We start from the raw sequence: 129313 nt of genomic DNA, 5'->3' as shown, positions 1-129313 counted from the left end.
CAAGATGGCACTCACAATATTGACGTTGACAAAGGAATAGTAATTAAAAGAAACTACTTGTTAACCATTTGTCATGAATTCTTTGCAGATCATCACCATTCTCTGATAGTTTTAAGATGGCTGTGAACATTTCAATTGCTAGGGGAGAGTCCCTTGGGAAGGCCTGTAGGCTGTAATTAATCATTAAATCATGTTCAAACTAAGTGCTGGTAACCTAACATTAATATATAAAAGTGAAATTATAAATTTTTGGGTGGAGCAGGTCTACTGATTGTTGTAGTGTGTGGGACTAAAATGTGTCACACGATCATATGGGATGTGTCACCTCCAAGGAATACCCCTGATTGACTTGACTGTGGTCCATGTTGAAACTTATTAAATTGAAACACTTCTAATTTATTATTATTAGATCGGATAATTAATGGAGTTTTTTTTTGTTGAAAATAATTAATGGAGTTAATTGTCATACACTTCTAATTTATTATATATGACAAAAGAAGGGGATCTTTCAAGAATTAAAATGTTTTTTTACCCTAAAATTAACCATTTATCATTTTATATTTTTTTTACTACCTTATATGGTAATAAGGTATGAAGGATATAATTTTAGTGTATATATTAAAAAAAAACTTATATGCTCTGATCCTATCATGTGTTACAAGATAAGTAACTTGAGTGTGTAGAGAAATATTCATTATGACAAAAATACTCATGTTAAGATGTTAATAGTTTAGGGTGAGTTTCTATTTTTAGTTTTAAAATTTTTAAAACTCAAAATTATTAATTTTGAGTTTATAATTTTAATTTAATTTAATTTTTTAAAAGAATTGATACAAATTAAAGATAGATAAAATTAGTCAATCATTTTATCTTTCTTGACTATAAAATAATGGTAATGACAACAATGACATGAAGATAGTGATATTGGAGTGACCATAATGCAATGGTGATAACAATGACATCGATGATAGAGTAGGGATGTGTGATAATGGTGGTGGTGAAATGGTATAATAGTAGTTGTGGTAATGACGATAGTGACAACTATTGTGATGGTGGTAAGTGATGGTGAGAGTGTATGTTTTAAAATTAAACTAAATGGATAAAAAAAATCTTGATTTTAAAAATAAATGTAAACTATTTTAAAATTGACTTAAAAATTATTTAAACTCATTTTTTTCAAACATATTTTATTTTAAAAATTACATTTTAAAACAAAAAAAAAAGCTTAATCAGCCGACCTTAACGTGGCCTAAGATTTTCAAACAACACACATTTGTCAAGAGTTGATAGAATTATACCTCAAGGGCATAAAATAGGCTCTGGCTTAAGTAAAAATGTGTTATAAAGTAGGATTATTTATGAAATTTCATATAATAGCTTAAACTTTCAAGATGATAGATTATCTATACCGTTTTGAAATTGAGTACGCATTCTTTCTTATAGTAAAGCAACAAAAAACCACAAGGCACTAGCTAAGTAAAAGTTTCAAATTTCAACCACCTACTATGAGCAAAAAACAGGCTTGAAAAGCTAAATCTGCATAGAGAAATAATTCAGATGTTAAAAACTGTTGAACTTGGTATTCTGTCTCCTAATAAAACAATCAAAGATGTTGTTTTGGGGCTTAATTACCATATAATATAATGGTTACACACTGCCTTCTTGCTGGGCCTTTAAAGTTATCATTTGAGCGACCTTCTAAAATCCACACAACAGCTCCATCAACTAAGAAAAAACATAGGAGTGAATTGCCTCAGGAAAACCCAAGCACTGAATTCCATCTTCCTTAATTATAGGTGCCCCAATATATGGCTGTGTAAAATCCACCATCTTTGTTCGGTTTGTGACAATGGTAATGTCCCCCACAACACCATCGAACTCCTACAAGTATATTACAAGAAATTTTAATCCAGCAAGTTAGAACAAATGCACTCTATGAAAATTTATACTCACCCCAGCTGTGATCATGTTGAGAAGTTCTGTGTTTAGTGGATTAATTGGTTTTACCATCCCCAAATGGAACAAACATGTCGTCAACAATTTCAACATGAAGCAATCGTGCTTCAAAAGATTGTTCTACTTTTTTAGTTTTTTTTTTTAAAAAAAAATTGTGGGAACTGCAGTGAAGTCAGTGTAGGATCTGTTGCTGCAAATGAAAGTAGAGGCACTTGCATTTTATTTGCTATGTGTGAAATCACATGGGCTGTGACTGAGTATTGGGGACCAATTATGGCCAGTGTCATTCTCCATTGTTAGCAACAGCAATCACAATTTTAAAAGGATCATAGTAAACATGTACACACGAACACACAATTTAATGAGGTTGAACATGTGTTCCTGCGTCATCGCGTGATCGGGAGCGAAACAGAACAATTGTTTTTATCATTCATTTGACAAATAGGATTATTATTCAGGTCATAATTTCATTGTCATTATGTCAGACACTTGTGCAAAATGTTAGAACCGATTGAAGGAGATGAATAATAGCAATTTGTATTTTTGAAAAAAAAAAATGAAAGAGATGTTGTTCTTGGAGAGAAAGAGGAACCCATAAGAGTGTAGTGTATATTAAAATTTTTCTCATCCTCAAGTATTACAACGCAATTCCTTTTACACAAGGTTAAAACATATATGGTGGTTAGGTATAACTACCACTCTCAACACTTCATATTATCTGTTATAACAAATTTTTAACTGCTTAACAACTAAGATCTATCAAATAATATAAAACTGTTTAATTGAATTTTATCATATTTCAACATGCTCTCATTTAGATTATCTAAAATTAATTGGGCTTAGATTATCCGTACGTTAGATAATAGTATTCAATAGTACGTAGTGCTTCAAGCACTATAAGATAGTAGGCATTTATTCATTTAGCAAGGCACGTTGCCAGAGCACTACGATAATTATTCCATGCCATTTGAGAATTCACAAACATTTTTGCATCCAATTAAAAGGCACTCCTGATTGCAAGTTACAACTCATGATGATGTACTATAATTTGATCTACCAGTAAAATTAGAAAGTATTCCTGATTGGAAATAATAGATCAAGTTACTGGAGGCTTAATGAATTTTGTTTTGAAAAGATGGTATCATTAACGGGAAGAAAATATTAGTCAATAGTCACTTACCTCCATTTTTATATTTTACTAGTTGCATTTCACCAAATAAATTAAAAGTAGCCACCAAATTAAGCATCATTGTTGATTAATTAGATTTCATGAATTGCTTTCTTCGTCTTTGGCTGCTGAGTGCTGACAAGTGAAAGTCGTGAATTTTTCATACCTGTAGTAGTCCTCCCACTAAACCAATTAATAGAAGACATCTTCGAATTGTATTAATTTATTTTATCTTTGTAATTCTTTCTTCAATATTTTTTTATCAATTTTCATCATATCACTTATATTATCTCACATTTTCCTCTATTTTCCTCTTATTACTTTCTTACGTGTAAAAACTGTTATGCAAAATTTGAGTACAAATACAATTATTAATACTTTTTGCCAATTTAATACTATGCTATTGGATTGAAATGGAATTGCGAAAACACGAGTGGTTCACCAAATTTCAAAAGGGCAGCGCGGCCATAGAAATTAAATAAAGGTATGCTACATACAAATTAATCTTAAAAGCGGGAACATCCACCACTACATTGTGGAGTTAGCTCCTTCTACAATGATTCTGTCACACTCAAAAGTTGATCTTATTTTAGTTAAAAAAAGATTATTGAGTGTTATGTGTGAATATAGAAATGCAGTTGAGTAGAAACAAACAGGCTTTTTTTTGTGAATTATAGAAATAAACCGGTTGAATAACATATAAGAAAAAAAACTCATTTACTGTCTTTTTAGGGTTTAAGTAAATATAATGTCTAATATCCTCGCTAGTCCCTAAGTCCATCTCCATATCCCACCAATTCACTTTTTTCAATTTTTAAGATTTTAGATGGGTTCATGAACCATTACACATTACTCCTATTTAATTTTTATAATGTATAAGCAATTCACTTTTTTAATCCTACAAACTCTAAAAACTTTATTTAATGAGCCATCAAATTATAATCCAACATCCTTATATTTTATCGACACTTATTATATAAAAACATTATTTTATCATTAAATCCATTTAATGAGTCGACTATAATGTTAAGCACCGGTGCTTAATTAACAAGCTGCCCCCTCCAGTAATTGTCAGAGAATAAGTACCGTTCTTATTAAAGATATGAACCTGTGTAAGGAAACCAAGGGAGATGACCTAACAGGTGGTACCAAGTTAATTTTATTGGTGCAACATTTAACATATATCAAGATCGATCTATCCTTTTCTTTTTTTCTTTTTTAATAGGATAACAGATCAAGATCCTTGTACCATGTATATATCCTAACATTTTTTTTTTATTATCTAACCTTCTATGAATGACAAAACATGTAGCACTAAGAATTTCAAAATGTTTTCTTTTGTCCAGTACTTTTTGGTGGACTATGTTAATTGACGTCTTTACATCAAGTCAATGGTCGTTGCCAGAAACGAGACAGTTTGACAAAAACATAAAAAAAAGTTTAATTATCTATTTAGTCTCTATAATTTCTAAACTTATCAAATCTAGTTTCTAATAAATAGTTTTTTTTTAATCCTATAGTTTACCTTTTAATTCCCAATAGATTTCTACCATTAAAATTGTTTAACATCGTTAACTTTGTATACATGAGTTTTTAATTGAGAGGGAACTCAATAGTTTTAAGCGTGCAAAGGAAGGAAGTCCACTCAGAACTCTCACTTGCATGTAGAATGCTCAGGTGTGTTTTCACACCGCACCACACCTGCCTTCATCCTCTGTTAAATAAGAACACGTCTAATTTTTAGTTGGTTGCAACAATGGACAACATGGATCAACGCTTGGTGGCAGCAAATCGCAATGAGTTTTAATTCCCAACAATGAACGACAGTGGCCGAGAGGGAGATAAATTGAAAATGCAGAGGGAGTTTTGCCAAGGTCCGTTAACGGTGTTAAACAATTTTAACGATATAGACCTATTGGGAATTAAAAGATAAACTACAGGAACTAAAAAAACCACTTATTAACTATAGGGACTAAATTGGATAAGTTTGGAAACTATAGAGACTAACTGTGTAATTAAACCTAAAAAAAATCTAAGAACTATAATAAGAGTAAATAATACTTATTGTACCGTATGGCCCGTGTAACTCGGCATGTACTCGAGTCATGGAGCCCCATGTGCTCAGCTCATGGTGATCCCCAACTGCCACCCATGAATTAGGCCACGAGGCATAGAGGACAAACGTGGTTCTAAACATCGCGCAACTCCCTTAACACCAACATCTATATAAAGACCCAGAAGGGAGATCCTTAGGAACGTTTGACTCATCTCAGTGCTAGACACACAAACACCTCTAAGTACCATTGACTTGCTCTTCGGAGTTCCTTTTGCAGGTACCTCTCCCTACTTCAACATCAAAGATCACAGAATCCAGTAAGAAGAAGAGGACCAACAACACGGTTGGACCTTATCAGAACTCAACAAGAACATTTGGCATCCACGTGGGGTTGAGGAAAATTTTCCTACGACCGCAAAATGGTAGCAACAAGGAAAGGCGATCATAGTTCATCTGCGCGCTCCACACGAGCCGAGATGTCAGCCATACGGGAAATTCAAGAGTAGATGGAACAATTATGGAAGAAAATGAAGGCCAGTTTGGAGGCCTCGAGGCAACAACATGAGGTGGATATGTGATGATTAAGGGAGAAAAACACGAACCTCAAAACTTGACTTACAACCCAACATCCACCACCTTTGCCACCTCCACCATCCCCACCTTGCTTTCTGTCCCCACCAACCACCTATGCCGAGACACATACCCAGGAAAGCCACACTCAACTCTCCTTCTACAATCACCATAAGCAACCTCTAATCCACTCCCGACTAAGATCACTCAACTCCAACCATGATGTCATTCACTGGCACCCTTTCGTAGTTGGCATCATGGATCCCCCTTACCCATAACCTAGAAACCCTTGAACATTGAAAGGTATGATGGTACCTCAAATCCCGACAAAAACTTAGATGCATTCACCACACAAGTCATTTTGTACTCCATTAATGACGCCATGATGTGCAAGGTCTTTCCCACCTCCCTCAAAGGGTCGGCATTGACATGGTACAAGCCTACCCCCACGGTCCATTGACTCTTTCTTCACCTTAGCCCAATGCTTTGGAGCGTAATATGCAACGAGCCGCCCTTACCACACCATATCCATTGCTCTGGTCAACCTCCGCCAAGCTAAGGACAAGTCATTGCGGTATTTCATGGAGAGGTATGTCGCCATCTCCGTTAGAATTAGAGACTTCAACCCTGGTGTCATGCTACATTCTATGATCACAATGCTTAAGACAAGACCATTTGCCGACAACCTTTATCGAAAGCAACCAAAAGATTTGGACGAGCTTCGAGCTCGAGCAGCAAGATACATCCAAATGGAGGAGCCATCCGCCTTCCGCAACCAAGTATGTTCAGAGGAGCATAAAAAAGACAATCATAACAAGGACAAGACGAAACCCGTCCAAGACAAATCCTTCAAAAAGTCAAGCCAACAGTCTAAGTACTAACACTACATGTCGTTAAACGTTATCCGAGTGCATTTACTCGAGGAAGCATTCAATGCGAAAATCCTATCCTTACTAGCTCTAACAAGGTTAGTCAACTCAGCCGACAGAAAGAAAACGTGTTGATATCATTAAAACTTCAATCATACTATAAAGGAATGTGTTGCCCTGAGGGACAAGATAGAGGAGTTAATACAGGAGGGTGCCCTTGCCAACTACATCTACACCCCTAACAACAACACAGACAGTTACCGAGGTCATGGTCGGGGCCATGGAAGTCATCATGGAGGCCAAAGACAACAATCCCACGGCGACAAATGATAATTATTGTGCATAGGTATATTTTGTGATCAAGTCAATAAAAATTGTTGGATTTTCCCACTTTTATTGCTTCTTTTTATGTGAATAATTAGAATTCTAACATCATTCAAATTTTTGTCCAGTAGGTGTTTTGGTGTTATATTGGCTGCAAAAACATAGAGTAAAGCTTGAAAGAGAAGTTGAAGATCTAAAGACTCTCACTCAACACGCCATGCACGCTTAGCGCGACACAGTCACTCAGCGGGCAGCACTCACTTAGTGCAAAGAAGTCACATAGAGAAGCCTAATACGTGACCACCAACTCACTCGCTCAGCGCAACGGTCGTGCTTAGTGAGAAGTCACATAAAATTTAAGTAGAATATGCCTTTAAAAAGAGGAAAAAGGAAGAAAAAAAGGACACACGGAATACCCACGAAATCAGAGCTTCCCATAGAGTCCAAAGGCTAGGATTCATGCAAGAACAAGGGAAACCACATTAGGAGTCATTCCTTCCTTCCATCTTCATTATTCTTCTCACCCCATCAACCCCTTGCAATTGTAAAATCTCTCATGACAATGAGAGGCTAAATCCCTCCATTGTTGGGAGCCTAGCAACCAAATGCTCGTGATGTAATTATTCTTACTATCTATTTAATATTATTTCTATTTCATTATCTCTTTTCTATGCTTAATTTCATTGATTGTTGTTTGATCTCCCATATTCATGATATGTTTTAGGGTTTAGGCATTATGAAATGATTATCTCTTAAAAATTGGAAAAGGAAATCAAAATGATTCATATCTAGGGATAGAATGACATTGTTTAGCCTATTTTATGCATTTTTGTTTATAATGAAATTTAACTAGTTTATTCTCTTAAGGGATTATGAGAGAAATTAGGTAAATTAGGCTCTTTCATATGAGGGATCATGGTTAAAGTATATGAGTGGATGTAGGTGATAACTGGAATAATCTTAAATAGAGAAAAATTATTAACATTACATCAAGAGTAGGTTTGGAAGGTTAGGCCCCAACATATTTGCATTCTGAATCAACCGTTGCTTCATCACCCTAAGTGTTTGTTTTTCTTCCCTTGCATGTTTTAGATAATTAGTTTAATTTTATGTCAATTTATTTTATTGTCCTTTTCACAATTATTTAAATTAATTCATTAATTGCCTGAGAATTGGATATACATCAATCTAAGTACAAACAAAGTTCATGTGGATTCAACACTCAGACTTTCGTGTTACTTTACTACTTAGGACAATTTGGTGCACTTGCCAATGAGTTAACAAGTTTTTGGCACCGTTGCCAGGGACTTTGTCCTTTGTACTTAATTGTTTTCATATTCTAATTTCAAAGCAATCATTCTTTATTCTTTAATTCTTTATTTTAATATTTTTTTTATAATTAAATCTTTAACCTTAATAATATGTGTTGTAGTTTGCTTTCTTTCTTGTATGTGAGGTATAACTACAGGGGAAGACCTTGTTCCATTGAATCTAGAGATTGAAGCAACTTGTAGAAGAAACAACGCTGCAAGAAGAATAAGAGAGCAACAAGTGGTGCAGGCTCATCTAGGAGAGAGAAGACCCTCATCCTCTAAATCTTCCTCGTTCTTTCTTGTGATCAACTCACAACCCAATTTTGAAACCATTATGGTAGAAGACTGACTATAGAGGGTGACTTTAGAGGACTACTCTAGTTCCTCTACACCTCAATATTTTACCAGCATAGCCCGACCAGAAGTTCAAGCAGCCAACATTACATATCCACATTCCCTCATCCTGTTGATTCAAGGCAATCTCTTTCATGGCCTACCAAATAAAGACCCATATGCTCACCTTGCCACATACATAGAGATCTGCAACAGGTGAAGATAGTAGAAGTTCCAGAAGATGCCATCCGCCTCAACCTATTTCCTTTCTCCTTGGTCGGTGAAGTAAAAAAGTGGCTTCACTCGTTCAAGGGGAATAACTTACAGACATAGGAAGAGGTGGTGGAGAAGTTCCTGAAGATGTATTTTCCAGAGTCCAAGACTGTTGAGGGAAAAATGGAGATCTCTTCATTCCACCAATTCCATGATGAATCATTGAGTAAAGCTCTTGATCACTTCCATGGTTTACTCCAGAAGACTCCTACCTATGGGTTCAGTGAGCCGGTTCAACTAAATATATTTATTGATGACTTGCAACCCTATTCCAAGCAGCTTCTTGATGCATCCACTGGTGGAAAAATTAAATCGATGACCCCTAATGAAGCTATGGAGTTTATTGAAAATATGACAGTCAATGATCATCCCATCCTCTGTGATCGAGCTTATACAACCACAAAGAAGAGTCTTCTTGAGCTTACCTTTTAAGATGCGTTGCTAGCTCAAAACAAGCTCCTAGCCAAGCAAATATAGACCCTCACAGAGACTTTGAATAAGCTTTCCTAACAGTTGCATGTTGTGCAACTTGCTCCATCTTCAGTCATGGAAATTGGGGGATGTAACATTTGTGGTGGAGCCCATGAGTCAGGCATGTGCATAACTTAAGATGATGCTTCTAAAGAGATCAGAACAAACTAACGCCAAGCCAGATCAAGTCGACGCCTTGGTAGCTGGCGAAGGGGGAGATGCAGAGTCATCTACACCATTGTAGGCGGCTTCGTTGCGGAGGTAGCTCCAAGTCGGCCCGAAAGAGGCACTTACGTGCAATCAAAAGCGTGAACCACATAACGTTCATTGAATTGATCCCGAGTAAGATGACCCAATGGTGATTACGGTTAGCATCGCCAATTAGGACATCAGGAAAGTCCTGATAGACAGAGGAAGCTCGGTCGACATACTTTTTTGGTCCACTTTTCAAAAGTTAGACGTCTCGCATAAGTTCATAAAACCTCATCTTGAACCCTTGATCGGTTTTGCAGGGGGGCAAGTTCACACCCATGATGCAGTAAAGTTGGCAACCACCTTTGAAAGAGGAGAGTTGTCGAGAACATTACTTGTCCTATACATCCTCAACGACTCCAACACCTACTACAATGTTTTGATTGGCAGAACAACATTGAACGCCCTAAGTGTGATTGTGACAAGCCCGACATAGACCCTAATTTCATATACCACAAACTCTTTATTTTTCCTAAAGCCAAACCCGTGGCACAATGGCAACAGAAGCTCAGAAAAGAGCGCCAACAAGTTGTAAAGGAAGAAACTGAGAAGTTTATCAATGTCAGTTTCATCAAAGAAGTCATGTACTTAACATGGTTTTCCAACGTCATGATGGTCAAGAAGTCCAACAGGAAAAGGAGGATGTGTGTTAACTAGACCGACCTTAACAAGGCTTGTCCGAAGGACACGTACCTGCTTCCTTGCATCGATCAACTTGCTGATGACACTTATGGATACCCAATTCTGAGTTTCCTTAACGCATACTCAGGCTAAAATCAGATCAAGATGTACCCACCAAACAAAAGTAAGATGACATTCATCACTGAAGATGCAAACTTATGCTACAAAGTCATGTGTTTCAGTCTAAAGAATGTCAGTGCCACATACCAAATACTAATGGACAAAGTTTTCAAAGACCTACTCGAAAAAAACATCAAAGTCTACGTTGAAAATATGGTTATAAATTCATTTGACCCTAACGATCATCTGAAAGACTCAGCAGAAATATTCACTGAACTCTGTTAGCACAATATGCAGCTAAACCCAGAGAAATGCATCTTTGGGGTTGGAAGGGGTAAGTTCCTTGGTTTTATGATCACCTGTAGGGGAGTCGAGGCCAACCCAAACAAGTGTGAAGCAGTCATTGCCATGCGCAGCCAGCAAATCCTAAAGGAAGTGAAGAAGTTGATCGGTAGAATGACGACTCTATCTCGATTTCTACTGAAAATGGTTGAGAATGTGAAACCATTTTTTCAATTGTTAAAAATAGCCAATCGACTTCCATTGGGACCATCAGTGAAAAGAAATGTTTTCCAAGTTCAAAAGTTTTCTCGCCATTCCACCAATCCTTACTTGGTCCACATCGGGAGTCGAGTTGTTGCTATATCTATCTATTTTAGACTCCGCAATAAGCTCAATTCTCCTAGAGGAAGAATGCAAAAAGCACATGTTGATTTACTACACTAACCGAGTACTCCAAGGAGCGGAAAAACACTACCAAACAATCAAAAAGCTCTCCTTGACACTAATTCATTATGCTAGACGATTACAGTAATATTTCCAGAGTCACCAAGTTGTGATGAAAATCGACCATCATCTCAAGCATGTGCTCAGAAAGCCATACCTCGTTGGATTAATGGTAGCATGATCGATCGAGCTTTTTGAGTTTGGCTTACTATTCAAAACTCGAGGCCTCATCAAAGGGTAGTGTTTGGCTGATTTCCTAGTCAAACTCCCCCTTACCGAGGACAACAGTGAAGACTGGTGGATGTTGTATATGGACAAAGCCCCTAATAGCAAGGGCAGCAGCACAAGCATAACCTTTGAAGGACCAGATTACGTCTCCATCGAGTAGTAAGTAAAGTTTGACAGGAAGGCTTCAAAAAACCAAGCCGAGTATTAAGCTCTCATTGCCAGACTAAAGCTAGCAATCAAGGTCGGCGTACAGAAGTTTAGGTGCAGGAACAACTCTAAGCTCATCACGGAGCAGGTTAACAAGGTCTTCTAAGCCAAAGAGACACAAATACAGAAGTACTACCACTTTGTCAAACAACTCTTGGAACATTTCGAGTAGAAAGAATTGGTCCGTGTCAACAGGGAATAGAACGATTGAGTTGATGCTTTAGCCCGCCTGGCGAGCACTAAGAGACCAGGTTAGCATTGGACGTTTATCCAAAAGACACTCGCCTCCCCCACCACCGACATTACCGAGGTATGCTTAAGTCTGATTGCTCCCAGTGGATGGATGTCTCCCATTTGGACCTACCTGGTCACCGACGCCTTACCCCAAGAGGCGGTAAAAGTCGAAAAGGTAAGACACCAAGCTTCGCACTATGTTATCATTAACAATGAAATGTTCAAGAGAGCCATTATTGAAGTGCGTTGACGAAGATCACACGGATTACATCCTAGATGAGGTACACTGAGGAATTTGTGGAATGCACACTAGAAGTCAGAGCACGGTAGCTAGAGTCATTCATGTTAATTACTATTGGCCGACCTTGAGGACGGACGCCAAATATGTCAAAACTTGCAAGGAATGCCAAGAATTCATCAATGTCCTCCACGCACCACTAGAAGCACTCCATAGCATCACGTCTCCTTGGCCTTTTGCCATGTGTGGAATGGACATCCTTGAACCATTTCCCATGGCCAAAGGATAGGTCAAATTCCTCCTCATCACGGTGGAATACTTCACTAAGTGGATTAAAGCAGAACCCCTCGCAAGGATCATAGCTCAGAAGGTCTAGAACTTCACATGGAAGAACATTATCTACAGGTACGACTTACCTCAAGCCATCGTGACGGACAACGGAAGACAATTCATCGAAAAGGACTACGAAGAGTTCCTCAAGTAGCTTAGTGTTAAGCATTTCACATCCTCAATCAAGCATCCCTAGATTAGTGGGCAAGCAAAAGCCACAAACAAGATCATCATTTCCAAGTTATGCAAAAGACTGTCCAAAGTCCCCAAGGGACTATGGGTGAACGAGCTCCCAAGCGTGCTTTGGGGTACCACTGTACTCCCAATCTACCATGCAAGACACTTTATTCAAGTTAACCTACGACATCGACACTATGATACCTGTGGAGATCGGCGAACCTTCACTCTGCATAAGCATGTTCAATGCGGCCAACAACTCAGAATCCTTGGCAGTAGAGTTGGATTTGGTCGAGGAACTCAAAAGCAAAGCATGAGTTCAAGAAGAAGCATGCAAATAAAGAATAACTCAAAAATACAACTTGAAGCTCAAGAAACGTAGCTTCAAGCCCAACAAATTGGTTTGGAGGCTCCGAGGAAATGCCAGGAAAGATAACTCAAAAGAAAAGCTCACGCCAAATTGGGAAGGCCCATTCCACATCACCGAATCATTGCAAAACAACGCCTATAAGCTTTAAGATATGGCAGGAAAGATCGTCCCTAGGACCTGGAATACAACGCACTTAAGGCCCTACTACAATTAGAACTGGGTAGTGTACTCTTTTTCTTACTTCGATATTTTTTCCCATTTGTAAAAAATTAAGGGTTTTTGCTTAAGAAGTTTTAAGGAGGCACACCTGAGTACCTTTGTAAAAGGAAGATCCCTATTAAAGTTAAATCACCAATGAAATCCTTTTACCCCACACAATTTACATACCTTCTTGCCATCTTACATTGCACTATGGAAACAAAAGGTCGAATACGAACCTCAACTTTTCAAAATAAAAGGTCAAATCTGAACCTCGAATTTTTCAAGCCAGCGAAAGGTTGAATCTAAACCTTGGCTTCTTCAACCCAACAATAGGTCAAGTTTGAACTTTATCTTTTTCAAGCAAACATGAGGCTGAATTCGAACCTCAGCTATTTCACGCCAACTAGAGGTCGAATTCAAACCTCGACTTCTTCAAGCAAACAACAGGTCGAGTCCGAACCTTAGCTTTTTCAAGCTAACATGAGGTTGAATTCAAACCTTGGCTTTTTCAAGTTAGCGAGAGGTCGAATTTGAACCTCAGTGTTTTTTGGAAAATAACAATTAATCCACAAAAAACTTGTCTTTTTCATTAGCATTTAATTTAAACATTTCTGTTGATAAAAGACTCTTATGCAACTCAACAACCTTGCATAAAACATTATCATTCATTTTGAACTTGATTCTTACAAACAAAAAGCCTTTTACATCACTCTAAACATAAAAAAAAACTAAGATCACTTCAACTATACTTCTTTCTCCTATTCTCCCTCAGACTTGGAGCAGAGTTGCCACCCACGAACTCGATTCATAGAGGACCAACGTGGCTTCGAACATGGCATAACTCTCTCAACACCGGACATGTATATATAGACCCAGAGGAGAGATCCCCAGGTACGTTTGACTCATCCCAGTGTTAGACAATCAAACACCTCTGAGCATCATTGACTTGCTTGTCGGAATCCTTTTTGCAAGTACCCCCTGACTTCAACATCGAAGATCAGAGAATCCACTAAGAAGAAAAGGATCAGACAACTCAGTTAGACCTCATCGGAATCAGCAGGAACACTTACATACACTAATAGTATAAGTAGATTTCACCCACTAAACCAATTAAAAATTGACATACATGACAATTGTATTTAATTTTACGATAATTATCTTAAAAGTTATAATATTTAAGTTATCTCTACCAATTTTTTATTTATTAACCGTGTAATTAAAAACTATGTAAGTTTTATACTTTTATTGTGTGTTTGCATTTTTTTGTCAATGTAAACCATCATTACGAGTACCACTAGCTAGCTCTTTGGGTGTGACACACAGTTCCCACTTCCCACCAATGAAGTGCGAAAAATATTTCATTTCTTTGTTCAGACTTCAGATGATCGATGGAGATTGCAACTCACCCGTGTCCATACGATATTGAATCTTTAAAATCACTTTCTGAACTTGATTTCAGTTATAGGTATACACTTAAAATCTACCGTTTCTTAACAATGAGAGCTAGTTCTATTGTCTCAGGGAAGATATTTTCTACAAATAAAACATTAACAATCCTTGTCGACCTTTATTATTCTAGCACTTTTTGAACGGAAGTTCTGTATAGTCAAGGAAGATATTTTCTACAAAAAAAAAACAGGGGTCCTCATTGGCACATATCGTCATTACTAAGAAATAGCATCAGTCTATTATTTTCCATCTATTATCATTTTGCACTTTTTCAAAAGAACAGCACTATGTTTATAAAAAATCATACAACAATAAATTCATGCAGCAATAGAAAAAGTACCGTGCTGTGTTTTATATTCAATACCTTCATCCATATATTCAATTGTTCGGTATTCTTATTTTCCCTAAACATACTTAATAATGACGAAAACTAAAATTATGAAAATTGAATACTACTCTTTCAAAAGGACAGAGCACATCATGCATGAGCCACTTGCTATAAAAGGATTCACGCCATGCCTCACTTTAGCACATGATCTCCAACATTACAAGGCATGTCACAAATAAACTACAACTTGCTAGCTGTTTCAGTGAAAGTGTAATAAGGAGACACATTTGTGTTCCTTAATTTCGCTCGAACCTTTAGCTTCCTCCATTTTCATGAAAAGTACGCTACCACAGTCCAAATATTGTTTACATATCTCAGTAAGAATATTTCATATAATTTTTTATTTTCTTTTTCTTTAACGATGCGAATATTTTTCTGTTTTCATCTCATATATAGTATATCGTTTATAACTTTAAGATGTTATTGTACCATATTAACATGTTATTAGGATCCTTTTTGTTTTCTTTTGCCTTGTTATTATATTTGCAGTAAAATACAACATGAGCAAAGTTTGGCTTCTTGTCCTTGTCATCCTCTACAGTGGTTTTCCCTCAATAGGAACCACCACTACCGATTCTACATCACCAAGTGCCGTTAACATAGGGGCAATTTTATCCTTCAACTCAACAATTGGCAAAGTGGCTAAAGTTGCTATACATGCAGCAGTGGATGACATAAATTCCAATGCAACAATTCTCAATGGAACTAAGCTTAATATAACATTGCTAGACACCAAACTATCCACTGGATTCCTAGGAATCATTGATTGTATGTCCTTTTCAAACACATCACCCTTTTCCCACTTCATTCTTTTGCCCGTTTTTCCCCACAAAAACATTATATATCCCAGTCACTGTTTTGTTGGTTTTTTTTTATTACAGCATTTTTGTTGATGGAGAAAGACACTGTGGCCATAATTGGTCCACAGTACTCAGTCATGGCACATGTGATTTCACACATAGCAAATGAGATGCAAGTGCCTCTACTTTCATTTGCAGCAACGGATCCTACACTGACTTCACTGCAGTTCCCATATTTTGTTAGGACAACACAGAGTGATCTGTATCAGATGGCTGCTGTGGCAGAAATTGTTGATCACTTTCAATGGAGAGATGTCATAGCCATTTTCGTCGACGACGATCATGGAAGAAATGGGATAGCTGCCTTGGGGGACAAGCTAGCAGAGAAACGTTGTAAAATATCATATAAAGTACCATTTAAACCAGATAACATAAGCCACGAAGAAATAAACAGCGCATTAGTTAAGGTAGCTTTAATGGAATCAAGGGTAATAGTCCTTCACATATACCCTTCTTCAGGACTAGAAGTGCTCCATCATGCAGCTCAGTCACTTGGCATGATGGGAAGTGGTTATGTGTGGATAGCCACAGATTGGCTTTCCACAGTACTAGATTCAGAACCATCCTTGTTCTCATCTTCAGCCATGAATGACATCCAAGGAGTTATCACCTTGCGCATGCATGCACCAGATTCAGACATGAAAAAACAATTTGTTTCTAGGTGGAAAAAACTGAGCCAAAAAGAAGATTCTAATCAGGACCCTTTTGGGGTAAATATCTTTGGTCTTTACGCCTATGACACTGTGTGGTTGCTTGCTTCAGCACTCGATTCGTTTTTTAAGAGTGGTGGAACTTTGTCATTTTCAAATGATTCAAGCCTAAACATGTTAAGAGGGGACAGCCTTAACCTTGATACTATAGGGGTCTTTGTTAATGGTAGCATGTTGCTTCAAAAGATTTTAGAAGTGAACAGAACTGGTTTAACAGGCCAAATGATGTTTAGTCCTGATGGAAACTTGGTGCATCCATCATATGAAATCATTAATGTGATAGGCACTGGAATTAGGAGGATTGGTTATTGGTCTGAAACCTCGGGTCTTCACACTGGGGAAGGTCCTAATCACTCCAATTTCAGTGAGGGACTATTTGGTGTCATCTGGCCTGGCCAAACAACTCAAACCCCGCGTGGTTGGGTTTTCGCCAGCAATGGAAGACACTTGAGAATTGGGGTGCCACTCAGAATTAGTTACCGCGAGTTTGTGTCAAAAATCGAGGGAACTGAGATGTTTGGTGGTTATTGCATAGATGTGTTTACTGCTGCACTGAACTTGTTGCCTTATCCGGTACCATTCAAGTTTATTCCATTTGGTGATGGTAAAACCAACCCGTTAAATTTAGACCTTCTTCACATGATCACAACTGGTGTGAGTATAAAAGCTTTCGTATATACTCTGTCATCATTTTGCGAATCATGCTGCTTTGATTTGTTTTAATTTCTTACATTGAAATTGCTTATTTTATTATGTGCAGGCCTTTGATGCTGTGGTGGGGGACATTACCATTACTACAAACCGAACTAAGATAGCGGATTTTACACAGCCATATATTGAGTCTGGTCTAGTTGTTGTGGCTCCTATCAAGAAGCTGAAATCAAGTGCTTGGGCTTTCCTCACACCATTCACTCCAATGATGTGGTTTGTGACAGGAATGTTTTTCTTGGTGGTTGGAGCTGTTGTGTGGATTTTAGAGCGTCGCATAAATGATGACTTTAGAGGCCCTCCTAGAAGACAATTTGTCACCATTGTCTGGTAATCAAGTGGCAAAACAATTTTGAAATATGGCCTTAACTTTTTTTATTGGTTCATATGATCACTAGCATGATTTATCTATTGCTGACATCTTTATCATTTATTTCTGCAGGTTTAGCTTTTCAACCCTATTTTTTGCACATAGTAAGTTGTTGGAACTTTTTTTTAATGTAGTTATCCTTGATGCTTTCCTCGTGTACAGAACAGAAACTCAATTTTTACCAGACTGTAAAGATCAATCAACCAAAAAGGTTTATGCTATTAACATCCAACACGTTTTCTAACAAAATTTTCATTTCCATCTTTAGAAACAAAAACTCATGTTACCTTGTAAAAAATGATGGTGTACATTTAAAGTCTTACATCTCAGAAAAACACCTTCTATGCAGGAGAGAAAACTGTGAGCACCCTTGGTCGATTAGTGCTAATAATATGGCTTTTTGTGGTTTTGATACTCAACTCAAGCTACATTGCTAGCCTCACCTCCATCCTAACCGTGGAACAACTCTCTTCCCCGGTTAAAGGAATTGAAAGCCTAGTAATAAGCAGCGACCGCATCGGTTTCCTGAGGGGTTCATTTGCTGAGAATTATCTGACAGAGGAGCTCAACATACACAGGTCCAGGCTTGTTCCTCTCAACTCGCCATCAGAATATGAAAAAGCCTTGAAGGATGGTCCTGCTAATGGCGGTGTTGCTGCAATAATAGATGAACGTGCGTATATGGAGCTCTTCCTAGCGACCAGATGTGAATTTGGTATCGTTGGTCAAGAGTTCACCAAGATGGGATGGGGTTTTGTAAGTATATAAATCCATTTTCTCTTATGTTAAACTCAACATCAAATATACCAAATTCATCATTCAAAGTATTAAGATAGGTGATAGGTGGTTGAAAAATTCTAAAAATATTCTTCTCTAAAATTGAAAAGTATTGTATACAAAGGATGTGCATATTCCATCATGTGTACTTCATTTTTCTTTTTTCTAATAGCTCACTCTCTCTCGAAGTCTTCAAAACAAAGTTTGGCATATAGGCACAGAAGATACATTTCACTAGTGGAAATGAAGGTGGATTTTGCACTGATGTCAAAATATTAGAAAATCTATTTTATAATCTTAAAAGGGCATCAACCTCTTCCTTGGAAGACTTTCACAAAAAAAAAATTAAAAAAATCCTAATATTAATCCAAATAGTCTAATCCACTACGCAACACAGTCAAGTCAACCAGGGAGCTACTTTCCTAGTGGAAAACCCACACAGCATATCCATAAGACCAATGTAAATACTTATAGCACACAGTGCTATAAAGTGCTGATTGTTTATCTCTATCTACCTACTAGACAGCTTCATCATAAAAGTAAGAAATTCATAGTGTTATATATGGTCATCACATTGTTGACAGCAACATGGCTTGAACATGTTTTAAATGTGTAACATGCAGGGCTTCCCAAGGGAATCTCCCTTAGCAATTGATATGTCAACTGCCATCCTAAAACTATCAGAAAATGGTGATCTGCAAAGAATTCATGACAAATGGCTAACAAGAAGTGCATGCAGCTCAGAGGGTGCAAAACAAGGCATAGACAGACTTGAGCTAAAAAGCTTTTGGGGTCTGTTCCTACTGAGTGGCATAGCATGCTTCATTGCTCTCCTTTGCTATGTTATTAGAATGGCCTACCGTTTTAGCAGGGATTCCAATAGTAATAACATTGAATGCTCATCACTCTCTGCTCGTCTTCGATCGTTCCTTTCCTTTGTCAATGAAAGAGAAGGGGAAGACAAATGCTGGCCAAAGACAAGGAGAAAGGAGAAGTGCTCTTGTAGAAAGGTAGTGCATGAAGATGGATCTTTGGATGACTCAACTGTTCGTGTCCACATTGAAAATAATGTCACTGCCCAAGATTAACTATTATAACCTATGCTAAATCTAGGAGCACTTGTAATTTAAATGGACAATATTTATTTAATAATAGCAAATATGTTCATAGTGAGCACAAAAGGTTGGGTTTGACTCATTCTTGATTTAATCGTTAAGTATGTTTTTTCTATTATTGTGTGAAATATGTGTGTGTGGCACATACTAAAAATAAGAGAGATATGTTCTTCTTACACCAATGACACCTAATGTCTCTATGGGATAATTAACTAGGTTAGGCATGACCTTAAGAGTGTGATTACCCCTCAAAATTTTGATGGTTTTGTCTACCTATTTGGAAAAGGTTCATGGAGCTTTACATGATTTTACTAAATTGTTGTGAATAAGAAATTTCCAAAATAATGAAAGATTGTATCTTTTTATAAAACTAAAATATGTGCCGCTTTAAAAGGTTTTTTTATTTTCTCACCAAAAGATTTGAATTGATCTACAAAATGATCGAAATTGCATATATATATATATATATTGTGAAGATAACAATTGTGTAAATAAGTTTGTCTCTCATAGTCCTAGCATACAAGGTTTCTTTTGGTGGTATTTAATACCTACTTTCATTAGGGAGGATTTTTCCATAATAGATATGATCTTTCATCATTTAAGTTCAAATGATTGTACATGGGTTTGGTTCATGTCCTCCCATGCTTTTGTTTTCTTTATTCTATTAATAATATTTGGGTTTGATGCAAATGATATATAGTGTTTGGAGTGTTAACCTAATTATTTGTGGTTAATTAATGTTGTGAGAAGGAGGAGAAGGAGAAGGAAAAAAGAAGACAAAGTTATTAAGTGAAATTTAGTGATAAATAACATTTATAATTAAAGAATTAGTCTTTATAATTAACCTGAAAAACAAGTGATTCATGTCATACAGTAAAATATGACTTTTGTTACTATTGTATTTGTAGTATTTATTTCATCAATCACACTAAAATATGCAATGACATCTTTTTTGGCACATTCATTATTCATGGTAGTTTCCTGGGTATATAGCAAGTTGCTGGATTAGACGGCAACGTGAGCACAAAAGAAGGTCGCCCAAAAATGGGCATCGTGCTGCAACAATTATCTAAAGAAAGGGGTGATTTTCAAACTATGAGATAATTTAAGATTGTTCAAAAAAATATTTGAAGTTACTTGTAACCATTTTTTTTTTCTTTCTTGGTTGCAAGATATCCTTATAACTTACTAGACTAATCTTTTTGAGTCATAAAAATTATCTAAGTAGGTTTTGCTTTTTTTAAATAAAGTGGGTTTAATTTCAAATTGATTCTGAATCTAAAATTGATTTTAAATATACTTTTATATGTTTGATTTTACATTAGAGAAAAATTCATAATTGATTTTGAGTTTATAATTAATTATGATTTGAAACAGTTTTTAGCTGCTTGTATTAGATTCAAATTTTAATATTAAATTTTACTTTTAACTTGATTTTATAATAAAAATTAAAAACATTTAAACATTAATCAAATAACTTCAAAATTAATTTTAACTAAAATAAATTTCATTCAAAGTCATTTTTCAATGATTATACAAGAACATGCAAAATCTTTTTCCTGAGCATGAGCAAATATAATAATAACTTTTTAACTTATTTTAATAAATTATATAAAAAATTACTATGATAATTTTTTATTTATTTTTCTCTCAATAAATTTTGTAGCCAAATTTATCAAGAGGTTTATATTTAATAAGTAGTTATTAGGAAATAAAATACATAACTAAATTATTTACATAAACATACCCATAATTTTTTTGTCTTAAATGTCACGGATGTCTTCTATTTTATTAGGTGAAAGACTAATTTCATTTAAAATATTTAACTAATATTAATCCAAAATTTATTTGCACACAATAAAAATAAAAAATATTCTCCCATCAAATAAATAAGTATCACTCGTATAAATATAATAAAATCTAACAGAGGATCAATCCTTTAATTACATACTCATAATCTAATTTGTGTTATCACATTAAATAAATAATTCTCAAAGAATACAATAAGATTTAACCCCCAATCCTTTGGTTAAATACCCATAATCTAATCTGTGTTGTCATTGGAGTTTGTTTCCATCCAGCTTTGGTAAGTAGTGACACTCTGTTCTGTTGTTGCACCCATTAGAGGGGGGGCCCATTAGTCATTTTGCCATTAATTTATGTGGGAAAGTGTTGTCACTTACCGTCGCATTCACCAATCACGTGTTTTCGTTTCATTTTCACGCTTCCCATGTCACAACATTCCCTCGGAATGATTGTTTGAGAAATTCATTTATTTTTTATTTATAAATAGCATTAAAATTCATAACAATTAATTAGAGAAGCTAATCGTTTTAACTAAACATGATTTCTATCGAATGAGTCTAAATTAATTAAACATAATATATGTTTTTTATATCTATCTCTGATTTCTAAGCTTAAAAGAAAAAGCTAATCTTGGTCTCTATCTTTGCTGCACGATATATTGATACGTGTGTTTTTCATTCAGCTCCTTTTCGTCGGTTTCTCTCGATGGGTGATGTACTTTCATTGTCTTTCCGACCTGGATACTAGTAGTGGTTTTTTTGTGGTGTAAAAGATATTCTATATTGTTATTTTATTCACAAACTTCATATATATATATATATATATAAATTTTACAAAGTACATACATAAAAATATTATAGTGAGAATTTAATATTAACTAACGACATCATGTGAAAAATACTCGTGTTCGTGTATATTCTTTTTAATGGGAGGAACTGAATTAAAATATTAAAAAATTTATAATAATTTACATATATTATAACTAAGTTAATTAGAATATTTTAATAACACGCGTATATATAAATATAAATATGAAATATGAGATAAGATTTTAGGTTTTTACAATAAATTTATCAATAATTAAATGAAAAATTTTGTTCTAATTGTTTACGAGTGTTTGAAAGCATTTATACAGAATTTATTTAAAATTATAAAAATGACCTATAATCTTCTGTATATTCTTTTCTTATTTTGATATTTTTTTATTATCAAACTTGTAATAAGTACTCTTATGTAAGTATGCTTATAATGTGTAGTACATAGATACCACCTGGAATCAATTTTGATAATCTAAAATCATAGTAAAAATTAAAATAATTATTTATTACTTTTTCACTTGACTTAACTTTAAAATTAATTTTGATAGAATTGAAACTTAATCTAAACGTCATAATTTGTATATAGGTAAATATCTATATTTTGGTTTTTGAATGTATAAAATAATAATTAATTAATCTTTAAAAGATCAAAAATTTAAATTTAATATTTGAATGTATAAAAATATATGATATATTGATCTTGTAAAAAAATTTAATGATAAATTAATTTTTAGACTTTATAACTTAATCTCAAAATTGGTTCTAAAAATATAAATATTGTCAAATTTATCTTCAAATATTATAATTTACTAATAAAATAAAATAATTTTATAAATTTAATAGCAACATTAATTTATCAATTTTTTATACATTCAAAAATTAAATTAAATTTTTTTATTTTTCAATCATAATTAGTCACGGACTTACACAACTAAAATGGTATTTATCCTTTTTATTTTCCAACGAAAACATTTTATCCACTTAGTTACAGTAATTGACACCAAGTCACCAACCCAGTCAAAACAATTCTCTCTCTCTCACTAATGTACAGTGAACAGTGGTATTGAAAATGGAATTAAGAGTTTGTCCTTCAAGAACTTTCGCCACCACAAAGATATTATTATATTGATGCCACAAGTGTCGTTTTTGGCTTTATACTAGAAAAGCAAAATAAAAAAGAAAGAAAAAGCAATTCCATTACCAATTGCATCCCCTGGTGAATAGCCTCCATTTTTATGAACTTTATTCTCACTCTCATCTACACCATCAATAAAAATTTCCTTTTAAGATCCGCCCTTTTCCCCTTCTTCACAGTTTTTATCTGATTCTCCAAAATCTACAATGGTCTTACACTACTCCTGATTAAAGTTGATTTTTTTTTCTATCTGGGTACATGTAAAGTTGATGTTTTTATTCTCAAATTGAACCAAACATCAGGTTTTCTGGACCACTTTGCTGCTGAATATAGATGTCAGCTACTATACTTTGAATTAAACTTCAGGTGCATTCATCTCTTTGATTAAAGTTCTATATTATTCACATGCTGTTATTTCCCCTTGCAATCTGCTACTTTTTTTGCTTTGATGGGAGGAACATTAATGCTTTATTCTTTCCTATCATGGTTGTGTTTGAGATGCGCTTTACAACTTTGTGTCTTATGTTTTTGTTTTGGGTTACTTGGCCTGGAATTAGCTTAACATGCCAAATAAGGTCTTGATTGTGAAGTGCAGTTTATGCTTAATGTTTTGAAAGTCACAGTTTTGTGGATGAGTGTTTAACTTTTTACTTTCTTAATATCCCTCCTCTTTTTTAATTCTCTTAGGATGTTGCTTTACTTGTTTGTTGAGCAGTGTGATTGATAATGGCTTTCCAAAGGGCATCTGCAACCATGATTGGAGTTTGGATTGTTGTGTTGATGGTTCTCTCCAAAGGATTATCTTCAAGTGGGGTAGTATCAGATAATTCCACAATACCTGCTTTTGTAAATATTGGGGTTCTCTATTCTTTCAATACCAGTGTTGGTAGAATGGTGAAAACTGCTGTACAAGCTGCGGTTGACGATGTAAATTTTGATCAATCTATTCTTGCTAACACTAAGTTGAAGGCCTCACTGCAAGAAGATACCAAATACAGAGGTTTTCTGAGCATTGCCGAGGGTACGTCCTTCACAATATTCCCATCTTTTTTATGTGTTAAAACTTTAAAAGCATCTTTTCTATTAGACAAGTTACTTCAAAGTTTGGCAGATTATTACTCTTGGTTTACATAAATTGTGTGTAATAGCCTTGCAGCTCATGGCAACACAAACTGTGGCTATAATCGGTCCCCAGACGTCTACAACAGCTCATGTCATATCTCATATAGCGAACGAGCTCCAAGTTCCTCTACTATCATTTACAGCCACTGACCCTACTCTTTCTTCACTTCAATTCCCATTCTTTATTAGAACTGCTTTTAGTGACATTTATGAAATGACTGCAATAGCAGACTTTGTTAACTACTTTGGCTGGAGAGAGGTTATTGCTGTTTATGGTGATGATGACCATGGGAGGAATGGAATAGGTGCATTAGGGGATAAGCTTGCCGAGAGACGTTGCAAGATCTCATTTAAAGCACCTATGACTCCTGAGACAACCAGGGAGGAGATTACTGATGTGCTTGTTCAGGTGGCCTTGGCAGAATCCCGGGTTATAGTTCTTCACACAAGTACTGCTTGGGGCCCAAAAGTGTTAAGTGTGGCAAAGTCTCTGGGAATGATGGAAAACGGGTATGTCTGGATAACAACTACTTTTCTGTCTACTTGGCTGGATATAGGTAGTCCCCTATCTTCGGATGCAACAGATGACATGCAAGGAGTCATTACACTACGTATGTATATACCAGATTCAGAGCGCAAAAGATGGTTTTTTTCAAGGTGGAAAAACTTGACTACGGGAAAGACTGCTAATGGTTCCCAGGGTTTGAGTACTTATGGTATCTTTGCATATGATACTGTTTACGCTCTTGCTCATGCACTTGATGCATTTTTCAAACAAGGGAACCAAATTACATTTTCACGTGATCCAAAGTTATCTCAACTACGTGGAGACAACATGCATCTTGATGCTGTGAAAATATTCAATGAAGGAAAGCTGTTGCGTAAATATATTTATGAGGTTAACATGACTGGTGTATCAGGTCTATTCAAGTATACATCTGATGGAAACCTTGTTAATCCTGCTTATGAAATCATCAATGTTATTGGAACAGGGACTCGGAGGGTTGGTTATTGGTCTAATTACACTGGATTATCAATTGTTCCTCCTGAAGCACTTTATTCAAAACCACCTAATCGATCCAGTGCAAGCCAAAAGCTACTCCCTGTGCTTTGGCCAGGAGAAACAACCCATAGGCCCCGTGGTTGGGTTTTTCCAAACAATGGAAGGATGTTAAAAATTGGAGTGCCAAAAAGGGTTAGTTATCGAGAATTTGTCTCTCAAGTACAAGGCACTGACATGTTCAAGGGATTTTGCATTGATGTATTTCTTTCTGCTGTGAACTTGTTGCCCTATGCTGTCCCTTATAAATTTGTTTCATATGGGGATGGTGACAGCAATCCTAGTAACACTGAGCTTGTCCGTCTTATCACAGCTGGTGTGAGTATCATTCCAATTGCTTTTGTGGTGCTTGGATGTTTTATAGTACTTTCCGAGACCAGTTTTTTTTTTCTTTCCATACAGGTCTTCGATGCTGCAGTAGGTGACATTACAATTACTACAGAAAGAACAAAGATGGTGGATTTTACTCAGCCATATATCGAGTCTGGTTTAGTGGTAGTTGCATCAGTTAAGAAGACAGATTCCAATGCTTGGGCTTTTTTGACGCCATTTACACCAATGATGTGGACTGTCACAGCTGTCTTTTTTCTACTAGTGGGAGCTGTTGTTTGGATTTTAGAGCATAGGCTGAATGATGATTTTAGGGGACCTCCCAAACAACAAATGGTCACCATTTTGTGGTAAGGAAATCTGGTCTTTCTCTCCCTCCTCCCTTTCTCAGGCTCTCTATATTGAGCCTACCCATGTTGATGATACATACAGTAATCATATCAACCAACAGTAGGGTTTTCATTTTTGATTCGTTTAGCTCTGGATATGGTTGTAACTTCTATTTGTTTTTTATTTGACAGGTTTAGTTTTTCAACCATGTTCTTTGCTCACAGTAAGTACCAGTTCTTTGTCTTCTGTGACATGTATGGTCCATGTATAAGTGGTGGCTACTTTGAGTTTATCAACTTGCTCTTTTCTGTACTATGTAGGGGAAAACACAGTGAGCACTCTCGGTCGCTTTGTGCTGCTTATATGGTTATTTGTAGTTCTAATAATTAACTCAAGTTACACAGCAAGCTTGACATCAATCCTCACAGTGCAACAACTTTCTTCACCTGTTAAAGGCATTGAAAGTTTAATAAGTAGCAAAGAGCCTATTGGCTACTTGCAGGGTTCATTTACGCGAACTTATTTAATTGACGAAATTGGTATTGATGAATCCAGACTAGTTCCTCTGAAAACACCAGAAGAAACTACAGAAGCACTTAAGAAAGGTCCCCAGAAGGGTGGTGTTGCTGCATATGTTGATGAGCGTGCTTACATAGAGCTCTTCCTTTCAAGCCGGTGTGATTATAGCATTGTAGGTCAAGAGTTTACCAGAAATGGTTGGGGATTTGTAAGTATCTCCTTACCAATGGTCCTAATATTCTTTAGTTTTTTTGTCTTTTAAATGTAATTTGGAACCTAGCATACTTTTCTCCTTCTTTTCTATTCCTTTTTTCCTAAAGAAAGTGTAGATGCATTTTCTCTTGACTATTCTAATTGAAACTTCAATCTGCATGACTGCATGTTACATTGTCCACTCCAGTAATATTCAGTCAAGCATAAAGCACTGGGGAGAGGGAATTGACCGATTTATCTATACTAAATCCAGAGAAAACTTTACTGTCAAATCATAACGTACAAGTTTTATCCTAACTCTATTAAATAGACTCCATTTTTGTGGTCTAACTGAAATGTTTCACAGCCACAAAATAACACTTGCATATATTAGTTTAGTTATACCATCATAGATGTAGCAAATTTTCAATGTTTTCTCCAGATTCTTTCTTCCATGTTTGTTCTTACTCAGCAACTTTCCTAAATCAACTCAAGAATTTACCTGAAAATGTTTTGGCCTGTGTATAGTTCTTTGAAGCCTATAAAACCATGCAACAATAAAGGGTAAGCATTAGGGGGCAAATAATGGAGCTTTTACTTATTTTTTGCTAGAGCATGCTCTTTTGCCTATCGACCACCGAGCTAAACCTGTTACCTTCCCTGCTTTTTTAAGTTTGTTAGCACTTTAATCTAGTTAATATACCATGCTTAATCTGAGTTATCAAATTCCAGTTGTTGACACTTCAAGTTGTAGCTAATCGGCTAATCAAGATAAGTGAAAATGAAGTTGTTAATGAAGCTGTGGGCATTGGAAATCAATTGATAGTAGTATTTCACCATTTCTCGTCCTTTATTTTTCTTCAGGCCTTTCCTCGAGACTCACCGTTAGCGGTTGACCTTTCAACTGCAATATTAGAGTTGGCAGAGAATGGAGACTTGCAAAGGATCCATGACAAATGGCTTTTGAGCAGTGCTTGCCTATCACAAGGTGCAAAGCTTGAAGTGGACAGACTCAACCTGAGAAGCTTTTGGGGCCTCTATCTGGTGTGTGGGTTGGCATGTGTGCTTGCTCTCCTAATATATTTTATTCAGACCATGAGGCAGTACTCCAAGCATGGCCCAGAGGAGCTCGAATCTTCTGGCCATGGCTCAGGATCTTCGCGTTTGCGCACATTCCTTACATTCGTAGATGAAAAGGAAGAGATAGTTAAGAGCCGCTCCAAGAGAAAAAAAATGGAGGGGATATCTTACAGAAGCACAAGTGAGGTTGGATCATCCATCACCTTCAACAAAGCATATTCTCAGGCATCATTAAACAGAATTGATTCAGTTAATGAAATCTAACTGTTGCATATTTATTTGCTCATAATTTTGTAGCCTCTTGTACTAACTACTTGTGCATCACACTTCATTCTTCATTCCCTATTGTAACTGCTGGCTTTCTACTACATTCCCTATTTGTAAGATATATCAACTTGTGTTGGATTGTGGTGTAAGTCTGGGGACAAGGTTGCTTTGCAATTTTTGTCGTTACTTATGGTTTGTGTAGGATACATAATATTGAATGAAATAATCTTTGTAATTTCTGAAGTCCTGGATAAGCAAATTTAATGCATTTTAGTTCCTCTTGATAGCTGCCTTTTAATTTCGTTAACTTGGACTATTGTAACACATACAATTTTTTTTTCCTAGTGAATCAAGGTTTGAATCCCTACTGGGATAGTTATCTACATATAATTTCCGACTGTGTTTTGTACATATTGCCTTTGACGGATACATGTGGCAATTGCAAAAATAATTCAAACAATTTTCTACAGAAATATTTTCTAGCAGTATTACAGTAACCGTTAATAATGACCAAAACGCACTAAACTTTCTCATCTAGAAATTAAAATTTACAAATTTTCGCGTAAAAGATTAAAACAATCAAGTATAGATAAATATAGAGTCCAAATTAGTAATTAAATCATTACAATTTCACATTTCAGGGCCTTTTTATTATTATTTGTTTTATTATATCCAAGTTATAAGAGTATATAATCAAATCAAAAGGATCTTTAACATATTATTGCAGAATAAATTTTTTTGTCGAAATGTTGAATCCTTAGTATGCTAGTGATTACATTTGATGAACAGTTAATGATAGCATAATCCTGTATCAGACGACGTATGTATATAACTATATATGTGCACACACTGACACATGTAACTTTAGGTTGGATTAATATACATATACATTATTACACTCATAAAATATCAACATAATCTGCTTCATGCTGCAATCAGTCTTTGCCTTTATATTCTCAGGCCATCCAAACGATGCCAAGGCACTAATCAACATTTTTAAAATATCTTTGGAAACATTCTTCCTCCTTGCAGTATTGGAGTATAACTTTATACACTTCAATCAAGAGTCTTGGGTATCGACTTGCAAAGTAGTTGAAGAATCCTTCAGGAACAGGTCCTACAAGTTCCTGAAAAGCCAGTGCGAAATTAGAAACCGTATATACATGGATGGATGGAGAAAGCTATCATATCGTTATGATTAAAGATTTTCTTCAAACTACAGCATAAATCTGAATTCTACAAATCAAGAAAATCTTTGTTGGGATGGGGAAAAGCCTCACTCAAGTACCCAAAAAATAAGAAATCTAATTATCCCTCAGAATTCAAATATTTCAGGCATGAACTCCCTATTTTGTTCTGCCAATGCTTACAATGGGCAGAATGCTGCCTTGAACATTTTGGTAACAAACCACCTATGTTATAGGGAATTTGATTGTACCACACTACCATGCAAACAGGTTTAGATATTAGAGACTTAATTTTGTAAAAATTGATTGCAATTTGCAAAAATAAATAAATAAAAGAGTAGTTTTCTTGGTATTGTAATGCAAAATCACTTTGAAAACAACAATTTACTAAAAACATATCATGATATATTGAGGAACCAACTCAGTATAATTGACATAAAGGAAATCTTGGAAAATAATCAAACTTGCTATATTTTTTCACTTCTGCTCAACATACACAAGGCAACTTGAAAATGATGTAAATCAATATTGGCGAGAATGCATTTTACATTTTACTAAGATGATATATGGGTTGCTAAGTTCTAAACATGGTTCTGATAATGAACATCTAAACCAATCAGGTACAAAAGTTCCAACTTTTACAGTAGATCTTCAGAGCCACTTGTACCCACCCCAAAGGTTCCAAACCTGGTCTCCGTTGGGTTTGGAGCAGTTTGGGGTTATACTCTTGCAAAAACATGGGATGTGAGTTTAGGGCCAATCTACCTCACACCCCATGAATAAAAAACTTATTAAATTTGATAATTGGTTACTAATGTTCTTTTGAAGTGTCTTTATATTTGGTTAACTTCATATTTTCAAACATGAGATGGTGGTCTGCATTATGACTGATTAATTTTTGCAATTGCTATAAATTTGTTTGAAATTTTCCTGGGAATGAGGTTAAGCAAGACAAGTAGGGTGCCAATTTGTTATTCTTTTATACAGGTGGGCATGAGATTTCGTTCCCAAGACATGTTGAGTAGATAGGAGTCGAGCATTAATTTCAGGCCAAAGGATGCGGTATGGGGTCAGTTAGCAAAATCCCACCCCAACACATCATGTTGCAAAGCCTATCCAACTAAAATAAAAATGAAAGAACAAATTTATCTAATAAATGTTAACCAAGAAAGAACCTGGATTTCTCGAGGCAATTCTCTATAATGATTTAGTTTGTTTCTCATAACTCGCAACAAGTCTCGAACACTGTTAAAATTGTACCGCCGGTAATGACCGATGTTAGCAATGAAAGTTGGTTCCATCCTTTCATCCCATTTTCCACCCAAGGCCACTGTAGCAACGCTTTCTAATGTCACCAAAAGATCAGAATTTGTCTCTCTATTCTCCAGTTCCACCCTGTCACTGGTGTCACGTAAAAAGGAAAGTCTCATCTCGGAACTCCAGAAAAAAGGATGGTACAATACTTCAGTCGCCTTTGGCCTGGAAATAAATGAAATATTAAATGAAATAGCTAGCCTGTAACCAGAGAATTACAGATAAATGCTAGAGATATAACAACATCGATGGACCTCTATCTAAAAGCTAAAGCTTTTAAGATAGTTGATATTTGGCAACACATATACTTCCAATCCCTCATATTATAGGAGCTACCAAATAATCCCCCTAATTTTAATTTATTCAATTGAATGTTTCATATTTGTCAAGTTTTGTCAATCATGTGCAAATGATAGCCTGCCCTTGTGACTCCTTAACAAATAGGGGAAATGGCACTAGTAATTAAAGTGGCTAGTAATTAATACCATTTCTTCATTATTATTGCCTGATGATAAAAAATTCTTTTGCACTGACTGCACCTTCACATGCATGTGCATCCAAGGCAAAGCACCTCCAGCTCCATTTTTTTTCTCATATTTGTAAATTGAGGACTTTTGGAAAAGAATAAGCCAACTGTGCCTCATTCACTAGGCCACAGCTGTATGCATTGCTTTTAATAATAAATAAAATAAAAAAGAAACGTGTAATTTAATTAGAGAAGAGAGTGAAGGGGCACAAAGTAAGTTGTGGAAATGACCCCCTGAATACTGATAGCAGCAGACCTTGAAAAACACAAATTACTCCAATAGATTTGATCATTAGATATTACCAAAATAGGGTACACTCTTACATCTTATCTTATTATGCATAATTTGGACTTTGAGACTTCACCATTTTATACCACATACCAATTAAGCAAGTCATCACAAGATGAAAAGTTATGAAGGTATATGAAAAAAGATATTTCCATTCTCCAGAAAATGCATTGAATGAGAATGATTTACCTTAGATCAGGGTTAGGGTTTAATAAACAACTAATAAGATCTTTGGCTTCAGGAATGAACTCCAATAAGAAAAGATCCATTTGATTTTTCAAAATATTGATATCCCGTTCAATACGTTCTCCAAATGGATGTCTTCCTCCAGTAATGCAGAAAAAAAGGACACAACCTAAACTAAATATATCTACTGCCCGGGTTTGACGTCCTCGAACAAGTTGTTCTGGTGCCTGCCAACCTGAACTGCCACCACCTGCAATTAAGCCAGTAAACCTTAGCACGAGAATAATAAACTAATTATAAAGTATTGCAGATTAAAATGTAGGATTCAACAAAACCAAGCTGCTCAAGCTGATATGAAAAAGGAACAAAAAAAGGAAAAAGTGAATAGACGTACTTTACATATCAGTGTTAAAGTTGAGTCTGAAATCTGAATAATATTGGATTGATATGGAAACAAATTGGGAAAGAAAACAAAATTAGGAAGCAACTCCTAAAATTACTTCCTAAATTAGATCAATTGATCCCACAATAAATTATAATGATTTTAGGAGATATATTGAAGACATGCCAAGACATTCTAAAATACTTTGGAGATGTTTTGAGAATATATTCTAACCCTTCCCTGGAGTTAAAAGTTAAAATAATAAGCTTTCAGCTTGTTAAAAATAAAATAATTTTAAAAATAATGTTGGCCCCATAAGCCATAGCTGAAATGACAATTTGAGGATGTGGAGATGTTGGACAAGCATCTGCAACACAAGTACCATAGAAAATAACTCAGCAAAGATGATTGGAATGACATAGAAGGTCAGGTTTGGGAGGCAATGACAGGGTTAGTAAAGGAGCTGGGTCCCAAGGTGAGTCTGCAGTGACTTCAGTAGCATCCAGAGGAGGTAGGGGCTCTGAAGGAGGCTGTTGTCCTCATGATAGTTGTAGAAGGGGCAAGAAATAGTGTAAGGTTCCTTGATAAGAGAGGCTGTGGTGTAGCCACCTCAACTAGCCCAGGAAGAGGAGGAATAGGCTAAGTAGAAGACATAAAGAAGAGAATAATATCAAAGGAAATACTGGCTGAGATGAGGTGTTGAGTAGGAAAAACAACAACATAAACCTTTAGGGACAGTGAAACACATTTAAGGTATACCCCCATGGGGCAAATTTTGTCAAAACCTGACCAGGAGTGAGATTAATGAATATGGACAGAACAAGCTGACTCAAGGACACAACAGGGAAGAGAATACAAGCGTTGAAGAGGAAAAACAGAGTGAAGAACCTAGTATCAATTATCAAACACAAAAGGGGGCATTCAGTTAATCAAGTATTGAGCAGTAAGGACAGAGACACCAAAATGTGAATTACTGAGAGAAACCAAAAGCAAAAAGGAGGGAGAAACCAAGAAGTGAATTACAGGGACGACAATAAATATAAATACATAATCAACTAATAGAGAAAAGAAGGATGGGAAGTGTCAATCCCTTGAGATTGAGTTTGGGAATCATGGCTAAAGTGACAGTAGGTAAAAAATCGGAAAGATAAAGTTTGAAGAAAAGGTCTTTGTTGCCAGATGAACAAAAATCATAGACTCAAGTAACAAATGAGATCAAGTGAGATAGATTGGCAAAAAAATTTTACAATATTCGCAAAAGAGGCTGCAGAACTGCAGGACTCCCATAACACAAAGCACCTTAAAATATCCACATAGGCTACTGGAGATGTAGGTGAATAGGAAGGCTTGAATGTGACTGGTGGAGTAATCTGGGCAACACTGGCAGGACATAGAGGGCAGCTGTGTAAATTCCAACAATTGTCAATTATGTAAGCATAGGACCATCAAACTTTCGAGAGACAATGACGCTAGTAAAATCATGACAAGCCCCATAAAGATGTTGATTGCCATAAGTTTACCAAATTTTGGTTTGTTTCCAAGCAGACTCATAGGTAGGTAACAGAATGGTATCACTCAAACCACATCATCATCAACAACAACAACAAGATTATTTCCTCACTCATACAATAAGACTACTAACCATAATGACATAAGGAATCAAATTAGGAAACAACTCATAAGATTGTTTTCTCAGTTAGATCACAAATTCACTCCAGTAAATTATAATGATCTTTTAAGATATGTCGAGGATAAGCTAAGACATTCTAAAATACTGCGAAGATATTAAGAGATGTCATAACCACAATAATCTATAGATATCCATCTCATGCCAGACTTAATTGGCTACTCACATGGCAAATGCTAGGAACACAAATAAATTCGTTATTCTTTTAGGGAGTACTTACCAGTAGCATTATTACCCAAAGAAGACATATTTTCAAGAAGACATTTGCTAATCCCCATATCAGAAAGCTTTGCACACAAAGATCTTTCCTTGATTATAAGAACATTTTGTGGTTTCAAATCCCGATGTATCATTCCCAATTCATGCAAATGAACAACCCCAGAAACAATGTCCCTGTGTTGCAATACAAAAAAAGACAGTTAATTTAATAAAAAAGGTATTATATAAACTTAGAAACGGTGCAGTGTTATCAACAGAGGATGGCGGAACATGGCAGCAGACAGAAATTCCGCCATATAAACATGCCATTGCGCCTTATGACGCTGCCATGGTGGGCCACCCTTCACAAATTGGCTATGGCAGTTGCCAAAAAATCCACCATGGTGGAGCCATGGCTGCTATTTAATAACACTGTAAGAGTGTTATCAGAACCAGACCGGTCATTGACTCGGTTAGGCTATTAGATCATTGGGTCATTGGTCGAACCAATGGGTTACTAATTAAACCACATGATTCAGTTTTATTATGTGTGTTAAACTTTATATCAATGATTTAATATAACTTAAATTTTGCAGATGTTAGAACAAGTCTGATGCTGGTTTAGTGGTTATGACAGTTTTAGCATACCAAAGGACCAGAGTTCAAATCCTTGGTAGGCCAAATTTCAAGTTTCCTTCTGCCAAATTTCAAAATTTCATTTCAAAGCCAATTCCTGCGGGCGTGCAGGTGCAGCTACCTAGGGACATGTCAGAGCATCATAGTGACCATAGTGCAGCTGCACGTTTCAGACCGGTCCGTTCCAAGTTTAATCACAATGCTTAGAAAGTCAACTTCCAGGCATGAGCTTTCATAAAAAGATTTATCTCAACATTAGTCCTCGAATGATTTGGATCAACTACGTGAATCAAAATTGTAACTGAATATGTTTATTCTTGGGCATTCTTTATTATTCACTACTATGTTTTCCTCCAACCTTTTACTATCATAACTTCTTACCTTCATTTTATGATTTCCTGTCACCCTCAATACCCATTTCATCCCCTTGGTTTCTCCTATATCATTGAAATGCTAAATTTATTCTAGTCAATTCTATCTGACCTTCTACTCACTGAATCTACCTAGACTTTATGTGTTAAATCTAGCATCCCATTTATCACCCATCCTTTTCTTTTATAGTTTTCTTTCCTTAGTTGCAAAAAAAGGTCATACACATCTATAGCAACAAGGTACATTTTCTTGGCCTAAAACCAAACTACCCTGATGAGATTTCACATCAACTGAAGACTTGGGCAATCCTCACTTTATGAGTCATGAGTTAGTTTTTAGGATTGAGTTAGGCTCAACACAATTTCAAAATTGTATCAAAGAATATGATAGCTCTAATCTAGAGTCACCCTCAACTATCCAAAAATTTACCTGACCTAGCAGTTTTCCTAGTGCAATAAAAAATTCAGTTCTCCAATCTCCACATTCCATATGTCCAATCTAGGAGTGAGGGGATGTGTAGAGATTATACATCAACTATAGATATGGCCAAACTAGAGCGCTAATAAAGGCTTGGGCCAAAGTAGATTGAGTTAGGCCTAGCCCAAATTCAAGATAACTTTTAGGATTGAAATAACTTCTAGGATTGAGTTAGGCCTAGCCCAAATTCAAGATGGTATCAAAGCCAATCATAGATCTAATATCATAAAAAAATTGATAGTATATGTCTATTAATAAATTGTCAAAAAAAACTTCGTACCCCATTGCCCAGAGGCTCTTCGCTATGCGAAGGTATGGGGGAGGGAATAAATTGTCAAATCAAGAAGAAATAATACCAACCTCATTAGTTTTAGTAACCAAGGAAACACAAACTCATCTGTATTTTTTGGACATTTTCTGAACACAACACTTGGCAGACACCCCTCAACCGTGTTAAAAAAATATTTTTTTTACTAAGACACCTTTTTGACACAGCTTGGACACCTCTCCAACACAGTTTGAGCATAAGTCAAGAGACTGAGCCAACACTTATTCTTGGCTAAAGACTTCCCAAACAATCCCATCACAAAAAAAAACAAATTATATTATAAATATTGCAAGGCTCGTAGCATTTTTTTAACTATTAAGAAATGTTTATTAGTATTCTATCCATCAGGGTCATTATTATATAAAAATTGTTAGGCTTAACAACTTTGTTTCTAGAATGTGAATTTATATATATATTGGACATTAGCGGTGTCGTGTCCGGTGTTTGTGTCAGAACTGACCTAGCAGTTCTCCTAGTGCAATAAAAAAATTCAGTTCTCCAATCTCCACATTCCATTTGTCCAATCTAGGAGTGAGGGGATGCGTTGAGATTCCACAACAACTATAGATATGGCCATAGCAGAGCTTATAAAAGCTTGGGCAACGTTGACCTCATGAGATAACTTTCAGGATTGAGTTAGGCCTAGCCCAAATTCAAGATGGTATCAAAGCTAATCATAGATCTAATATCATAAAAAAATGATAGTATATGTCTATTAATAAATAGTCAATTCAAGAAGACATAACACCAACCTCATTAGTTTTAGTAATAGAGGAGATGGATAGCCGTTTTCCTTCCAAAGACATTGTGTATTATACTTCTCCATCTCCATTTGGGACTTTATCAAACATCTGAAACCTTGGTCCTTCCTAAACGCAAAGTTTTCTGACATATCTGAATAAATTTGAATCAAGTCATCTAAATTGCATGTACAACGTTCCAAAGCAAGGTAAACAAAATCACTATCATACTCTACTCCATGCCATCGAACAATATTTGGATGATGATCAGACACAATCAGATTTTGGATTTCTTTATAAGCTACATCATGATGAGACTTGACAAGACGTTTAACAGCAACTACCCGGCATTCATATATTCCCTCAAGGACAATGGTACCGTTGCTTCCCTTAGCAATCTCTTTATTTGAAACAAATAATTTACCAATTCTTCGTCCATCAACACTTTCATCACCTTGATTGAAATGCTTCCATACTTCTCTCTCATTATCCTTTTGTGTCAGAACATCCTCATTCTCTGGAGACAGGTGTTTTTCCCTTGTATCGATAGTGCCATTTTTCTTCCCTGATTTCCGTGTTTTCTTTTTCTTAGCAGGTGAACCTTTTAATTCAGACTCACTGTCTTGGTCCTTGAGTATATCTTGGTTCTCAATCACTAGAGGATAGATGAGTGAAAAGGCCAGAAGAAAGACCGTAAACAATATAAGAGGTAATGGAGTTGGCCATTCACTTGTCCTGTTCAGATAAACTTCCCCTGGTGTTGTAATCTCCACAGGAGGTTGAGGGAGCATCATATTATCATCATGACCATTGAATAATCTATCAATATTTGGCTGTGAAGGAAGCATTAGCTTTGAGTTAGGCATCGAGAGCATATCATTTTCATGATAATCCACAAGTAGTCTTTCAGTTAGTGAAGGTTCAAACCGGAAATTCTTTTTCAGGCGAAAGACTTGGTTTATCTCTTGACATGGGTATGGCATCCTAAAATTGAGGCTACTGTCAGAAGCATACTCATCCTCTAGATCAAAAGATGTATGTTGGCATAATAATACAGCCTCAAATTCAGCTACTGCCATAGTCCACAAAACCATTCCTGAGCTAGGACCAACAGATTTAAGAGAATAATCTGTCCTAAAAATCTTAAGCAGCGGCTGAGGTGAATTCAGCTTCATGGGATCAGCAAGGTCCTTATTCTTTACATTGAGGATATTTGTGACACCCTGCTTTCCATCACTACAAGGTGCAGAAGCATTATCAAAATCAGACATCGCATGGATTTTAATGATTGATCCACTTTTAGCATCAACTTCAAACAAAGTGCTTCTTTTGGATCCAAGTGTTACTGCTCCATCATCTGAAAATGTAGGTGTACGAGCTACATATTCTGCAATAGATTCTGATATTCTCTGCAGATATGACAAACCAATCAACAGAAAATCAAGTTCAGTATTCATAAAAAAAATAACAGCACTTAGATAAACATAACTTTGAAAACACCATAGGTCATATTAAATATACTTTTTTAATTAAAAAGAAACAAGGAACAACCTACATTGTTGATCAACATAAGAAATTTTAGCATAAGTAATTGTAGATTATAAACCACGGCAGAAAAATATTTAAATAATGCAGGATACCAATAAAATCATCTCTCAATTTGTTTTTTGTAGTTATAGGTAAGAGACTGCGATAAAGAAAGAACAAAACATTTAGCTACATATAGAGTTGGAACAACCACAACATGTCTCAAAACCAACATGCCACAAGAACAACCTGAGATCTATCTTAGTCTCCCTCAAAACCATTTTTGGAAATTGATCTATTGGGAATAGATCAATTTCAAGTTTAAGTTCATGAATTTTTTAGATCCATGCATGGGGTCTTTTCCCATGTACTTAGAAGGTATCTCTTGCATTTATGCTTCTTGAAAACCACATATGTAATTAATTCAGAATTGTATATATATATATATATATGCAACCAGCTGATTGCTTCTACACTCGAGCATTTCACAAATTTCAGTCTCAATATTCAACTACCATAAAAGAAATTATCTCACATACAATTAGCAGTATTTCTGTCAAAAAGCAAGTATTGATTTGCTTCTTGAATTCAGTAATTGGTAAGTTACAAAGCAATCTCTATTTATTTATTTATTTTGGGGAGGGGATGAAATATAAAGCATCACAAATATAATATATTTTGGTGATTTTAAGCACTTAGTCAGTCATAGAATGTCCAGAACCTTTCACTCAAACCAAACACTTATACATCATGCAAATGACTTGCAAAGTGCATATATTCATTTATGCTATTCTTCAAATAAGTTATCATTCTACCTTATTCCCATAAAATGTCAATGCATATTTGCAAAATTTTCAACCACGTCCAATAAAGAATAAGGGTAACTTCCAAGCAAGAGTTAAATTCAAGAAATTTGTCTTAAACCACCCATCAAAGTTCCTTCACTTAAGCATCAACAACGCAACAATCACAATGCTCAGATATATCTCAAGACAAATACCATTTTACCAAAGTGCTTGTCGTGCATATACAATGACCAGTCATTCCCTTCCCCGCATTCCATGAACCCACTCATCAGTGCTGCAGATGCATTTTCTTTACCATTATCCTTTTTAGTTGGTGCTTGATATGATTGGTAGATTGGCAATCCTGTCGAGAACGACCATATGACTCTCGTGGAACCACTCTCCAATTGATCCACCAAGTACATAGTCCCATCTAGGGTCACAATCAGTGCTGTGGTTGCAGCCTTACTGTCAATGAAAATATTTTATCAAGTAGAATGACACAGTTAGAATGCCACTGGCCAATAAAAATCATCAACACAATTACAAAACCATGAGTATGCAAGGACAGATAATCTTTAAAATTATAGAACACAACCTGATTACAATTCAAGTTATACCACATATGAAATTATTACAAAATTAGCACAACAAAAGTTTTGTCTCAAAAGAGGAATCAATGTTTCAAAAGCTAGCATAAGTCATCACACATGTAATAATATACTACTCCCTCTAACCCAAACGATTGACGAAGGGGTGTAAGACCCGATGCGTTCACATGAATAGGAACTATTTGGCGGAAGAACTCGTGTTCGATTTCGATTCCCACCGTGTGCAACATTTCCTTGGGTCAATGTCAGTCATGCACAGTAAGCGGCTCTAATCCCAGTGGGTTGGGGGACAATTGTGGTATATGACCCAAGACCCAAAAAAAAATATATTACTCCCTCTGGTCCTTAATATAAGGCCAACTAATTTACCGATTATTATTGGCATCTGTAATTCTGTTACAAGTGCCTTATTTTTTATAAGGACCAGAGGAGTATAATTTATCTTATTTTGATGCTATTCCCATCTATATCAGATAAAAACAACGATTTAAATTGCAGTCACTGTGTGGTTTCATTGCGATCCTTGATATTGGAGGAAATTGCAGACAAATGCGACCACAATTGCAGTCACGAAATTCCCAAAAACCTTGATAAAAGTTTAAAAACCAATAGCATTCTAGCAAAAACTAACAACTAACTTTGGCTGATAAAAAAAAATGCAGTTAAGAATATTTGAGGTGTCCGAGAATTGTTCCACATAAATACATACTATATGACACTACAATTCCTCGAAGAAGAAGAAAAACACCGTTCCGTTCAAACAACCTCAAAACTAAGACTTGTAAAGCTTATTTTTCTTAACAAAAAATACGCACATGAACGTGCTCGTCGTGAACTAAAAACACGAGGCTTAAAGTGGCATGGGTGATGGGTAAATAAATTGAATGGCGAAAAAGAAAAGGAAATGAAAGAGAGAGAGACAGTTAGGGGAAGGAACTGACGGTGGAAGAGAGAGAAGGGATCGGGAAGCGGGTCGATGATGAAGTGCACTGTGGATGTTGAGGCGTTCTTCATTGGGATGCGGCGTTCCGGAGGTTGCGATTAGGGAGGCAAAAAGGAAGGAAATGAGAAAAGGAAGAAACTTCATTGAGACAAGGGGGATTGAAGACAGTGTTTGGGTTGCGAGAAAGATATAATGAGGAAAAGGAGATGGAGTTTTTTTTATTGGGAGGGAAGGGAAGGGAAGGGTAAGGGAGAACAGCTACAGGCAGCATGGAAGATTCCACGCTTCTTCTCCAACCGTCAAACATCTCCCGTGTTGGACTTCTGTTTTCTGTGTTTGGATTTCCAAGAAAGCTAATATTTTATTATTAAGGTGTAATTTGGTTTCTCAGTGTGATTTAAAATGAAACAATTATATTATTTATGTCAAATCGGTTAATTATTTGATGCAAATCAATATTCTTTGCAATGGTTATCAACATAGATTATGTAAAATATTGTATTTTTTAAATGTAATAAGACATCATCAATCTTCTCAAACTTTACCCCAATTTATATTGGTTGTTAAACAACTGATTTAAAAAATAACGTTTTATCATTTTTGCGTTAACAATCAATACAAAAATACTAATTTCCATCAAACAATTAACATATATGATGAAAAGCGTATAATTATTTTATTTTAAATAATTAAGGAATCAAATTAAATTTTTTAATAATTGAGAGATAAAATTAAATTTTAAAATATAATTAAGAAATTAACCGTATAATTAAGTCATTTTTTATCATTAACAAAGGGGTCAGGCTATGGTGAAGTAGTAAAACAGTGATGCACTCGTGAACAAGCAAGTTTAACATATTGTGGGATGGTTGTTACCTGCAGTAACAAGTAATGAAAGTTTAATAAATTTTGTTTTGTAATTCTTAAAAAAAGAAAAGGCATGTGCTCTTTCCTCCCTCAAATTAATGAAAAATTAATTTATAAATTTTTAATTTAATATTAAATTAATGAGCCAAAAATATAATTTATTATCACATTAATCTAATATTACAAAATGACTCACAAATTTAATATCAAGATTAATTTGTTGTACTTTTTCATATTCAAAGATTAAATTTGTATTTTTATCTTTAAAGACTAATTTATTATCACATCACACTTTTTATGAATGAATTTTGTTATTTATTCATTTTTATTTAAATTAAGATATATTTTTAAAAAAAATATTAATAAAACAAAAAAGATTGACACAATCATATGAAGTCTGACTGATATTTCTAACCAAACTTCCGATCTTAATTTTTATTATATGCACGTGATAATTGTTTTAAGAATATTATTTTAATGGCCATTTTATATTATATGCAATTATGTTAATATTTCACGTAGCCAGAAATGGGTTTTGTTGTTTCGAGACTTAGAAATCATCAAAAATGGGTTTTGTTCTTCCAACAAATTCTTCATCATTCACGAAGCCAGAAATCAAACCTTCTGATACCATGTATAAGAAATTTAGCCATATATTACATGTACGGGCCGGGACCTTGTTTGTAAGAAGTATTTATCTTTGATCACAGATCATGCATAGGAGACAGTATCTTAAATTGTTAAATTTAATAAACGCGTATCTCATAACTTTTACAACAGATACTATTAGATAGTACAAAGAAATAGACATGTGTTTTTGAGGAGAAAGAAAAACATGAAAACTAGAAACAAAATGAATGGCCTCAACCACGGTACCCTTTCCACACACACATCTTTAGCAGAGCCATGAACCGCAATCCGGTTTTTTTTTTACCCAGCCTCCTAACTTAGTTGTCATATTGTGTGGTCTAGTTGATTCTAGAGCACATCATGCAAAAAATTTACCAAGAATTCTCAAACATACCATCTTTCATATCCAGCTGTATAGAGAATACGATCTCCTTCATGCTGTTTGTTTGGATAATTTACTGATGGCTGTGGTGATAAAAAAATTATCTTAATTAAGAAAATATCCATATGAGGAACGTTGACCAAAGAGTGAGGGCTATAGTTGAAGCTCCATATGTCCACAAGAGAATAACTGAAAACTCTTCAGTGCCTACATCAAATAGCTGAGCCATGGTACCTGCACAATGTCATAACAAGTCGTTGAAGTATAACATCAATATGAGGTAAAATAAATCAAACTTTTTGTACAAGTTAAAATTAATTTGTGCACTCCGACTATTCAAAAGTCTACACATCTAAACTTCTCCATAAATACTTATCGACTTAATGGAGTTTGACAATTTTGCCATAGAGAAAATTTAACAGTAAAGTTTTTACAATTGAGAAGCTCCCATGAGCTACAAGTATGGAATAACTTACTGATATTCATTGCAGGTGGCATGGCATACTGCATCACTAGCACATACTGAAACAAAGGGTCCAATGGGAGGAAACCAAAATTTGCAGCCGCTTTAACAACAAAAAATCCAATGGCAGGTAGTAAGAAAAGTCGAGCTATGATGATGCAAATGAGGATCAATGGTTGGATACTTGATGATCGCATGCCTATAATTTCGAGACAAAAAAACTAATTTCAGTTCTCAGATTGTCTAAAATATGTTGAATAGTGAGAGTATATCTATGGAAGTTAATTTTCTATACCTTGTGTAAGGTTGCCACCAAGCAAAACCGTGATACAAGGAATTGTACCATCCCTATAAAGAATGAATTCAGTCTCAGTAACTGTGAAGCAGAGGCCAACAAAAAGCCTTGTGCCACTAAGTAAGATTGGCTACATGGATAGCATGATGCTATTGAACTCGTCTAAAGTCCTAATCCTAGGGGTAAGAGAATGAAATATGATTCACCATATTGGTCTCTCTAACTCTTTTTCTTATAAGACTAAAAAGTGGTGCTTTTAATGACCACCTTTGCAAATGTCGAAATCACATTAACTGTTTTTTTTATTTTTTTTATCTCTTTTCCTTAATTATTTTCACATCAATATTTTTTCCTATACAATTATTCTGAATCCTGTCCTTCGGTGTGTAGCTACACAACCATCTTAATATTTTCATTTATGCTACTTTTTTTCATCTGGTTGTCCCTTTAGCCAAACATTAACATAAAAAAAAAACAAACACGGTAGAATATTGAGCTATTGGCTTTATGTGAAAAAGGCACATACCCTAACAATTGAATTGAGTCTTGGATCACTTTCAGTGGAGCATCGTGCCCTATTATTAGGTTTCTTAGCCATTTAACTCCACCAAAGAGGAAACCTAAAAACTGATCATGGAAGCAGGTAAAATTTCTCTGGATCATTGAAGTTACAGTGACACAAATCAAACAAAAGTAGAGAGAGAACTAAAGACAAATGAACAAATTTGAAAGAAAATAAGGAAAGAAAGGAACTCACTGTAGCAATTGTTGGGGGTGACATTAGTTCTGCCAGGATTTGGACAAGAGTTTCCATCATTCTGTGACAAAAGCATTTTTCCATATTCTTCGTTGCAATAGAAGGACCTTGGTCTACAAGCTGGAGATTCGGATTCATTTTATAAATCAGCAGATCTTTTAGGATGTCTGATATATACTATACTTATTTGAGTTTGAGAAAAAGAAGAAAGCACAATATAACGGCTGGAGTAAAATACAAAAAAAATGAATAGAAAGATTTCCAACTTTCGATGTTCACTCATTGTTATTTGACCAAGACTATAAAACCACTTTCACTTTCAACACTATATTCTTTGTTTTAATAAGATGTTTCATGCCAATATTTTCATTTTCTGCCCACAAATCAATAATATATTATTACTACTGCATGGAGTCTTACAATCTGATTTTCAGTGTCTACGGCGTAACCATCATTTTGCTTGAGAAGGCGAGCTTCTGCATTAGCATCAATGTCTTTGCTGGGAATCTTTAAGATCTCAGCAGCCTCAAATGCCTTGTATCTCAAGGATGTGTTTTGCATTAGTTGGTAAGTATAAGTCCAGATGAAGACACCACCAAGCTACAATTAATAAAAGATGATAATATCAAATACATGTTGAGATGGTGAAAGCTAATCAAGTGTAAAAAAATTCTTGAGCCAACGACAACCATATACTACTAGCGAGATTAGTCTCTAATCCAGTGGTTGGGATACACCCGTGATCTCTAACCCAGGATAAAAAAAACAAGTGAAAAAAATGAATGCATTACCGCCAAAGAGCAAAAGGAATAAGAGAGAGCCCTATTGCGGCAATCATCAGGTGCACCAAATGGACCTCCTTTCTGATCACAGATTGCTGGGATAATTACAACAGGAAGATTACCCATGTTTCCTGATCAAAGAAGCACCCTTGAAATGAGAGGATTTTTTATGTTACATTTATAAATAAATGAGAGTTTTTTAGATAAAGAGTTTGTGAGACAATTAAGAGTGTTTGGTAGGAGTGAAAAAATGGAAGGATTGGATGAGAACAGCAATAAAAATTTACTGATGTAACAAAGAATAAATCCATGTCTAAGTACATTGTCAATTTTCACACCTTCTCCCTCTCCATTCCTTCCAAATTTTACTCTTGCCAACCGTACCAAAATTTTGATGCTATGGTACCTGTTGAACATGAAGCAATAATAAGCCCTTGCACTTTCAAGTTTGGTTTTAGTACTTTTACAAGTATCCATCCGAGAATCCCTCCAATTAAGAAGGTACATCCAATGTTAACGGGCATAAACCACCTGCATTAATGAGTAAACAAGACATGTGAAACGCACGGTTTCGTTTTTTTTTAAAAAAAAAAAAAAAAAAATATATATATATATATATATATATATATATATATATATATAAATAATAATAACCACCCCCTTACTTTTATAACCATCCGAAATCCCCCATTAGTTTTATAACCAACCCAATCCCCTCTATTTCCAGCTTTCCTCTTCTTTCTCAATAACACACCCCATCTCTCAAATCCTATCTCTTCTTTCCAAATTTTCATCTCTCAACCTTTCAATCATCTTCTTCTATTATTTCAAAATTTATCAAATTTATTGTGTCATTGTGTCATTCTCTAGCACAAGAATGTGATTGGAGAAAAAGGGAACACCACTCATTTTCTTAAATTTTTTATTTGATCTTTTTAAGGTAAAAATGTATAATTCATTGTGTTAGATGAGTATTGTATAGCATTGTTTAGTTATGGTTTGTGTGGAGAGGGTTAGAAAACTAAGTACTAGAAATATTTGTAGTTTCCTCAAAACCCTAGGTATGCTAAATTTGAGAATTTTATCAAATCTCTTGTTCTCTTATTTTGAATGCTTAGATCCTGTGGAAAATAAGGTGGTTGATCTCCCAACAGCATTGAAGGCGTTGATTGCGTTCTTTTGAGTGAGTAGCTAATCTATTTAACTACATTTTTTTAAAGTTCTTTTAGGAGAAGCAAGTAAACTTCAATATATATATATATATATATATATATATATATATATATATATATTCTTTTGTGATCTTTGAAATTTTAGGAATACTTGAGAATAAATGAAAAATATTTATTTTCGCTTGATTGAAATTTATTTTGAGATTTTGATAAGATATATAAGAATGATTGTTGGATTATTAGTTTATTTTATTTATTATAAGCCGACCCCACCTAGTGGGATAAGGCGTTGTTGTTGTTGTTGTATGAGTTCATGATTGATTGTCGTTCTCTACAACAAAGAGATAATATAGTCTATGAATCAATTTTTCATAGTATATTTATATTTGTCGTTTGCTACAACGATGAGATAATGTAGCCTACGAGTTAAATGTCGTAGTTTTATAATTACTGTTTACCACAACGAAGAGATAATATGGTCTATGTACACGAATGCAAGTTTGATTATAAAGATATTATTCTTGAATACAAGTTTATATGAAATTCTAAAATTTTTCAAGGGAGTTCACAATAGTTTCTAAAAACAAGTTGCATTTATTTTTCTTTATTTAATGTTATTTAAATTCCTTTGAATGGTAAGACTCGTGCGATGTTGTACTCTCCTTCCTGTCTGCTTTGTATTTTATGCTCTCACTAAATCTTTGTGACTTATCCCTTTATTTTATTTTATTTTCTCAGATACACAAATAGTGGAGTGACTGACTTTTTAGAATTTGCTGACTTATCCAGGAATTTGATTATCTTTTGATAGGTCTGCATTGCGTCTGATGGATAATTTTTTTGTCTGTGACTCAGTATAATGTAGCTATAGGAATAAGGATAGTAATAGATTTAGAAAGAATTCCTTTATTTTGAAATTTAAATGATCCTCTCTTACATATACATTGATGATGTACTTATGATGTTTTGAAACACTTTGGTGATTAGTATTTATAACTAACATTGCTATTAGTTGATATTTTGGATAATATATCAAAGGTTTGTGTTGAAACCTGAGGCTTTGGATATCTAATTGTTAGATTGGAATATATATATATATATATATATATATATATAGTTTTGTCTAGATATATTATATGTTTTTTATAGGTTATTTAATATAGAATAGGTTAGTCAGATTAAAGAAATTATACTCTATGCACCAGTTATGATTCAAGAGTGGGTTGTGACAACATGGTTAACATAAAGCATAAACAAACATAAAAGAATCATACCTGTCAGAAAAACACAACATAAAGGTATTGGGTGGAAAAATAGAGAAATGCTGTAGAAAAGAACCAGCAAATTTAAACGTAAGAAGAAGAGAGGAGCAAATCTGGTCTGATCTATTTCAGATTTTGCAGACATCTAAACTGTTACAGTAAATTATGACTAAGCTAAAAGTAGACATCTAATCTTACACTTACAACTAGCTTTTTTTGACACACAAGCAAACTTCAGCCAAACTTACAAGCAAATCAGAAAACTGCAGAGACATTAAATATTTTAATATGACAGCCAAAAAATCTCAATTGCCAACACAAATGGATACCCTTTCTCTCTTGTGCTTTTCAAATATACATAAATGGTCTCATTGCAATTATCAGTGACAAAGGTAACAAAATCAAAAGTCAGCGCTATACTGCTATATAACTTATGGCTTTGTAGTGCCAATGGGAGAAGACCCTGTTACTAATTTTAATAGGATTTAACCGAAACTCTGGCTGAGGACTATCTTTCTCCTAACAAGCTATGTTTTAGACAATGCATCTCGGTTTAATGATTAATCAAGCTACAGTAGCCTTAGGCTCAAACTGCCTTGGTTAGATGGAATTTTAGTAGAAATCAATTACTCTTGGATTTAGACAAAGCATTCCAAGTAATATCACCAAATGTAAAGCTCTTAAGAAAGTTCATTCCTAATTCTGTCTCAACAAAGATATGCTGTTGTATGATATATACCTTTATCCTGTTCTGGTAAAGCATTCCTGTTTTGCCTGAGAGTTTCAACTACGCATGGCTTATTCCTTAATACCAAAATAGATATACAGTTATTTCTCCTTTAATTTTTATTATTTATTTTCTTCTTTTCCCTCCCGAGAGAGTGGCACATATCAGTTGATCAAATCATATACATAATGTAACACTGAGGTAATAAATCAATATATCTATTAATACTACCTCTTCAAAATCATTCTATTAAAATATAAACAGAACCAAAATATTCTTAAGGAGATTGAAAAATTAATCAATGTGTACCATGATATCATATCTTCAAGAGAAACATTCTTGGAAAAACTCGCAAATATAAGCGAAGGAGTGAACGCGAAGAAGACAATCTGCACATGGGGACACAAAATCAAAGAAGAAAAAAAAAATGTGTGGATAAGAATAAAGAATAGTTTGTCCAAAATTTGTCCTCTAAGGAAATTCATTACATTTTTTAATTCAAACTCCAATGGTATTTCATTCAGCTACTCTCATACCTTGTTCAAGGATTTTCTAAACTCTGCCGAAAGAAGATTATCACAATAATCAGTTGCCATAAAAGCTCCCACTGCACTGATAAGTAGGACTTGAATAACTGGAGCAGACGCCACCTCCAATAGTTGCAAAAACCCCATCTTTTCTTCTGTTGTGTACTTGTGTTGATCTCCTTCTCTTGTTGCTCAATATTACTGTTCTGTTCTCTAGGGTGAATAGAAGATAAATCTTAGAAAACAGAACAAATAGTCACTAATTACTAAACCAGTGACAATCAATGCCATACTGTTACATCATAAGCCATGAGGAAGTTCAAGTTAAGCAAGAAACAGTGGAAGAAAATAATAAAGACACAAAACGAGTAGGCTAAGTTCACATGACCAAAGTTCTGCAAGGAACAACCATGAAGGTAACACCAATTGTCAGCAAGTGGGGAAAGCACTATGGAATTAATGACATTTAGCAACTTTGGTACCTTAGGAATGTAGCATAGACCTTATTGGCATACATAATTTGTCCTTTTTCAGGAATGATACGACTAAGACATATTTTAACTCATGAAAGTGGTGTTTCAACAAAATTTCATTCCCAAGATGGCAAGATCGTAGACCTCTTGATGATATATAGAATGCACACTGATTGAACTAAAGGAAAATGAATTCTTATAAATAATAAATAATTTAGATGAAAGAACTTCCAAAAATAAAGATTGAGGTGAAAAGGTTAATTTTAATTTTTGAGAAAATTATAATTCATTTTTTATTTTTATTTTCGTTGCTGCTTATTGAAAAAGTATCAAAATTGACTTTTTTTTTAGTGAATATTAAAAATAGTAAAAAAGGAAAAAGAAAGAAGTAGCATTTTCTAACAAAGCAAATTGCACTAACTCTCTCTCTAAGTTTTTTTGAGATTACACATGACCCCTTACTTTTCTAGATTTCTTGAGATAGCACATGACCAGCTACTTTTTTAAACTTTACATGCAGCTCTCTTTATATTTTTCAAATACTAATTAAGAGAGGTTAGTTTAATGTATGCAGTTTAATGCACAGGTAGTGTCAATTTAATATTTTTCAAATAATTAAGAGGGATTAGTATAAAGATAAAAAAGAAAGGGGAGAACATCACGAAGAATTTGACGAAACTTTAGAAGAGATTAGTTTAATTTGTTCTTTTTTAAAAGAAAAATATGTCACATTTTGGTTACAACTTCCCGTCATGCACAGGTTTTGAAGAGAGTGTATGCATCTGTCTTCGATTCCCAAGATAAAAAAAAAGTGTATAAATAATCCACCAAAAGGAAATACTGACCATGGAAAAATCAAATGAATGTCTTTCAAGCAAGTGTTCATCTCTATTACTGAATACTGAAGAAGCCAATCGGTTGGCAAGCAGCAATGTGTAACATATTTTTCAAACCTGCTCATAACATTTTTTTTAATCCAATGAGAATTTGAGATATTTACAAAACTCTCATATGATATATATATATATATATATATATATATATATATATATAATCCATTGTGAAAGGGAGGGGGGGACTGAAGAAGATAAAAACTGAGAGCTAGGATGCAATGCATGCATGTCAAAGGAATTAAGAAGAGAGATTGTATTAAACCTGGGAATGAAATAGAGAGACTAAGAACTTGTGTGAAGATAAGTAGCTAGTAAGAGCCAATAAGTTTGAGAAGAGAGACAGAGAGAGGATTGGATGAGCAATTTGTGCTGAGTTGTTAGAATGAGTTGTGTAGTTAGATGTATCGTTATTTGCGCGTTACCTCAAGGATGTTGTGTCTAAACATAGTTACGTTATATGAGTAGCATAGTTACATGTATGATGTATCTCTCTCTAGTTTTTTTTTTTTTTTTTTTGAATTGTCTTTCTTACTATTTTGACCAAAACCAACCATACAAGTAGGTTAGTTTTATTTTGCATATACTTCCTTGGTTTTTATTTATAAGATAAGTTTAAAATAATGTTTGTTTATTATATAAGATTTAATTTATAATATTTCTTGTATTAATTATTTTTAGATTTGAAATACTATTAATTTTAAAATATATATATATATATATATATATATATATATATATATATATATCAACAAACAATTAAAATAAAAAGAAATATTAATGATAAATTTTAGAAAAAGTTATATTAAAAGGAGAGCAAAAATTTTAATGTAAAAAATTGATTACTGTGAGTAACAATTTTTTTTAATCTCTTGTAGTTTAAACCATTCTGTTATGATCCTATAGTTGTCATTTTTATTCTTTTTTTAATTCAAACTCCATTGGTATTTCATTCAGCTACTCTCATACCTTGTTCAAGGATTTTCTAATAAATAAACTCTAGGGAAAGCTATTCCAGATGCATCAGCTACAAGCATAAATAGAAGCATTGTTATGCGGTGGGACATCCAAAACCTAATGAACTCGTCCAGAAGATTAATTTAGATCTAATTTGACCAATTCAGCACATTTGTTATCTTCTCGAAGGGTGTGGCAAGTATGAAAAACTCGATCACATCTGGTGATATAAAGTCTGGCTGAGCTTTTCAAAATAATAGTCTTTTCAATTTATATCAATTAAATATTTTTTAACCGGTGTATCATATCCTTAAAAGACTATTAGTATTATTTTGGAATGCAAGAAATATTTAATATACTTAAGTGATCGACGTCTATAAATTAGTCTTTACCAATTAAGAGTAGACTTCTATAAAATGATTTTTTTTAAATTACAAAAAAAATATAGTCATCCTTAATATGAAAGTAAGTTAAATTTACAAAATAAAATTAATGTTATAGTAAATACATGCTTAATTTTTATTCAGAAAAAAATCCTTAATTTCTCATTTAACTTACATTCAGTTATTGGTATGAATCAAAGTATCTAAAAATTTACAATAAATAATTGACGAATATTATTCAACCATTAGAATAAGAGTAAAAGATAAATTAAAATATTTGAAAAATATTTTGCTCCTATTTATCATGTAAAAGGAGACAACTAAATAAAAATATAAATCAAGGATAAAATCATGATTGATTCTAAATTTAATTACAATATCAAACAAACGAAGTGACAATCAATCTTAATATGCGAGCGCTCATGGAAAACATCATTGTGGACAATTTAGATGACACTTTGGTTATCACAATAAATATCAGTGGAGGAAGATTGAACTACTTCTAAATCAGCAAGAAACCAACCAAGCCATAATATTTTAGAAGTAGTATCAGCAAGTACAAGATATTCAGCTTCAGTGCTAGAACCAGCTGTGAAAGTTTGTTTCTTGCTTCTCCAAGAAATAAGAGAATCTCCGAGAAAAATCCACAAACTAGTGGTGGAGCGACGATTAATAGGATCACCAGTCCAATCAACACTAGAGTAAGCTTGAAGAGTCAAAGGGGATGCAACAGAGTAATAAAGACTATAAAATAAAGTACCCTTGACATAACGAATAATGCGAAGGACAACAACATAATGCGTGGTACACAGGACCTTCATGAACTGACTAACCAAATGAACAACAGAAGAGATATCTAGTAGCAAAGTACCATCTTGAGGAGTAAATCGAACATTTGGTTCAAGAGGAGTGCGTTCAATTTTACTACCAGTAAGACCTGTGAGAGATATATGCCATCACTAGAAGATATAACATAGAGGTCCAAGATCCTTTATCTCAAAATGTTGACTCGAGAATTGCTTGAGTTCAACAATGCCAACAGTAATAATCATATCGTCAACATAAAGAAGTAAGACAACAATACCTCTTTTTCTTTTACGAGTAAAATGAGCAGAGTCATGACCATTGGAAGAGAAACCCAACTTACTGACAATATTGTGAAATTTAGCAAACCATGCATTGGGGTGCTTGTTTAAGGCCATTAAGAGCCTTATGAAGACAACAAAACCCTGTTGGTCAAATAAGTGTGTATCCTAGAGGAGGACACATATAGACCTCTTCGTTGAGCTCACCATTAAGGAAAACATTTTTGACATCCAGTTGAGTCAGGGCCATTGGCTAGCAGCTGCAATGGCAAGAAGAGTTCAAACTAACGTGATGCCAACAATAGGGACAAAGGTTTCCATATAATTATTGAAAAATATCCAAGTTTCATATCGACTGTTTCACTCTTTGGAGTGCAGTTTATATATTTATTAGATAACTTTATTTAATATCAATTGATTTTAAGATGAAATTTATCAATAAACAATGTCATACTCTTAAAGTTGACTTTTTATTAACCAATTAAGTTAAATTTTCTTAATGTTTTTACTTTCATGCAAATATATAAAATAATATGCATAAATGACGGTTAATGCAACACAAGAGAAAAAAAAACAAAAAAAAAATTGATAAAAAAGAAAAAATAGTAGATAGTGATAGTTTATTATACATAAATTAATAGTTAACATGTATATGGTTTTAATTTGTAATTTATGTTTAAAATGCACTTATTTTTGTTAAATATTTTCACTCATTTCGACTACAAATTTGAATATTTATAATAGAGCGTGCTTGTAATAGTATTTTTTTTTATTTATAAAAAAAGCTTCATATTTGGTTGGGTAGTTACTTAATAAATATAAAGTCCAAAACCCAAATAGGTAGGGTAGTTGAATTAGCTGTAAACAAGATTGTAGTAGTAGTATTAAAAATTATTAAAAAAAAATACAAATCCAATCGCGCCTTTTTGTGAAAAACAATTATTACTAAAATATTTTACAATCGATTTTAAGATAAATAATTTCATTAAATTGTTATGAGAAAAAATATTTGTTTGGGTTATGGTAGACAAATTTTTGGAGTTTGGTTGATGGTGAATTGTTAAATATTTATTTTATTAATATTATTAAATTTGTTCAACGATTATCAAATATAAATACATAATAAATATTTAAAAACATTTAAAATATTAATAATCTTGAAATATATATATATATATATATATATTAAAAATATTTATATTTTAGTACATATCAATAAGGTTTTTTTATATATAGTATCTATAAGTGTTCTACAATTGTTAATGATTTTATTAAGTTATTGCAAGATTGTAAGATTTTAATTTATAGATTATTAGTTATTAAAAGAATAATACGTCATTTATATTTATAACTGACATAAAAGAGTATTTTATTTATAAAATACATGTAAAAATTATTTTTCTATATCAATTATAAAGAAATCAATGTAAACAAATATTTTTTTTACACTGGTCACTAAAACATCATTGCACCAAACAAACAAGATAATATCTGTTACATCCTATAAGGGTGAAAAAACTTATTTTAATAAATAATTTATTTAACCATCCATTTTTGATATTTTATTTAAAGAATCCAAAATGATAAAAAGTCAACTTTCTCTCTTACCTACTTAAAAAAAAAAACATACCACTAAGGACCAACATAGGTCAGTCGTCCCTGCGTGTTCTTAATGGTGATAAAATAATGCTCACTTTTTAATGCAAAGGAGAAAATAATGTTCACTTGGTTGAACCTTGCTGAGTGTCATGACTCTAGCTTGGTAGCAATCAAAGGCAGGTGGAGTTGCTCAAATTGAATTCAAAGGCAAGGTAACCGGAAATCAAGGTTAACTTAAATAAATGGTCAATCATTACAGAGATTAATGCAAGTCTAGATATGGTTTCCTTTTTCTTTTCTTGTTGTAATATAAGATGTTTCCTTTACGCACAGAATAAAGACAAAATTTCTAAAGTGATATAACAAAGCTATATACTTTGTGTTTCTGATACACGGAATCAGACATTAGAATCAAACATTTGAGAAAGCAAGCAAGGAACGCGGATTAGACAACCTACTTCACAAACAAGAACAATCATGGATTTTTTTATCTTAATTAAATATGTTAGATGTTCATTGTTCACCGAACCACCGAAAAAATTATTAGTTAAAAATTATTGTAGAAACGTATTTTATTTATTTATTTTGAACCAATTATTTTCATGCGTATTTATCAAGTGGTCATATGCAACGAGATTATAAATAAATGCAATAGGTTGGTGCAATACGATAAGATTATGTCGAATTTATATAAATAAAAATAATTTATTTATTAAAAAAAATTTAAGTTTAATTCTTACTGTATATAAAAAAAATTCTGTGGATCAATGATAATTACATATTTAAAATAAAATTATTTTTTAATTCAATAGATTAGAGATTCTGGTTTGGACAAAAAAAAATACCCAACAAAATTATACTTTTATCTTACTTATTCATGTTAAAAAATCTTGAGCACAACCCTTAAAAAAAACAAAACTTCTTTAAGCACTGAGCTTTTCGGTGCTGTCTTAAACTTCTATTTCGGTGCTGAAACAGAAGATTTCACTCGGTGAGAGTGAAACCGTATTGTGGGGGTAGTTAACGTAATCAATGAAATTTCTTTTCACAAATTAATTCTAAATATAAAATTGAGTTTAGAAGGCTCGAAATTATCAGTATAACTCAATCAATCGGATTTTTTTATGATTAAAATAATTATTATAAAAATTAATAAATTTGTTAAAATAATTATAATGGTAAAGACAAATTCTTTATATTATTATAAATTAATATTAATATCGTCGTTGCAAACACGATTTTAACTTATTAACATAAAAAAATAAAATACTGAAATCGTCATTTAAAAGACAACTTCATTTTTTTTCAAAACAAAAAATATAAAAAGAAAAACACGATTTCATATGAAAGTACGTTTCCAAATTCCAAACACAGAGTTATCTATTCTCATATTTTTTTTTCAAAATCTATCTATTTCGATAATTAATTAAAAAAATTGCACAAATTTAGTAAAATTAAAAAATCTCTCGCTGTCTAAAATAATGATGCTCTTTATTTTGGGATTTTTTTTTTAACTTTTTTTTACTATGTGAAACTTATCTAATTGGGTATATAAAAATTATATAAATCAATTAATTTTTTAACCAAAAAGAGTCATAACACATGATAAAAAATCAAATGAAAAGTCAACCTAAAGAGTAATAAAAAATGTGAAAATATTTAACATTAAATTTTTTCTTAATTGCTAGTGACATGTGAGCTTCATTTTTTTTATATAATTCTCACCATTATTTTTTATTCGAACATCATTTCTATTTCACAATTTTTTATAAGTTATTTAATGAAACAAGTTTCATATTTTGAATAAATAAATAAAAAATTTAAAATTATGTCCCAAAATGAAGAATGATCATTGATGTGTTAGGATCATTTTGACTTACTTGAGTCTAGTATTCAATTTATTTAAACTTTCAATCAACAACAAAAAAGTTGTATAATTTAATCTAGGAGATATTTATTTCATGGATAATTTTTTTAGCACTGGAAATATCATTTTTAACAATAAAACATGAGAATATTATTCTTGGATATAAAATAAAAAATATTTTGATTAATTATTAAAAATGATTGAAAATATTTCTATATGCCCATAAATAATTAAAACACGGGTTTTTTTTAACATTTTTTCCCTAGAAATATATATAATAATTACTGAAATATCCTTATCAATAAAGTTTATTTTATATATATATATATATATATATATATATATATATATATATATATATATATATATATGTCCAAAATAAGTTCAAATGTAATAATCCACAAGAAAGTTCAAAAATAAAAAAAAAAACTGCCATAAAAATACCACTATCACGGTCCCATAATTATTTTACCCATAAAACGTATATGAAGGGAACATTAAGATGATAGTGGAATAATGAATAGCAAAGAAAGTGTATTTTTATTTTTACTCAGAGAGTGGATGATGTGTCTCATGGGAATATTTTTATCCCCCTGTCGTAAATAATTAAGTATTGTTTGAAGGTGAGATTATATTTCATCCAAGAATAAAATATGTCTAAAATTAATTTTTTATTATTTTGTAATTAAAAAAATTATACTATATTTTTTGTACTAAATTTTTTATCTTTGAAACAAACTCGTTTTTAAGTGTTTGGTATTTTTTATTTAGAAAAATAGAATGTCACTTTTATAATTCACACAAATAAATATTTTCATTATAAATAAATAATTTCACTTTCATTACTGTTTTTATTTCTATACCAAGACAGACTCAAAATTTACTTCAATTATATTCGCCACAAATCAAGTTGGCAAATAACAAAAGGAACGTTATAAACGAAAAAGAAAAAATACATGCCTGCTACTCCTGCAGCACCACCAGAAGCCACAACTTTTTTTTTTCTCTCACTTCTAAGAAGAGTTCTTCTTCAATAAATGCACCCCCTTTGAGGACTTCTTCTTTTTCAATACCAACCCAGATAAGAAAAAGTTATAAAGTTATTATCTTTGTCTGTTTCAGAACAACCCAGTTAATAATATAAATAATCCTTGTTTTTGCAATATTTTTCTGAGAACCCATTTTTCATTTTCTCTCTCATCTTGTAGTGCTAGTTGTTCTTTTGAGAATAGTGGGTGTTTTTGTGCTTAAAACTATAATGTCTGTCTTAAAGTACAGAAATCTTTTTCTTTGTCTGGTTTCATGGTTGTGCTGTTGTTGTGTGGCTGTGGCTTCGAGTGAGAGTAGTATTGGTTCCAAAGACCTTGATCAGACACCAACATGGGCTGTGGCTGGTGTCTGCACTGTTTTCATCTTGATATCCATAACTCTGGAGAAAAGCCTTCACAAAGTGGGAACGGTGTGTGACCATTTTTAAACGTTTCTTTTTCTTTTTCTTTTTTTCTGATTTGTATTTGCAATTATTAGCACTGTTTCCCTGCTTATGCTTTTCACAATGAAGTTACCTGTCTCTTCTATCCTCTTGTTTGGTAAAATTTACCTTAATTTGGTCTCAATGCAATTGTTTATTTTCTTTATTTTTGTCCCTTTTGCTTCTTCTTCTCTTTTTTTTTTGTCTCTATTACTGAGGCTTTGTTCTTTGAATTTGATCCCTGAATCTTGCAGGGTTCTTGATTTTGTTTTGATTGATGTGCATTGTCTGTTCTGCCTTTGCAGTTTCAGTTTTTTTTTTTTTTTGGCTTCTGTGGAAACTCTTGTTTTTGTTGAGATTGTGTCATAATTTGATTAATTTCTGAATTTTTTTAAGTTAAGGGGTTGTTTTGATTGCGTGATCGTTGCTTGTTGTGATTTTCTTGTTTGCTAATCTCATGACTTTTTTCTCAGTGGCTAAGGGAAAAACACAAGAAAGCTTTGCTTGAGGCTTTGGAAAAGGTCAAAGCTGGTAGGAATTTTTCATTAAAGCGATTAGTTAGTTGTTATGAACTCATTCTTATCTGGTGGAGCCAAAGCAGTTTGACTCTTCATCTTGACTAAATTTTCTTTTATTGTAATTTATGTCAATAATAATAAATAAATATTAATTATAACAATTATTTCTTGAACATTTTATGTTGTTGATTTTGTCTTTGGCAGAGTTGATGGTTCTTGGTTTCCTTTCACTGCTTCTGACTTTCGGGCAGAGTTACATTGTTAGAATATGCATTCCTATGGATGTGGCAGACAAATTGTTGCCATGTCCTTATGTTGGTAACGACAAGGGATCAAGTAGTGAAGAGGAACACCGTAGGAAACTTCTTTCTTATGAACGCAGATATTTGTCAGATGATGCTACCCCTTACCAATGTAAGGAGGTAATTATGTTTCCACGCTAAGCTATTTTTAATTAAATGAAAACCTTACTCTATGCTCTTTAGTCAAAAGGGGCTTGGAGATTTTCTCTTGGTTAAACTTCCGAGTATTTCAATATCATAATTTATGTATCACTTTGCTGGTTTATGTTTACAAAAATAAACAATATTTTTTTAGTCATATTTATGTTTATCAAGAAGGATCTCGAACTTAATGATTTAGATAGAAGTATGGTACTTGATAGAACATTATGGCGGAAGTTGATCCATGTAGCCGATCCCACCTAGTGGGATAAGGCATTGTTGTTGTTGTTGTTGTTGTTATGTTGTGTAACTTCTGTTATATTGTTTGATGTACATTTGTCTCATTCAAAATGCCATTAAATGTATGCTTGCTTTAGGAAAATAATACTATATTTTATGTTGATTATAGATGTTACACTCCCGTTTTCAATTAGTTAAACTTCCAAGTATTTCAACATGATAGTTTATGTAACACTTTGCAGGTGTATGTTTACAAAAATAAACAATATTTTTGTAGTCATGTTATGTTATTTCATATTGTTTGATGCACATTTGTCTCATTCAAAATGCCATCTCAGGAGTGGATTGGCTAATTGAAAACAAATGATTGGCTAATTCAAAATGCCATTAAATGTATGCTTGCTTCAGGAAAATAATATATTTTATGTTGATTTTTTAAGTGTTACATTCCCATTTTTTGTTGGGTTTCAAAGCAGAACCCTCTACAATTTCCACTTATTCTCTTCTGTCAACAGTCAGCATAATATCAAAAATTGCTTTTGCTCAATACTGCCCAACTTTATTAGCATTTTTTTTTCTCATATCAGTAGTTTCCTGTGTAATTGTTGTTGTTTACAGAGACATCAGCCACTTATATCTGGCAATGGATTGCACCAGTTACACATCCTCGTATTTTTCTTAGCAGTCCTACATGTGTTTTACAGTGCCATTACAATGCTTCTTGGGAGATTAAAGGTCTGCATGGCTCTTTCTTAATTCTTTTTTCTTTTTACAACTTCATTGCTTGAGTACTTCAGTTATTTTTCCATATCTATGCATTTTAAGGATATCTAGTTGGTAGGTGGTAACTAATCTTATGACTTCCTCTTTGCTTTGGAAAATTGGAAGCATAATGTCTGGAAGATTTAATAGTTGAAATTCCTTCAATTTACTGCTTTATAATTTTATTATTTTCTTCTAAGAGAAAAGGAAACACAATGAGTAAATTTAGTTTAAATTTAAGATATAATGGCTCAAATTATTTCCTTATCACATTTTTCTATCTCAGTTATTATTGGGTTTATTAGAGGGAGTTGAAACATAGTGGATGCAATTGTAGGTAGGTTGAAAATTGTGCTAGAGAATATAATAACAACCATATTTAAGCCAAGACCCAATTAAGGTACATCAACTTCAACATAGATAAGTCTTGAGATTGGTCACTTGCTATGTGTTAGGGATTTTTCGTATGGACAAGTGAAACCTCAAGCTTCGAAATAGTAATAGGACTTTCATCCAAGTCTCCTCTTGTACTTCCCAAATCCGGAGCTAGCACACATCAGGGTGGATGTGGCCGAAGTGGGTTCTTGGACTTTGCACGCCGACTTTGAGAGGTGCCTTTGTCAAGAGGATAAGAGGGAGAACCTGCGAAACAAAAGATTCTGACGTTCAAGTAAGTATACGAGTTAGGAGATAAAGCAAATATATGCTTAAGTATAACCTCGAGTGAGCAAAAGAGAGAAAGAGCCACAGGCTTGTTGCTCGTGTGCTGAAATGTGTATAAGCTCGAGATGTGAGCGAATGTGTTGAGGGTTTGATGGAACTTGATATTTATAGGAGTGGAGCATAGTTGCGGGTCCTTGTTTGTAGGGGTTGTTATAACCTTTGCAGATAATTCTCGGGAGCTTGTAGATAATGTTAGAGATAAATTGTATCTTATAGATAAAAACTATAAGATAATTGTACCTTATAGATAATGTGTGATTTTGTAGATAATTAATTACCTGCCAATAGATAAAGATATTTAAATATCAATAAGTTAGAGATAACCTGTTTGTTAGGGAGCTTGACTGTTAAAGGTCGAGTGTTTATGCTCCTGTTGTAGGGTCGAATGTTGTCTGACGTCAGGTGTGGTAACCTCGAGAAGTGTGAAAGAATTGCAAGTCGATGTGGCTTGTCAAGCCCCCGAGCCTGAACAAGTGTTGTCCGGGTTGCTTTTGTGAAGTTGTTTGGAATGGACATGTCTTTCGCATGTCAAGTGTGGGAGGTCTACAGATTTGATAACTCTGTCCTTTTCTGACCGTTGGAAGGTGCATTGAAGACAAATGTTACGTTCTGTTTGTTGCTGCAGACGCGCAGTACTCTTGCATACGTGTCACTTGCAAAGTGGGCATGCATTGGAGTCGGGGTGTGTGCCTAAGTGGGGGTGCGTCGTGGTGTGAAATTTTAGGGCACCACTTCAGCTTCCGCCAGTTACTGAAGAGTTTGCCTCCTTTTAAATGGAGTGACATTTGATTTCAGGTCACTGTTTTTTCTCAAAATTTCCTTGCTTCCTTGCTTTCTTGCTTATGGTTTCCCTTTTCTTCTTCGTTTGTCTCTTCAGTCTTCAAGGTATTCATTTTCTCTTATCATGTCTTCCTTCTTGTATGATTTACCATCGGCATAGGTGACAGTGATTCTAGGGGTTCAATTGAGCAACCCATTATGGACTTAGATGTCATTTCTATTAGCGGTTCCTCGTCAGAGGATACTCGTCGTGGTGCCTCCAACAGCGAGTCTTCCTTTTCGAAGAGGGTGAAGGCCTTGTGTCGGACTGGAGGGGGAACTTCTGTCCCTCGCGGGAGGACGCGGTCTTCCGCTGTTGCCTGGGAGCCTATCCCGGTTATTATGATTCTTCTCCTTTCTGCTTCTGGGGGTGTGACGAGAGGTGGTGGGGGAGATGTCAGGGCGTCTCCCCGTGTGGGACGTAACCATAGCGCTGGTCGTCATCGTCTGCCCCTGCCATCGTTGGCTATAATTGGGTGAGGGATAACGTTCTGAAATACAAGTTCTCTCTCACCTTGGCAGCGAGTGTTATTGCTCTTCAACGCTAGGTGAAATTGGCGAGACCTAAGAACTTCTGCAAGTTATCCATTCAGGCTTGTGGAAGTGATGACTTCTCGTTCTTGAGAGTGGCGTCGGGCAGTTCACCCTTCTATTTTATCTATAGGTGTTTGTTTGAGGTCTTAGGTCTCATTCTCCCCTTGACTGTTTTCTAGTGTGCTCTGCTTGAGCACTTGAATATAGTTCCTTCCTAGCTCCACCCAAACAGTTGGACAATGGTGAGAGTTTTTGAAATCTTGTATTTTTTCTTCAACATTCGGCCCAATGTGTCAGTATTCTTGTTTTTCTTCCAGATGAAATTAACTAGTAAGATTGGTTGGGTTTCCTTGAACAGTGTTTTCAAGAAGTTGTTTGAGTTTGACTCAAACATCTTTCGCCGTACCATTTCTTTAAGGTCCTAGCTATTGGTGTCATGACTAATGGCTTGTCATAGGGACGGGAAGTCCTGCTTCTCATTCTACTGGCAGTTTGACCCTACCAGGTTCAAGTCGTATGACAAGGATCTGTTGACCCTTGTGGAGAGAGTCCACAAGGCTATTTTGGAGCAACTGCTGGCCTCGCTAGATGCATGAGTCATTCTGTCTCTTCCTTCGGTGAGCAATCTCCTCACCGCCTTGGATGGTAAAATGCCTAACCTTGTCTTTTGTGTCTGAGGTCGGTGTCAGCCAAAATTAACACTTGGTTGTGCTATTGTTGCTTATTTTGCAAGTATTATTGGTGACTTCGCCTGGGGGTCACTCGTGAAGCAGGTCAAACTTGCAAGTGAGATTGTGTCACCGTCTGCCACTATTGGAAAAGGGGGTCAACTTGCTGGTGAGGTCTACCCTAGTGCTATTGTTGCTAAGGTCACTCCCAGCACTCCTTCCTTTGTTTTGGCAAAGAGGAAGCGAGATGATGGTGTTGGGCTGTTCGACCGTAAGAAATCCAAGGCCCCTATGAGCCTTCGTGCCCTGAGGCAGGTTGCAGGGTTGACGTCTAGTGCGAGTTGCCCTTCTACCGGGCGTTGAGGCTCCTTCTACTGTTTCTCCTGCTCCTTCATCTCCTGTTGTTATTGTTGTTCAGGAGCGCACTTTTGTTGCTGTTGAAGTTAGTGAGTCAGCTACTTTGGCTGGTTTTGTTGTGGCGCCATCGTCCACCGCTACGGCACCTTTGTTGAGTGTCGGTGTGGTAGCCACTAGTGCTCTTACGGTGCTGCCTCTTTCCTCTTTGGCTCCAATGGTGTTTTGTTGTGGCGTCGTCGTCCATCGTCATCTTGACCTGTGAAGCTTCTCCTCTGATGGTTATGAGGAACACGTATAACTTTCACTTGATTGAAAGTCTTGCCAAATAGTATGGTGTTAGTTCGTTTTGTTGAACTTGGACCTTTGGTGGTGGTCGTCGTAATTTTTGCAAGTGAGCAGCTCAAAGGGGGGGTACCTTGGGTTTTGTAGAAATGTGTACCAAGGGAAAATCTTGTGTTTTGCCAAAGTTCATACCAAAGGCAGACCTTTGATTTTTGGAGGAGTGCGTACCAAGGGTGGACCTTGGGTTTTGGAGAAGTACCAAGGGCGGACCTTATGTTTTTTATAGGCTTGTATTCTTGCATAGATAAAGGTTAGGAATAGAAAAGATTGGTAAGGACAAATGTCACTCACCGTGTGTGGCATGTACTGGAGATGTAGTAATGTGCTCGTGTGCACATGTCACTTGCCGTAGGGGATATGTATTGGAGACGTAGTGATGTGCTTGTGTGCACATGTCACTCGTTGTGGGTGACATGTACTGGAGTCATGGTAGTGTGCTCTTGTGTATATATCACTCGTCGCGGGTGGTATATACTGGAGTCATGGTAGTATACTCGTGTGTACATGTCAATTATGAAGTGACACGTACTGGAGGCATAATATTGTGCTCGTGCGTACATGTCACTCGTCGTGGGTGGCATGTACTAGAGACTTAGTGACGTGCTCTTGCATACATGTCACTCGTTGTGGGTGACATGTACTGGAGACTTAGTGACCTACTCTTACATACATGTTACTTGTTGTGGGTGACACATACTAGAGACTTAGTGCTAGAAGGAGGACTTGCCAAGGGTGGTCCTTGGGTTTTAAGAACCTTCGAGTTATGACTATGGATGTTGTTGTGTTGATAAGAAAATTATGAAAACAGCACAGGATTCTACCCTCATATTTTTTTTTCATTTTGTTGTTGCTGGAACAATAGTCTCCTTGTCGATAGTTTCCTGACTTCAACAGGGATCATGTGTCATATGTGAGTCAGTAAAGAGTTTCGTTGGTTGTTATTTTGGGTGAACAATGGTACGCCCAGAGTATACTGAAGAACTTATCTTTCTATAGACACTTAGACTTGTTGAGTGTAGTACGTAGGAACCTGAGGATGACTCTGTTAGCTTCCCTTGTCTGACCGTTGGTCTGAGTATGTTCGAAAGAGATGACTTGGTGCTTGATGCGTAGTCTTGTCAGGAATTCTTTGTAAGTCTGAGCTTTGAATTGAGTGTTGTTGTCCATGACAATGGCGCATGGGAGGTCATACCTACAAATGAGATGTTTCCAGGTGAATTTCTCCACCTCATTGGCCCTAATTTCCCGTAGTGGTCTTGTTTCAATCCACTTGATGAAGTAGTTGATAACAACTAGTAAGTATTTTACTGCTCCTAGGGCCTTTAACAGTGATCCCAAAATGTCTATTTTCCTTATGGCAAAGGATGAAGAGAAGCTTAGACTGTGAAAATCTTGAGGCCGAAGAACTTGCCTTCCATTACCTTGAAAGTACAATTTTCAGGATTGAGGCGCATGTCATATTTGGGGAGTTTCCCGAACACTTCTTCCAGGATCGTCACATGCTAGGCTATACTTTGAGACTTGACGACCATGTCGTTTACATATACCTTGATGTTTCGTCCGATCTACTGTTTGAAGACTCAGTCCATAAGTAATAAATGTCATTTTCTTCTCGTCTGGAGGATGCATCCTAATCTGGTTGTATCCGGAGTAAGCATCTAGGAAGCTTAACACTTAGAACCCGGATGCTCCATCAACTAATCTATTGATTCCAGCAGAGGGTATGTATCTTTGGGGCACACCCTGTAGATTAGTGTAGTCGGTGCATATTCGCTTTTTGTCGTTGGACTTTTTGACCATGACGATGTTGGAACCTTTACGTTGTGATGTTGCACTCCCTGTTCAGAGCCAGGTAGAATACCTGACTTTTCTAATTAAGTTTGCATTGAGGAGTTTGTTGACTTCTTTGACGGTTTTACGTTGTTTTTCTCACATCTTTCTTTTCTTCTGTGATATCGGTTTGGCTTAGGGACACAGAGTAAGTTTGTGGAAAATTATGCTGTGATGAATTCTCGGCACGTTAGACGGCTACCAAGCAAACAAATCCACATGTCTGTATAGCACGTCGATGATGCGCCAGTGTTCATGGGTAGTGAGGTCCCTACTGATTTGCGTGCACTACCTAGGTTTGCACACACTGTCCACGAACTTGTTGGGGCATAGGGCGAGGAGCATGGAATGCAACGCTACCTCAGGGTTAAGATTTTGGATTTGGCGGTTGTGTCGCCAAATTTGTCCATGAATTTTTTTAGAGGACTTGTCGTCTGCTTGTTGCAGACTGACCAAGGCGGCCGAGGTCATACGGTGAGACTTGTTATTTGTGTACTGTGCGCAGAAGTGTTCGATAAGGGTGTCGAAGCTGTGTATAGACCTAGGTGGGTGGTCACCGTACCAGGTCAATGTTGTCCCCTTGAGTTGGGAAGACACGACATAAAATCGCGTTGTCATTAGTATAAAGGTTCGCCTAAGTTAGGAAGACATCCAGGTGCTTATCTGGATTTGTGGTCCCATCATACCACTCGAGGTTGAGTGGTTTTTACCCCATGGGTATGTCAGCCTCCATAATGTGGTCAACGAAAGGATGCTGAGGAGTAGTCCGCCTTACTGGACATCACGTTTGGGAGAGACTTAAGTCATCTAGAGTGTTGACTATGCGTTAGGGGTGTGATTCCCCTTGGAGGCGCTCATGCAATGCATGAGCAGAGTGCTCATCGCCCTGGGGACGTTTGACATGAGCCTCCAGCTGATCATGGTCAACCTTTAGCTTTGTAAAACTCCTCCTCATGGTGTCGCTCCATCTCTGCGATGTAATTTTGGAGTTGCTATAGGAGGAGGATGAAAGTCTTCAAGAGGGGTCTCGTATCTAAGGCCAAACCGAGTGCTAACCATGGATGAACAAGAGATAGTTGACGACAGACCACGGGATATGTTTTATCGCATCCCCACGATGGATGCCAAATGTACTTACCAAAATCCAGAGGTAGCACACGTCGGGGTGGACGTGGCCGAAGTGGACTTTTGGACTTCGCACATCGGCTTTAGAAGTGCCTTGTCAAGAGGACAGGAGGGGGAAGTACAAAACTGTTAGAGCAAGGAAGAGAGAAAGGTGAAGAGAGAAAGGGAGAAAGAAGTTGTACACAGGTGCATGAGAGAACAAAAGAATAATAGAGCCTTTTTCTTTAATGGAAAATTAATTCTCTCTGTTTATTCAACCACACACTCTATTTTTACAATAGAAGAGTAATTATTTATATGTACTCAACAATCCACAATTTCATTAACCCCTAATTACATTTCTGAATTATTCCTAACACCCCCCATGATTCAAAATGTAATACTCCAACAACAGACAATAACAAAGCTGGAATTACTTAATCAATCCTAAAGCTCTAGAATATTCATCATCATTCTCAGCTCCTTGAATCTGTCTATCTTCAAGGCTTTTGTGAAGATATCTGCCAACTGAATTTTTGTCTTGCAGTGAACTAACTTGATTTTTCCTTTAGTTACCTGATCTCTTAGGAAATGAAACTTAGTTTCAATGTGCTTAGAGCGACCATGAGAGACTGAATTTTTAGCAAGGTCAATTGTTGACTTGCTGTCAACCAGTAACTTTACAGCATCAGTAGTAACTACTCCCAATTCTTCTAGTAATGAGGACAGCCAACAAGCTTGACATGCTGCTGAACAAGCAGCTATATACTCTGCTTCACAAATAGAGAGTGCAACAACATCTTGTTTCTTAGAGCACCAGGAGATGGGAGCACCTCCAAACAAGAAAAGATGCCCCACTGTGTTTTTTCTGTCAAGAACATCTCCACCCCAGTTTGAGTCTGAATAAGCCACAAGCTATGGCTCAACCTTTTCTTTCTGATGTGGAAATAGAACACCAAAGTCTAGTGTGCCTCTCAAGTATCTCAGTATCCTTTTAGCTGCCATCATATGTGAATGTCTTGGATCACTCATAAATCTACTGATAACTCCCACACTGAAAGTGATTCCTGGTCTGGAATGACAAATGAATCTGAGACTCCAAACAATTTGCCTATACAAGGTACAATCCACTGCAGGTTCAGTTTCACATTTACCCAATTTGCAACTCATTTCAGCTGGTGTTTTAGAGGGGTTACAATCTAGCATCTTGAATTTCTTTAGTACTTCCAACAAGTACTTACTTTGATGCATAAACAGACCACAATCATGCTTCTGAAATTCTAAGCCTAGGAAATATGACAAGACACCAAGGTCAGTCATCTCAAACTCTCCCTTAAGGCTTTCCTTCAATGCTTCAATTTCTGATGCACTACTCCCTGTGATGAGTAGGTCATCAACATATAGACAAATGTAGAGATTCCCAGCTTTCTGACTCAATTGCTTTACATACATACCATGCTCAACACTGCATTTATGAAATCCTGTCTTGGCCAAGAAGGAATCAATCCTCCTATTCCAAGCCCTAGGAGCCTGTTTTAGGCCATACAAGGCTTTCTTCAATCTCAGTACCTTATCCTCACTCCCTTTATTTATGAAACTAGGGGGTTGTGTAACAAAAACTTCTTCTTCTAAGGGGCCATTAAGGAATGCTGATTTTACATCAAGTTGCCACAATATCCATCGTTTCCAACTTGCTAGGGCAACTAGTAATCTTATTGTTTCAAGTCTAGCCACTGGGGCAAAGACCTCTGAGTAATCCAGTCATTCCTTCTGCATGAAGTCCTTAGCAACAAGTGCTTACCTATAGTACCATCAGGCTTCAATTTTATTTTGAAAATCCATTTGACAGCTATTGGAGTTTTCTCTGTTGGGAGTGACACCAACTCCCAGGTATTATTTTTTTCTATTGACTTGATTTCTTCTAATATAGCATCCCTCCAAACACTGCTTGTGATAGCTTCTTCAAAGCTCACTGGTTCTGTATCAGCCAGTAATGCCATGTGTTGAACCAAATCTCCATCCTTTGAGATTGCATTATCTGGATATACTTCAAAATCTCTGAGTCTAGCTGGTAGATTCCTTTGTCTTTGAGGTCTGGCTTCATCAATCTGGAATTCCTCAGTACCATTGATTATATCCCAAACATTCTCAGTTGTGTTTTCATCTTCCCATTCAAACTGTAAACTACTGACAAAGGTGAGCCTTTCTTGAGATTTTTCCCAGTTCCATGCTTGTGTCTCATCAAAGTGAACATCTCTGCTGAACACTACTTCATTCTTCTTAGGATTATATAATTTGTAGGATCCAGTAGAATTATACCCTACAAATATCATAGCTTCACTTTTGTCATCCAGTTTCTTTCTCTTCTGATCTGGTATGTGCCTATAACACAAGGATCCAAAGATCCTAAAGTGCCTCACAGAGGGTTTTACTCCAGACCATGCTTCCTCAGGTACCTTGCCATCAAGCTTTTTTGTAGGACACCTATTTAAAACATATACTGTAGTTGTGGCTGCTTCAGCCCAGAAACTGTGTGGTAACTTCTTACTTCTGAGCATGCTTCTTATCATGTTTAAAATGGTTTTGTTCCTTCTTTCTGCAATTCCATTGTGTTGTGGTGTGTATAGGGCTGTGACCTCATGCACAATGCCCTGGTCCTTGCAAAAATCCTCAATCTCTTTTGAGGTAAATTCTCCACCCCATCAGTTCTGAATATCTTGATGCATTTACCAGACTGTTTTTCTACCAGTGCTTTGAAGTTTTTGAACACTGAAAATACCTCACTTTTGGGTTGTATTGGATAGATCCATATCTTTCTAGTTAGATCATCAATGAATGTCACAAAGTATTTGCTCCCTCCCAGTGATGGGGCATCAAAGGGGCCACATACATCAGAGTATACAATGTGGAGTAAGTCATTGGCTCTAGATGGTGTGAAATTACTGAAAGAGTTTCTAGGTTGCTTACTGATTAAGCAACTATCACAGACTTTACTAGGAATCTGGATTGCAGGTAACCCTAGAACCATCTCCTTATTTCTAAGCATGCTCAAATCCCTGAAATTTAAATGCCCTAGCCTCAAATGCCTTAGCCAAGTATCTTCAGCTAGGATTTCTGCAGTCATACACTGAGATTCTAGATTTCTAAGACTTACCTGGAATGTTCTGTTAGATGCCATTTTTGTTCTTATCACCATTTTCTCAGTTACTGGCTCAAAAATTGCAAGGTATCCATTGTGTATGTCAATGTGGAATTTCTTTTCCACCAGTTGACCTAAGCTGATGAGGTTGCTCTTCATGTTGGGCACATAGAGACATTCTGATAGTATAGCACTACTCCCATCATCTCTTTTAATCAGAACTTCACCAATTCCCTCTGCTTGGATTACCCTGTTGTCAGCAAACCTCACAGTGCTCTTCTTGGTTTCATCAAGATTCACAAACCAATTATTGTGTCCTGTTATGTGACTCGAGCTTCCTGAGTCAATGTACCATCTTTCATCATCTTTGGGATTATGGTTTGTGACCATCATGAGCATAAGAGGTTTTTCCTCTAAATTTGTCTCAGTACTTCCTTAGCTAAGTGTGTTTCCTCATGATGCTTCCCATGATTTTCATTCTGAGCTGGGGGTGTTGTGCATTCAGCGGAGAAATGTCCAATCTTGTTACAATTGAAACATTTGAGATTCTTTCTATCAACCATTTTCCTTCCTCCACGCCATTTTTTGGAAGTTCCCCTTTTATTTGAGCTTTCTGGTCAATCTTGATCACTTCTTTCTTGGTCTTGAGAGAAATTCTGGGAATTTTTGAAGCCACCACCTCTCTGGTCTCTTCCCCTACCTCGATTCCTGAAACTGGATCTTCCTCCATAACCACCTTTCTTGGAGACCGTAGCTTGTAGAACCTGGTCACCAGACCTTGCCATTGATCTCTCCATGAGTCTTTGCTCATGAGCCTCGAGTGAGCCTTGCAACTTTTCAACCTTCAAGATTTCTACCTTCTTGGACTCTTCGATTGCCACGACAATGTGGTCGAAATTTGGGGTTAGGATTCTCAAGATTTTCTCTACAATTGATTGATCAGTGATCGTTTATCCACAAACCTTCATCGCATTTGTGTGACTTATGATCCTATTGAGGTAGACAGCAATTCTCTCGTTTTCCTCCATCTGCATCAACTCATATTGACGACGAAGGGTTTGTAATTTCACCTTTTCAGCTGTTCCGCTCCTATGTTACACCTTTCAAGAATCTTCCACGCCTCTCGCGAATTGCTAGCCGTTGAGATTTTCTGTAAGTGTGCTTCATCGACGCACTGGTGGAACAACACCATCGACTTGCAATCTTTCATCTTGTTTTTCTTGTGCGCCACCTTCTGCTCCTCCGTAGCTCCATCGGGAAGCGCCGACAACCCTTGTTCAACGATATCACTTACATCTTGACTCCCCAAGATCGCCTTCATCTGAATTTGCCAACAATCCCAATTCTTTCCGTCCAGGATTGGTAGGTTTCCGGGGAAGGTCGTCATCGATTGCTTCATGCTTCCAATGATTGTTGCAGCGGAGTTGAACCAGTGGCTCTGGATACCACTATGTTGGAGCAAGGAAGAGAGAAAGGTGAAGAGAGAAAGGGAGAAAGTTGTTGCACTAAGTTGTACACAGGTGCATGAGAGAACAAAAGAATAATAGAACCTTTTTCTTTAATGGAAAATTAATTCTCTCTGTTTATTCAACCACACACTCTACTTTTACAATATAAGAGTACTTATTTATATGTACTCAACAATCCACAATTTCATTAACCCCTAATTACATTTCTGAATTATTCCTAACAAAAACAAAGGACTTTGACGCTCAAATAAGTATATGAGTTAGGAGATAAACCAAGTATATGCTTAAATATAAACTCGAGTGAGCAAAAGAGAGAGAGGCATAGGCTTATTGCTCGTGTGTCGAAGTGTGTGTAAGCTCGAGATGTGAGCGAATGTGTTGAGGGTTTGATGGAATTTGATATTTATAGGAGTGGAGTGTAACTGCGGGTCTTTGTTTTTAGGGACTGTTATAACTTTTGCAGATAATTCCTGGCCTATAAATAATAGTCGAGAGCTTGTAGATAATGTTACAGATAAATTGTAGCTTATAGATAAAAACTAGAAAATAATTGTACATTGTAGTTAATGTGTGGCTTTGTAGATAATTAACTATCTACCAATAGATAAAGATATTCAAATATCAATAGATTAAAGATAATCTGTCGGTTAGGGAGCCCGACTGTTAAGGATCAAGTGTCTGCGCTCTTATTGTAGGATTGACGTGGAGGGTTAATACGTGTCCTAGAGCGTCATGTAGGATATATATATATATATAGTTTTGCTGATAAAAAAAATGTAGGATGTCACATGTATTTTGTGGGTCTTGAACAGTACACCTCCCAAAGGACTAATGTTTATCCTGACAATTCTAATTAAAGGGCTAAGGTTTTGTTAAAAGTATTTTCTCAAAGGTTTGTTGTGAACAATTTAGAGAACAATGAACAATGAAACATAATTAAAGAACTAATATGAGAATAAAAGTAATGTAAATAGAGGGGCAAGAGAATGATCGCAGTATTGTTGTGAGAATCAAGAGGTTTGAACAACCATGGTTGGACTTGGTTGCCCCTTCTGTCAATATAATAAACACAATTAATCTGATTATTTATGTTATTTATCCCCAATTCACAAATATATTCTTTGAATATAATAATTAATGAGTCCAATTGGTATTGACCTATGTCTAGCAATAATCCCAATTAGGTACTCTTCTCAGTTTCAAGAACCAAAAGAGTGTCTTTCAACTAAGCTAACGGTTCCTATGATCAAGTAAAACAAGCATTAAGAATAGACGAAGAATAATAAAAGCATAAACAATTATATTAAATAGAGAATTACATGAAATTAGGTTAAGCCGTTTCCAACCCGATAGATGAGGAGATTAGCTGCTCGTAATGTGAGTACAATGACTAATAGAAATCATACAATGAATTCAAACTAAAAGCCTAGGATTGATACTCTCTATCTCATAGAACAAAATTGCTTCAATTCGTGCCAAGAGCACTTTTCATTTGTGCACCAGGTTTTTATAAACTGCTATGGGCATGGGCCTGACACGACTCTCTCGCTTAAGCGTGGGTATAGCCTCACTTTAGCGAGACTCTTTGATTCAAAGTGATCTAGCTACTGTCTACTGGCGCTTAAGTGCACACAATGTAGCATTTAAGCGAGGCCTTTGTGAATTCCCTAGCTTTGGTTTCCCTCACTTAAGCGCCCCGGGTAGGCTTAAGCGAGGACCTTCAGTGGTTTCAAGTGTGCTTTCTGGTTGAAATCTCTTAAGCGCATAACATATCATGCTTAAGCTAGCCCGGCTTCATCGATCAGCTTCTAAATCCTCTCGCTCAAGCGCCCAAAGAGGCTCGCATGAGCGAGGCTTGTCGGTGGTTCCTCAAAATCCATTTGTCTTGACTCGCTAAAGCGCACAACAAGCCGCGCTTAAGTGAGCAAATCTCCACTTACGATTTCTGACTCAATTCCTGCAAAACTCCATAAAAACATCAAGAAATCCTAACAATTTAACAACCTAACCTAAGGTATCTACGTGTAATTCCTTATTTTATGCTAACTTTGAGTCAAAACAAGACTCAAGGTATAAAAAATGCTATATAATTGCTTCAAATCATGTGTAGAATTAAGGCGTATTTGGCGATTATCACTATGAGATGGTCAAAGATAGAAAATGTTTTTGCTCCCAAACTTTTACTGTGATTAGATTTTTGAGTCTTTGACTATATATTGGTCTGTTAATATAATTCTGGAGCTGTGTCATGTCCTTTTTGTGTTCATAGATAGTGAAGACTGAAGAGTTGGTACCTTACTATGGTGACTGCATATTTTTTTTTTTGTGCAGATTCGTGGATGGAAGGCATGGGAGGCGGAGACTTCATCTCATGGGTACGAGTTCGCCAATGGTATGATGTCCAATGATGTATTTAACTGTTTTTCTTCTTTGGGAGTAAAAATAACTAGTTCCTTAATGTTACTAATAAGTATACCAATTTAATTTACTTTGAAATGCTGCTACATACAATCTCATGCCAATATTGGGAATTTACTATGCCTGCAGATCCTTCAAGATTCCGGTTGACACATGAAACATCATTTGTGAAAGCTCACGCTTCTTTTTGGACAAGATATTCAATCTTCTTCTATATAGTAAGACTCGTTTTACTAATCTGCTATGTTTTCATTTTATATTTGGCTGAGGTTGAGGACTTGATTTAATCAACAAGTTATAGGTGCAAGATCCCATGCCTTTTGTTGGAACCGTCATAGACATGTAAATTTGTTAAAGAAAAAGAACAATGGTACTTTAGTGGTATTGTTTGAGGTATATAGCTCAGAAAATTTGGATAGTGAAGTAGAACAACTAATGGATTCACTACTGCATTTTTTTTTATATCATTAGTAATAAAATGCCTTTTATTTACTACTTGAATTAAGTTTATCATGCTCTTTTTAAATTAACCTCTTGTACCATGTCTTCAATGTTGCCAATTTCAGGGATGCTTCTTTAGACAATTTTATAGGTCTGTAGGCAAGGCTGACTACTTGGCTTTGCGCAATGGATTTATCACGGTGAGTCCTACTCCACAAGACATGTTCTTTAACACTGAATTTGCTTCCCTCTTTTGACAGTGCATTATGTGTAGGTTCACCTGGCTCCTGGAAGTAAATTTAACTTCCAAAAGTATATCAAAAGATCCTTGGAGGATGACTTCAAGGTAGTTGTTGGAGTCAGGTAACACTCTTCTACACATGCATCTGTAGCATCTTATCATCTATGATTTTTCCAATGGTATCTTGTTTGACATATATTCTCACTATTTTGTTGACAGTCCTGTCCTCTGGGCATCGTTTGTTGTTTTTCTGCTCCTAAATGTTAACGGTGAGCAACTATTTTCGTAGTGAAGTCCTATGGAATTCACAATTCTTCAGTTGAATATTCAGTTAAAGAATAACAGTTGGTTAATCCTGAATAAATTTCCAGGATGGCATGCTATGTTTTGGGCATCCTTAATTCCTGTTGTGGTAAGTATTCTGTTCCCTATATATAGTATGTAGAGTGTTTAGGACCTACAATTATAAACCGTTTAATTGATTGCAGATAATTTTGGCTGTTGGAACAAAACTTCAAGCTGCACTGGCAAACATGGCTATTGAAATTACAGAAAGACATGCTGTTGTCCAAGGGATTCCTCTTGTTCAAGGCTCAGACAGATATTTTTGGTTTGGTCGGCCTCAATTAGTTCTTCATCTTATCCATTTTGCTTTGTTCCAGGTATTCAATTTGTTTCCTTTAAGCCGAATCATTAACAAATGTTTAGCAGATGGAACAGACAACACATGTATATACAGTTCTGGTTTAGAATTGAAAATGCAACTTTACCAGAAAGCAAATGAACATAGCTAATGATATAAACATATGTTTACCTTGAAAACTCTTCTGCATGATCAGGAAAATTTGCCAGTTTCAAATAGCGCTTTAAAGTAAATAATTTTTATATTCTGACTTTAATTAAAAAAAAATAGTTCATTTACATTATTTAAGATATGTTGACGGATTTGCTATTAAATAAATAGTATAATATTTCCTAGCTGACTTTAATTAAAAAATAGTTCATTTAGTGAGAAAAACTTTGCTGTAGTTTTGAATTTTAAGTTTTTAATGTTTGTTCCTAACTGATTTGTTTTTTCTTGCAGAATGCGTTCCAAATAACATATTTCTTGTGGATATGGGTACTGACCGCTATTTGCACCTTGATCTTAAATAATGTCTTTTTCTGGCCTATATAGATCTTGGTAAATGGCTAATAAATGAATGGTTTCTTGATTTCCAGTATTCTTTTGGGCTGAGAAATTGTTTCCATGCTGACTACAAGCTTGCAGTAGTGAAAGTAGCTTTAGGGTAAGTGTTGGATTTAAAATTCTCTTTTGCGATAAAATGGCATGCCTAAAGTATTCATTTCATACTTCAATTTAGCTGGTATTTTTATACGAGCACGCAATTGGTTGAGGCTATAACTGCTAAACAATAGAAAAGGGGACTCCTCCAGCATTAATGTGATTGAAGCATTTGACATTGCCATAAACTAATCTGATGAATTCTCATGTCGTTTGAAGGCTTGGGGTGCTATGTCTCTGCAGCTACATCACCCTTCCATTATATGCTCTTGTTACTCAGGTAGCACATACTTTTTTTTTCCTTCTGATTTTGTTCTATTTGATCAGAGCCATTCTAATGCTTTGATTGATGTTTTTTCAGTGAGCATGAACTAAACAGCGATCAGTATTAATACAAATGTTTTGCTTTGTGAGATGAATGACTAAATTCCAATAATTAATTTCTATAAGAAAACCGAGGACAGATGCAAGTAATTCCAGGTTGATGAGGGCCAAAGCTCATTAAGCTCAAAGAATAGCAAAGGACTTCCATGAAAATAACCCATTTTATTAATATGATGAAAGATACAATTATAGTGTGTGAATTCTCTATTTATAGAGCTTATTAGAGACTAATAACAACCTAACTAACAAATCTTAATAATTCCTGATTCCCCTGAAACATTTAGGATAAATCCTCCTTATTCATAGAGCTTATTAGAGCCTAGCCATTCAGATGGTATTTTACAAAATTTGATTTTCATGATGCAATCGTCATTTCCCTTTATACTTACAAGTTACTAAGATTTCTAGGTGAATTAATTGACTATGATCATGGTAAACACCTGCAGATGGGCTCAAGAATGAAAAAATCAATATTTGACGAACAAACATCGAAGGCGTTGAAGAAATGGCACATGGCTGTGAAAAAGAAGCAAGGAGTGAAACTTGGAAATTCCAAGGTGCGAGCCATGGATGGAAGCAGCACTGATTCAACAATACACTCTTCTGGCCCCACACTACACCGTTACAAAACTACCGGTCACTCAACTCACTTCGTATCAAACTACGATGACCAAGATGATTACCATTCTGATACCGAGTTGTCTTCCATTTCACCAACACCAAACTTGATAGTAAGAGTGGACCATGATGAGGAAGAAGCAAAAGAAAATGAACACCACCCAACAGCCAACAATCAAGAGGCCCCTTTACATTTGTCAAGCCTGGAAAGAAGCATGAAATAGCATCAGAAGTTACTCCATTCAACCATTCTTTGTTCTTTTACAGCTTTCTAGATATTGTTATACTTGATCATGATATAGTCAGTTTTGTACATTCTTGTTCTTAAAAACACTTGCCGGGCATTGGAAACTTTTAAGCTTGCTCAAAATCATGCTTATAGCCTTATTATATTGCTTTGATTCGTGTGCTTGAGCAAAAGGATCGTTAGGAACAATTAGAGGACAGAATTGTTAGGTATATTATGTGTTATATGTTGAAGGGTATATGTAAATCCCAATTATAATATAAGCTTTTTGGCCAAGTAGAGCATATAGAAGAATATACATTCAGTTACACCGGCTCTGTAGGTTCTGCAATATTCTTACATTGTATGATTCCCGGTTCTTGAATTTGTTGATTAAACCTGGGATGAGAAGGTTGAGGTAAGAGCTGCAGTTTATTTTTATTTTTTGTGTTATACGAGTTGGTCAACTGATCGAGAATCTATTATCTATTACTGTACGTATCTAATAAAATCTAACTCTTATCTATGTTTTGTTACTAAAATAGAACATAAAAATCATTTCAAACTTAAGGTTATGTTTCGTAAAATTATTTAAAAAGTTAATTGAAAGTTGGAAAATTAATTGGTAGTTAAAATGTTAGTTTATTAAATTATAAATGTTTGATGACAGAAAAAAAAAGTATATTATTTATTTAAAAATGATAACTAAGAAATTTAATAAATATATGAAGAATAAAAATGAAAAAAAATATTAAAAATTAATATTTTAAAAATAATAATTTAAATAACGTTTAAAAATGTTAAAAATTATTAAAAATAACTTGTTTATTAAGTTGTCAAATAAATTTTTTAATTAATAAAAAAATTTAAAAATTAACTATGACTTAAAAAATATCACAACATGTCACATTTAAAGTCAAACTAGAAAATATATTTTAGAAACAAACATAATAAATCATATTTCATAAAAAAAAATCATTTTATTAAATATAACATAATATAAAATAACGCAAGCAAGTCAAAGTTTTAAAAAATAAAATAAAATGGACAATGAGGGAGGGGAAGATTAGACAACTCTTGAGGGACCAGAGCAGAGCTTATGGTTTAGAAAGGGTGACGGGATTTGGCGGTGGTGAGTGCGGTTCGTATGGTTCGTGCGTGGTGCGGTGATAGCTTGTGATGATGCAGTGATTTGTATGAAGACCAAATGGACGATATTTTTTGCAGAAATAAAATTCAAACTTTGTTAACTTTTAGGAGAAGGAAAAATAAATTTTAATCTTTATAGGTTTCATGCATGGTCTAAATTTCCTTGTTTCGTTTGTTCATTTACTTTTGGTTTGATTTCTTACCATTTTTACTTCCTTCACCAGTATTATTATATAATTATAATAACACAAGAAACGAGGTGCTCGTTAGCGTGTCGTGGAGCAAAAATATGATATGTGCGCACTATGAAGAAACTACGTCACGTACCAATTGTATGCATCGATGTTAATTTGTTGCTCCTCTTTGGCCGTTTATTCTTTTTCAGAAATTTCGATCTCCTTTCTCCTAATGCTTCCTTTGTGTTGAAAACACTCGCAAAAAGAATAACCTTAGATCCCTCTCACGATATTTTCCAACTCCAAATCATTATTTCCCTGTTCTATTTATAGGCACGATATATAAATCGCAATGATATATATACTACGTACCTAAATGGTGAAATTCAAAAATTGAACTTGAGTCATGATATAGTTGTCATGAGTGGAAGATCAACCAAAGTCAGCCATCCTCTGTTAATTTTCAATCTGTAACGCTTAAACAAGAACTTATTGGTCCAAGAATAATATAGGTTTTTATTTAAAATAATTGAACAATAAGTCGTTGTCATGTGAAAGGAATAAAAAAAAGGAAATGATCCAAACTGTGTAGGTTGCGTTAGTTTCTCTTTAAAGAACTCCAAATTTAACTTGTGGCACTATAGGTAATAGTGACACAAATAGTCAAATAGATTGACTCTGATAGTCGATCTATTAGCATTCCCTTTCATTTTTTTTATTAAGTTAATAGTGATATACTCTTTCAACCACCCTTAAAGAACATGCATGCATCGCCCTTATATATAGGAGATTTTCATCATGAAAAAGAGAGAGAGAGAGAGAGAGAGAGAAGAGAATTTATAAGAACACCCATCATCTTTGCTTGGGACTGGACCCCGATTGTTTCTGGTTGTCACCTTGTTACTTGTTAGTGTGGCCACCTTAATATTGGACAATCCATCCTAACCCTATTGGTTTCCCTTATCTCTCTTTCTTTTCAAAAATAAAAATGTTAAAAATATTATTGTTGAACAAGAAAAAGCCTTTTCTCAAGATAAGTTGTAAAGTGCAGATAATTAAAAGAGTTTACATTCTAAAATTAAATTAAAGTATCCACTAAACGTAACCTGCTTTAATTACTAAAAATAAATACACACACTTGTGCAGACACAAACATAATTTATTACTTTAAAAGAGCCTTATGTTCTGAAATAAATGAGCAAAACTTGGTTTCTTTCTCACACTTGGGAAGCTAGCCATTGATCTTTTCTCACGTATCACTTTCCCAAATCTACATAGAGAAAAAGAAAGAAGGGTCAGGATTGGCTTTTACCTCTCTGAATGGTTTGGAGATTGGAATATATTACCATTGTTGATAACTGAAAAGGATTATGAACCCTACTGTACCAGACAACAGCACATGTTGAATGAGGTTTATTGGCTCCCACATCAAAGTGGGAAAAGCGTATATAAAGCTTTCAAGCATGTTGAGGTAGATCAGTGGTCCACCCATCAAAGTGGGAAAAGCCTATAGCTTTCACAAGAGGCACTGTATAATAACCTAAGGTTTTCACTACTGTATTTAATGAGTAACTTTAATTTTAATTTTGTCTCCTTTAGAACGAGATAAGCATAAAAAAAGTGTAATGATGCGTCTTTTCTGAATTTAGATTAAAATATTTGGTAAATTTAATTTACTTTAAATTAAGGTGGATATATTTTTACTTTTAATTAATTTCTCACTTGAGAAAACTTAAATCCATTTCTTTTATATAAATATACAGAATCCTTTGTGTTCCATTTTTATTGGTTAGTTTTCATGAGCAATTAAATTCAAAGTGTATTAGAAAGTAGAAAGGGATATAAGAAAACTTATAATCTTTATTAGTTTAAGAGCTTTTTAGAAATTGAATGAAAAATGAGGTTTAAATATTACAAAACAAAGTTGACAAAGAGATATAAATAAAATATATTCTTTAATGAATTAAGGAGATTATTTCAAAACTGAATGAAAAATAATGGTCTAAATATTACTGGTCGTTGGATTGTACTGCAACAGATGGTGTTCTCTTTTGAACCACACAGACTCAGTTTATAAATTAAGCATATGATGATGAATTTTCTTAAATAAATGGAATTTTTTTTCTCCACAATTAATGACTTATTTCAAATTTGTTTTAGATTTTGAGAAATCGATAATTATGATGGGGCACTCAAAATCAATTTCAACTGTAAATGGTCTTGTTTGATTTATGATTGTTCGGTAATATTTCAGAACATGATGGATGCGGAGGGAAGTCCGGCGAAGATTCTGACAAGTGGCAGTGACCTCTAGTTAAAAGCATAATCTGATGTGAAAGTCAAAGAATATATATGTAATACGTGTAAAATGAACTTCGATCTATAACTATAGCCATGAAATGCTTTATATAATACGTAGTAGTTTGTGAAGCAGTTGTGTTTATAGGCCATGACCCAAATGGCAACATGGAAAGGGTTCCATAATAGTTTCCCTCAATTAGTTAACATTACTTTGATTAAGTAATGTTAACTTAAAAGATAAAGCAATTATGTTATTTTCATAACAGTTATTTTTAAGTTTTAAGTCAATATTGTTTTATTAAGTAATGTTGACTTAAAAGAGAAAAATAATATTATCTTTATAATAATTGTTTTCAAATCAGAATTTCTTTAATTAAATAATTAATGTTGACTTAAAAGATAAAACATTATTGTTTGATAGTGTTTTTAAACACGGTGCATGTAGAGGGAATTTCGGTGAAGATTTTAAAGTGAGAAGTAGAATTTTTTCAGACATCAACAACTAGCTCTTAAGTCTACTTGTAATGCCCAATTGCTTTCAAGATCTTTGATTTTACCCACAACTCAATATGTTTTGACCTAGTTCTCTTGTTTCCTTCTAGCTAATCATTCATTTGCTGGAAGAGATAATGAATAACCCTATTTAGCATAGTATGTTTATTTGCTAATGAATTGGTCGTTGTCACTCTTGGTGACAACCTTTATTACCGAAAAGTAATGTATTTTATTGGTCATTTTTAATTAAGCAAGGCTTAAATATATTTTTAATCCCTAATATATACTTAAATTTTGCATCTGGTCACTAATAAAAAATTTCTTTCTGATAGGTCCCTAATATTTAAAAAACTTTGTATGAGATTCTTGTCATTAGAAGGAATTCGTTAGTTAGCTGCTGATGTGGTGTTAACCCATTGGCAAGTGTACCAAATTGTCACAAGTAGTAAAGTTAAAATAGAAGTCTGAGTGTTGAATCCACATGGACTTTGTTTGTACTTGAGTTGATAAATACTCAATTTGTAAGCAAGAGATAAAGAATTACAATAAAGAAAAGAAAGAAAGAATTTAAAATTAAAAGGTAAGAACAATAAAATAAACAAGATTAAATGCAAATGATAACTTCACTTTAAATATGTTGGAGTCTAGCATGTCTAACTACCCTTGATGTAATATTAATGTTTATCTCTATTTAATGTTATTCCAATTTCTACCCACATCTACTAAGACAGTCAACTATAATCCCTCACGATGAAGAGTTTACTTTATCTATTTTTTCTTCCAAATTTCTTTGCAAAGATAGAATAGTAAATTCTATGAAGTATGGAGATGTATGCAGAGACAAAACAAAGTCACTTTATCTTTAACAATGAGTTGTTTAGATATTCTTCCCCAATTCTTTAGAAATTATTATTTCCCAATATATAACCCCTAAAACAAATGCATGGATGATCAGTGAAGAGCAGAAAATAGACAATAGAAACAGAAATTATATTTAATAGATAATAAAAGAAGTTTCGTTGCAAAGGTGTTGCCTTCTAGGCTCCCAACTCTTGATGGATTATGCGCTAAGCGAGCTATCCATTTCTCAACTTTTTCTTCAATATTTTTTCTTTAAGTTTTTGCATCAATCCTCCTCCAAAGCACTTGAAATTTCCTCCTATGAATCCTGTTTGTCAAGAATTACAATGATATTAAATTCTTTATTATTTCATTAAAAAAATATTAAAGTGAAGAAATTCTAATCATTCTTAGTCGAAATTGACTATTAATTAAACTCAAATTTTACAATTATCATGTGGTTGTTAACTCTACATGTCAACAAGTTACATATGATGTCACATTGAATTAAATGTGACACATAAGCTGATAATGTGTCATTTGACATGACATCATATTTTAATTAAATTAAAATAAAAATAAATAAAAAGATTTCATACGACCTTAAATTTGATCGTAACACAATTTGAATCATAACATCTCAAAAAACAACAATACAACAATAATTTGAATCATCTACTTAATTCCAAATGCAATGGTGACAACACACAACAAATCCCAAAGGAAAACCATAATGTACCTTCACCTTTCTTCTCTCAATGCTTGTCTTCATATGTTGCTTTGCTTTTTTCAACACCATTGACATATCCTCAAGATTGAATTCTTCTTTTGCAAACATCTTCTTCAATGATTGAACTTGTTCATCATACACATGAATTATTTCCTCATGTTAGCAAGTTTCTTTTCAATTGCTATAACCTAAGGTTCAACTCTTAAGGATCAACCTCCACCATACTTCCAGAACCTTGGTTTAAATATTGTGGCAAGTTATCATCTTATACCCAAAATTTACATATCTTATCTTCCTTCCTGCACATTATACAAGAGCCACTAAAAACCATAAAATGAAATACAATGGAAACGAAAACAAAGTCAAAACAAACTAGGTCAAAAGTAAAAATTTCTTATATTTCACCAAAGCAAAAATATTTGTTTAAATGCTTTTTGGTTCGAGATGTTAGTTGGCAAGTCTGAAACATCTCCATAACATTGAACATCCACAAGTTCTGTGAAATTGATTTTGACTTTTAATTTTTTTTTTCATTGTTGATGAAAATAAAGTTCAATTTTATAATTTCAATGGATAGAAAAAAAATGAATGAATAAGCCTGTGACAAGTTAATATGTTCGCTCTAATTAAAGTAATATGTAAGGATGAAAAAGAAACAATTCATTTGTGTGAAAGATGTACAGTTTCGTACGGATTATATATATTAAGATCACATATGCAGCAATCTAAAGATTAAATCATTCTTTTATATAATAAGATGATTGTTTTTTTCTCAGCTAAAGAATAAAAATGTATATGATGGAAAGCTCAACAAGATACTTAAAATTGTGTACCGGGACCTCTTAAAATAATATCTTTATACGTGTATATAGAGCTAAAGGAGGAAAGGGAAAGTAGATTTTTTTTATTTTTAAATTAGCATAATTTTATAATTTTTATGAAAATAAATAAAGGTAATAATTTTATTTTTAAAATTATCAAAATAAAAAGTATTTATTAAAAATAAAAATATTATCATCCTTTTTGTTTTTCTTCTCAAAATCAACTCTTAAACACACCATAAAGAAAATAAATTCTAACATACTTTTATATTGGTATTCTCTAACAATAGTACAATCACTTGTGTTAATTTAATCTATTTTTATACGATATTCTTTTGAATAATTTTGTTTTAAGTTATTTTTCTGTATCTATTTAAACATGAATATGTTGTTAAAATAAAAATTTTAAAATATCCTTAAATATAAATTAATTTATTCAAAAATCAAACGTGTTATTATTTAAAAGAAAAAAATATTCTATAAGAAAACATAACTCAGTTGATTAAAAATAATATATAAATTATTATACATCTCTATATCCTATTTTTGATTACCACGCATGAAAAAATCTTATGTTGCTTTAAGACTAGCCTTGAATTAACTCCCACAATCATAAATTTTTATTCTTTTCATAAAAAGAAAACAGAAAAGTTGTATGGAAATTATCTAGATAGATTAGCAAAATTAGTTAAGACGTGACATCTAGTGGCTAAAACAAGACACAAGACACTGTAGTTTAAGATTAGGTTCGTGCATTAGCTTTCGATAAAGAACCATACTTTTAAAGCTCAACTAAATTAAAAACCATATGATTCTCAGTTTGACAGAAACCAAAATCACGTTTTATATAAAAGAATTCAAAAGAAAACCTATTTCGCGTACGTAACAATTTCTTATTCATCATCCAATCTGTTCTCAATAATTAATTTTTTACTTTGACGCACTCTAATCAGTTTTAGTGAGTACAAGACTATTAAAGCTAAGAGGCAAAATATTTTCAATCAAATTTTGAAAAAAAAAATTATAGTTAAAATATAAGGACTAAAAAGATTATTTTCAAACTATAACAACTAAAAAAAAATTGAAATACAAATTATAAAGACTAAAAAAATCACTTTCAAAATTATAGAGACTAAAAAAAATTAAAATATAAATTATAAAAACTAAAAAAATTACTTTTAAACTATTGGAATCAAAAAGATAAATAGTAAAACTATAAATACCAAATAAATAATTTAACCTTTAAAATGAATATGACCATTAAGTGTTTGATGTCAGATTATCTCAACTTGACCTATGTGGAAAATGTGTGCACAAGACAATAAGTATATTTAAGTTAAGGCTACATATTATAGTTTTAGCTTGAATATAAATGGACGTCAATAAACATGAATCTTTGAATCAAATTTAAGTACATTATTAATAAATTAAATAATTTTAAATTTGAGTTTAGATATTCAGTTATATTAAATACTTTTGAAATAGTTATCTTACTTATAATAATCTTAATCTCTTCTAATAAAATTGTTTCTCATGAAAAATAGCCAACTAATTTCAGGTTGTGTGTGTTTGATTAGGTAGTAAACAATTAAAAATCATGATACTATCATGAAAAATGGAAATTCGATTTTTATTACTACGGATTCAAACATGCTGTTATACACTTCAAAGCAATTTGCTCTCAACAACATTTCAATAAATGGAGAATATCATCCTTAACTAACTAAACAATGAAAATGACGGTTTTTCCTTTGAATATGCAACATCCAGGGTAATATCATCACAAATAATTCCTAGTGAGAATTGACATAGCAACTCAATTGCTTTTGTTAATTAATTATCTTCCTAGAAACAGAAAATACAAGAGGAGCCCCTTGCAAATTACAATTCTTGGTTATATTTAAGTCATCAACAAAGTAGGTTCTGGAAAGTTGACAACATAATCAAGGCTGGTAGGATACTACAACAAAGGTGAAACTTTAGACTTATTGGTACAGTTGGCTTGAAGTTGATCGTTCTTTCGTGAGTGTAAATTAAATTTAATGTTGTCCCAAGTTAGATTCACATTCAAAAGATGCGTGTGATAGAAATACATATTCTTGACTTTAAATGATGAACTAACTTGTACATAGTTTAATACTGTTATTCTTAATTTAATTATTGCATTCAAGACTAAAAAAAACGCATGTCCTAGGCTTCTAAGCTCTAATGATATAATATTTTTCCTCCCATTTTATGAACCTATATTTTCTTCATCTTTCTAGTCCATATGATTTTAAATGACAAAAAAAAAGTCATTTTATTAATTACCCCCAACAAACCTATATATGCTTTCTAGTATTCTATAGCACCCACTAAAATGTTTTTTAATTACCACTAATCGTTACTTTTTCTCTTTTGTAGACAGTTGTAACTATTCACCACTTGAAAATCAAACAATTAACAAATTCACATGAAGAAAGGAAGAAAAGTAATTCAATTATTTTTCTTATTTTTAAGAATCAAAAGCAACACAGATACAAAAGTTTACAATAATTCACTCATACGATTTAAACAATTAAATTAAACACTTTATAAAACAATCCAATCTAATACTAAATAAAGAAATTATCATAAATATACGTTTAATTTTTTATCGCATTTAACTATTTTTTTAATCACGCCATTTGTAATAATTTTTTTCCTTTTTTTTATCTTTCTTTTCTTACCACCCAAATGTATAGAATGTGATAGACCTTTAATTTTCTTAAAATAAAGAAGACATATCAACAAAGACAAGTCTTCAACCCGTACCATAAAAAAGACAAGTAGTGTTCATCAATTTTTTGTGTATGTCAAGGGATAATCAATTTTGCCCTTCTTATCATCATCACAATTCATTGTGTGGGTCTAACAATTTAGGATTAAGGAGGAAAGGTTAGACAGCTTAGAACAAGGCTTTATTTCATCACAATCATATGTGATCCATGCCCTTCCCTACTTACCTTCAAGATTTTAAGTACCATATCAAGCATCTCCAGTTTTTACTTCTCTCTCTAGTCTTTTTGAGTCTAAAGTCTTCACCTCACTCTTATCCTAAAACACAAAATTCCCACCCAAGTAAACCCTCTTCTCAACTATAAGTACCCTTCACAATTATTTTTTTTCCAAAACGTGGCACTCCAAACACTTCTCTCTCATAATTCTCTCTCTAAAACATTGTTATCAAAACCCTAACTTGAGAGTATCTTCCATCACACATGACACGCGGGCTGAGACTCCTCCAATCCGCGGCAGCGCCACCGCCGGAGGCCGTGGCGGCCGCTGTCGAGTCCGACTTTGTCGTGATCTTGGCGGCGCTCCTCTGCGCCCTCATATGCGTGGTAGGCCTCGTCGCCATCGCGCGCTGCGCCTGGCTCCGCCGGGGAACTGCTGGAAGCTCCGCCGCCGGAGCCGTATCATCGCCGGCGACGGCGAACAAGGGCCTCAAGAAGAAGGTGGTGAATTCGCTGCCGAAGTTCACCTACGCCGACGACGGCGACCGGCGCAAGTGGTCGGAGTGCGCGATTTGCCTGACTGAGTTCGGCGCCGGCGACGAGGTCCGGGTGCTGCCGCAGTGCGGCCACGGGTTCCACGTGGCGTGCGTGGACACGTGGCTAGCGTCGCACTCATCGTGCCCCTCGTGCCGCGCGCCCTTCGCTGTCGTCGCACGCTGCCAGAAGTGCGGCCACTTTCCGGCGGTTGCATCCGCCTCCGCCGCATCGGAGTCCAAGGCCGTCGGTTGCGACAATGCCGCCGTTAGCGCTGCGAATGCTAACCGTAATAATGTTATTATTACGAATGGGTTTAGTAATTACGGTTTCTTGCCATGAAAGCCGGTCTAGTAATTACGGGTTCGCATGTATTATTGTAGATAAAGATTAAGAGCTTTATTCGTCATAGTGCTTCTTATCTATTAGGAATTTACGGGTAATCCTCTTTCTTTTGTAGTAATTTGTATAGAGTCAATTTTTTTCGGCATGGATAAGAAATTAAGAATTGCAAGCTAGTATAATTTGTGTAACAGTTCTTTTTTTCTTTTTTCCCTATCTTTTTCTTGGAGAGGAATTCTTTTATCTTCTACTCGTGTTATAATTACAAGGGGGAAAAACGATAATGTCACCATAATGATTTTTATCTTCTCAATCAAGTAGAAATTACTTAAGTATGAATTTTAAAATGATTATCAATGATAATTTATTGTGAAAACTAATAAATCTATTTATATATAATTAACAGGCTAGGTTCTTTTTGTACTATCAGTATATTTTAATTAGCTTAAATTATAATATTTAAAAAAAAAATATTGATTAAGGAATAAATAATGGAAATATATTAAAAAGAGAGTTATCCACATACTTTCATTACAGCTTATAATTTTTAATAAAAATACTTATTAATCAGTGCTCTTTGTATATGAATTGAGCGTGAAGTTTTACTTAAAAATGATAAATTAACCATTTGAATCCGGTTTAAAATATAATTTTTGACACAATTGATTAGACTGCTTAGTCTTAAGCATGTTATAATTAATTTTACTTAAACCTGAGAAATTAGTCATTGAAAAGGGGTTTAAGATATATTTTTTTGACAAAATTGATGACACGGCTTACTTTTAACTTCTAAGCATGTTAATCGAGTATTTTTCCTTACGCGTTTGCGAGTATAAAAGAGAGAAAACTAACTTTTATAATTTTTATATTTTGAAAAATATTAATATTTCACTCTTAATTTAGATTGTCCTTCATGATAAAAGATATATATCAAGAGAGAGAGAGAGAGACTTTAAGAAAATGATGAAAGAAAAATAATTTGAGTGTTGAAAATGGCTTTTGTCTTTTGTATTTTTAGAAGAAAATCAAGAATTATGTTGTAGCAATATTATGTGGTAGGCATTGAAGAAGCAATGAACATGTAATGAAATTCGTGATCACCAGCTCGATAGGTGGACAAAATAGAGATGGAAACCAAAGTAATGTGATGCATGTCATATTGTATCCAACAAAACCAGCCAGCCAGCGTGATCTGCATGCGCTGGTTTTCATTCTCACTGTGTCAGTGTGTGACGACTCGTTTCTGCATGTCCTCATTTTTGTTATTTTGTTTTATAGGGATACATAACCCATTTTACCCTACTAGTGGGTTTCAATTTTGATATAGTAGGAGCATATTTTACTAATACTTTTTATAGTAGTTTTTATTGTTACACGAAATTTCATATAATTCTAAATAGTAATTCCTAAAATTTGGATATAAGTTTAGTTTAATTTTAAGGATTTGTTTGATTTGCTAAAAAAAACAGACATGCAGAATAATACTCAGCAAGTAATTGAGTCACATGATAATTTTTTATATTGTATATTGTTTGGCGATCAATGTACAATACAGGTAATTTTATGTTGTATCTTGTTGATGTGCTTATGTACGGGACATAATAATATGAATTTTATTATAATACCCTTTGTATTGTACGCTTATAAGTAAACAAGTTTTTCCGTTTCTTCAAAGTCCACTGTCTATTTCGTCCAGTGTCATTAGTCGCCGCTGCAAGCGAAAGCAAGCATCGCTCTTAGTTTCGCAAGGATATCCCCTTCCACAATGGGGTGGTTCATGATGAGCCAGAAGAACCAACTTGGCACCACCGTTGACATGTCCCTGTCGACAAAAAGTTCAGCACGACAACGCTCAATGATTTTTCGGTGCTGACACACTTCACTATGGAGAAGATGGTGGCGTTGGAAGGGGAGTTCGGTGCGAGGGAACAATTGGTGGTTTGAAGGAGCGCAATGATGAGCTTGTTGAAGGGGGGAGGGTGTGGAGATCGAACCAAGAGAGGAACTCGAGGAGGACATTGACGAGGGAGGCCGGGGAGAGGTGGTTGTCAGCGGCAAGGTAGGCATTGGAAAAGGCGAGAATGGAGAGGGAAGAGCGATCTGAGAGATCTGCGACGAGGGATGTGGCGAAGGTGAGGAGAGAAGTGAATAAAGATAATATTGTATTTTTACTAGACACGGAACAAAAAGTTATACTCAAGTTTAGTGAGTTACAAGTTTTTTGATATTTATTCAATCCATCATTTTTTAGTTTGTACTATTCCTCAATCATTTTTTAAATCAAACGTTAGACAAATATTTTTGTATTGTCCAGTCCCTTATTTTTTAGCGAATCAGATATACCTTAAAAGTTTATGTGTAAAGTGAGAATTATTTTTTATTTATATATTTTCGTCATATGAATAATTAACATGAAACATTTCTAATATACTTGTTTACATCAAAAAGCCGACATTACAAGTGGAAGCTGATAACTAATTAGAGTGTGTCCGGATATGTGTTGTATTCGCGTTTAACAGAAAAATTTACATTTTTCAAATCAAAAAAATCAAAATTATATTGGAGCTTTAATTTAAACGTTAGTTGAGTTAGATTTAACTTTAATGGAAACACACTTTTAATAATGAATTGTCCAATAGAATTGTCAATAATTAAAAAAAAAAACTTTAATATTATTTTAGAATTTAAATTTAAATTTAACTCAGCTACTATAAATTAACTTTTGAACATAAGTTAAAGCTCAAATTTTGAAATTGAATATATGGTTAAAAACAAATGTTTGTTTGCCACATTTCTCCCAAGTCCCAATTATTATCAAGTACCAATATTTGTACCAATTCTACCAGTGAACGAGAATAACGTCAATCAATTCAGTCAAAAGGACTTTTGAATTAATGATCAAAGTTCAAAGGTGCATTTGCTAGCATTCAGAGCCAACCACCACCATTAGTTTATCAAGCAACCTTCTGCGAGAAGCTTAATTAATTTCCACTACGAGTGGAACTCAAGTGCATCTTCATTAAACAAAGTGTTCAACAAAAGAAAATACCCAAAATGAACGGTGCATGAAAGGTTAATTAAAAGAGAGAGAAGACAAATGAGGGACATAAAGGAAATACAAAATGCTTATTTTAAGGAGTTTAGAAGAATTTTTTTTAATAACAATAAAAGTAGAGATGCCCTTTGGCTACATGGTCCCTTTCTTGCATCTATCCCAATTCCCATTCCAATATACTTCAGATTTTTCCTAATGGAAGGACTATAGGAGTTCCACACCGTTTAATGCTTACAAAAAGGTGATAAAGTAAACGATGGCATATCTTTTAACACTTTGTGTTTGAGTAGGATATATTGTTGTGAGGTCCCACACACCATTAATCTTCCTAGGTTATCTTTTATTCTCCTCTCATATCCGGCTTTAGTGTGAACACCTCACCACAAAGTTGAAAGTTGCGACTCGAAAAAGCAATACACCATATTTTTCACAGATCCTCAAGATACACTATTAGAAATACAACATGATTGCCAAAAGATTATTACATCCATATATTTATTCCACTACATGTACAATATATTGTTTGTTTTCACTTTTCAATTAACCTAGTTGGGGACTCAGCAACTAGTCGCTAACTAGCCTATACCTTTTCCTACTTTTTCAACGCCTTTTTCACTAGTCGGTGGCTAATCACAACATGACATATCAGCAGTCAACTTGTTCGCTCGCTCGCATGCTACACGTATTTTCTCCCGCGACTCTAAAAAGTACGGATGCATATGAACTTTGACACTACCTTACGGTTCTTAATTTCTTATCCTTCATTAGCACCCAACTTGAGAACCGGGAGCATTTGGTTGGATTTTTTTTGTTTTTGTGCTTATAAAGGTAATCATATTTTTATTTATTTTAATAAGTAAATTAAACAAAAAGTTATCTAGAAAAGGGTTTTTTTTTCAAGCTTGATTTGCTATACCTTGCACTCAAAGCAATAGATAGTTAAACTCACATTTGATAACAATTCATTGTTAATTTTTTTAAAAAATTTATTTGGGTAAAATATGTTTTGATTCCTCTAAAAATTACTAAAATTTGATTTTAGTCTCTCTAATTTTTTTATCTGTTTTTTTGTCCTTTTAATTTTAAAATGTTTGTTTTTTGTCTCTCTAACTTTTAAAAAAAATATATTTGGATAGAATATGTTTTGGTTCCTCTAAAAATTAGGAAAGTTTGATTTTAGTCTATAATTTTTTTTATGTTTTTCTGTCCTTTTAATTTTAAAATGTTTATTTTTCGTCTCTCTAAATTTGAAATGTTTATCACTTTTGGTCTTTAAGTATTACATCATGTTATTAGAATTTATCTTAGATTAATTAAACGGGATCACTCATCATGTTATTCACACATCAAATACAAAGTGTTGTGCGTGAGAAGTGTATTGAAAAAAAATCTAAGTCCTACATCGATTAGAAATAATATCAAGATAGAGTATATTAGAGCATTTTTAATAGGGATTATTGAGCTCAAAAATCCATGTTCACTAAATCTACTATTATTCTTACTCAAAAGTTCTTCATGCTAAAAATTGGATTCCAAGAGAACTTTTAAGAACTTCACTTTTATAAAAAAAAATATTATTTTATAATATCATTTGAGAGAAAAAAGATATTCTGTTTTTTGTTTCTGTACAAGTAAGATCCAAGAACCCAAATTCGGTTTTACCACTAGAGCAAAAATGACAAAAATTCTTGTATCTTAGGTGGTATTATGAGACCCAGAAAAAGTGATCAAAGAACCCAAAATGAGTTCTTCCATGAGGGTTAAATTAGACCTAAACTCACTAACAATTATAATAAAAAAAAAAAAGGTAATATGAGGATATTACAAACTATGGGGTTGCAGGAAGTAATAGCCCACCTTCTTTGCCTTTCAAAACGAAAAACAGCTCGCCTTGTTTATTCATTAGACACTAGTCAATACGAACATCTCAAAATGGGCCATTCAAGTTAAAAGTCTAATATAACATATATTCATTGTTATTGACTTATTGTTTAATTTTTCAAATAACATTGCAGCAAGTAACAACTACTGCCTGCCACAGTTTTTCAAAACACCATGTAAATTACCATGAAATTTTGAAGAAAAACAAAATGTTCTGCTCCATAAGATACGGACTATTAAACAGTGTATGACAAAAACAGGAGTAATTAAACTTAAATCATGATCAGCAGTGACCAGAGTAGCATAAACGGCAGAAACATGAAGGAACCCCTGATCCTTGTGCAAACAGAGATTGTTCGTCTCCTTCCATGTGATGGCTCATAACAAAATTACCAACAATGGCATTCATCTATGATCTATCTATCCTTACAGCTATAACAGAATCATTGAGCTAACATCCAACATCTACTAAATTTCCTCTTCATCACTCTCTCCCCCAAATATGGAAGCCATTTTCATGGCTAGCTTTGCAGCCATATCCCTTCTTTGAAAATCGGGCATCAATCTTAAGCCTGCACGCATATTCCCAATCTCAGACATTAACTGTTCCAAATCCTCTAATTCGAGACATTTAGCCTCGTTTTCCTTCCCATCGCCTTTGGAATCCATGATATTGTGCACCACATCCTTGTCACTCTCATCCTGAATTGTAGGGCTTGAGGTTGTGGGATGAGACTCTTTATCAGATTTAATTTCATCCTCATGTTGACCATCTGTGCCAGGATTGTTTTGAGGAGCTGATCCCCCTGCACCTAAGGACGATGCAGAAACCCATCCTTGTTCACTTTCATCCCAATCGGCTGAGCCAGCTGATAAGACTTCATACTCTTGTTCATAATCAGATTCTTCTGAAGATAACTCTGAGGGGGAGAGGGGGAAGGATAAACCAAAATCAGTACTTGCACTTATTCTATGTTGACAAAAGCAGCAAGAGCATGCTCCAAAGAAGGAAAATTGAAGAGGTAAAATACCTTCTTTCTCAGGAAATGATGGTTGATTTATCCTATCGCCAGATTTCAATACCATTCCAGGCCACATATGAGCAGAAAGTGCACCGTAGAGACGCTCAACTCCTTGTAAATCACCATCTATGGACAAGCCTGTAAAATAATTGTGTGAAAATCATATATCTGAAAATAATTTTCCAATGTTCATCATTATATCCTTAAGTTTTGGTAAGCAGAAAAAGTTTGAATATGGTGTGTTTACAGTTATCTACCATTAATCATCTTTCAAATAATTACTTGTCATCGAACCCAGCTCTCTCTCATTAATAATGTATTAGAATTATGACTCATCTACATCTAAAATTGTGCATTAGCCAAAGCAAAAATCAGACTTATGTACAATATGTTATAAACCAGCTAATTACAATGGAAAGTGAAGTTTTACATTTGTCAAAATCAGCATTTGAACCACATGCCTCAATGAACTCAATATTGTGATCAGTGCACCATTCCAAGCAGGATCTTCTGATGTCCCATGACGGTTCTTCATCCCCCAATAAACTGGTTCCCTCCAATTCAGATATTCCATACTCTTCTGAATAAAGATCTGCAGCAGAGTCTTCAAGTTTCAGCAACCGTCTTCTGTATTCAGCATGGGCTGGGTGACCAGTAACCAGGTCCACTTTGTTTCCAATACACAGCAATATCTCAAAGTTCTGAATATCAGTGTGGGATACCCATTCTCGAAGTGCTGCTAGGGAGGATGGCTGGTACATAAACGAAAAAAAAAATTAAAAAAATTAAAGATGCATAAAATGTATTTGTCACTCAAGGCACATAGAAGACAAGAAAAAATAGTTAAAGAACAATTCTTCTGCACATGAAAATCAAAACAATAAGCAGTGAATATAAAACCTCCATCAAGGATTAAATAACTACCAACAAAAACAGAACAAATCAAAGGAGAGTCAAGTCAGGCGAAGGAACTAACTTCATTCATGTCAAAAACCATCACCAGCGCAGTCATTCGTCGAAATACGGGCACGTTAGCAGCAGAAAAATCGTCATTGAGATGAGCCATCCAGATAGAAACATCAGCAGTGTAGTACTTATTGTTAATAGTCCACCTGTTCATTCCACATTCAAATGGGAATTCAAAAAATGATTCATAATAAGCAAGGATAAAACAATTGAAAGTGAACATACCCATGGACATTCACTTGAGAAGCCGAATCAAAAGCAGCACCTTCAACATCAACAGAGGTCAATCCTACACTCGACATCAGCCAAATCAAATTCCAGTTCCAGCATACCAAAGAATTAAAAATTGCATCAACACATTAATGCTAGAGCATCTAGGTCAAAATCCAAAACATAAAACCCATCACACACCATTGAAAAAAGATACATAGTATAAGCTCGAATTACGCCAAAGATGTGATTTTACAACAGTTATAAGATATAAACCTAAAATTAAAGCTTAGGGAGAATAAGTGAGAAAGAGTTACGAGATAGGAGAGTGCGTTTGCCGACGTTAGAGGATCCAATTAAGAAGATTCCGGGTCGGTTCAGCAGATCCGTTTGCGATTCCATGAGAGAAGTTTCGGCTCTCACTCGGCGTCTGCGGTTTTTCTCTTCTTCCTCAACTCGTTCATGTCATCCATGAAGCGTGCGTGCGTGCGAGACACCGAAACTTTAATTCATTTAGATTATCAGAGCCATTTTGTATGATCCAACGGCTGAACCTCCACTTACGGGAGAGAGAGGTATAGAGGATCTCGTTCTCGTCTTCTTCGCTAGGGTTCTCCTACGCTAGCCGCACGCAAGTCATGGTGTGCGCACTATCCAATCCATTCAATTAAAAGAATGTTAAAATATATTTTTCTTGTTTAGTAAAGTTTAAATTTAGTTCATGCAAATAAATTTGTTCATTTTTCATCATCAGAAAATTATAATGTTATTTTTTCCCCTAAAATTAGGTTTGTTTGTATTCGAATCTAGCTGGTGTTGTTTTTTATTTTAAATTTTAAAATGTGATTTATGCGATTAAAACTTGTCATAAATTATAAAAAAAAAACTTAAAAAATCACAAAAATACAGCCTGTCGTCACAAACTGCAAGAAATATAATAATACAAGAGTCAAATTCAAAAAATCGAATCAGAATCAAATGCAAGAATATAATTTTTTGCCTTTATACTTAAGCTTCTAGTCTTTTAGAGAAACTATATGAGAGCTTGTACAAATTAGTTAACGATTACCTAATCGATAACTCATTTTAGTAAATAAAGAATCTCATTATATGCATACTTAATTTGTGTATTTAAATCACATAATAATTATCAATTTTTTCTTTCTTTTATTGTTTTTTTGTGTCAAAACAATAGGAATTTAACTTCTTTTGAGTTTTTATCCAATAGATACTAAAGTTAGTAAATTTATAGTTTTTTTGGTTTTATACTTTTTATGGAGATACAATAGGAGGCATGAAGATGATTTAAGAACTGGAGTATCACTCTCAGTGAGCGCATCAGGACCATCGAGCTCAAGAAGCTCGCTTAGCGTAATAAGTCACATTGGAAGCCAGTTGTCACGTGCAAGTGCACTAAGCATGCACCCTGCGGCTTAACGCGTGGTCACTTAAGCCAGCTGGACATGTTTGCGTCACGCTCAACGCGTCCATCTCGTTTAGCGCACAGTCAATGTTGAAAAACATAATTGTGTTGTGTTTTAAGGGGGAGGGGAAATAGGGAACTTGAAGCATATTCTATTCAGCATAAGAGAGTCAGGCTAGGGCACGAAGAAGAGAGAGAACCTACTCATCTCAGAGCTCATTCATCTCCATTCTCTTCCATTCCTTTTGCCTATTTTTGTATTTATAAGTCTCTTATGATAATGGGAGGTTAAACCACTCATTGTTGGAATCTCAACAACCAAACACTTTTGATGTAATGATTCCAACTATTTGTTTAATGTTATTTCGATATTATTGTCTCTTTTATGTGTTTATTATCATGTTTATGGTTTGATCACTCATGCTCATATAGTGTCATAGGATTTAGGCATTGAAAAATGTTTATTTCCTAAGAATTTGAAAAGAACATCTAGGTAATCTATCTCTAGGATAAAATGGTATTATTTAGCTTAAATTATGCATTTCTACTCATAATGCAAATTGTCTAACGTAGCTCTTAAGGGATTAGGATTGAAATTAGGTAACTTAGGCTCTCTCACGTGTGGAATCATGGCTAAAATAGGTTAGTGGATGTAGGTAATAATTGGAATAACATTAAATAAAAAAAAATCTTCAACAATGCATTACGAGAAGTTCTAGTAGGTTGATCCCCCCAACATGCCCATAATTCTGCATCAACCGTCACTTCACTGCTCTGAGTGTTTGTTTTCTCATCCTTGCACATGCTTTGCTCTGTAGTTCAATTTACATCAAATTTATATTTATGCGCCATCACTTGAAAAATATTCAATTCAATTAATTAATTTCTTAAAATTGAACATATACAAACTTTGACTACAGTCAAAATTCTTGTGAACTCGACACTTGGTCTTACCATTTTAAAATACTACTTGGAAGAATTGATACACTTTTCAATGAGTTAACACTTATCCAAACAAACATTTTATCTTCCTCTTCGCCAACTATACTAACGTTGATAATGTCATCAAAGTAGCCAATTTCAATTGCAAATGGATGGTGGCTTGTAGGAATTCCAGTGTCTCTTCCATTCTCAACGTCAAACATTTCATTTACTTGAAACTAAAACACTTTACTCTCTTTCACCTCACAACGCAATTCGAGCCATGTCCCAAATAATGGAGCCATTAATGGCATTAACAACAACCATGAAATCGTGGAGCCACGACGAGGCACTCAATCAAGCGCACTTACTATAATCAAACCATTGTCGAAGGACCATCACAATGAGGTGGATGGGCATAAGTGAACCATTCAAATGTCAGAGCCCTACCTCCACCAGAATCGACATCACTCTAGTAAGCTACTCCATCGTTTCCAACTAGTCAACCAAAACTCCACAAGCCGCTCAACCTCCACCCACTGTCAAAGATGTTATTGCTTGTGTTTTCCTCATAATTTTGGTTTGAATCTGCGTTTAATAAAAGAATTATGTGTGGATGGAACAAAATGGGGGAAAATGATAAGCCCAACCATTAGGGCCATTAATGTAGTCAAATTGCCCAACCAATCCTGCATAAGAAATGCAACAATGGTGATGCACACAACTCCTATTCCTTTAGCACATTAGTTCATATGGACACTCCACCCATCTTTTTATTATAAATCACTCTCTCAACAATGGATTCAACAAATACACACTCACCAAAGTGGTGTCGCTCTACTGTAAAAAAAATTTAGAGGTCAATGAGCCAATGGATCTCATCATTGAGGAAGGTGGTTGCAGCGGTGTGAAGGTCAAGTTGCTATGAAGGTGTCAAAACTTATACCTAGATTTAGAGAGAAAGGGGGTGTGTAATGGGAAGGATATGAGAGAGAAAGATAAGGAAGGAGATAGAAAAAAGTAACAACATAATTACTATAATAACATAAAATAAATGTACCAAAAGACAAGATATTGGTTTTGTTGTCTAAAATATTTGATATAAGATGCTAACATATTCCAACTGAAAATAAGGTGAGAGTATGTTATCCCTATAATATATATATACACACACACACATACATGTATATGTATATGTATTTATGTATTCTTAGTTTAAGCATTATGATATTACTTAGTTAAGTATTCCATCTTTAACTGTCTAGACATCAATTTCCCTTTATTCTTTTTTATGATTCTACGCTTGTAACATTTATAACTCCTACAATATGAAGTTAAATATTGAGATGAATTTTTTTGAATTTGATGAAAATATACCAAAAATTGCCTTATGTGTTTTTAACCTCAATCTCCATAAATAATATTAATGATGAAGTGCAAAAAGGTCAACAATTTCATTCATCCTATCTACCTAGATGTTGTAATCAACAATTTATATGCTTGAGGTTCAATTAAAACTTTGTATTCGGTGTTTTTCTTTATCCAAGAACTCACTATAGTATAAACTTCTACACAATCAAATAACAATTTAACAATCTAATGATAACATAACTCATTCCATAAAACAAGAATGTATATCATTAGACTGAAGAACTTTGATGTCGTACAAGAAAAATCACAATTGCTAATCATTTTTCAAAACCATAATTAAACCACAGGAGGTACAAGGAAGAGAAAACGATGACAATCTTTTGTGATAAAAGATAACCTTGATAACATAAACACACTTTAACACCAGAAAAAACAACGAAAAAAAGTTATTGAGTCGCATATAACAATGGCACAATCACACCTAAATTTCTTTATTTGCCAATGAAAATATGCTACACATATTTGAGTCTCAGTTGTTTCGACCCAGGCGCAACTCCAAATCAATTTCTTTGTTATCATTAGCAATGGCATGCATGGAAGTGCCTGCAGTTGCACCACTTGTATGAGTTTGGAACCCATACGCTATGGTGTTGGTGTTGGTGCTGGTGCTAGCTTCTCCATATTGTGGAACCAAGGGAAAAGGAACATTCATTGGGACAGGTGTGAAGAGTTGTTGTGATTGGTTAACAATCATAGACATGGAGTTTGAGGCTGATGGATCCACCATAGGGTTTAAATTCCTTGACATGGGGTAAGGTGCAAAGTAGGTTGGGTTCTTGCTACTATAGCCATATGAGTATGTTGGTGGTGGTGGGTTTACTGATTGCTGTAGGTTCTTGAAGAAGATAATAGCATAACTCTGGACTTGTTGAGGAGTCTTGTTGCATACAAATTCTTCTGCAATTTTGGCCCAATCCCCTTTTCCATACTTAATTAGCCCCTTCACAAATAACCTATAATCAAAATGCAACATATTAGTGTCCTAGCAAAACGAAAATAAGTAATAAATAGTAAAATAAAAACCCTCTTGATGACCTATGAAGTTTTAATTTCATTTCCCATTATTTTTTACCAAAAAATTGAAAGAGTAATAGGAATGAAAGTGCAATTAAAGAGAATAAGAAAAAACAAAGAATGATAATATAAAATTAATTAGATTAAGGTTGAAGGACACAAACTCATGCTCTCCCTGAGTCCAAGACTCATAGAGACAAGGCTCTTTCAGCCTCGCTCCATGTGAAACCAGGTTTGTGTTTGACCCAGTTATTGGATCAAGTATGGTAACATCCCCACCCTGCATAACCGATGGGAACCTATTAACAATCTGAGAGGGCCCATAAGTTTGTCTTGGAATTGGGCATAGAGTAGTTTGTTGTTGATTGGTTTGGCTTAGGTTGGGATTTGTGTCGGCCATTATTGGTAAAGGAGCATGCTCAAATTGAATTCGCTTATTGGAAGTAAGGGTTACGGATTCATTCAATGACTTGGATGGTGATGATGGAGGAGAGTTTGTCAGATCAATGATTTCAAGCACCATTATTAAGCAAAAGTGAGAGAGTGAAAAGGACGAGCCGAAGGTGGAAGGGAATACAAAGAGAAAGACTATTGAAACTACACTCAAGTTGTGATGTGAAAGATGCAATTGCTTGCGGCTTGATTTATAGTACTCAATGGATATGCTTCATTTACCAAAATGCCCTTAGAAAATGTTGTCGTATATAATAATTTCATTAACATTTTAAACTTTATGTTTTTAATATATGCTCCCTGAATCTATCATATATACTCTTGCTACCCCCACATAATTTAATATCTTTTAGTCCTTAAACATTTTAAATTTTATGTTTTTAGTCCTTAAACTTTTTTTATATGTTTTGAGTCCTTTCATTTTTTTTTGTTCTTACTTTTAGTCCCTTTATTTTTTTTCCCGTCCATACTTTTACTTCTTAAAAAATGATTAAAAGAAAGGATGAAAAGAATTTTAAGGACTAAAAGTAAGGACAAAAGAAAAATTCACGGACTAAAAACAAAAATCTAAAAAAGTTTAAGGACTAAGAAGATAGTTTACCCTAATAAAAATTATATACAAAGAAGAGAATATGTTATATTATCGAGTTTACTACCTCACTTTTATTAACTCAAGCCTATTTATTAATTAAAGGATTCATTTAGTGGTCTGCATAGGATACAATATAATTATTTTATGATTTTATAATAATTTGTTTGGTACAATAAAAAAATATAATTAATTTTTTGTCTATCTTATCTTGTTGGTCAAGTAATATCTTTATCTTTGTAGAATATTTGGGTTAAGAAGCAATATATGATAATGAGTATCAAAAGATGTAGAATATTTGTGTAAGGATGTATGTTTTCTTCAAATGAGAATGAAAATAATCAATCTCATCTCTTAAAATTAAATAAGAATCAAAAGACACCCTTAAAAATTCACTTAGCTAGTAGTGATAATGATGGGTTACCACCATCATTATTGTCATGACTATTGACACCACTATTATCGTTATCACCACTGTCGCATGGGGATGACGGTGGTGATAATAATAATAATAAGAGTTAATTAAGTTTTTAATTCTTATTTTTTAAAAAATTAATTTTTAGTACTTAAACAAATGTTTGACTAGTTAAGATTCCTTGTCTTCTTTTGGTTAAGGCTTATAGTCCTCGAACAAAAGTTTCGTTAAGAGACTGAAAACCAATTTTTTAAAAAGTTTAAGGACTATGATTGGTCAAATTTTTGTTTAGACACTAAAAATCATAATGGAAAAAGTTGAGAGACCCCGACTAATCAAACTTTTTTTCAAGGACTAAAAATTGAATTTAAAAAAAGTTACAGGACTAAAAACTTAATTAACGTTAATAACAAAAAGATTTAAATTAATATGAAAGTAGAGTCCTAATAATGGCTCTCCTTGGCATTTATTTTTAATACCTGAAACTTGAGTTGTTTTACTAATTTCTTTATTAAAAAACTTCATAATTATTTAAAAATATTTCTACAATTTGAATCCAATTATATTTTTAAATCTTGAAAATTATCAAACAAAATAAAGAATCACATGCTAATACGTATATAAGGGACAAATCAAATGAGAATTTTTGGTTATTTTGAGGAATTAGAATATAATTTGTGTTGTACAATGATACATGAATTTTCATGATTAAAAGTTAATTGTCAAATAATTTGATGTGTTCAAAGTTGACCAAAAATGTCAACAATGTTTGTATTTAACAATTGAGTGCACTTTCATACATTGACTTTTTGAGCAAAATACAGTACTTTTATACAAGATTGGTTTATTTTTAGCTAACTTCTATCATTTGAGGAGTCAAAATTAAATGATATTTTTATATCATATAATTTTAGAGATATTTTTGCAATTTTCATTATGTAAAGATCATTTTTGGTTTTTTTCATTTATTGTATTTCAAATTTTCTTGTTTATATTTACCTAAGCCACAATCACATATTTGTCAAGAAAAACATAAGTTGGTATGTCATCATCAAGTCTCATATTAGTAAAATTTATAATTTTAAAAAAATACTACAAGAGGAATTAAAATTATATAATTATAATATTTAAAAGACATAATTTGCGTAATTAGAATTTAGAGATAAATTTTTTATAATTGTAATATTTGTAGGACTTAAAGTGCAAAGACAGTTTAGTTTAGAGTTGTATAAGTGAAAAATAACTTATAAGGGAAGTATTAAAATATTTTACCACTTATTTTTTCTTATTGGTTAAAAACTTTCTCCCATATATTTGGGTAATTCAAAATCATTTATGTTAATAGGCATTAAGAGATAAATAACTTAATGTGGGATAGATTTAGAAGTGGGCCTTTCTCCACACTCATTTTGTTAAAGGTTGTTGGGGTTTATAAATAGTTGATATGTCAAATTATCTATCACTTAATGATTTATTTGAATATCCTAAATAATTTATTTTGATGATGTTATATATATATATATATATATATATATATATATATATATATATATATATATATATATTCACCCATTATTTGAGTTTCTACAATGTCTTATTTCATTAATTCCATCTTTATTCATGGGTTTTTCCTATCTTTAGAATGGTTCCTAAACTATTATCCCCTATCATAGGAGTGGGAGCAAAATATGTCATATAAGAATTGACTTTTTATTTATAAACAGAAATTTTATAAAACATGTAAATTATTTTTAAAAATAAAATATTAAAAAATTTAATAACTAAATATATAAATTAACAATTTGTTATTTTTAGTTTTACTAAAAAAATTATAAAACATATTTTCAAATAGAAATTTTGTATGTAGTTTAATTATAACACTAATTAATAGTACTCCGGACCAAAATATCATAAAAAAAAAATTATCTTAATTAACAAATTTGATTAACGTCATTTAATTTCATCAAAGAGGTTTAACTCAATTAGTTGAACATAATATGTGAGTGTTATAAGCTTCTAATGATATATTCAATTTCTACAGATAAAAAAATATTTTTTTTTCTAAAGTGTTCTACATTGGAACTAGAATTAAAATTGATTGTGAATATTTTTGGAATGATATCATTAAATAGAGTCAAATTAGTTAAAATTTATTTATATTTGAGTCTAAATATTTTTTTGCTTATATTTATGTCTAAATAGAGTAAAATTTATCATATTATTAATATTAAATAAAATATATTTTTTTGGATTAATAAACATTTATTAAATATAAGAAAGATGATGTAATTATTATAAATTTAATACCTAATAAATTGTTTATTTGTATTCAATGTCATTAAAGTATTGTTTATATATATTGTCGTTCAAATTTGAGTAATTTTTTTTCAGCCTTAAAAAAAATTTTAGACCCTAAAATTTTCAAAAAGCTACTTTGAACCACAAATATTTTTTTTTAAAAATGATATATAGCAATTTCAAACTACAAAAATATTTTTCTTGTATGGTCTTTTTTCACATATTCACCCGATTTTAAAGAAAAATAAAAATATGAATATGAAATTTTTGTGATTTTTTTTATATATTCTCATGATTTAAAAGTATTAAAAACTATTCTAAATAAATTAAACTTAAAAAATATTCCTAACGATATAAAAGTGACATCGTAGTATCAATACAAAGAATGAGAGAGACTAAAAATTAATTTTCAAAAATTTGAGAGACTAATAACAATAAATTTTTTTGAAGGACTAAAATATCAATTACCCAAATTTGAAGGACTAAAAACATATTTAACCTTATATATATATATATATATATATATATATATATATATATATTAATATTATTCAAATTTAAAATATTTAATATTGCATTTAATGAAATAATTACTATACACTTTAATATGTTTTATATTTAATGTAGTATTTATTGTATAATTTAATATATTATATTTACTACACATAATATATTTAAATTTATTACTATTATTAAATATTATACATATTAATGTTGCATTTAATGTAGTAGTTACAATAGAATTAAATAATGTACTAATACATTATATTTAATGTATTTTTTGCTATAAAATTTAATGTTATATTAATTATAATGTTTATATTATATTTATTACAAAAAATATATATCAATTTAATAATATTATTAAATATTATATATATATATATATGTATATATTTAATGTTGCATTTAATGTTTTATATACTATAAAATTCAAATACATAGTCAATAAGTCATTGAAGAATTTAATATAATATTTTATATTATTTTTATTACATATAATTAATACTGTATTTAATGTTTTATTTAATTTAGTACTTTTTATAAAATTAAATATAAAATATTTATGTTATATTGAAAACACTATATATATATTATTTAAATTTAGTATTTTTTTTATTAATGTTGCATTTAATGTAATAGTTACAATAGAATTTCATATAGTATGTACTAATACATAATATCTAATGAATTTTTTTGTAGATTTTTTTTGGTAATTTATTTTTGTGGAATTTAATATAGTATTTAATACTTTCTTTGATTTTATTTATAATCCTACAAAATCTATTGTATTTAAGTCTCAAATATAAGTACATTTTAACTATTTTTGTCTTATTTAATGAGTCTATATTTAAAATATTTTTATTTAATAGTAAATTTATGTTTGATGAGCTACAATCAAATGTAATTTAGAAAAAAACTTAATTGAGATTCATATAAGTTTTTATCTTAATCATCGATTCATCAAAGGAAAGAGCCCCCGGATAATTTAGAATTCGCAGAAAATAAAGTCTGACAAAAAATTGTTTTTATTAAGGGTTAAATTCGAGCAGTATCGGAAGGATAATCATATAATTTAATAAATTTAAATAATTTTATTAATAAATATGAAAATGCTCTTTATGTTATAAATAAGACAAAATGGAGTATATTATATTAATTAAAATGTTTATATTATATTTTTTTTATTTGTGAGTTATGTTTATATTTTATTTTTAACGCACAAAATTTATATATATATATATATATATATATATATATATATATATATATATATATATATATATATATATTCAATGTTGTATTTAATCTATAATATATATACATATACAGATCTTCCAAAAAAAAATACGGGGACGGATTCCCTCTTCCCTCAAGATCTTTTGTATTCATGAGAAAAATAAATAAATTAATATTAATAGAGAAAAATAATAACAAAAATAGAAAATTGAGTTAATGATTGTTTAGTTTTCTTCTAGTAGTAAATTTTACCTACAGTATTACACATAAATTTAACAAAAAATATTTTGTAAAATTTTTTGTTTATCAAATATTTATTTATTATAAGTGAAATTAGGAGTAATTAAATAATTGTATAGAAAAAATTCCTGACAAGTGTTAAGGGATGCAGGTGGGCGGTGGCATTTAATTGTAAGCTCTCTCCTTTCCCAACTCCCACCCTTAATTTCTTTCCCCCAACCCTCTCATCTCATCTTTTTTTATCGTTTAGCTAGCTTTCCTTTAGAGAGCCAGACATGGCAGCGATGAGTCACATGGACATTAAACCAAAACCTTTCTAACTTTCACGGTCTCTTTTGGAAGATAAAATCTAAGAATAATTTTTTTTAATCCCTGGTAGAGATCAAGGATGTTCCAATTCGATGGGTTAGATATTAATTTCATTGGTTGTATGTAAATTATTGTTGTCAACCTGATTTTTGCGCAAGATAGGAATTGAAATTATTTTTTTTATTAAATAAATCACTTATTTATGTCAACAAAACGAGATTTAAAAATAAATTTAAACATTTGTTACGATTTTTTTTAATTCTTATTTATTAGGATTTTTTGTTTTCATATAGAAATGATTTTGTTCTAAACAGCATATGATAAATGTAATCATATGTTTTGGTGTAATCATATCATAAAATTAACACAATAGTATAAAATTAATTGCATTTATATGAGTGAAAACAGCATGTCTATTTAACAATGAATTGGAGACACATGTGCATAAGATAAAAAAATTAATATCTTTTGGTGGAAATAATTAAAAGATTTAGTTTACTAGGATCTTTCTTTTTGGACCAAATTCCGTCAGTACTTATTTATTATTATAAAAAAATTAAGTACTTTTCAAGTTTTAAAATATTAAAAAGATATTTGAATAAAATATTATAAGAGACTGATATAAAAATTTACAATAGATCGTATAACACTTTTAATAAGCTCAAGAAAACAAAATGCAAAATTATTCAAAAAGCCGCCACCATTTGACTTTGAAATGCCCATATCCTCACAAATTTATTAACTTTGGTGGTTTTGATTACATTATAAACCACCCTACCCTGCCCCTTGTGAGAACACAGCAAACAATCTTTGCATCTTGAATGAAAAAAAGGGAGCAACTATGGCATCCAGAGAAAGAGAGGGTGAACCACTGAGTCCAACAGGGAAGCTGTTCCATGAGCCATCTTTAAACTGTTATGTGATTGCCATCATGGGTTGCAAGACAAGCATCAATCCTCAAGTCATTCGAGAAGGTTTATGTCAAACACTGCTCAAGCATCCCAGGTTCACCAGCAAACTGGTCAGTTACTATTACTCTCTACCTTATCCTTTCGTTTGAAAACACTGTTTGATTATTAGAATTGTGCATAATTTTCTAAAAAGAAAAAAAGTATCTTCAATCAATAGAGTTTAAACAAGACTTGAGTTGCTATAAACTTTTGATATTTATCTTTAATTTTTATAAATAAATAAAAATATATTTGGAATCTATGCATGACCTGGAAATTTTACTTGGGATAGACCGTAGACCTGGTAGTTGTAATATGAGCTGGATATTTAAATTTCCTATTTCCAAATTACTTTATATATCTTACTTAAATAAATAATTTTGTCACCAACTTTCTATAAAATCTATCAACGAATAATTATTCATATTACTTAACACTCAGTAATAATAGCATAGAAATACCTGTACCAAAAACAAATAATTGTAACCTAAAAAAACAAAACTAAAAAAAAATAGAAGACCAATTCAGTACTAAGAATATTGACAGCTGTACGAGACATTATGTTTTTTGTTAGGTCTCTTTTTTTCGCTTTAAAGGAGACCAATTCAGTATATTGACAGCTGTACGAGACATAAAAAATCAACATCCTCGTGTCGATCACTCAAGACGATGACATAATTGTTTTGGCCCATCACTGCCAAATTATACAATGACTTTTTCCAAGATGAAGACTTAATTAATACATGTCACTAGTTTTTCAAAACCCGTGCCCGGAACATTTTAGATGTTAATTTATCCTAATATTACCTTTTAAAATGTTAAAAAATTGTGTTAGGAAATTGAATTTGTTTATCATATAAGTCTTCTCAACTTAAATGTTTAAATTGCACAATATAAGGTTTCAGTTTTGTCAAACCTTAAAGCAAAAAATAAAGAATTCTTCTATATGACTTATCTAGTCCCATATTAATTAATAAATAGATTTTGTTAACCACTACACAAAACAATAAGTCAATGCAAATTCTCTACCGTCTACGCAGCCATCTTATTCCAACCTGTCTTTGACTTTGACTGAGTTAAAATTGAGGTTCAAATATGAAATTCTCCGATTCCTCACTATTTCTAAACCTGCCCGTGTGTGAGCGCGCGTGTAGTGTGTAAATTAACTATGTTAATAGTTAAGTAATTTAAATTATAATAATAATTAAATAAAATATAGTTTTAATTTTTTTATTTTACTTAACACCCAAATTTGGTTCTCTTATAAAAAATAAAGACATTTAATTCTTGATTTGTCAAATAAATTTTTTTAATTTAATCATTAATTTCAAGATATTCACCGTTAATAAAAAAATGTTAACCATTAAATAACTGATGTGACACTATAATGTTGGTTTTTTCAATTAAATCCTTAGGTAATTTAAAGATTTTTTTATTAATTAATAATGTTTAATTAACTTATCATTAAATTAAATTCTTAGGTAGTTAAAATTACAACATGAAGATAAAATCATTGAATAAGTTGAGACCTACAAATTTTTTGTGATCTTTGATTTAATCCGAACTTAAAAGCACATTTCATTCATGTCTAATTCAATTACTATTCACTTGTTGAGATCTTGGATTTATTCTTATGGGTGTTCAGGTTAAGAAGGGAAGGAAAACGAAATGGATCCCAACAAAAGTTGACTTAGACAACCATATCATAGTTCCTGAAATAGATTCCAACTTAGAGTACCCAGATAGATTTGTGGAAGACTATGTCTCCCATTTCACCAAAACTCCACTAGACCAATCCAAGCCACTATGGGAACTACACCTCCTCAACATCAAAACCTCGGACGCAGAAGCTGTTAGCGTATTTCGGATTCATCATTCCATAGGCGATGGTGCCTCTCTCATATCACTCCTTCTTGCTGCCACTCGCAAAACTTCTGACCCTAATGCGTTGCCAACTGTGCCAATCCCAAAGAAAGACACCTCACATCAACGCTCATCAAGCCCATTCCGGTGGCTCTTCGTAATTTGGTGGGCACTACTTCTCATTTGGCACACTTTCGTGGATATGTTGTTGTTTACTTTCACCATTTTCTTCATCAAAGACACACCAACTCCTCTCAAAGCTGGTGCGCTAGGGGTTGAACTACATAACAAGCGCATTGTCCATCGCACAGTTAGTATGGATGATATCAAGCTCGTGAAGAATGAAATGAAAACGGTAACTAATTCTCTTCTCTTCCTTTTTTCTTTGGTTGCGTTTGTTTTAAAGAATAAAAAATCAAGGCCTGATCACATTTTTTTGGTTCTTGGGTATCATAATTGGCATGGGCAATCTTGGTCCCTCATGTTCTAACTGTGCAAATTAGGTTATCTAGATATAACAATTAGGCAGTTTTGATCCTTTGTTAGTCTTCCTCAAATATTTAACAGATTTTAATAATGAAATACTAAACGTTGACGTGTCAATAATGTGACCACTAACATGTTACATTACATATATGCTTACATGACTTAATGACACTTTTAATTTGTTTGATATGAGAATTGTAGAATATTAAAAGTGTAATTAAGTTATCCTAACTTATGTGTATATATAAGACAACGCTAAGATTAAAATAGTATAATAGTACTGATACTTGAAATCCTAATTTGCACATATTTGCGATACTTAATTAAAAGAACAAAAAAATGTAATTAAACCTATAAATTATTCCCAACATAATGAACTTGGAGATATCAAATTCTTATGTTTGAAGGTATAAAAGCTTCTTTTGGCATGAAACTTAAACGGTCTTTGAGAACAAAACATATTATTTCAAATCTTTTCTTCTTTTAATGTATTTACATGTATAAAAGAGTGTGATTATACACAAAACACTACCTGGAGAAAAAAAAGACAATACATTGTGTTTTAATTATTATGTTTTGGTTAAATGTTGATAATTAGACAATCAATGATGTTTTATTGGGAGTAACACAAGCCGCTCTCACTCGCTACTTGAATCGAGCATATGGTAAGGTTTTATTTTGTTGCAATTCATCTTTCTCGAACTTCATACCATTAACCATAGTGCTGCAAATTATTTGTACCTAAAAAAAGAATATGAATTATCAGTTGTTTTCGTTAACGCTTTGTTACTCGATCTCAAAGCAGATGTAGGCGCAAATAGCAACGGTGTGAAACAGAGATCTAGTGTCCTCAAGAAGATTCGCCTTAGGGCATCAATTCTTGTTAACATTAGACCTGTTGGTGGAATACAGGTACATGATGTGGTTATCGAATTAAGATCCACTTGTTTTTTTTTTCTTTTCTATATACCATATAGAAACTACATATTCAAAACTGCATAAAAATATATTTCAGATAAATAATAGTTTATATCCTGACATTATAGAGAGTCTTTCATAACTCAATGTCTATCTATTATGAACTATTTTTTGTTATTATGTAATTAAATAATTTCCTTGTTACAAATTTTATGATTCTTTTTTGATATATTGCTCTATCATTTCATCAAATGATATTATATATATTTGTAAATATTTCATAGTTGATAAGTTGTTAAGTTGTCCTCTATTTTTTTAATTTCTCATGATTAATTTTTATTTTCATTGGAAAAAAAAGTTCTAACTAATTGATTATTACCTTGCGCTGCTTATTATATCAAACATTATTTTAATTAGGAACTAGCAGATATGATGGCAGAGAAATCAAAAGTCAAATGGGGTAATTGCATGGGATACATCATCCTCCCTTTCTCTATTGTTTTGTATAAAGATCCATTGGAATATGTACGTCATGCTAAGGCCACAATAGACCGAAAGAAGCACTCATTAGAAGCAATTTGCTCTTATGCTTGTGCAAAGCTGGTACTCAATTTATTAGGTGTAAAGGTAATTGGTTATTGTCATGAGTTTTTGTATAGCTTTCTATTAGTATTTCATTTACAACCATAAACAAGTAGGATCTATAAAGAATTGTTTTCACGATACACTTCTTTAGAGTAAGCTTGCATTGATAAAGTAACTGATATCACTTAATATATTTTTCATCTTGTGTAAAATTGTAGGTTGCTGCTGCCATAACACGAAGAGTTCTCTTTAACACTACTGTAGCCTTCTCCAATGTGCCTGGTCCTGTGGAAGAAATTAGCTTCTATGGTCATCCCGTGGCATACATTGCTCCTAGTGTATATGGACACCCACTTGTAAGTATTGAATCATTCATAATTACTGGTAGTGCCACCATGCATGATTAATAAATAGCTCTAGAGTTGATGGAGGAAAAAGATATAAAAGGTACTCTACTTAGCATAGAACATTAAATTAATGCACACTTTTTTTTTTTATTTCTTTGGCAGGCACTGACCATCCATTTTCAAAGCTATGCTAACAACATGACCATTTCTCTAGCAGTGGACCCACTTGTTATTTCGGATCCTTACCTTCTTTGTGATGATTTAGAACAATCACTCAAACTCATTCGTGATGCTATTCAGAAAAAGCACACTGTCGATGCTGTCTAATAGTATATGGTCTAATTATGAGATTTTAGGAAATTGGACAACTACTGATTATTTTTCATTTGAAATGCAATTTATATGAATTTTTTAAACTTATAATTGGTGTATCATAATATTCGTAAACTTATAGAAAAAATAAGGATAATATGTAATTTTGATTTTCTTATTTTATTTTATCCTCAATTTAGATCCTTTTATTAAAAATAGAGATATTTATTTTTTTAATTTTTAAAAATAAAAAAATTTGATCCTACCGTCCAATTAATGCTTTGATCATTAAGTTTTTAACTTTGACGTCCAACTAACATAGTTTATCTTATGTGACATTTGATTATTAGTTTTTTTTATTTGATGGTCATATCCTATTAGAAAAAAAAATTAGAAAAAATAATAAATAATTTATATTTTTAAATAATTATTTATTAAATTTAATTATCTAGTATTAATAAAAAATTGAAAAAATATAATTGCTATACTGACATGCTATTTAAGGCTAGCTCAAAGTTAATAACTTAATATAATTGACACATTGATTTAGATGATAAGATCAAATTTCTTGATGTTTTTAAATCAGGAGATTAAATGTCTTTATTTTTTTAATAAGACCAACAGAAATTGTGAACTAAAAAAAATAAAAAAAACCAAAATTGTATTTTAGTAAGAAAAATAATAAAGCATATTTCATGACATTCACTCTTAATTAGGGTTAATCTAATCGACCTAAAACTAGAGAAAGACTAAAATATATATTTTTGTCTTCATAAATAGAAAAATATTCAAAAATTTTCATTATAAATTTTTAATATTTTTTTTGTTATTTTACTTCGATCACCTACGCTAAACACTTTTTAGAATAACTTGATGAGAACTTATCATTGAGAAGCCGATTTTCCTTCTTAGTATAATATACATTTGACATTATTTTAGAATCGTATTCAACTAGCTAGCCAATCCAATTGACTGATTTTCTTGCCACAATAACGTTTAAACGAATATTAGATCATTATACTCTTCTTTTCAAAGGAGAAAAGTATAGAAAGTTCCTGAAATGGTGTGAATCTTCCACCAACAAAATTTTAAACTCATAATTTTTAGGGAATCAAAAGCCATATTAAACTTGAAAATATTTCAATGGTAATATCCTTCTTTCCATATATGCTCCTTGTGATGACAATTATATAAAGTATTATTGCAGTTTTTGCTTCCGAACCTAGCTGCAGCTTTTACTTTAATATATTAAATAAATATTTTTTGCCCCCATAAAAAATAGATGTTATCCTCACAAGATAAATTTTTTAAAAAGATGAATATAAATAATTATAAAAGATAAAAGAAACAATACATTAATAATAATTTTATGTACTTTATCCTCTTAAATTTTAATTTTTTATTATCATTTTTAATAAAACTTATATAATTTTTTATTTTAAAAAATATTAACTATTTTTATCCTCAAAAAAAAAAAATCTAAATCCACTACTAATATCATATTTACAACACTCATATAAAAGTAATACATTTCTTAGCATTGCATGGCCCCCACACAGTTTCCAAATATTTTTCTGTCATCAGTCCCGTGACAAACGAGAGAAATTTTCTTGATTCTCGTGATTCGCTCCATTCCTTTTCTCTTCTTCCTCATTTCTGCCATAACAAACACAATGTTAAGCTTCTCTCTTATTTCACAGAAATGTAAGAGCAACTCTATTAAGTTGTGAGATTCTCTTTTATACATATATATATATATATATATATATATATATATATATATATATATTTATTTATAACATTTCACATTTTCTAATGTCAGGTCACATTTCCTACTCTAGGCAGCCCAATCAATTTTTTGCTAAAACAAAAAAATTCATTGAAGTTTTTTAAATTAATGGATCCCACATTTATTTTATTCCAAGCAATTATTATAATAATGTGTTTTACACAGGACCCACAATTTGGAGATGAGAAACGGTTGCTATGAAGAGCGGCCAAAAGCTTAGGTTGACCACACACACAATTCCTCTCTAATGGTGCAAATTTTAATTTTGGGTTGCTAATAGTGTTGATATGATATCAGGAGAGTAACTAATTACTATTGGAGTTGCTCTAAGGAGATAAAGTTTCTTTTTTCTGAGTTGATAAAGAAAGTGTTAATACATCAAGTTCATGATGTTGCTATTAAATCCTCAATTAAACATATTCTCTTTATCAATGAAATCCTGTGGATAAACACATCATATTTCTATTTGATTAAAAGGAGACTCATATATTATTGGGCACAATCCAAGATTACGCTCCATATATTAATATCATTAATTTCATCTTGTTGAACTCTACATTTTAAGAATCGTTAATCAAGCTTAGAACCTGTGGTGAAACATATAAAACTTGTAGCATATAGGAGTAGGCTAAAATGGATCAAAATTATTGACTTTTTTTCTTCTTAAAGAATAAAGAAAGACTTCTTTAGATTGTTGTACTTCAACAATTCAATTGTATTTTTTTCAAACACGTAAACATAAAAAAATAACATTGAAAAGGTAATCTAAGGTGATAATAATTATGCAGATAGTAATGTATTTCACTCGTTTCCATAATTAAATCTTTCGAGTAGATTCAATTTCGGGCGATAGTTTATGTATTTAACTTAGTTCTACAGCTAAGATTTCAGCCGAAGGATTATATTTCTAACTACCACCGATATATTTATTTTGAGAAAGTGCTATCTGTTTTTATCGTTAACCACAAAAATACCATCTTCTTTTTATTTTAAAATTTTATATAAAATACAAAAATTAATAAATAATTATTTACAATTTTTAATAATATTTTTTTTAAAATAAGATGATGAACCTCGGCAAGAAAATTCGGGAAATTTTTTTTAATAGTTTTATATTGAATTAGCAACAGTAAAAAAGTAAATGGGATATCAATCATGAATTCATGATGCCTTCCTCTAAAAAATGGAATATTAAATTCTATTGAAAACTGAAGTTGTACTGTGACAGGAAGATATACATACAATTGAGTGGAAGTAGACTTAAATGGTTGGATCATGAATGTACACTTGTTTCTATTTTCAAGATACCAGAAATACAAATGAAAAAATTAAGTTCTAGAAAGGAGAAAAAAATATTGAATAGGGAATCTACAGTATGTGACTCAAAGTTAGCAAATTCCAACAGCCAAGGAAGATTCCCATGCCAATTCATTCTGTCGTAATGTTGACCAGAGACTGACAGACATATCTTTGTCCTTTTTTACATAAACAAATGCATCTCACTGTCATAAACACACAACATTAGCCAGCAAAGCATGATTTGGTACCCAATTACCAATTACCAATAACCAACTATTATAAAAGTATGCAATGCATTCACTCTATGCCACTACTTGCTCTAATGGAATCTAGCCTTGCCACAAGTGCTGATTCTAGGTCAATTAAGGCCACCAAAGCTACTGGTGATTGGTGAACTATGAAACCTACAATTATTTCATAATCAATACCCAACTCCCATGTGTGCATTACAAGCATTGACCAATGACCAGGAAAATTAACTCAACCACTTACTCATGGAATCTTTTGCTTGCCAGGAATGGCTTTGGTTGAATTTAATCAGGTTTTAACAAAATCAACGCCGTCACGCTTCCTTTTGTTTGACTTTGAAAAGAAGCACATATGATGAGCCCAACCCTTTTTCTTCTTAATAAGTGGCTGCGATTTAACATCCTTCTTCTCAACAAGATCAGCCATGTACTTGACAACAGCCTGCGATGCACCATGACTTGAAACATGAGATTCAGATAATAGAAAGATCTTTATTACAGCTAGAGCGACAAGAACTAAAAGATAAAAGAAAAAAAAACGGAGAGTTTGATTTAAGAAAATATTTCCTGTTTTCATTTTTTATTTTCAGATAATTCCGTAGTGAAAATAAAAAATAAAAATAATTTTCAATAATTTTTTAAAACACAGATAATAAGTAAAAAAAAAGGTGATATTTTTGTAATTAAAGAAAAATAATAATAAATGAAATCCTGCCAGTCCACTTTAGTTCTTCATAACTGATAAGCATTGATTTTCAAAATCAAGGACTAAACTGAAATTTTGGTAATTGGTAAAATCATACTATTATGACTGGCGCAAACAATATCAGAAATTAGGGTGAGGCATAAACTTAGTGAGTATCTGTTTTCTTGTTGAACTAAAAACAGTGTTTATAAATAGCAATCAAAACACCCTAAACCAATGGTTAAATCGAGAAAGAGAGTTAGTTACCTGTGCTCCCTTTTCAGCTACATGTCTTGGAGGGATTTCAAGAGGATTCTCTTCCACTTTCAGGACCCGTAACCGAGTGAGCATCCCAAAAGAGTCAGGAAGGACACGAATCTGATTGTTGCTGATATCCAACTCCTCAAGCATTTCAAGGTTCCCAATGGACCTCGGCAAGGATCGCATGTCAGCAAAGTTGTTCCCTATGTTCATCTTCACAAGCGAGGTAGCAAAACACAGGCTCTCAGGCACGTACTCAAGCTCATTGAAACTCACATTCAGCTCCTTCAAGTTCGACAGAGACGACATCGTCGTAGGTAGCTGTTTAACATTGTTGTACCTCACAGACAATACCTCAAGACTCTCAATCTTCCCCACAGCCTCAGGCAGGGCCTTGAGCCTGTTATAATCTGCACAAAGCTCCTTAAGTGCAACACAACGACCAATTGAATGCGGAATTTCTTCTATGTCATTTGTCTCCACATTCAGTATTTTTAGGCTTACAAGAGACCCTATGGCATCAGGAAGCACTGAAAGCTGGTTGGAGCTCAAATCAAGTTCCTCAAGATGCACCAATCTGCCCAAAGAAGCAGGTAATGATGATAACTGGTTTCCCCCAACGTTGAGATACACGAGACTTAAGAGATCCCCAACACACTCTGGAAGCTCCGCGATCTTATTCGAATGCAAATCCAAACTTGTCAAGGAAGAAAGGCTTCCGATCGTGGAAGGTAGAACCATAATTCGATTCTCAGATAAATCCAATTTGATCAAACTAGATAACTTCCCTATCGAATCAGGAAGCCAATCAACTTGGTCCATCAACTTGTTCTGTAGTATGAGTTCGCGTGTACCTTTCTTCGCAGAAACTTCAATTAAGCTAGCCAGTTTTATCAAACTCAACTTATCACCACTCTGTTCACCTACAAAATTAAAACCCAATTTTAGAATAAGCTATTGAAGTTATCCAAAAGGAACAAAACTTACATGCAGTATCTTAAGTGTTTTTTTGGTGTTATTCTTCAACTAGAATTGAAGTTTTACCTTAATAACTTATATTTATCTTTAATACAAACATTTATTGTGCAAATTATTGAGATGAAACTTCAATTAGAGTTGAAAAATAATACATCAAAAACATCTAAAAAAATAATGATGATCTTATATTGATCAGTTACCTAGTAACTTATGCTTATTTTTAATGCAAACATTTAGTATATATAAAAGAAACCGCATCTAAGTTTTGTCCAAAATAGAAACTAGAGAAAAACCAGATACCTGAAGTGGACGCTGGTATTAGCGAGGAATCGAGTATCGGCGGTTTGGATGAGACACTGGGCCCAATTGTATACCCATCAGAGTAGAAATTGGGTTTGGTCTTATTCATATAACTATCATCTCTCGTGAACAATATCTCCGAACTCTTCACAGGCTCTTTCTTGAACGCAGAAACAGAAGCAGTGGAAAAAGAAGTTTCCCGTTTAGAAACTGAGTTCTTCGAACCAGAGGAGCGCGCGGAGACGCAATTGGAAGCTCTCTGGATCAATTCGTCGAACAGCACGTGGACGTTTTCGAGATCGAGGAGTTTGAGCGCCTCACGCCTCTGCTCCTTGCTCTGGAATAGTACCACATTCTTCTGCATCTCCTGCAACACCGCGAAGAGCTCCTCCGGCACGTGCGGGCCCTTGCGCTCCCTTGCACGTGCCACGGCCTCGAGCTTCGCCTGGTCCTCACGCTCCACGTTCTCGACTAGAGTCCTCGCCGCCTCCACTTCCTCGATTCCCGGCCGAGCCGGTAGCGACCGGTGCAGCCTCATTATCTCCTCCACTGTTTCGTCCACGGATCGCGCCGGTAACAGGTCCATTCTCGGTCACGCTCGAGACCATACAACACCAACAACACCTTCAAATTGGAAGCGTAACTCAATTTTGCTTCGTCGAGTTTCTAGAAAACTAGAAAGAAAAAAAATATTGTATTAGTATATAATAATAAACGGCTAATTGATACTTCAGAGTTCACACGCTACCCACCAACGAAACTGAGAACACGAAAACAATGACTGAAAATTAAAAATGATTTTTAGGAATAAAGAAGTAATTTAAAAAAAAGTGGTGGTGTTGTTAGAAAGGGTTCAAGTTCAAGTTCAAGTTCAACCTTTGTTGTTGTTGTTGTTCAGTTTGGGTTTTCTAAATCGGGGAGGAGTGAGGAATTTGCTTTAACTACTACTGACTCCGTGCGGTTGCGTGGTCTTTCTTCGCAGACGACGACAACAACAACAACTCCTTCAATACCTTCTTGTTTTCTCTTGAAAATTAAAGAAGGCATAGAATTTTTTAATTTTTTTTTGTAGTGAATGGATGGTGATGAGATTCACAAAAAAAAAAAAAAAAACAAGGATGGTGATGATAGTATTTTAAGGGCGACACTGGGTGTATTAAATTGAAAGGGGGGCAGCGTTTGAGTTAGTGAGCAGTTTTGTTAGAGAAAGGAGAGGGGGGGAAAATGGAGCAAGGAAAAGTTGGGTGGAAAATTCAAATAAATAGCGTGAAATCGAATAGGAACGATGCCGGTTATATGATATAGACAAACATCAACTGCTCTACTCTTTCACTGGTTTGATTGTCTCCCTTTTTTTGTTTTGTCTTGGAAGAATGATAAACCAATGTGTTTTTATATTGATTATAAGAATACAGTATTTATTTATTTTTATCTTTAGGAATTGAATACCATATCAAAGGGTTATATTTTACTTAACCAAGTTGATTAGAATGCATGTTTGAAGTCACTGGACATAGTGAAAATTAATCATGGCTAGAGCCACGACAACACGTACATTACTATTTCTCAAAATTTATGATGACACCATGAATTTTTCTCTAAAAAAACTAATTCTTAGCCGCATCCAAACACACATTAAGTAAATGGGTATGCAGAATACGATCTGATCTTCGAGTTAGATTGTAAGTTATTGATGGATTCACAAGTCATCAAATGCGCATACAAAATTTGGTGCTATTTTACTGAAATGCAAGGAGGCTCTTTCTAGTGTTTAAAAATCATTGCGACAGTTTTTTTTTTTTGGAGATAAACAAATTATGTTGTTCATTTTTTTGTTACGACGTCACAACTCTAGGTTAGTCATTCTATTTTTTATTTGAGTCCTACTTATATTGATACTCTTATATTGAATGAAATGATATGAACTTCTTCAATTAAAATAAAATATAAATACAATATTTATTTAGTTGATATTTTCAGGAGACTGCTTGTATCTTTTATCAGATTAAAATAATCTTACACTAGTTTATTCACATACTCAATAATATAACTTATTTTTTATCTCTTTTTTTTTGTTATATTATATCAATTATTGTATATATATATATATATATATATATATATGTTTTTCTAGGTGTTAATTTGTATAAAAATGTTTTACAATATTTTTAATTTATCTCATGAGGCCTACTTGGTCTCTTGCCAAATACAATATGAAAAAGTTTAAGCAATGATTATTTGTGTTATGCTGTTGTATATTTTTATTTTTCTCTAATTATGAACCATATAAGTAATCAAATATAATTTTTTAAAGATTTATAACGAATTAATATACTTTTAATTATTTTCTATTTTGCAAAATCATAAGAAAAAGAACAGTGATGAAAATTCATCAAAATTTATAAATAAGTTAAAATTATAAATTAATGAATGACATTATTTTACATTTTATTTTTATTTATGATCAATACATGCATTGAAGAAGTATGTTTTAATGGTTTATTGAGAATTAACGCATTTTTATTTGCTAATTTTAAAAAAATTGAGGGGGTAACTAAAAAAAGTTTAAAAAATATAATATAATGTATAATTATTGAAACATATTTTAACTAATCATAAAAAATTAAACTAAATCCATATTTTGTAGTCTTTCGTTTAAATTTATAGAATAACAAGATTGAATGAAGGATAACAAAGTTTATAAACAAGTTAATGTAGTATTCTGCCATCAAAATATATGAACACCAAATTATAACTTCTCGTGGAAACAAACATATATAAGGGAGTCCATCAACCATAGACCATAGCCAATGAACAGTCAAGAAAAAAGTGCAGCAAAGAAGTAAGTGCAGATAGGTTAGAAATTGGTTTGGATGGGACTTTGTGCAAATGGTGATGCTGGAAGTAACAAAAGAGTGCAAAGTGCAAAGTGCAAAGAGAGGTTTCATTCAAGGGGCTAGGATTAGGGCTAGTAAATGCAAGTTTTTGGAAAGGGTACACGTGGTAGTTCACGAGGCCAGCCAAACCCAGCTGGCAATGCCATTGCTACTTAACCTCCTCCTCATACTATCACTATTACTCACACAATAACCGTTTTGCTTTTTATTATTATTATTATTAAAAAGTATTTGAAATTTCTTATTTAACACTTGGTTAAAAAGTGATATCTCTGAATCCATGTCCTAGTTAAAATGAAATCTTAAACTTTGATTAAAAGACTCAAACATCAAATCAGTTCAATTATTTTGCCTTTTAAACCATTTTGTCTTTTGTGGCAGAGGAAAATTAAAGCAGCAAAATGGAAAGGGTATTGCCTATTATCTGATTGGTATCAATTCCATCGCACTCAACCTCACGTGCTGCGTAATTACCTGTCCCTTCGTCCCTTTCTCCGTTCAGGCGAAGCTCATGCACATGTTGCCGCTCCTCCTACATCTTTTCTACACGTATACACTCCACAAATACAATCATAAAAAAACAAAATTGTTTTCAAACAACAAATTGTATAAAGGTTTTATGACCACGAAAAAGATAATAAAAATCGTAATTTTTAATTCTTATAGTTTAAAAATGACTTTTTTTATCTTAAAGTTTAGATTTTATTTTTAGTTAAAAAATAATTTTTTTAGTCTTTATAAATTATATTTTAATTCTCTTTTATTGATAATTTTAATATTTTTTTAATTCTTATAATTTATATTTTAATTATATTTTAGTCCTTATTACAATAAATATATATAAAAATAATTAGTTACAAATTAGTTATAAAATATCAACTATTTTTTATTACAAATTATCTTGTGATAAATTAGTTACAAATTATTTGTTAATATTTTTGTAGTTAATTGTAATTGATAATATTATTCATATTTTGATGGTAACGATTAAAAAGAAATTAAAATATAAAGTATATGAACTAAAAAGATTACTTTCAAATTATATAGACTAAAAAAAATTAAAATACATAATTAGAAAACCCACTTTGTATAAAGACTAAAAGATAATTAAAATGTAAATTATAAGAATTAAATAAATTACTTTAAAACTATAAAGATTAAAAATTACAAATAATAAAATTATAGGAATTAAATGAGTAATTAAATTTTTCTAAAAAAAAACCAATACCAATGTGATGCAGTAAGTAGATAATAGATAATTATGGATTATTTTTTTGGTATATAAAGGGGCCCAAAGGTCCAAAAGAAAAACTTACAAAGAAATCAGTTTAGGAGCAGAAGCTCCCAAAGCATCAGCAAACAACAAAATGATTCAAATTATTTGTTAGAAGAAGATAATCTTTTAAGCAAATTTCCATATATAGAAAGATTAAGCTCTAGCAAGAAAGAAGAAAAAAACTAAATAATTTAATAGAAATGAAAATACAATATTATATAAGTCTTTTAAAGTTATTTTTGAAGTAATTTGATCCTCCTCTTATAAGAATATTGTTTTACTTTTGTTTACAGTCTTGACTGTTGACACGGGAGATTCAAATACAAATCTATAGTCAGATTTTCAGTTACATGTTTCGAACCCTTTCTTCAACATTCAAATCTCTTTAATTTAATTATTTCATTCCGTAGATTATGTAATGTTTTATTTTATTTTTTATCTAAGAACGTGTAATATTACACTGCAGATGATAAGATGAGGGCAATCTAAGCATAACTAGTCTGCTTCTTTATTCAAGGATATATCTTTCAATCTTTAAATATTTTAATTCATGACTCATAAGTAGCTTCCTTTTCTTAATATTGGCTATTTTTTAAAAAAAGATAATGTTATTGGAGGATAACAAAATTAAATAAAATCTCTCAACTTAAATTGAAATGTTAGTTTATCATATTATGAAAAATAACAGCATCTTGTAGACTTGACATCCGTTGGGTATGTCTAATCTTTATAGCTTTCAACTCTGATGATTGTCCTACCTAATTAAGGAAAATGACACATTAAATATTATCCTCACACTACTAGTATTAATTAGGTGGAAAAACTAAAGAGAATCATTGTTATTGATTCATCGATCCAACTGCATGCAGTGGTACCACACGGACTGCAATTCTCAGTATCAGAAGAATTTAGAGCGAAACCCTCCTCCATACCAAAAAATAAAAAATAAAAATTCAGAACCAAAAATTAAGAGCAAAACAGCAACTGTACCTTAGCTTGCCACACTCTAACTAGCCAACCTATTATACGTGGCAACTAAATTTAAAATTTAAAATAAAAATAATGCCTTATATTAATTTTCTCATGTGGAAAATTAAAAATATTTTTAAAAATTATGATATTTAACATCAACATGTATCAAATATATATGTCCAATATGTGTCGAATATGTAAAAGTGTAGACATGGCTTCAAATTGGCAAGGAAATCTCCGTTTTCTCAAGCGTACAGAGAATCAAAACAGAGATTTCACTGAAGAATTTATATTCCTCATTCATTTGATTATCTATTTATTTTATCATAATTTTACATATTAAAAATTATCATTGAGGCTACCAAAAAATATAGTTGGAGTGAGAAAAATATATACAACAAAACCCGATTGTATTGTACATTAAACAAATCACAAATGTACAAATGAAATCATGTTTTCATTACATAACAAAATGGTATTTCTATTGTATATATTATTTTTTACCCCATCTATATACAACGGAACATAATTAGTATACAACAAAATCATATTTCTGTGGCAAGGATTTATTTTCACACCAAATGTATACTGGAAACACAATTTCACCTGTAATTTTATCAATAAAATTGTGGTTCCATTTTGTAAATTACTTGCACCACCACTTAATCCAACATTAATATAATTTTGGATCTGGGGTGTGTGTGCAGCGGTGCTGGAGGGTGAGTGTGGGGCGGTGCAGTAAGGTGATGCGAGTGAGAAAAATGCAAGGGGAAGGGGTGTGGGGATTTGGTGAGTTGGCAAAGGGGGATTTCACAAGTGTGAGGTGAGAATAGCAACCCCCGATTCATGAAAGTCCAACTTAGGCCTAAAATCGTGCGAGGTCGACAACGGGCTCATTAGACTGAAAGGGCCCAACCCATAAGAAATTGAAGGAAAAAAAAAAAACAAAGAGGATGCGTATATAAACGACGCGTTTCCCTTTGCTGAAGACCCTCGTTGCTGTTCCCTCTTCGTAGCCGCAATTGCTCTTCCTTCGCGAAGAAGAGGTAACAGCATCTGACACCAGCGCCAGTTACCGTTTTCCACGCGCTTTCTTCCTTCTCGAAACGCCGTCGTTTGGCTACCACACATATATTTAGCATCACTGCTTCGAACCTTCTTTTTCTCACCGACGCAGTTTCCGTAAGCGTTCTCCGTTTAGTTCATATCTGCGCTTTTGCCGTTATTATTTATTAGCTTATTTCTAAGTGCTTTTCGTTTACGCTTTACGATTTCTCTTTTTTTGTTTTTTGTTGCGTGTGTTAGGGTTTTAAGGAAGCATGGGAAGGGTTCAGGTGAGTGACAAGGAAGAATTCTCTCAAATGGAGAACAACGATTTCAGTGATTCGCAGTTAGTTCATCACTTCAGAGGTGTGCTTGTTGCAGTGACAACGGTAAGCTATTCTAGAAAAGAAAAATTGCCACGAGTTTTGCTCAATTCGATGTTGATGTTTCCTATTGTCGAAGAAAATATAATTTGGATTGTTGTGGCTCAGGGTGATCGAGAGAATTACGATGAGCTCGTTGGTTATTTGCACCCGAAGAAGCATCTTAATCCTGATGAGGTTGCTATACTTGTGGTAGGTTCTTAATTTAAAGTTCATAATGAAGTGCAATGTTGCATTGATATATTGAGCTTAAATTTAAGCCACCGTGCTGACCATTATACTTTTATTATATCTCATGGTTGCAGACAACTTTGAAGGCGCTTTCTGGAGCAGTGTCCTATATAGATTCTGTTCATCATGAATCCCTGCTCTTTGCTGTAAGATTTTTTTTACGGTGGATGTGTTTGAGACTTCAAATTTATTTCTCTATGGTTGGTGATTTAAGGATATGATTGATTTTGATAATTTTTTTGTCCAGGTTTCGAGAATGAGCCTCTGGAATTGTGGAATTGATATTATGGATGCACTGCTGGAACTCATCATATCTTTGGTACGTGATCATTTTGCATCACCCCTGGATTTGTAATTATGGAGCCAATGGTGAATTTTTTGTTAAGTTTGCTGCCAATATATTTTTCTGCAGGCTGTTTCCAATGGAAAATATATCGATTGGTGTTTGGAGATGCTTGTGAAAAATTTTGTGCCGCCTTTTTACCTCTTAGATTCTCTGAGACAGGAGAACGGAATTGACAGAAAAAATAAAGTTCTGTCACGGGTACATGCAGCATTGAAAGAAATAGCTGATTTGGTGCCTCTTGCACCCTTGCGACTATCTCCAATAGTTATCCAGAAAATGCCGAGTGTCTTCAGTAAGGAAACTGTGAGTTCATACAACTTTCTCTGGATACTTTAAATGAGTTTGATGTATCAATCAGCTTGATGCCAATTGTCATTATACATTTTTTGCTTGTCAATTTACATTCAGTATCTTAGCTGTTCAGTATTTCCACTTGTTTTTGATATATGTCTAATGTATGGGCATTGTTTACTTTTATGTTATGCATTATGCAGGATCTGTTAAGACTCCATTTCCTTGGCCTTGAATTATTTTATATAACAGACAATAGATACCATTTTTTTTTTTACTTTTTAGTATGCATTTTGGTTTTGATATTTTATGTAGAAACTTTATTTTGTTGATGTGGAGAGAGCTGATATTCAGTTTTCTACTTTTGGGTATTGCTAACTTATTTATCAAAGAGAAATATATTTAACTGTAATCTTTTAATCAGAGTTCCCTTTTTTGTTGCCTGTAGGAGATTGTCATGTATGTCGAGAATATGTTGAGGCTGGAGAGTGGTGCACTTGGAGAAACTGTTGGTTCTACCATGCTGCCTGCTCTTGTGGATAGGTTGCTAGAGTTGGATGTAAGTTAATCCTTGAACTTTTTGTCAAAGAAAAATTGGGTCCTTTGGCCAATAATATAGTTCCTATTAAACTGGTTGTAGGTGGAAATTGGATGGGATGGAATCCTGCAAGAAGATGCTAAAGGCATATTTGAAATGGAGTTAGAAGATGTTACTGAATTTACTGATGAGGATGAGAATTGTGATAGTATGGTATGCATCTTATTATGTATTTAAATTTCATGTTGTGGTCTAATGATGGAATGGTACTTTGAAAATGAAAATGTGCTCCTTGTTAAATTGAAGATAGAAATTTGTTTGAAGGCGAAAAAGCTCTTATTCCTGTCCTTGGTGCTCGGTATTGCTTGTCTGATTTGTGTTCTTCTATACATTTTATGTGTGTTGTGAAGTTGGTTAATCTTTGTTCCTTCTCTGCACACTGTTTCCTGAAATGATAATTGCTTATTTGTTAGAACCAGACCGATTTGGCTGGTACAACTAGGAACTGGTCAAAGACTGGTTTGATCAACCCTCTAAACTAGCCTGGCAAAGAACTGGTGTAAAATCGGTTCCCTGCAAAAAAAATTAAGTGAATAACTCATTATAGTATTCTAGCCCAACATTGATGATTGGTAATTATATCACTTGTATTTATTTAGTTTCTAACAGTAGATGCTCATGGATTTTTTTGTTTAATATTACTTGACATATTATAAACTAAATAATATTATTTTATTATTACCGTATCAACCTTGGTTCAATCCCGATTAGACCATTGACAAAAAAAACCTTGGAGAAATGTTAAAGCTTGAGTGTAATTTTGGAAAAGGTTCAAGAGGGCTAACATAAATGAGAAGGAAAAGGTTGGAAGATCTGAGTTTAGTTGAAATACAAGTCTCCGTCTAACATAGGTGCATTTTTGTCGGAGCATATGTAAGTTTATAAGGCTGTGGAAGTAGCCATTAGCCTATGAAAATACAAAGGGCCTTATTGTGGTATTTGCCTGTTTCAGGCTAGCTTGCCAAGCTAAGTTGTACTTAGGCTTGGCTTAATCTGGCCATGGTTGAGGTTGAGCAGCTTTATGAAGTGGAAAAACTTCGTACATTGAGTTCAGGTACTTGATTGTTCATATGATAAGTGGAAGTGAGCTTGTTTTTTTTGCATTGATGAGTACTATTCAAACAATTTCGTTATGTCTGGCTAATGTCATAATTGCAAGAATTTCTTCTGTCAAAATTGATCTTATACATTTTAATCAGTACGATATTGGAGGTTATTATGTTCTGATGCAGATGTCTGGATCTTTTTGATTTATTGAGCTTTACATTTTTTGTCAATGTTTACACCAGTAAGCATTTTCACTCATCCTTCTCAGCAGGGAGTGTGGCAGAATTTTTCAATTGAGTTCAGTTGGTAAATATTTCCTTGTGACCTCGTGTCGGTCCATCAATTGAACTGGGTATGTTTCCTAAGTTAATTCTGGTGACTGGTGCGTGTTCTCCATCTGTAGTCATAGGTGCCTGCATTAGGTTGCTAAGTGTATCTAGTTTGCCTTTGACTATATTGCATTAGGTTGCCAAGTGAATCTAGTTTGCCTTTGAGGTGAGCCAACCTATGGCATTGAGTATTTGTTGGCTGTTATCCATCCGTTTACATTCAAGAATAAAATTCTTGTAACAAATTCAATGGCTGAAAGTGTCCATGCATTGTGCTTTCATTGGCATGGTTGATGTGGCAAACAAATAGTGACTGAAATTGTCTGGGTCATTGGGGTATCATACATGAAAATTGACAAGATCAAATTAAGGGACTGTAGCATGTCATGGTAGAAGTTATATGGTAAAAGCAAATGTGACAACCAAGCCAGAATAATGGACAATCAAAATAACAGTACATTTAGTTTTTTCAGTCAAAACCACAGAACCAAACCAAAACAGAAAGATTCTAACTTAACTATGAAATTGGCCGAAACAAAAAAAGAAGATAACAGAAATTAATAAGCAAGTAGACGATACTATATTATAGCACAGGAGAAAGTGTACAGAAAACCAAAATAAAAATCAATAGAAAAAGATTCGTTGACGGGACAGATCTTTACACACAGTAAAGCAAAGTGTTTAGATGCCTGGCAGCAGCTATCTTGTTTCTCTTGCATAACTTGATCTGTATCCTTGTTGCTACTGTCTTTTATTATACTGTAACCTGATGATTTTTATGAGTTGGGCTTTGTCAAGTCCACTGCCATTAACAAGGAGCTTGCATGGAGCTCCATCACTGTGAAGAAAGCTCCCTCAAGTTGCCTGAGGTGCTCCTTATATCTAATCTCTTCTCTTGCCTCTTTTTGAACTTGTATGTGCATCTTCTGGCTGTAACTCCACCGATGTCACAACTAACTGAATCCAAAAACAGCTATACCTATAGGCCGAAAGGAGTAATAGTTTCCCTTGGGTAGTGGAGTGTGAAATAATCTGTTTAGATTTTCCTTTTAGATGACTGAATTGTTTGGATAACATCTATGAATTTGAGTAAAATAATCTCCTTATTTGATTTCTTATCAACTGTAGTCACCTGAACTTGAGATTTACTCTCGGTTTAAGGTGCAACCTACAGTTTTGAGGACCATGATCTGATGATTCTAAAAGGAAGGTTAAACCTCTAAATAGATTGATTGGTAATGCTAGACCTTGCTGGTGGTCTAATGCTTTCTTAATTAGCTATGCAGTGCACACCTTTATGCAAGTGGTTTGAATATTTTGTTACAAAATATAGTTGGTAGCAAGCTTCTTGATGATTAATATGACTAATTAACTGTTATGTATATAGGGTTAGTGTTTATCTCTATGTTTATTCATTATGCAATGCTAGTTATTCGGGGAGTTTAAGTTATCTTCTTTGCTGATCATGAATATTTATATATTAAATTATATGCTGTATATTTTGAGTTTTCTGCTTATATTTCCCATGACTAATGAATAATGATCATTGTATTTTTCTAATAATTATCATGATTTTTGGTGGTTTTACAGCTTTCGTCAGAGTTGTTAAATAGGAAAAATTTGCAAGGCAACTTGGTGGTTGAGAAATTAGATAGCCTAATGGTGCTGGCATTTTTGCATCTTGAATCCTGTCAAAACAGTGGCCGTTTGGCTGAGGTAATCCCATCTATTAAGTATAAAATTACACACATAATTGCACACATGAGGGCACACAACATATTTTAAAAGTGCATCAACAAGACTTCATAATATTCTAACTGTTATCTTTGATTAGGTATTCAATACCCTACTGGCTTCATTTCAGAGAACTGTATTAAATGCGTACAAGTCAAAATTTACCCAGGTACTGTTTCCCTAATCATTACTGTTTCTATTATGTTTCTTGCTGGTACTGTTTCTGTGAAATGTGTTCTCATTAGTGGTGTTTATTTTGTTGCAGTTTGTGATGTTCTATGCATGTGCACTGGACCCTGAAGGATGTGGTGTGAAATTTGCGATGGTTCTTGCAGATATGTTTGGAGGTGATGCTAATCCCCCTATTACTAGGTAATTTTTTATTGTTGTGTTAAAAATTTATAGGCTTAAATACCTTTTTAGTCCTTGCAATTTAACATTTGTTTCCGTCCTTGCAAAATTATTTTTGTGTTCTTAGTCCTTGCAAATTATGTTTGTTTTGTTTTTCGTCCTTATAGCGATTTTTTCACTGTTCAAAGCGCTATCTAAAGTGCTTTAAGCACTAAAAGCAAAACATAGTTTGCAAGGACTAAAAATAAAAAAAATAATTTTGCAAGGATGAAAAGAAAAAAAGTGCTAAATTGCAAGGACTAAAATGATATTTAAACCAAAATTATAATTCTCCTGAATCCTAATCGACAATGGTAAATAAAATATATAGGTGGAATGGTCTTATGTATACAGTAGTCACACCTAGCATTATTGATTTTTACTGCCTTAATGTTTTCTTCCATCTGATCACGTCTGTAACTTGGTCATCAATAATTGTTGAGTTACAGCAACTAGCGTGAATTAAATGATCTGTTATATTGCTTGATACTACTGTGTCAAAATGGTGGACTTAGTAGCTGCAACTTAATTCTGTTGTAAAATGATTTCTGCTACTTATCTTGAAATGCTGTTTGATGGTAAAAAAAACTGGACTGGAATGAAAGCTTCATGCAGTGCATGAAATGATGTATTTTCAAATGTAAATATATGTTTTTTTCAATCAATTTCAAATGTAACTTCTGGCTTTGGTAATTGTCTTCATTCGCTCTGCAGGATGAGTGCTGTTGCTTATCTGGCTAGTTATTTGACTCGTGCAAAGTTCCTTTCAGCTGCATTGGTCACTAGCATCATACAAAGGTTTGGAAACATTTTGAATGCCCACTGTTCATTTAATGACCAAATAAGTTTTATTTTGTAAGAAAATATGCCAAATTTTATAAATTGATTTTATGATCTTTGGTTGAAATTTCAGCTTGGTTGATTGGTGTTATGCTTATTGCAAGTTCCGTGATTTTGACATGAACCCACGAGCACATCAAGTTTTTTATTCTGGCTGCCAGGTGAGCCTTGTCACATTTTTAATTGGTGATTTGGGGGTGGGGATAGGGGACTGTAAATGTGATGCCTTTTTATTAATTCTGACTAGGGAATGCAAGTATGCAACTACTTTTGAACATCACCCCATCACCATTTATTTTGATTGATTATTCATGGACCAATTCAACAATATAATTAATTAATTTGGGGCTGTCTTAAACCTGGTGGAAACACTGTTATTTCTATAAACTGCAAAAAATGACTATTTTTTCTTGCAGAATTTTGATTTTGTCTGTTATGTTTTTTTTGTGTGAGCAGGCCATCATGTATATTATGTGTTTTCGCATGAGATCTTTGATGGATGTTCCTAGGCTTAAGTTGCAGCTGCTTAATATGCCCATGGAGGCAATCTTGAAACATAAATTGAGTCCCTTGAAGGTAAGGAATTTTTTACAACCGTCATGCTTAGTTGTCGGATTTTGCTTATAAAATGATGGGGGGACTGTATTCACGTCCTCCTGATATTTTTGAGGTGGTGAAGACTGGCACCTTGTTTGAACTTTTCCTATTTCAACGTTGTGCTGCTTTGTCTTAAACAGAACTTTGGAGATTGATATAAACTTTTCTGCCAGGTGTGTTTGCCCACTGTAGTAGTGGAATTTCTTAGACAGGCAAAGGCTGCTCAACTTTTCATGGCATCAGAGTCATTTGTTTTCGATGATATGCTTGAGTCTGATCTTTCCAAGGCTTTTGGCGGGATGGATAGACTTGACATGTTTTTCCCATTTGATCCATGTTTGTTGAAGAGAAGTGAAAGGTTAGTATTATTGAACCAAGTTTATCTGATTTGATATTAACATTTTATTGAGTTAAATTTTATGCTTACGTTGCTTTTTGTTCTCCACTCCGACTCTCAATGTGGACTGTCTCCAGCTACATAAGGCCACATTTTGTTCGCTGGTCAAAAGTCAGAACTACATATGATGACGATGACGACAATGATGAAGTCAGTGATAGTGGCAGTGAATTATCAGATGATGATTTTATTGACAGGAACGCCAAGGATATGATTGACGATGATATGATGGTGAGCGTTGAAGGCGCTGATTTTAACCCTGACTTGAACAAAATGTCTATTACTCCCAGAAAATCTTTTAAACATGGGTTTGAGACACCGTTGAATCAATGTACGCGAATGCCAGCAAGAATCAGACCGTCCACTAGTCCGGAGTCTCTGTGATACCTATCTGCTTGTGATGATCTCTTTACATAAAATAGGAAATCTGTCGATCTTTCAGTGTTCATGCCAGGAACTAATCAGCATAGTGGTGTCCTATAAAATAGGGCATTGATATTTTTGGGATTTGAGTCCTATACAACGAGGGGAGTTACTTAAAAGGAAAGTGTGGAATTATAGCCGTTAATTTAAGTGGTTCTGCACATTGGAGGAGCAGAGTCAAATTCGTAATGTTCATATAGTATAATTTTTTTATTCACACCTTGTACTGTGTTAGTGAATAGGAGCCGCAAACCCTAAGATTCGTTCCCTGCTATATTGTAAGTATAATTTATGTTGAGGATACGCTACATTAGATGAAATACAGTATTTTGTTGAGTTGGAGGACAAAAGAGGTGTGTGTATAGTCTATTTTTTTCGTGCGAAGTCTGAATTCCACCGTGGGTTGTGTACAGTATTCGAATATAATTCCTAAATGCATTGAAGCTCTTGTGGTCGAATGCATATGATTAAACTTGGATTGATGAAAAAGAGATTAAATGAATTAGAATAAAATAAAAATGGAAGAAAAGAAATGGGTAATAAGTTGATATATTTTACTTGCATTTAAACCTTTCGATAACATTTTTCTTTTTGACAAAACCCTTTTGTTAACATTTATTTGTATGACTGGAAACATAAAATTTTCAAAATGTTCATATGTAATTATAATGTTTTTGTTTAAACCGTTTCAATTGAGTAATTTAATTTTTAGAGAATTTAAATTTTGTGCAAAATTTAAACAAGCTATAAACAAGT

The 129313-nt window shown here is 33.5% G+C and overlaps 12 protein-coding genes across 20 annotated transcripts; 6 read left to right on the top strand and 6 right to left on the bottom strand.

The window, feature by feature from the left end:
• Positions 1-15013: 15013 nt before the first annotated feature.
• On the top strand, positions 15014-19749 carry LOC100789442 (glutamate receptor 3.6). The gene is made up of 7 exons (XM_003533360.4): positions 15014-15191; positions 15364-15642; positions 15756-17098; positions 17205-17482; positions 17595-17626; positions 17872-18278; positions 18923-19749. Exons 2-7 carry the CDS (start codon positions 15375-15377, stop codon positions 19385-19387), a joined length of 2793 nt encoding a protein of 930 aa, XP_003533408.1. The 5' UTR covers positions 15014-15191; positions 15364-15374; the 3' UTR covers positions 19388-19749.
• A 3434-nt stretch (positions 19750-23183) lies between these two features.
• LOC100788917 (glutamate receptor 3.6) lies at positions 23184-28316 on the top strand. 4 transcript variants are annotated; one of them, XM_014762289.3, is made up of 8 exons: positions 23185-23382; positions 23476-23539; positions 23889-24194; positions 24322-25673; positions 25758-26035; positions 26207-26238; positions 26336-26742; positions 27591-28316. In XM_014762289.3, exons 3-8 carry the CDS (start codon positions 23900-23902, stop codon positions 28068-28070), a joined length of 2844 nt encoding a protein of 947 aa, XP_014617775.1. In that variant the 5' UTR covers positions 23185-23382; positions 23476-23539; positions 23889-23899; the 3' UTR covers positions 28071-28316. The 4 variants fall into 4 exon arrangements, with proteins under 4 accessions (XP_040860985.1, XP_014617775.1, XP_003533407.2 ...); XM_003533359.5 differs by having other exon boundaries at positions 23185-23539; XM_041005051.1 differs by having other exon boundaries at positions 23184-23539; positions 24322-26035.
• A 452-nt stretch (positions 28317-28768) lies between these two features.
• On the bottom strand, positions 28769-40605 carry LOC100788389 (serine/threonine-protein kinase/endoribonuclease IRE1a). 3 transcript variants are annotated; one of them, XM_003533358.5, is made up of 7 exons: positions 40260-40605; positions 38923-39175; positions 36408-37804; positions 33865-34037; positions 31579-31825; positions 30436-30739; positions 28769-29200 (listed from the first exon to the last, which is right to left on the bottom strand). In XM_003533358.5, exons 1-7 carry the CDS (start codon positions 40403-40405, stop codon positions 29057-29059), a joined length of 2664 nt encoding a protein of 887 aa, XP_003533406.2. In that variant the 5' UTR covers positions 40406-40605; the 3' UTR covers positions 28769-29056. The 3 variants fall into 3 exon arrangements, with proteins under 3 accessions (XP_003533406.2, XP_025979604.1, XP_006587551.1); XM_026123819.2 differs by having other exon boundaries at positions 39024-39175; positions 40260-40400; XM_006587488.4 differs by lacking the exon at positions 40260-40605 and having other exon boundaries at positions 38931-39114.
• A 1245-nt stretch (positions 40606-41850) lies between these two features.
• LOC100787850 (protein PIN-LIKES 7) lies at positions 41851-48543 on the bottom strand. Its single transcript, XM_003533357.5, has 10 exons — positions 48135-48543; positions 47908-47987; positions 44844-44968; positions 44447-44568; positions 44076-44255; positions 43656-43775; positions 43425-43525; positions 42899-42951; positions 42617-42802; positions 41851-42374 (listed from the first exon to the last, which is right to left on the bottom strand). Exons 1-10 carry the CDS (start codon positions 48270-48272, stop codon positions 42250-42252), a joined length of 1230 nt encoding a protein of 409 aa, XP_003533405.1. The 5' UTR covers positions 48273-48543; the 3' UTR covers positions 41851-42249.
• A 2731-nt stretch (positions 48544-51274) lies between these two features.
• LOC102668227 (secreted RxLR effector protein 161-like) lies at positions 51275-52030 on the bottom strand. Its single transcript, XM_006588236.1, has 2 exons — positions 51913-52030; positions 51275-51765 (listed from the first exon to the last, which is right to left on the bottom strand). Exons 1-2 carry the CDS (start codon positions 52028-52030, stop codon positions 51275-51277), a joined length of 609 nt encoding a protein of 202 aa, XP_006588299.1.
• A 4263-nt stretch (positions 52031-56293) lies between these two features.
• LOC100814443 (MLO-like protein 10) lies at positions 56294-75740 on the top strand. Of its 3 annotated transcripts, XM_003534184.5 has the most exons (15): positions 56300-56838; positions 57324-57381; positions 57573-57790; positions 58670-58786; positions 72130-72190; positions 72346-72434; positions 72783-72857; positions 72932-73020; positions 73118-73167; positions 73270-73310; positions 73387-73560; positions 73983-74018; positions 74120-74187; positions 74403-74463; positions 75014-75740. In XM_003534184.5, exons 1-15 carry the CDS (start codon positions 56638-56640, stop codon positions 75407-75409), a joined length of 1734 nt encoding a protein of 577 aa, XP_003534232.1. In that variant the 5' UTR covers positions 56300-56637; the 3' UTR covers positions 75410-75740. The 3 variants fall into 3 exon arrangements, with proteins under 3 accessions (XP_040860984.1, XP_003534232.1, XP_006587547.1); XM_041005050.1 differs by lacking the exons at positions 74403-74463; positions 75014-75740 and adding an exon at positions 74263-74372 and having other exon boundaries at positions 56294-56838; XM_006587484.3 differs by lacking the exon at positions 56300-56838 and having other exon boundaries at positions 57322-57381; positions 57573-57782.
• Positions 75741-84860: 9120 nt separating this feature from the next.
• On the top strand, positions 84861-85953 carry LOC100786769 (RING-H2 finger protein ATL8). The gene has a single exon (XM_003533356.5). The coding sequence runs from the start codon at positions 85163-85165 to the stop codon at positions 85772-85774; it is 612 nt and encodes a 203-aa protein (XP_003533404.1). The 5' UTR covers positions 84861-85162; the 3' UTR covers positions 85775-85953.
• A 5005-nt stretch (positions 85954-90958) lies between these two features.
• LOC100813911 (uncharacterized) lies at positions 90959-93564 on the bottom strand. The gene is made up of 6 exons (XM_003534183.5): positions 93226-93564; positions 92924-92987; positions 92709-92844; positions 92163-92484; positions 91742-91870; positions 90959-91630 (listed from the first exon to the last, which is right to left on the bottom strand). The coding sequence occupies exons 1-6, from the start codon at positions 93308-93310 to the stop codon at positions 91179-91181; spliced, it is 1188 nt and encodes a 395-aa protein (XP_003534231.1). The 5' UTR covers positions 93311-93564; the 3' UTR covers positions 90959-91178.
• A 3520-nt stretch (positions 93565-97084) lies between these two features.
• Positions 97085-98288, bottom strand: LOC102659381 (uncharacterized). Its single transcript, XM_006587483.4, has 2 exons — positions 97862-98288; positions 97085-97636 (listed from the first exon to the last, which is right to left on the bottom strand). The coding sequence occupies exons 1-2, from the start codon at positions 98218-98220 to the stop codon at positions 97153-97155; spliced, it is 843 nt and encodes a 280-aa protein (XP_006587546.1). The 5' UTR covers positions 98221-98288; the 3' UTR covers positions 97085-97152.
• Positions 98289-104400: 6112 nt separating this feature from the next.
• On the top strand, positions 104401-109306 carry LOC100813372 (O-acyltransferase WSD1). 2 transcript variants are annotated; one of them, XM_014762287.3, is made up of 7 exons: positions 104401-104762; positions 106337-106909; positions 107639-107705; positions 107846-107952; positions 108376-108585; positions 108762-108899; positions 109053-109306. In XM_014762287.3, exons 1-7 carry the CDS (start codon positions 104583-104585, stop codon positions 109215-109217), a joined length of 1440 nt encoding a protein of 479 aa, XP_014617773.1. In that variant the 5' UTR covers positions 104401-104582; the 3' UTR covers positions 109218-109306. The 2 variants fall into 2 exon arrangements, with proteins under 2 accessions (XP_014617773.1, XP_006587545.1); XM_006587482.4 differs by having other exon boundaries at positions 107843-107952.
• Positions 109307-112259: 2953 nt separating this feature from the next.
• Positions 112260-116087, bottom strand: LOC100812840 (plant intracellular Ras-group-related LRR protein 4). The gene is made up of 5 exons (XM_006587481.4): positions 115639-116087; positions 114763-115436; positions 113491-114407; positions 112783-112980; positions 112260-112493 (listed from the first exon to the last, which is right to left on the bottom strand). Exons 2-4 carry the CDS (start codon positions 115346-115348, stop codon positions 112828-112830), a joined length of 1656 nt encoding a protein of 551 aa, XP_006587544.1. The 5' UTR covers positions 115349-115436; positions 115639-116087; the 3' UTR covers positions 112260-112493; positions 112783-112827.
• Positions 116088-120889: 4802 nt separating this feature from the next.
• LOC100812298 (RNA polymerase I-specific transcription initiation factor RRN3) lies at positions 120890-128907 on the top strand. The gene is made up of 16 exons (XM_003534180.5): positions 120890-121089; positions 121213-121340; positions 121443-121526; positions 121640-121711; positions 121813-121884; positions 121978-122214; positions 122651-122761; positions 122843-122953; positions 125767-125892; positions 126011-126079; positions 126176-126282; positions 127015-127098; positions 127214-127301; positions 127597-127716; positions 127911-128095; positions 128212-128907. Exons 2-16 carry the CDS (start codon positions 121227-121229, stop codon positions 128516-128518), a joined length of 1887 nt encoding a protein of 628 aa, XP_003534228.1. The 5' UTR covers positions 120890-121089; positions 121213-121226; the 3' UTR covers positions 128519-128907.
• The last annotated feature ends 406 nt before the right edge of the window (positions 128908-129313 follow it).

The sequence above is a fragment of the Glycine max genome, chromosome 9, assembly GCF_000004515.6.
Source record: "Glycine max cultivar Williams 82 chromosome 9, Glycine_max_v4.0, whole genome shotgun sequence".
NCBI classification, from domain to species: Eukaryota; Viridiplantae; Streptophyta; class Magnoliopsida; order Fabales; family Fabaceae; genus Glycine; species Glycine max.
This window is presented reverse-complemented; position numbering and strand designations above follow the sequence as displayed.

What these genes read in the sequence shown, in the direction of transcription:
- LOC102668227 (XM_006588236.1), bottom strand. Translation starts at nt 52,030, where the DNA reads ATGGCCTTAAACAAGCACCCCAATGCATGGTTTGCTAAATTTCACAAT. An exon ending in TACTCGTAAAAGAAAAAGAG is followed by an intron (nt 51,766 to 51,912) that starts GTATTGTTGTCT and finishes TATCTCTCACAG; the next exon opens with GTCTTACTGGTAGTAAAATT.
- LOC100789442 (XM_003533360.4), top strand. Translation starts at nt 15,375, where the DNA reads ATGAGCAAAGTTTGGCTTCTTGTCCTTGTCATCCTCTACAGTGGTTTT. An exon ending in CAATTTGTCACCATTGTCTG is followed by an intron (nt 17,483 to 17,594) that starts GTAATCAAGTGG and finishes TTATTTCTGCAG; the next exon opens with GTTTAGCTTTTCAACCCTAT. An exon ending in AACCCTATTTTTTGCACATA is followed by an intron (nt 17,627 to 17,871) that starts GTAAGTTGTTGG and finishes CCTTCTATGCAG; the next exon opens with GAGAGAAAACTGTGAGCACC.
- LOC100786769 (XM_003533356.5), top strand. Translation starts at nt 85,163, where the DNA reads ATGACACGCGGGCTGAGACTCCTCCAATCCGCGGCAGCGCCACCGCCG.
- LOC100813911 (XM_003534183.5), bottom strand. Translation starts at nt 93,310, where the DNA reads ATGGAATCGCAAACGGATCTGCTGAACCGACCCGGAATCTTCTTAATT. An exon ending in CAAACGCACTCTCCTATCTC is followed by an intron (nt 92,988 to 93,225) that starts GTAACTCTTTCT and finishes TGTCGAGTGTAG; the next exon opens with GATTGACCTCTGTTGATGTT. An exon ending in AAATGCTGATTTTGACAAAT is followed by an intron (nt 91,871 to 92,162) that starts GTAAAACTTCAC and finishes ATTATTTTACAG; the next exon opens with GCTTGTCCATAGATGGTGAT.
- LOC100788917 (XM_041005051.1), top strand. Translation starts at nt 23,900, where the DNA reads ATGGCTTTCCAAAGGGCATCTGCAACCATGATTGGAGTTTGGATTGTT. An exon ending in CAAATGGTCACCATTTTGTG is followed by an intron (nt 26,036 to 26,206) that starts GTAAGGAAATCT and finishes TTTATTTGACAG; the next exon opens with GTTTAGTTTTTCAACCATGT. An exon ending in CCAGAAATGGTTGGGGATTT is followed by an intron (nt 26,743 to 27,590) that starts GTAAGTATCTCC and finishes ATTTTTCTTCAG; the next exon opens with GCCTTTCCTCGAGACTCACC.
- LOC100814443 (XM_003534184.5), top strand. Translation starts at nt 56,638, where the DNA reads ATGTCTGTCTTAAAGTACAGAAATCTTTTTCTTTGTCTGGTTTCATGG. An exon ending in CATCCTTAATTCCTGTTGTG is followed by an intron (nt 73,311 to 73,386) that starts GTAAGTATTCTG and finishes AATTGATTGCAG; the next exon opens with ATAATTTTGGCTGTTGGAAC. An exon ending in GTAGTGAAAGTAGCTTTAGG is followed by an intron (nt 74,188 to 74,402) that starts GTAAGTGTTGGA and finishes TGTCGTTTGAAG; the next exon opens with GCTTGGGGTGCTATGTCTCT.
- LOC100787850 (XM_003533357.5), bottom strand. Translation starts at nt 48,272, where the DNA reads ATGGGGTTTTTGCAACTATTGGAGGTGGCGTCTGCTCCAGTTATTCAA. An exon ending in ATTCCTTTTGCTCTTTGGCG is followed by an intron (nt 44,256 to 44,446) that starts GTAATGCATTCA and finishes TATTAATTGTAG; the next exon opens with CTTGGTGGTGTCTTCATCTG. An exon ending in TAGACACTGAAAATCAGATT is followed by an intron (nt 43,776 to 44,075) that starts GTAAGACTCCAT and finishes CCGAATCTCCAG; the next exon opens with CTTGTAGACCAAGGTCCTTC.
- LOC100813372 (XM_006587482.4), top strand. Translation starts at nt 104,583, where the DNA reads ATGGCATCCAGAGAAAGAGAGGGTGAACCACTGAGTCCAACAGGGAAG. An exon ending in GACCTGTTGGTGGAATACAG is followed by an intron (nt 107,953 to 108,375) that starts GTACATGATGTG and finishes TATTTTAATTAG; the next exon opens with GAACTAGCAGATATGATGGC. An exon ending in TCAATTTATTAGGTGTAAAG is followed by an intron (nt 108,586 to 108,761) that starts GTAATTGGTTAT and finishes GTAAAATTGTAG; the next exon opens with GTTGCTGCTGCCATAACACG.
- LOC100812298 (XM_003534180.5), top strand. Translation starts at nt 121,227, where the DNA reads ATGGGAAGGGTTCAGGTGAGTGACAAGGAAGAATTCTCTCAAATGGAG. An exon ending in ATGAATCCCTGCTCTTTGCT is followed by an intron (nt 121,712 to 121,812) that starts GTAAGATTTTTT and finishes TTTTTTGTCCAG; the next exon opens with GTTTCGAGAATGAGCCTCTG. An exon ending in ATAAATTGAGTCCCTTGAAG is followed by an intron (nt 127,717 to 127,910) that starts GTAAGGAATTTT and finishes CTTTTCTGCCAG; the next exon opens with GTGTGTTTGCCCACTGTAGT.
- LOC100788389 (XM_003533358.5), bottom strand. Translation starts at nt 40,405, where the DNA reads ATGAAGTTTCTTCCTTTTCTCATTTCCTTCCTTTTTGCCTCCCTAATC. An exon ending in TTTGGGTAATAATGCTACTG is followed by an intron (nt 31,826 to 33,864) that starts GTAAGTACTCCC and finishes GCTTAATTGCAG; the next exon opens with GTGGTGGCAGTTCAGGTTGG. An exon ending in AATTGCCTCGAGAAATCCAG is followed by an intron (nt 29,201 to 30,435) that starts GTTCTTTCTTGG and finishes CTGGCTTTTCAG; the next exon opens with GAACTTGTAGGACCTGTTCC.
- LOC100812840 (XM_006587481.4), bottom strand. Translation starts at nt 115,348, where the DNA reads ATGGACCTGTTACCGGCGCGATCCGTGGACGAAACAGTGGAGGAGATA. An exon ending in AATACCAGCGTCCACTTCAG is followed by an intron (nt 114,408 to 114,762) that starts GTATCTGGTTTT and finishes TTAATTTTGTAG; the next exon opens with GTGAACAGAGTGGTGATAAG. An exon ending in TAGCTGAAAAGGGAGCACAG is followed by an intron (nt 112,981 to 113,490) that starts GTAACTAACTCT and finishes GGTGCATCGCAG; the next exon opens with GCTGTTGTCAAGTACATGGC.
- LOC102659381 (XM_006587483.4), bottom strand. Translation starts at nt 98,220, where the DNA reads ATGGTGCTTGAAATCATTGATCTGACAAACTCTCCTCCATCATCACCA. An exon ending in TGGACTCAGGGAGAGCATGA is followed by an intron (nt 97,637 to 97,861) that starts GTTTGTGTCCTT and finishes TTTTGATTATAG; the next exon opens with GTTATTTGTGAAGGGGCTAA.